This window comes from Cyanistes caeruleus, chromosome Z (genome assembly GCF_971803275.1).
Source record: "Cyanistes caeruleus chromosome Z, bCyaCae1.hap1.1, whole genome shotgun sequence".
NCBI lineage: Eukaryota > Metazoa > Chordata > Aves > Passeriformes > Paridae > Cyanistes > Cyanistes caeruleus.
Window position 1 is genome coordinate 24471662 of NC_141732.1, and position 144179 is coordinate 24615840.

General features: G+C 39.4%; 1 protein-coding gene and 2 long non-coding RNA genes across 8 annotated transcripts; 2 read left to right on the forward strand and 1 right to left on the reverse strand.

Moving 5' to 3' along the window:
• Positions 1-8595: 8595 nt before the first annotated feature.
• On the reverse strand, positions 8596-10463 carry LOC147648229 (uncharacterized). Its single transcript, XR_015280961.1, has 2 exons — positions 10067-10463; positions 8596-9973 (listed from the first exon to the last, which is right to left on the reverse strand). It is a non-coding gene; the product is annotated as an uncharacterized LOC147648229 (long non-coding RNA).
• SNCAIP (synuclein alpha interacting protein) lies at positions 10154-98287 on the forward strand. Of its 6 annotated transcripts, none has more exons than XM_086869048.1 (12): positions 10222-10295; positions 46780-46882; positions 56602-56674; positions 67001-67863; positions 69513-69692; positions 71253-71366; positions 76792-76917; positions 82058-82227; positions 88010-88102; positions 90485-91553; positions 93381-93448; positions 97720-98287. In XM_086869048.1, the coding sequence occupies exons 2-12, from the start codon at positions 46826-46828 to the stop codon at positions 97802-97804; spliced, it is 2898 nt and encodes a 965-aa protein (XP_086725174.1). In that variant the 5' UTR covers positions 10222-10295; positions 46780-46825; the 3' UTR covers positions 97805-98287. The 6 variants fall into 6 exon arrangements, with proteins under 6 accessions (XP_086725176.1, XP_086725174.1, XP_086725175.1 ...); XM_086869046.1 differs by lacking the exon at positions 10222-10295 and adding an exon at positions 10605-10780; XM_086869047.1 differs by lacking the exon at positions 10222-10295 and adding an exon at positions 10633-10775.
• A 16079-nt stretch (positions 98288-114366) lies between these two features.
• On the forward strand, positions 114367-118069 carry LOC147648230 (uncharacterized). The gene is made up of 2 exons (XR_015280608.1): positions 114367-115330; positions 116164-118069. It is a non-coding gene; the product is annotated as an uncharacterized LOC147648230 (long non-coding RNA).
• The last annotated feature ends 26110 nt before the right edge of the window (positions 118070-144179 follow it).

A 144179-nucleotide genomic window follows, 5' to 3' on the forward strand; every position in this document is an offset into this window, starting at 1 on the left:
TAGGTCAATAAGGCATTGAAAAATCATCTAGCAATGCTGGGACATCTGCTATTTCTATGCAATGTCACAGCAGACAATTGAGAACAATGTGACACTGGCAACAGTTTTGGATTTTCATATAGAGAAACAACCAAAGAAACACGTGGAAGATTTCTTCCACCTTAGAGATGTCAGTGTGTTGCCTGCATGAATACTGCTCCCAGTTCTAACCAGCAAAAGGACAATATTCCATGTCCTGGGGGCATCAGGCACAGCATCGCCAGCTGGGCAAGGGAGCCCACTCTGCTCTGAGCTGGGGCAGCCTCACCTCCAGTGCTGGGGGCAGGTCTGGGTGCCACAACACAAAAAAGACATTGAGGTGTTAGGGAGTGTCCAAAGGAGGGCCATGAGGATGGTGAAGGGCCTTGGGGGGAAGCCGTGTGAGGAGTGGCTGAGGTCACTTGGTCTGTTCAGCCTGGAGGAGGCTGAGGGGAGACCTCACTGCAGTGACAGCTTCCTTGGGAGGGGAAGAGGAGGGGCAGGCACTGATCTCTGCTCTGGGGTGACAGTGGGACACAAGGGAGTGGCATGAAACTGTCAGGGGAGGTTTAGGTTTGGTATCAGGAAAAGGTTTTTCACCCAGAGAGTGACTGGGCACTGGAACAGGCTCTCCAGGGAAATGGTCAAAGCACCATCCTGACAGAGCTCAAGAACTGTTTGGACAATGGCACATGGTGTGGTTTTGGGTGTTATCCTATGCAGACCTAGCAGCTGGACTTAATGATCCTTATAGATTCTTTTCAACTCAGGATATTCTATAATTCTGTGAATACATTTTATAATTACTCCATATGGCCTGAAATTCCTTGAAGGAATTTCTCTTGCAGTTAACACTGCTCTGACCTATTTTCTCTCTGAATCTGCTGACTGCGTTCCCAACCCTCTTATATGCTGTGATCAAATTCTCACCCACTCACACTGGACCCAGTAAAATCCTTTTCTTAAATGTTTTGTATTTTTCTAATTGTGCCTTCCTTTTCCTGCTTTCAGGAATCCTTCCACTTTCCTGTTTTAACCTGTGTTTGGAAAAAGTTTGTGAAGTCAGTTTGCAATCTTGAGAGGTGTTGAGACTGCAAATTCCACAGCTTTTCTTAAATTGTGTGGCTTCAAATGTAGATGCAGGATTTTGGCACACATCAATGTCAAATCACAGTTACTCTTGTTTTGTCTATTTTATCCCTGAAGTTCACAAATCCTTTTTAGCTAAGTCATAGTTACCTCCATGATCTCCAGTTCTTGAACTTCCACTTACATTTTATTTTGCTGACATTATCCTTAAGTGAAACAACTAACCTCAGACCCTTAGATCAGGTTCCAAACTTTGCCTTTTCATGCTTCACTACTTAAAATAGACATCCAAAAAGCAATAGCTGGCAAAAGAACACCTTGGGATTTTGGGCTGGCCAGGAGACAGCGTGTTTTGGCTAATGGAGGATAACCCATGACCCTGTGAGCCTTCAGGCTTCATAATTGCAGTGTACCATACCTGGCCCAGCATAATCTCCCAAAGAGTGAGGGATGTGATAACCTATTCTGTACAAATGTTGATAGTATAGACAGAACATCTGTGTGAGTAAGTTTCTGGGCTAAACTCTAATTTTTAGTGAAGATTATCTGAGATGTTCAATTTGGGCTTGTCAGTCACTAAGGGGTGTGGGGAAAGGAGGGCTGAATAGCTTGGTCCTCGTGTTGATCCAAGGCCAGCTCCCAAACCATTTCAAGTGACCAAAAGGCATTTCTAAACTATACCAGCTGAAAGCAGCTCTGCAGGAAACATCTGCCAGGTTTGCATATGCCAGTGCAGTCATGCCAGCTTCCAGTTCTTGGACTGGGAGGAGAAATTGTATATAAGGAACCACCTAGATACTAAGATAAGGCTTCCTTGGAAATTAGGACATTTTGTTCTGGTAGATGATAAGTTTCAAATCCCTTGGTGATCCTCTCATGTTGTTAAGAGTGTAGAAGAAGGAGATGATATAATTTCACATCTTAATTTTCCAAGCTCTCAAGAGGCTGTGTATTCTGGATTTTTTTCTCATTATGCAGGCACACCACAATAACAACCAGTATCTAGAACAATGGAGTTGTAACAAAGTGCAGAGGCTGGTACTTGCAGGGTGGCCCATGAGCGGGGAACATGCTGCGAAGACAGATTCAAATAAATATGTTTTCTTCTGGAGAAAAAAAAAAATTGGAACCTGTTTCTTCGCCATTTCAAATATATCAAAGGAAAAGACTCAAAAGAAAGAGGACAAGAAACAGAAACAGCTGGAGAAAAGAGAAAAATAACTCTAGTGTAGAACACAATAGTAGCAGGACAAATACAAAGAGAATAGGAATACCATGCAAGATGTGTTATCATTGGCTACTATCATCCTTCGTATGACATACTGGAATGAAGAAAAAAAAAAAAAAAGATCAGAGTTGGAATCTTCACGGGTGTTAGCTCAACATCATTCTTCTTTGATTGGAAAAGTTATGACAATTTAGAACAGCTGTTATTTGGACCATATTGTTTTTAGACATTTTTTCTGGTTTTATTTTTGTAAATCACAGCAATGATCACGGGAGAGAGGACGGATTGACAATACGAACTGTGAATCCCATGGGACATGACTGCTGTTTTGAGTTTTCAAAGTCTTTTGAATGCTTAATACAATGCTATTTGAATAACTAAGTTTTCTTTGGCAGAAGCCCTATTTGGTATCAGAACAACTAAACGATGACTTCAGATGATAATTACCAAATTGTGTTATTGCTGGTTCATAATTGCATGTGTGAGTGTTGGGAGAGGGAGAAGTTGATTCTGTGTTAAGAATCAACTGTGTTATTGGCCATGTGGGAAGAACTGGTATTCCAGGCTCAGAGGGTATCCTGAGTTCAGAGGGATTTAGTTTAAACTTCAGTTCAGCTTGTGCTTTGAAAATATGTCCTCTTCCTCATGAAGAACAATATGTTGTTTCTTAATTAGGTTTTGGTCTATTTTAAGTCATGTTAATGGTATTTACAAAGAGTGCCACAGTCTAATAATGCCTTTATAATTGTGATTCTTTTATGAATTATTTATTGCAGACAAATACTACTTAGTAGCAACAGCAGAATAACACAGAAAAAAAGAACATGAATTGTTTCTTCTTTAGTTCCCAATATTTAAATAGGTATCTGTTGGATATCAAAGATAGCAAAGAGACAGGTAATTACAGCAGTGGCAGAAAACAACAGTGGAATAGAACACAGGAGAACCAAAGGAAAATGCTGTCTGAAATAAGCTTGTTTGTAACTGTCCCTGTGCAAGGTAAGAAAAGGAGGTTTTCCTGTGGTTCTGCCTTCAGCTCCGCTGTGGTAAGACCCCCTGGCATGCTGCATCAAGCTCTGGGGTCCCCAGCACATGGAGGACCTGTTGGAGCGAGGCCACCAGGCTGCTCAGAGAGATGCAGCACCTCTCCCACATGGGAAGGCTGAGAGAACTGCGTTTGTTCAGCCTGAAGGAGAGAAGGCTTCAGGGTGAACTAACTGCAGCCTTCTCTCACCTGAAGAGAGCCTAAGGGGGAGGAATGTTTTCCAAGAGCATGTATTGACAGGAGAAGAGGGAACTGTTTCAGATTGAAAGACAGCAGGTCTAGTTTAGGTATTAGGAAGAAATTCTTTGCTGTGAGGCCGGTGAGGCACTGGAACAGGTTGCTGAAAGCAGCTGTGGATGCCCTATCCCTAGAAATGCTCAAGACCAGGCTGGATGGCCCTCAGCAATGTCGTCTAGTGGGAGATGTCCCTGCCCACAGCAGAAACTAGATGATCTTTGAGGTCCCTTCAGACCTGGTCTGTCCTATGATTCTGTGATTGTACAGAGATCAGCCTGAAACCTGATTTCTTAACTTTAAAGCAGTCAGGTTAACTCCGCTTGAAGATTCACAAGACATTTTCCCTTTTCCAGTAGGAATGTATAGAAATATGTAAATATCTTTAATTTTAAATGTTAATGACGGTATAGAAGAATTCTCCTGCGTTTTTCTTTGTTCACAGGACTACTTCCAATCTTACAGATGGAAGCTCAGGCAGACAGGTGGTTTTAGTAAGCTCTGGTAAACATGGATTTGCCAAATAAGAAGTCACACAAATGGGAAATTTTATTCCTTATGTGGATATTAATGTTCAGAAGCATCATGTCAGCAACTGAGAAGATGGAAACTCTCAATATCTGATCACAGCAATGATCAGATGTTACAGGTGAACTGGATTTCTTCCAGGACAAAGCAGCACCTTTACTAAAGATGGCTGTAGCCTTGGGTTGATGCTGACACACAGAATGCCTGTACTCAACCTTCTGTGTAAACACCACATCTATCGTCTGTGATCTCTCACCATATATTGAAACTCTGTTACTATCCTTACCCAAAATAGTGCCTTTGATCATGACAGAAGTCTTCTGAGAGGTTGTTTAAGATGGCATTGCAATGAGAGTGGTCTGTATTGGGAGCAGTGTGGCCACTGCTGGCACCTTTACTTTTATAAGAACCAAAGCAGACCACTATATACTCTCATTTGCTAACACAGCAAATGAACCCTCTCTTCTAAGTGAATGAAGCAGGATAAAGAACTGATGTTTACTTTCCAAGGAATGATTTCAGGGCTAGTTTTAGCTGTCATTGTGTCGAGTTCTTTACATATGGGTAGATATGCAGATAGATGTGTGTGTGTCTATGTGCAACTGCATGTCTGCGTATGTTGCCTGAGATTCCGTAAGACAAGAAAACAGAAAGCAGCCACCTCTCTAACTGCTTAGAAACACTTTGTTTTTCTCTGTGTCCCCCAAGTTCCCTCCACACAGAGTTATTGTAGAACTCGTGAATTCAGCTGAGAAGTAATAGGCCCCAATACACTGGTCAATCCCCAAAACCGAACCTTTTCTGCCCTAACTTTTTAATGGGAATTTGCCTTCCTTTTAGGCTTTTATTACAGTCAGCTGGTTTACAGAGTGTTTTCTCTAGAGTGTTTTTTTTAATCATTATTTTAGCAATTACTTAAAGACTGTTTGAAATGTCTTACTTTGATCTAATTCAGGAAATAAGAGTCTTCTGCCAAGGGATTGACAGTAAGCATGGATTTAAACTTTCTCAAAATAATGTTATTAATTGGGGCATCTTCAAAACAGTCAAATCAGTAGTGGTGTACTGGTTAAAGCTATAAAGTTTTTTATTATTTCACAGTGTTGCTGTGACCGGAATTCACTTCTGGCTCTTACAATAAGTTTATGGCGGTACAGATTTTGCTTGAGGCTCAAGTGAAACATAATATTTGGTCTTAATCCAAGTTAATGTGTTCCCCAGTCAGGATTTCCTCTAATGACTCATTCATACCCCTAATGAATTGAAAAGGATATGTGTAAATTGACATTGAACCTAAACTCCAAGGCTTTTGACTTTTTATCTTATCTCTGATTTGGCACCATGCAACATCTTTATATTCTAATCACATTAAAAAAAACAACTTTTCTTCCTTGTTTTTCTTGCCTAATGGGGGTCACATCGAGAATGTATCATATATACAGGATGGGAGAAAAGTGGAGTGTAATTATGGACAGCCAACCACGTATTCCCAGTATAAAACAGTAGCCAAGTAATCCCACAAAGCTCTAATGCCGTAAGATAATGCAAAAACCCATCAGGTTCAGCTGCTTTGTGGGATCTGCTTCTGTGCATGCTCTCATCCTCTGAAGAGTGCAAATTCACTTCCCCCTTAAACAGGAGCACTCCCCTAGCAAGTGATCTGGCTTCAGCATGGGAGGGAGAAGGAGCTAGGCCAGGACAGTTATGGAGCAGACATGTAATCCATTGCTTCAAATTCTGTCTTACCTTGTGGCAACTTGCTAATGTGGCCATATTCAAAGGTGGTCTTGGTGCATAAAGCAGAGGAATAATGTTTAGGAAAAAAAAGAGGAAGATTTATTATGATCTGTAATTTGTTGTGAGGCTCATGCTTGGGAGCTTTCCAATTTGTCAAAATTAATTTTCAGAATGAAAATCTGTGATGTCAAATATTCACAAATTCAAAGTTGTGGGCTCGAATTACTGTTAAAATATCAGGGAAGTTTTAAGAAATCTGTTATAAACTATCAAAAGAACTTTTGGAAGGGGGCTTGAAAACATACTGTAAATATATGGACAGATTCCTATTTACATTGGGCAAAGTCAGAATCTCAAAACTCAAACAAATCGAATTAAAAGATGGACAAAGCATACATAATTTAACAGTGAAGCTAATGATATATTACAACAATGTTGTTAGGACTGTAGTAATCAAGATTAGATCACTTTCTGAAAAACATTCTCTAGTTCAACCAGGAATTGTGGGGCTTTATGCCAGAAATCAGAGTAGCTGATTATGGTAATTGTCCCTGACCTTTTGAGGCAATGGTGCCATGTACTAGCTTTCCAACCATACGTACAATGTTCAGTTCTCCTGCACAGCTGTGCCAAATGTGTGAGCAGGACCTTGGATGTCACATTGTGAAATCCTCTGTGTGATTTATCCAGCAGAATAGATTAAATAAATAAGCATTTAATAAAGCCCAGGCTTGAGTCTCCTCTCTGCCCACGATGCTGCCAACTAAATGGCCTCTTAAGATTGCAGAAAATACTTTCTGCCCAACCCCAGAAACAAAGCTATATGCACCGAAAGATGGTTTTTAACTAATTATTTGTGTTTTTGTAGGTCTCTCTCTTCTTATGGATGAGGAACTGATCTGCATTCTTTTCAAGGCAAACTCCTGCTTTCTGAATTCTGCTGATGTCAGACTGGTCCACTGTGGGCTAACAGATCAGGTTCAGGCATTACAAGCACTGAAAACAATGCAAAAACACAACAGAAAAACAATTGTTTTATTGCAGTCCCAGATATGTACTCTCAATTTTCCTTCAGATGTAGCAGCTCCATGAATCTGAGATGGTTGACTTACTCATCAGCATGTGTGGTACCATTTGTACCAATCCAAATGAAACAGTAAGTCATTACTTCTAGCAGTCCATGCCACATTGTCATCATTTTCTCAACCTAACAGAATTGTGCCAATACCATTATTTTCTGAATTCTTGTGTGCTTCTAAGAATTAATTTATTTTTTTTTCCCCAAATGAGAAAAGTATTTTATATTTTTTATGGCAGGGCAGACTGAAGGTGGGAAAATTTAGGAATGACACTTTTCGGAAATTAGATGTATGGCTGACTTGATCTGTGTTGTGTTTATCTCCACTCAGAATCTGAAGGTGAAGACAGGAAAAATTCACCTGGTTTGGACTCACCCTTTTGAAATCAGTACATAAATTCTGTCATGCTGTAAAAATGGTAGTTGCTCTTACTGATTCTCAAAGCTAAATGTGTTTTTAATCCTTTTAATTTTTTTTTTTTTAAGAGATGACTGCCTTGAATGACTGTGAGTCATCATGGTTCATCATTTGACCAAACTAGAGCTTGTTCTTTGTTGTTTCAGGAGATACCCTTACACTGTAATTGCTAGGTTTTGCTTCATATGGTACAGTTGTTGATGTTCTTTGGTGGAGATACTATACATCAGCAGACCTAGATCACCATCTGGACGTTCACAGGCTGCCTGTATGTATTAGTTACATAAAGTCCCTAAGGTTACCAACTGTTAGAGTTACCTGTACAACACTGATTCTCAGCCTTAATGCTCTGGAAAAAAAATGGCAATGTACTCTATGTTGCTGGGCTCATCTCTTCCAGGCTTCTGCTGCCTCCTTTCTGTTCTGGTCTACCTTTTCCTTCACAAGGCTGCTGCACATACCCAGGAAAAAGCATAGAGGCACCAGTGTTGGTCCTGCATAGGAACAGAAAATCTCCTGCAGGAAATGTCTCCGCGGGCTTTGTGCCTTAAGTATAATGTGGTCACGTCTTCACAAGCAGTGTCATCAAGCATCACACTTTTAAATGTCTCAAACTCATCTCCTAGAAGAATTTCAAAAGGAACTGAAGGTTTTGTCTTGTGCTCATTAAAGTCAATGTATGTGATCACTGGCAGATGCTGTGACTGATGCTGACTGCCATGGGCCCTTGAGGTGTGCCACAGATCGGTCTTTTCTCATGTGCATCCAGCCATACTCTGCAGTTGACACAAATACTGGCTTTGGCTTCACCACGTAGGAATACTGAGGTTCAACAAAGCCACTGAATGATCCCTAGAAAAACAATGGTCAACGCACTTTTGAAACACTTTACTCCATCGGGAATTGGGTTATCAATGACAAGCTTTTCACTATTTTAGCAAATGTTTGTATCAGCATGCACAGCAAGAAGAGAGCTAACATTCTGTGATTTTAATTTAGAAAAAAAATGATGGGGCCATATAATGGGCACCCTGAAGTTCTTACAAGAACTGAAGTTGTGTATCATAATTTAAGGGATTTTTACAGTTACACAGCCTAGTCAGCACTTCTTATTTAAACACTATTTTCAGCAATGATTTCAGAAGCATATACACAAACAGGGTTATCAGTACTAACCAAGACACTATTATATATAACACATACAAAGATTCTTGGCAAGCTTTTATCTTACAAATTGTATTGGCATATGAATGGTATTTATTGACTCAAAATAAGACTTTTTGGTTTTGCTTTTTCATCAACACTGTTTGTCAGGCAGGCCATACTCCTACACGATATTGTATTCTGGAGCTGACCTGCATTCCTTTTAAACCATTTAATCACACACAGCTGACCAACATTCCTGGATAAAACCATCTAATCAAGTGCATTACAAATACCCCAAATGGTCACTATCTCAAATACATGTACAAGTATGAAACAAGCACGTACAAGTGTGAAACATGCAGTATCCAAATAGCATTTTCCTAAAAGTAAATGACATAAAAGTAGAAGACCTGTCCAAAGTACTCCTTTCTCCACGTTCAGTGTGCACATGTGGTTAAGATAGTATAGTATTGCACCACATAGTTGGCCTTGCACATAAACATTAGAAGACATCACTGTAATTCATATTCAAGTTTGTTTTTTACACATCTCAAAAAATGTAGTTTAAAAAGAAAGAAATATAACAGCTTTTCACTTCTAGGCAAATGTATTACATAAACTAAAAATGCATGATGCTGCAGCTCCTAGATAGCTCAAGTAATGAATCATGGAGGACTGTATTTCCTTTCATGTCCAAGTTGCTGGGTGCAGATGACAAGTTTATCAAGGTTGTTACTGTCTGATGACAGTGTCTCAGGGGATTTAAATTACTTAAAAGGGGCAGAAATAGGGGTGTTTAGGCACAAGACTGAAGTGTTTTCCCCACTTCCAGAGACACTCTTTCAGAGCACTGCTACACGCTGACTGATGTGGGCATGCTTGCAGTACTGCTGAGTGTGCTCTGTGGGCAGTAGTTTTCCAAAATGCCAAACTAGTACAAATCCACTTAAATTTCCTACATGCATCTCTCAGGCTTTTGCAGTCCTCACTCATCAGAGCAAATTAAATTTAAGAAGTTCTGTGTTTGAAAGGTGAAAGCATACAAGAGCAGTGGAAGGCGGAAAGTTAAATACAAGGATACACTTTAAGGGACAGGATGGAAAATGTGCCTATGAAAAGTAAGGGGGCTAAAAATAAATAGGCTAAATCACAAAGAGGGAAAACCCAGCCGAAGGTTCACTTCTCTGCTCTCCTCCTGCTGCCATCAGATGCCTGGGTGGCAGGGCGTTACTGGGGCTAACCTCTTTGGAGGACTCCTTTTTTGGGGCACCCCTGCGGTGTCCGAGGGGCAGCCGGCGGGTTTCTGCCCGGCTCACCGAGCACCTGCAGCGGCGGGGCGCAGGAGCACCCTCAGCAGCACCGTGCCAGAAAACGCTGGTTTCTTGCCAAGGCAGGTGGGACCAGCCCGATGGGAAGGTGCACAAGGATGCCACCGCCTCTGTCCTCGTTAACCTATGAACCAGAGAGGCTTTCCAGGTTTTATACTGGACCAAAATAAATTAAAAAAAAAAAAAAATAAAAAAAAATCTACCCCCCCAAACCCACCGAGTTTTATTTCAAACAGATGAGAGCGGATTGAACTCGGCATTTTCAAGGTTCGAGCTCTGCATTTCCATTATTTTTAGCGCGGCGGGGTGCCACGCGCTTCGCATCGGACACGCCGGAGCAGAGTCCTCAGGCACCGCGGGCAATCGCTCCTCACGAGCGCTGGGCCCGCGGGGCGCGGAGCCTCGGCGGTGGTGGTGGCGGAGGCAGGATGGGTGGCGGAGACAGGGTCGGTGGCGCTGGCAGGATGGGTGGCGCTGGCAGGATGGGTGGCGGAGGCAGGATGGGTGGCGGTGGCAGGGTCGGTGGCGCTGGCAGGATCTGTGGCCGTGGCCCCGGGGGCAGCGGCGCCGCCGCCCCAGAGCGGGGTCCCGCGCAGCCTCCGCGCCCCCGCCCCGCGCCGCCGGTCACGTGGCAGCGCCCCCCGCATTGTGACGCAGCAGGGCCGCCCCCTCCCCTCCCCTCCCCTCCCTCCTTCCCTCGCTCCCTCCTTCCCTCTCCCTCTCCTCCTCCCGCTCCTGCCGGCCGCTGCCCGGTGGCAGGGCAGGGGCGGAGGGCGGGGCGGCGGGAGCCGGGCCGCTGCCGGATCGCTGCCTGCACCGGCGGGGAGTGGCGGGGGGCGGCAGCCGAGAGGCGGCACCTGGGTCCTTTCCCCGTCTCCATCACCCCCGGCTGCCGTGGAACGGCCGCGGCCGAGCGGAGCGCAGGGGTGAGGTGAGGAGAGGGGAGCGGAGCGGAGCGGGCGGGGGGCTTTGTTGCCGCCGACAGCGCTGCCCCCGGAGCGGCGGGAGAGGGGGCGCGGAGCCGAGCCCGGGGTGCCCGGCGGGGGCGCGGGGGGTGCGGGTGGTGCTGGAGGCGCTTCCCCCCGCCCAGGCGTCCCCGGGGGCGCCGGAGCGGGGCTGCCGGGCGGCGGGAGACGCGGGCGGCGGGCGGGAGCGGCGGCGGGGGGCGAGCCCTGGCCCCCGCCAGCCCGCCCCGGGGAAGTGCTTTGCGCATGAAATCAGGGCTGAACGCGGGGGGTTTCGCCGGGGCTGAGCACATACGTGATGTCAGCCGTGCGAAGTGCCGCCGCGAAGCCCTTGTAGCGCTGTGTAAGCCGCGGACGCTCGCAGCCGCCGCTGAGCTGCCGCTGCTCTGCTCGGAGCCGGGCGTCCGGGCGGGCACTCAGCCGTCAGCGCCCTCCTGTCCCGCCGGGCAAGCCGAAATCTGGAAGAAAATCAAGAAGGAGTTGCATGTTTGTAACTGTGGGGAAGCAAATGCCAAGTTGTCTGGTAGGGACATGCTCCAAGGCTTATACTTGGGTCAATCCAAAATCGTGTTTTTGCAGCAGCAAGGATCAAACCTTTTTCATACCCCTATCAATGAGTGTTTTATGTGAGCAGATGTAATTTATATAAAGGAGAGCTCAAGGATCAGGTTCTGATGGTACTGGATACAAACCAGCCCCTCTCAGTCTTCATTGTCAGTGTTATCACCTCAGAGCACTTTCAATGGTTGGCTTAAAGCCACATCTCTTACAGAGATATTAATGAGTCACAACTGTTCCTCTAAAAGTCCCCTCACCCCAAAACCCACTAAAAAATTGCTAGTGCCTGTGTTTTCCATGGAAAATCTTACCATCTTAGCCTTGTTTTATGCCTCAGCATTCCAATAGGAAAAGGTAACTGAAAAAAAGTTTTTAAAAAATCATTCTGAAGCAGATCACTTGACTGTAGGACCCTTTTCTGTTATTTGAATGGCTGAAGAAAGATACGCAGTCATAGCATTGGGAAATCAAGATAATTTTATATTTTGTGCAAATAGCACTGATCCTGCAGCCAGAAATTACATTGAATGATGTGCATTTAACCTTGTGCAGCATGCTGTAGCAGACTTTTAATGGTGTCCTGCCCTTTCTGAGTTTAGAAGTTATGTGCACTGCATGTGCTTCCAGCAAGCCATAAAAAGCATGACCTGTTGCCTTACTACCACCCATAAACATGAGTTTCTTCACCCTAAAATCGTCTGCAACTAGTTCATGTGTGAGCTTATGGTTGGTGGACTTTGTAAGCCACTTCTGTCTTGATACTGCTAAGCCTGCAAATGTGCCTTGTGCAATACTGGAGCCATATTTTGAAGATTTAGCAGGTAAGCTGAAAAACTGGTTTCAAGACCAGGCTTGTGAGGGTTGCTCAAGGGTTAGTTCAAACACAGAAGCACTTTTCGCCTGAATAAAAAAAAAATTAGATTTTGACCTGTTCAGTTGTCAACACTTGCCTCATCACTGCAGTTACAGTACAAAAATTTTAATTTACCCTTCAAGTATTCCTTAGATAGCACAGAGAGCCCATGTGTGAAAAGGCCTGTAGTGAAAAGGCTCCCTTTCTAAGGTGTGATATGCTTAATTTCTGCATGTTTTCATGTGTCAAAGATGAACTTAGGCACACTCACCATTCTGCTTAATACAGTCGTGTACACTGTCTTAAACTGGAAGTTTATTCTTTTTCAAGTGTTGTGATTTCTGGTCCTTGTCATTGATTCCATGTGCTGCAGAAAGCACGTGTGTGACTTGCAGCTTGTTGAAAAAGTGAGTAAAATAGAACTACATCAGAGTACTGGCCCAGTGTAGAGTTAACTCCAAACTCAAGCAGCGAGTTAAAAAAAACCTCTGTCATTTTTGAGCAAGCAGTCCAGTGCAAGCTACTCAAAATGCTTTTAAGTATCATTTTGGCATGAGGAGATGGGCAGTCTTTCAGGTAAGGATGTTCTGTAGAAGATAGTATCTTACATTAACTAGAAGCTGCTTGTCTTAATATTTTTTTCTCTAGCAACAAAAACATGGAAAGTAAGTATATCATGAGTTCTTTGGGGCCAGCTTTTGAGTTTACAAAGAGCCATATGTAAAATTAGACCACTTGGACAAGTTGACTGAAGGTACCCTTGAAGATTCAGTCCCTTCATGGAGTATTGTGAGTAAGTGACAAGTCATTTTTTTCATAATTGCAAAACCATGATCCTGAATATTACATATTTTGTAACTGTTTCTTAACTGGGTATCACCAGAGGTTGAAAAGCTATGAACAGTCCCTCTGCTTTTCAATTGTCCAGTTTTCCTGGCAGCTGAGATCTGTTCCCACGTCGACTCCGTAAGTGCAAGAAGTCTTTATCCCACACACTCCTGAGGTGGAATATCACCTGCATTGGCACAGCTCTCTTTCTCACAGTCCACTTCCATGTCTCAGTGTCTCAGACCTACACCTACTTCCACAGCAGCTCTGTCCTTGGACACTTGTCTGATTAGAAGCAGGAAGGGGAAAGCATGACAGCCCTGCCACAGCTGCTATAGTTTCTGCCCTCTGAGGTGGAGACATGCAAGTAGTGCTGCCTCCACAGGTGAGAAGATAGCAACAAGAAAGGGGAACAGGCAGCCAGAGGCAGCCCTGTGAGGTGACTGATCTTTCATAGACAGCGGCACAAAAGTCCTGCTGGCAGTGGTGCAGGGATGATGGTACTTGCGACACCTGACATTTGCCGTCATGGAGCGGTGATGCTGCACCTCAGGAGGTGGGCCAGTAGTTCAGCAGCCTTTATAGGAAGCAGCAAGTTATCTCCTTCATCTGGTGTTTCAATGTTTTAGCTGACTAGAAGAAATGGACAGCAAAGCTTTATCTGCACCCTTGTCTGTCTCTGATTGTGCGCATGGAGCTCTAGAGGCAACCCATGAATCATGACCAAGGAAGCAGGGAACAATTCTTTCTTTTTTTTTATTTCAATTTTACTAGAATAAGCCTGCGTCCCTTTTCAGGTAGATGTCAAGAGGAGAATATTCTCATCCTTCCTTATGCAGCTGTAATAATTAAAGCTAATGCCAAGTGAAATAAAGAAAAGTTTATACTTTTCATATGCAAGTGTGTAAGTAATCTCTTTGCCGGTGCCTTACTGTGTGTTGCTAAGCAAGTACAGTGTTTTTTTACAGTTGAAGTGTATATGTTCATTGTCAAAATGAAAAATACGTTCGAAAAAGTTGAGAAACATTGGATTTTGGAAGGGTAAATAGTAATTCTTTGCAACTCGTGTCCAAATCGGACTATAACTAAACTAAACTGAAGGAAATGGTGCTTAGATAATTGGCAAGAGGACTTAGAGTAGCGTTGTGTCTGCGCTCCCTCTTTTTCTGGCAGATCTGTTGTTTCTCAAAGGAGGTAGAGAAGACAGGCTTACATGGAGCAGGTGCATAGTAAACACAAGGGGACTGCTTTTTAAATGCAAATGTGGTTCTACAGTAGATTGATATGCACAGTGGAACCATTGGAAACAAGAAGATAGAACATATGCATCAGATACTTTATTGATTTAAGTCCCTGAGAGAGTTTTAAACTGAGAGGGGAAAATAATTAATTAATTTTTGTAGTAGAAATATTGTCTGCTATTTACCTAAGGTGGAATGGTGATTTTGTCTTCTACAACAAAGCTCCAAGTTATTCAGAGTTCTGAAGGTCTTAGTCCTGAGTTATCAAAGGAAAGTGCAATTCAGCCATCACAGTTGGGCAACTGGGGCAATCCTTCATTAGGTATGTTTTCTTGTATGCTAAGGAGTGTTTTCAAAAGCTTATTTTGAATATGAATATGGTTGATTTGCACTTCATAAAGAGTTACTAAGCAGTGCTTGAAAGTGTTTTTTTTCTGGTTGTAACATAGCGTTAGGTTTGTGAGGTTTGCTGTAAGCATTTCCTTTTTGGTGCAATTTCCTCCTCAGTTCTTGTTTGCAGTCAAGCTGCTGGCATTATTTTTGTTTATACCAGATAAAAAGCATTGTCTTACTTACCTTTTAGACTCCATACAGTGTACTACATGACCTCTTCTTATATAAAAATCCTCCCCCTTTTCCCCCCACTTCTGTTTTATTGTTACTGAATCAATCTGGAGCTTTCCATTTAAAATGAAATTCTAATCAGGAACTTAGCACTTCCCTTCAACACCCCCCATTTCAAGCAACTTGTTTACGTCTGTGACTAAAAAATCAGACTCTGCTGCATAGCTTTCTTGGAACAGGCTGCCCAGAGAGGTTGGGAAGTCTCCTTCCAGGACCAACTTGGATATAGTCCTGTACTGGCTGCTCTGGGTGAGCTTCATCAGGGGGACTGGATTTGTTGATCTCCAGAGGTCCCTTCCAACCCCAGCCATTTTGTGAATCTGTGATGTGCATCACAGGGGCGTGCATGTGATTGTGATTTGGAGCTGTACTTCTCTGTGGGTTATTCATCCATGTAGTTCTTTTGCAGGATCTTGCTATACTGTCTGGCCTCTTTTTTTTTTAGAATTAGGAAATACCTTTAACTGCTTATATGTGCATGTACATACCTCATGTTCTCTTTTACTAAAATTCAGATATAAATATTCTGCCTTTTGTATGCTATGCTGTCAGTTCCAGTTGAGTCACAGTAGAAAATTTATGAAGATCCCATAAGCTGATTTTGAATGGGCTCAAGATTTTAAGTACTGAAATTGTCAGCCTGTTGAGGCACTTATTTGAATACTTGTAAAAGCTGGCTCCAAGATGCTTTTAAAAGCAAACAAAAAAAGGGCCAAACAGAATGAAGCAAAATATATCTGGGAAATAATACTGCACACAGAAGCAGAAGAGTGCTAGTAAGGTAAATAAGCTGTGTCATATTCCCTGACCCACATTCTACCATGCTAAGTATAAGTGTACTCATTTCTCTAGTTACATGGAAAGAGTCTTAGGGTATGTATCCAAATTATGTTAATGTCTAGGATATTACCATTTTGCAAACTCATATGCGGAGCTCTGGATAAAGCACAATATTTGTGCTTGTTGCTAGGACATGGTCAAAAACTTATCTTGAGTTACAGAATGGAATCACCAGCAAAATGAGTTATACTTACATCATTAATTATTTGCTTCTTGTTAACATTGAAACTCTGACAGGCTTGGTGCTGTGACCACTTCCTTGGGTGAAGAGCCTTCACCCTCTGTGTGAAAAACCTTCTTCTAATAAGCAGTCTGAATTTCCTCTGACATAACTTCAGGCCATTTCCGTCACCAATCCTGTCACTGGTTACCACCAAGCAGAGATCAGTGTTTGCCCCTCCTCTTCCCCTCACAAGGAAGCTGTCACTGCAGTGACCTCAGTCTCCTTTCCTCCAGGCTAAGTGACCTCAGACCAAGTGACCTCAGCTGCTCCATATAGTTTCCCTTCAAGGTTGTTCACTGTCTTCATTGCTCTTCTTTGGACACTTTCTAATAGCTTTAGATCTTCCTTACATTGTGGCACCCAAAACTGCCCCCAGCAATCGAGGTGAGGCCACCTCAGAGCAGAGCAGAGCAGGACAATCCCTCCCTTGCCCATCTGGTGATGCTGTGCCTGATGCATCCCAGGATGTGGGGTATTCTTTTGTTAAAAAGAACAGAGAGTAGTGCTTGTGTAGGTATCAAATTAACATTTATAAGGTAGAGGAATTCTTCCATGTGCTTCATGCACCCCAAGATGCAGTTGGGCCTTTTGACTGCCAGAGCATACTGTTGACTCATATACAACTTGCTCTTGATCAGAACCGTCAGAGCCATGGGACCTTTCATTCCTTCTCCAGCCTCTCAGTCTGTGCTTACAGCCAGGACAGCCCTGTCCCAGGTGCATAATATGGCTCTTGCCCTTGTTCAGCTTCATATGGTTGGTGATTGCCCAGCCTTACAATTTGTCAAGGTGTCTGCAGGGCATCTCTTCAATGGAGTCAACAGCTCCTCCCTGTTTAGTGGAATTTTCTGGAATGGTGCTGCTTAGTGACTGGAGGTTTGCCGTGTTTGAGTGCTGAGATGCTCAGGTCCAGACAACTAATTGGAGCACAACTATGCATGTGCACAGCATTTCCACAAAGAGACAGGCAGCAGCACAGAATGTTTATCCCTGCACCCAAAACTGTATGTATTTCACTAGCTTTCTTCTTCCCATGATAAATTAGCCTGTATGTAATCCCTGCTGCTGTGATCCAATTCCTAGTCAACAGTAGGTCTTCTGTGTCTTTATACACTCCTGGTAAGATGGCAAAGTATGCTGAATAACTGCATTCTTTCTTAACTTGTCCTCTGGTTGCGATTTAGCAAAATGCACATAAAATCTCCTCAGAGTGAATTACTCAGAATGCAGTCAGTTTAAGAGCATGTGTGGATCCCTCTGGTCACTTGCTGGACAAATGGTAGTAAGCCATCCTTGAGAAGATGTAGTGTCTGTTGTAGTTTGTAGGGAGTAGAGGCTAGAGCCAGTAGAGCAGTTGTAGTGTTGCTGCCATGCAGCAAACCACTGCTGGAGGAGAGGAGGTCCTGAATTTGAGGAATTTTATCAGATCTGGGTTTCTTCATCACCGTAAATTCTGCCCCTGTTAGCAGCACTAATAGATAAAAGACATTGGTGTCAATGGCTTTGAATCAGTAGGTAACTAATATGCCTGCTTGGGTTAGGGGTTCAGAACCCAGCGTTGGTTCTGCATTGGAATGGAGAGGATATGAGTGCTGTTTACATGTCACAAGGTTGCACCCAGCTGCCTGCAGAGTGTACGCTGTCTCTTCATCAGACAATAAAGCTGGGTGAATTGCTGTCCTTGAAGGTTCAGGTTAATCTGGCCTGACACTGTGAATCTTCACAGGAAAGGCCAACCAGCACATGGTACAGGAGCATAAAGGAAGGCCTCCAGGAGTACACAGGAAGCAGGTTGTGTAAAGGGAAGAATTAGCACAATTCTAGCTAATGGAATTTAGCAAAATGGACACTCTCCAGCATATGTTCCTCATCAGGTCCCATATGCTTTACAGTATGCTTCCTGGCTTTGCTTTTTGCAAATGCAGTTTTTAGATGAACATATCTACAGTAGCACTATTTCTGGATGTGTCTACACTGCAATCGAATAGTGTGATTGCAGGACATGCAGAGAGCTCTGTAATTTCTTTGATCTGTATGTGATGTGAAGACATGCCAGCCTAGACTTACGAGAGGGCTTTCCAAGCCTTCTGGACAGATCATTAAACTGTGCTGAAGTCTGCTTTCATCTGTCTGCACTGCTATTTTTAACTGTCCTCTCTAGATTTGCACTGTCATAGATATGCCTACACGTGCTGACATAAATTCATGACTGCATGCCTGCTTCATGCCTCCTGCAGTATTGTTGGTGGATGCTCTGCATCTGGGTGCGTATCCCTTATTCTTTGTACTGAGGTAGTCTGTGTTTCCTTGGAGTTTAAGTGACTCTCACTATTTCATTCCCCTCTGTAAGGAATTATTGAAAGGGCAATAAAGTGTCAGAGAGACTTCTGGCAAATTTCCACTCCCAAAATTAGTTTTATAGTCCTTATTCCAAATTTGATTGTCAAGTTCAGCCTTAAAGAACTATCATATCCAGGCCATACATTTTGCAAGTGTTAAATTTCTGACAAGAGTCCATGTTAAAGGAGAAATGTTAGAAAGTGAGCATTTTAAAATGATCTGGAGCAAAATATTGAATCAAGAGCACAATTATGAGAAGAAAAAAAGTGAAATTATATGAATGAAAAGAAATATCATCAAAAACAGTAAGGTCACTATAACAGAAAAAACACCATCCAGCTCTGTTAAAAGGATTTGAAATTATTTTTAAGGGAAGGAATGTGTATGTTTTCTCAGCATTTCAGGGAAGATCCTTGCACTGCTAAGAGTTTATTATTTTGGTCTGTGGGGTCTTTTTTTTGTTAGTGTATGTAATCAGGGTTATTTTTGGTTCATCAGATTAATAGTTAAGTTACTCCCTATGCTTGAAAATTAAGTCAGTGAACCTTCTTATTAAGGTACTATATCGTATGAGTGAGGTATACACATTATATGAGTGAACAGGTATACTCGTACATCAGATTTTAGTAATTTTTTTAATGCAGAGATTGATTTTCTTTCTTCATTAAAAACCAATCAACCAACCAACCAAAAAGAAAAAACCAAACCTGCAGAGAACAGTAAAACTAATCTGTATCTAAGGATATAGTCTGAAACCATCTGTCAAGTATCTAATTCTTTGTGCATTTTTTATGCTATTTAACAAAGACAAGGGAGAAAACATGGCTTAAAAGTTGGAACATAAAAGGATTAATTAGTGCAATTTTTTTTTCATGCCACAAAAATATTTCACGTAAAAGCAGTACTATCAGACAAAGAGGAATACAAAATAGACTTTCAACAAAACATATGTTACTGTGACATGAGAAATGCTGTAGAGGACTAAGGTGAAGCTGAGCTTTTGGGCCTAGTGGAATGCTACAGCTTATTTGTCTGCCAAGAAAATATTTTGTTTCTAGATAAATGGTTAAACTGAAATAAGTAAAATATTCTCTCATCTTTTATCAAACAATTCTTTAAAAGAAGTGTTTCTTATTCGTGTCCTTGACACCTTTCTGAGGAAAAAGAACAGCCTTAGTTCACTGGATGCTGCACAAGAATGCAAGCTAAGCCTTGTTTCAGCCATGCTTGGTCTTGAATAAATTATCTAATTATTTTCATCTATAAAATGAGAAGAAAATAGAGGCAAGAAGTGCAAATTGACAGTAGCAGTATCTTGTAATGTGGTGATCAAACAGTGCCTAATATTTTTGTTATTAAAAGGATTCATTCTTTATGTTGATCAGCTCCAGCACCTTCAAAGTGTGAGGCTCACAGTGTGGGACAGAGTGGGACATCCACCACTTCTCTGTTTACCTGTTCCAGTGCCTCACTAGTCCCACAATAAAGGATTTGTTCCTAATACCCAAACGAAAATTATTGTTTTTTAGTTTGAAACTACTGCCCCTGGTTTTATTTGCACAAGTCATGGTATAAAAGGCCTCTCCAACTTTGTTGTAGGCCTTCTTCAGGTACCAAAGACCACAGTGAGGTCTACTCAGGGCCTTCTCCAAGCTGAACAATCCCAGTTCTCTCAGGAGATGTGTTCTATCCCTTTTATCATCCTTATGGCCCGCTTCTGGGCTTGATACAACAGGTCCATGTCCTTTCTTTGCTGGGACCCCAGAGCTGGACATTGCAGTGGGGTCTCACCAGAGCAGAGCAGAGGGGCACAATCCCCTCCCTCCCCTGCTGCCCACACTGCTTTGGATGCAGCCCAGGACAGTTTGGCTCTGGGCTGTGAGTGCTCATGGCTGGGTCATGTCCAACCTCTCATCCATCACCACTACCAAGCCGTTCTCACAGGGCTGCTCTCAATCCATTCATTCCCAGCCTGGACTGATACTGGGGATTGCCCCGACCCAGGTGCAGCACCTTGCACTTGATTTTGTTGAGCCTCATCTTGAGCCTGTCCAGGTCCCTTTGGATGGCATCCCACCCTTCAGGAGTGTCAGCTGCACTATCAGCCTGATGTCATCAGCAGCCTTGCTGAAGAAGCAGTTTATTGTGGTGGCCAAGAACTGGCACAGGTTTCTCAGAGGTGTTGGAGTCTCTCTCCATCCTTGGAGATCCTCAGAAGCCACATGGATGCAGTCCTGGGCAGCAGGCTTTAGCTGAGGCATGGGCAAGGGGTTGGACTAGATGTTCTCCAGAACTCCTTTCCAACCTCAGCTGTTTTGTGATTCTGTGAAACACTGTGAAAAGAAGAAACATGTTATAATTCATACACACGAGGCTGCAGGGACTGTGATGGTAACCTTGCACACAGTTAAGCACAAGCCAAAACATGGCATGGCTATGGCCATGAAACATGTGCTTTCATGTTTAGGTTGTCTTCATTGAGCCTGTTGGTGTCAGATATATGTGGTAAGTGAACTGCAGTGAGAGCCACCTTCCACTTCTGGCAGTGATCTGTACAGTCTGGACATGTGGACAGATGCACAGGAACACCTGTGTGCTCCCATGCTTCTTGTTCTGGCCCTTCTGCTGTGTTTTTCTGCAGCTTCCTGTAAGCCCCTTTGTTTCCAGCTTCTGGATGGGGATAATAAAAATGCATTTTCATTCTGCAGTCTGTAAGACTGTGAATGAATTGAGGCGTGTTTGTCAAACACTTGGACATTTGTGATGAGCTTCCATGAAAAAATCTGCAAGGATATCTTCCACTTTCTATAGGGTTTTGGCAGTTTAAATTTTTAAATAAATTTAAAAATTAGGTTAGTTAAATGCTGGATGGGGAACACAGGAAATTAAAATGCACACCTGGTATTTCTGAGTAGTTTGGGTGTGCTTTGCATAAGACAGATCACCTTTTGCAAAGCATTGAAGTGGGATCCTTCAGTTAATCCCAACATCAAAATCAGTACAAGCAAAGAATGTGCATAAGTTTTGTAACAGCATGGTTTTTGATGCAGTGAGGTAGTGAGGATAATTTCTTAAATATAGTTTAATTTTTCTTATTTTGTGTGAAGGGTTTGAGGAATCTCTGAAGACACTAAAAAATTTGAGCTTAAAATAATGGTACTTCTGTAATTGGCATTTCCACCACCTCATCCCACACTATATTACAGCACTAACAGCTGCACCACTGAACAGTAGTGCTGGTTGTATCTGCTGCCCATAACATTTTAAGCAAACAGTGTTGTATGGCAGTGCTCTATATAGGATAGCATTGTATAACTGCAGAGGTGCAGTTGCAATGCAATCTTTTTCTCAAATGAGAAAATAATGATGGTTTCAGAAGACAGCATTCTGGTTTCAGGGGCATAGATGTCTCTCAGGAATAATTTAGCTGTTTTTCACTGAATAATTCAGTTTCCACCAAACAGTAACTGAAATAAAAGATTATTTTTCGACAATGCTTGCATTTACAGTAGTTTACACTATTTAACTTTTAAGAATTTTTGCAAACAACATCATAGGCTATGTCTACAGAATAAAGTATGACAAATTGTGATGTTTCTCTACTGTCTTCATTTTAATTTTATCAAAATGAAAATATTTGCATAGATGCTAGTGGTCAAGTGTCATTTCTAAGTCAGAGAAAAGTTAATGTTTGCACTAGAAATTATAATATTCTCAGTATTTTCAATATTTTTTTTTTGCTTTAAAAGTAAATACCTGTAATATATGTATATATTATTTGTCAAATTTATTTTATTCATCAAGTAGTCTCAAATGAAAGTGGGTTGGTTTGAGTGACAAGGAGCATGAGTTCTGGAGTGAGTTTTTGAGTTCAAGGTTTTTTGAGTTTGAGGTTTGGTTCTTTTTGTCCGTGTGCACAGATACATGCTATGTGTGATGTGCCCTGCGTGAGGCTGGCTCACGTCCCAAATTGTAGTGTGATGCTGGTTACCCACTCCTTCCCCCTGATCCTGACTGTTAGTGAAATTCACCTGTGTCAGTGGAAAATTTGGCTTTGAAATTTGGAGTGTCAGAAAATGCTCGAGTGAGTATAGCTCTTAGATATTCTAGCCAGTTTCAGGGCACAAAGGATGGGGCAATGGAATTGACAGTCCAAAAATATAAAAGGAGTGAATAAAAACAGGTGTAGTTGGAAGACAGAATAGGAGAGTGGTTTGAACTTTCCTGTTCTGAAAACAGGCCTCCCACAAGGGAGCAGGATGGTGCACAGACTTCACACAAATGGTGGATACATTTGGTATATTGTGATCTTTGAAGCAGAGAGTCTACTTACATATGAGTTTTCCCTTAAATTTATAATTAAAGCTCACATGAAGCAAAAAAATCATCATGGGACTGAATGCAGGGTTTTGGCAGAGAAATGTAAATAAGGCAAGTTCTAAATTTCTAACTTGAAAAACAACATTTGAATGTTGCAAACTTAAGAGCACTGTTTGGCATTAATTCTTTTCCAGGATATTTCTAGAAATAATTGAGCAGGCCACTATGGGGCTACAAGGTGTTGAAATTCTACTGGACTGTTACTGAATCTAGGTTGAGAAATTTTAAATAGGAAAAGCAAAGATGCAAGGAAGTGTTTGAAGACTTCCTTTTACTCACCCATGTAATAATAATAATAATAATAATAATAATAATAATAATAATAATAATAATAATAATAATAATAAACTTCAAACCCTAATATGACCTAACAGATGCTTTCAACATTAGAAGTATGTTTAGCACAGATATTTTAATTTTAGATTACTTGTTTTTATTGAAACAACACTTAAAATTGTTGGAGTCCATCAGGGCAAAGGGTTGAAAAGAGACTTTGCCCCAGACACTGGGAAGAAGGATATCCAAGTTGGGGTGAGCAAAATCTCACCCACAATGCCCCCTGAAATGGTGTATGCTAATCATGCTGGAAAGTTCTATAGTTTCTCTATTATTATTGGTTAGAATTTGGTGCAATGTTTTACATATTTCCAATCTTCATTCCTGGTTGGTACCCTTCCCTCAGACTCTGCCCCTACCTTAGTCTCTGTAAGTTATTGTAACCTACTCTGGCCCTTGCCGTTCCAGCACACCCCATACCTTGTTTGCATTCTTGATTGTTGTGGTTTGTTATTTTCTCCTTACTAAAGTTCTTTTGTTTCTCAAAATCACCAGATCATGCCTGCTTCTTATTTCATCTCACCACCCAAGGAACCTTCACCCTGAAATCCTAAGGTAGCACCCAGTTCTCCAATCCAGGCCCACGCTCCTACAATAAATGAAATGTGTTCTTCAGTGAAAAGAAAATGTGTCTTAGAAAGATTTATGGGGGTGATATACTGATTAAATTGGTTCTGTATTTTTCTGTGATCAGTCCCTGCAGAAGATAAGGTGACTAAGGGTGCAAAATATTAAGGAGAGAAACTAAAGTCAGGATTTGTGTAACAAAACTGCAGTATCAAATAATATAATTTAATTGACATTATTATACTGAGTAAAAATTTATGAGGGATTGCTACCCCAGTGCTACCACGGTGCTGCTGCAACTAATTCAGAGAAAGGAGAGAAACCTCAGTTTATGATTTGAAACGAGAGTGCAGTGAGTCACATCTGCTTTATTAAAGATGTTGACACAGGATCCTCCACCTCCCCCCAATGCATGATTTGGAAAGGCTGAGCTCTGCTATGCTTGATTTCATCCTAACATAAGTGCTGGAGCTACATTAGCAGTGGTAGTTACCATAAGCCCTATGTTGCTCTGTCTTACTTTGGGGCCAAGTATCTGGTTCCTTGTGGATGTGGTTACTAGGGTGTATTATTTTTGGATTTTTACATAAGAGCTAGGCTACCAAAAGAAGGCATATTTTTTATTTCTGTAGTTCATGAACTCACAACAGCCCTGCAGATGTTCGATATTCATTACCTTTGCCAAAAGACTAGAGGTTGTGAGTGCTTTGACGGCACAGTATTTTTCAAACTGTACCTAGAGTAAGAAGTTGTTAAACCAAGATATCATGCATGTTTTTATGTATCAATTTCTTCTTGAATTGACTGGGAACCATATCAAGCCATTAATTTCTTGAACATTCTGCTTAATTATCCAGAAATGCACATCTCTGTAGTCTTGCTCAAGTAAATATGAGGGCAGTGTACGCACACATTTTCTTCTGTGATGTTTCTTTACTTTAGTAAAGTTTTGTGCTGCTTTGAAGTGGTTCTAGGTGGGCTCTCATGGGCTTTACTCTTTCAGCCACCATATAATAGTGGAATTTTCATTTTTTTCCACGTATTTCCATAGAGAACATGTAGTGATTGATGTCTTGAGAAGCAGCTGATGGGGAATGTAGACATGCAAAGCAAGACATTATTAGTATTCAAATAATTAATTCCTTCTTGTTTGATGATGTTACTGAAAGTTACACATCTGTGTTTTCTGCGTGTACATTAGTATTGTACTGGTTGTATAAAACACCTCAGGACTTGGGTCAGCTGATTTCCCAGTCCTTGTTTAGCAGTTGCCTCCTGAATTTAAGGGCATAAGCACTGGCTTTATTGTGGAATGCGCTGTATATGTCACTAATATTCTTTGAAATAATGAAGAGAACTGCAAATAATCTTGACATGAAATAACACAGGATTTTATGTCTCTCAGTATTCCAAGTGACCATGACTTGATCCATGTAAGTCTTTGGTTTGGTCTCAAATCTAGGTTTAATGGAGGATTTACAGAAATGCCGAACAGCACTTGTACCTTTACATGATTGATGCAGTGTTCTTATATATATATCTTACAGTTCTGCATTATAAATTATTTGATGTTTAAGTATAAAAAACAGATGAAAACCCCTAGCTTAAGTATTATATATGCAGCAAAGATGGATATGTACTCACAGATACTCTCTGTACTTGTGATTGTTGAACCTCTACATATTAAAATGTATTATTCATTTCTGCCAACAGTCATGAGTCAGTGGAAAATAATGGGCGCAATCATTTGAAAAACGCACATTCACAATTTGCTTGTATTCATCTCAAAGTTCAGACTGCAGATGTGTAACCATTCATTTTACTGTTCTCAGTGATGCGTGTAAGCCTCCTGAGGATTCACATTTATGAACTTCCTGCATTGGCATTGGTAGAACAGATAGGTAACATTAAATAAAATTTATTTCTGCCATAGAATTTACTGATATAAGAGGCAGTTATTAAAAAGAATCAACACTCAACCTGATTTTGTTAGTTCAGCTGCTGAATTTCCACTAGTAAAGTAATAAATTCAATTTGCAGTGGACTTTTCCTGGTAATTGCAAACATTGTATGTACATTTTCTCCAGGGAGTCGCACTTTGGAATAGCAGTGGGTTTTTTTCCCCTGAAATTCGCAGGAAGTAGAGAAAAAATATGAATGTCTTTTAAGATTAGTTTGTAAAGAAAGCTTTTCTGGTCAGATTTCACACTTCTAAAATGACTGAAGAACAGATTTGTTAAATTCCTGATGTTCTGCTCAATCATAATTTTCCACGGAAAATTATGTCATACACAATCTCCAGATCTATATGTGCATGTATTATTTTAACCTGGGTTTGGTGTTAGCATTAAGTTACCAGTACTCAAAACAAATATGTTTGAAGATTCTTTGGCTAGTTCTGCTTAAGAAAATATTTTTAAAGCTCAGAGGAAGTACAGTGAACTAGTTACTAGCTGCACAATTTAAGCTTGAGGCTTCGTACATTCAGTGCTACAAAATATATCAATGGCAGGTTTCCCACTGTTGTGCATGTTCTGTTTTATTACTGGTTGTTCCAGATTCTGCTTTTGGTCTAATTTAATGTTATTCATGGCTTGATAGGATATGTAATTTTTTTTTCCTTTGGTTCAGTTGTTTTTGTTTTGGTTTAGTCCACTCATTTGTACGATATCCTTTATGGTTTTTCACCACTTAAAAGCAAAGGAAAAAGCCCTTTCAAAGACCCTGACAGAACTGCTTTTTACATGTTGCTGAGATCTTGCAGTTTCAGAGGTTGTGCTGATTATGGGGTAGTACAGTGTGATAAATTCAATTTTGCTAGAACCTCCATAAGAAAATATTGCACTATCAATTCATTGCTGTAATTTTGGCTGTTGAAAGTTTGGAATCCAAATTAGGAAAAAAATAAGAAAAAATGCAATTTTTTTCTTATTAATATTTTAAAACATGTTGAGGCTCATGGCTGTGATGGGGAAGAAAGAAAAGCCCATGCTTTAATTACAGGTAGAGGGTAATATAATGTTCCCTAAGTGTATTATAGATCTCCAACTGTAACATGGAAAATACAAGTTTCACTAGGACCAACAGAAATAAATTTTCTTTTCCCAAAAATGGAGTGGTTTAAACTAGTCAAGATGCTTGAAAAATTACTGCACTTGGAAAATATTTTTAAATATTTACAGATAACAATTTTTCTAGACATGGGCCTGCAGAATGGTAACATAATAAACTGCTATGAGGGAGATGGCTTCCATAAAATTGAGAAAGTGAGAAAATCTCCAGTGCTGATATTTACATCACTATAATTTTGCAGAATGAAGGAAGTCACTCTCTTTCTTTTTTGGTAAACTAAATTTAGCGAACATTTAAAAAGAGGCAGTAATAATAGTTTTGCATTCCTCACTCAAACCCTGTGGCGTTTAAGGTGCCCTGTCCTGGGTGATGGAAGTGGTGGTGGTTTGGAGTCAGCACAGCTGCTTCTAGAACTTGTACATCATTCACTGGTGAAATGGGAAGGGTAATCAGTGCTTGCTCTTTTTAAGACTGAAAAGAGAGCTTTTCAAATATCTGAACTGAAAAGTTCATATATGTTACAACTTCAGTTAAGTTCATTTTTGGAGACTGATGTAGCAACTCTGGATTTCAGGTGAGTGGGTGGATATTTTACATTAAGAGCAAATCCTGCCTTCTTCAGTGTAAATCTGAATTTTAGGTTCTGTGGTAGATTAGGTAGAGCGAGATACTCTGTAGAATTCCTTATTATATTCAGTCCTGGTTTCTATATATACACAAGTATACAGCAATGTATTTTCTGTCCTAGTGCGACTGCCAGCTGATTCTGAAAGATCTTACTTTAGACCTGGCTTTACTTAAGGAAACAGCCACTCTCCTCAGCATTAAAGGATTAAGCATTCCATGCTTAAAAGGCCCTGCTTGGGCTTTAAAGAATTTGTACAAGCATTAACAAACTTGCAGGCTGTGATCTTGCTGGGAAGAATGTAACTTCCTAAGTATTTTGGTGATGGGCTCTTTGGATCTATCAGTTAAGGGAGAGATTAGTGTCTTTATCACTTACAGTTCTACAGATGTGCCTGATCTCTTGTGGAAACTCTTTCATAAGCTGCTTAGTAGTTTTGTTGTGTGACTCTCCAGCACTTTATGGCTCTGCATGCTTTTCTGTAAATCCTCAAAGAGCGGTACTGCTACAAAACTCAGTTTTGCTGGCCTGCACTTGTGACAGTGCTGGATCTGTGAGTGTTTGAACAGCCAAAGAGGGTGAAATTCTTCATTAATGGTCAGAACTTTGAGAACTTGGCTCTAAGGGCTGGAAATAGTTGGATCTAGGATTTGTTAGATTGGACTCTGACAGCTGCAGACAATACACTCTTTTCTTTTCCCAGCATGGTTTTGCTGGAATTGTAAGACATCATCTCATATCTCCTAAGAGCATTTGTGAGAGTAACAACTGATTTTTGCATAGCAAGACTATATTTTTTCAAAGATGGATTTGCTAGATAACAAGCAACCTAAGATCATATTCATCAGTTTCAGCTAACTGCTTAACTGACATAGCAATGCAAAGTTCCTTTTCAGACTCTATGGCTATGATAAATAAGAGTGAATCATCTGTGTAATTGAAACACCATATGAACATCCTGGACCACATAAGGTTCATAACTTTGTCAGTATTCCAAAATCCAATTTCTGGGATTGGCAATGCTTTCTTCTGTGTAGCAGGATATACAAAGCAGGAAATCCTTGTTCCTCTTTCTCACCAGATGTAATGCCCCTTTACCTTGCAACAAGTGAATGAAAAAGAGTGGAGCTTGTTTAAAAGGAATAATCTCTTAAACAGTTGCAACTGGCACTGATTTGCTCTAAGTAGTATTAAAGCTGTCTTCCCTTGCTGAAATTGGGAGAGATCGTAACTGGTTGCTTGTTTCAGTGTATATGTGTGTGAAGAAGAGGCAGTAAAAGAAGTACTCCTTTGTTGGAAAAATATGGGATTAACAGTTTTACAACACTGCCTAGCCAGCTGCATTTATTCCCAGTGAAGCATCTACACTTGTACCTTGATCACATGCCAAGACTGATGATTTGTTTTATAGATGCTGAAAATTATGTTAATAAAACTACAGATTACAGTGCTACTATCCACAAGCACATGCTTCCCTAGGACAGTATTGTTTACTGGAAAATGAAGCATTCTAACATTGATTCTAAGTTGCTTGCATAGATTCTTGAATCAAGTCTCGCCAATCAGTGTTTCTGCTTCTCAGTTGTGGACAACTAAATACTTGTCATGCTAAACTGCTGTCTGCCAAATATTGTCAGTTTTGGGGTTTTTTTCCCTCTATTCCCAGTTTTTAATTTTATTCTTTTGCATCCTTCTAGAAGTAGGAATGTTGGTTGGCATAATTTTTGAGTAGAAAACCAAGAGATTGTGATATTTGGCCATACATTCTTTTAAACTCCTGTCAGTAGTTTGTGCTAAATGTAGCTGTTCTTGCAGCTGTTCTTGGTAGGCCCGAGATTCATCATTAGAAAAGAGTTTCTGGGTGTAGTTCAGTGGAAATGGAGGAGTTGAGGGAATCTGGAAGTGAAGTTGATAGCTCAGTAGTGAAAGATCGGCTCTTCTCTTTGTATGATAAGCAGTTTGGACACACAGCTTACATATTTTAAATTGCAGTCCTTCTCAGAGGTCATACTAAGCTATATGTTTGTATTGTTCCACTTGTGAAGACTAGCAGCTGGAAACCAGAATGGGGTATTAGTTAATAGTAACCAGAGATGGAAATCACCTAGTTTTGGCATGCTTTCAGCTTGCTTTTCTTGTTGCTGTGAAAAGAAATGTAGTTGGTGTGGAGCAAAAATGAGGCTACCGCAGACTAAAAAGCTTTATTTCAAATCAGGTAATAGGTAAGTGTATCTCTGTTGCTCCTTACTGGTTTACTGCCAGGGCCTATCTGATCATTTTGAGCTGTTAAACATCCTAATTCACTTTGTCTAGCTGACTACATGGTTTGGTAGTTTTGCAAATGACTACAGGTTTAGTGAAGTTTGAGTAGGACATATAAAAGAAAATAAGGTGTGTTTTAATGAGCATAGACTATGTAAAAAGAAAATAAGATTTGTTTTAACAGTTGTGACAGGCTCATCCTTATAATGTCTTGAGGGGTTTTGGGTACATTTGAAACTTTGTGGTCATTGCCCCAGTTTTCCATTAATTTAAGGCTGAAATTTTGTTCATTCAGCTTCATATGTTTTAAAAGGAGGATCTAATTAAACTGTTTCAGTAAGCTGCAAACATTTCCTGTTATCCAGCTCTGATTTTTCCTACCGTTGTCACCCATGTCCATGTATTCTGAGGTTTTTCCAGACAACAAGGCTGCTTTTTGGCTCCTTCATTTCCTTTCCATGTGCCCTTGATTAACAGTGACACCCACAGAAGTAGCTAGAGTCCTTTAGGCAGAGCATTTAAAACCTTGAGCTTTAGAAGAGTAACACGTTACACAGACAAGGGTAATCTGAATAGTTTCTGGAGAGTACAGTCCTGGATGGAAAGTAACAGAAGTACAAATGAAAAGTTTTCCTGTTTATTTTAGTAATTTATAGTGTGGAGTCAAAACCAAGAGATAGATTTAAACTTTAGTGGTAGAACATTTGTGGTCTGGTTTCCAACTGTAGTAGCAAGTAATTGTGGCCAACTAACATCCAAAAAGTTAAAAATACTACTGCAATATTTTTGCATGTGGTAAAGGATAGCACAGTCGTTTAAAAATTAATCTTGCCATCTGTGATACTTCAACGTGGAGGACATTGGTTATAAGTTTCTGTATGTTCATTAAAGGTCTGACTTTTTTCTTTCCCTCCTTCATTTTCTGCAGTTATTCCTACAAATGCAGCACAAGTATGAGCATAATGCTGGTAAATCAGAATAGAGGAGTTCTAAATCCACTTTTTACAGATTTAGTAAATTACACAGGTCAGAAGTGTACCACCATGGATAACTCGTTGTTATCCATGCTGTCTTTTAAACACTTAATTTCAAGTTGCACAAATGGTAAAGGTCAGTTTTGCTCCAGTGAGTAGAAGACAATGAGGCATGGCTGTTCATCTGTCTGGTAAACAATTTTGGGGAAAAAAAAAAAACAAAAACCCCAGTTAAAAAAGATGAGGCAGGAGACAACATACACAGTAGTCTTGGCAGACTTCTCATTGCTACTGGTTCTGGTTTTGATAAAAATAGATAATTACAGTAGGTGATACTGGATCACAGAGCTTTTTAGAAAGACTAATTACTAGGTTTCTGATTTGGAATATCAAAGAAACTATATTTAAAATAAAAAGCTCAAGATACTTCTTGAATTTTTCTCTGGTTGCCTTGAGAATATTTCCATATCTATAATGTGGTCTCATTTTCTTTAACTGAATTGCCTTGTTTAATGCAAGAGGGCAAAAGCTCAGTTAAGAAGTAGTGAAGAAAAAAGAGTTGAGAAAACCATTTGGTCCATTTTAGATTGTGAAGAGTGATCTACATTTTTCAAATGGTGTTTTTAAAAAATTTCATCAAGTTAGTGTTCCCCATCCAGAAATTTGTGACTTTTCTATGTCCCTAATGGCTTATAGCTATTTAGCTGAATGGCAATTAGTAAGGGAGCTATGTTGATCTGTTTGTGGGTTTTTTTCACATATCAGTAAATAGTAATTTAAAAACAAAAGTGATACCAATTTCAAAACCTCTTAGCAACCATATAAAAAATAACTACTGTATTGATTTCTCTGATAATTGCCCTGGAAGAATGGTAGGAGCTTAGTGGTACAAACGTAATGAAATGCATTTATCAATAGACTGTGTGTTGGATAGGCTGCATAGAAGCCTACAGTAAGATGCCCTTGAAAGGGGGTCTAGTTGTAAACGTTCACAGCCTCTTTTATGGATGCATGATAGTGCAGAAATCATTAAAATAGGAGAGCAAACAAATATTACAGAATACCTGTTGCAAGAGGTAGATATTTGGAAGGAAAAGCGAGGGTAATGTTCCCTTCGTTAATTTTGCAAGTTCCTTAAAAGGATGTGAAGCACAGTCTGCTGTACATATGTTGTAGATTTTATGTAAGAGACTTTGTGAGAAATATTTTCAGAGCCTGCTGGGATATAGTCAGGATTATGGCAATTTCCCATAAGAACATGTGTTTACCAGCTACAGCTTCCTTCTGAAACACTATTAAAGAATTGCTTTCATGAAGGGTTGTTTTTTCTGTTTGAACAGGCAGAACAAACAGGATATCTTGGTCATAATGAGCAGCATAATGAAATAACAAGTACAGTCTAATTGCACCTTGTTTGTGTCATGATTATGCAAACAATTATTTTGATAGGTATTTCTGTTTCTACATATGCTAAAAAGCCTTGAAAGCAGCATTATCTCTCTTTTGTTCTTATCTCTGCTAAATACTTCAACATATAAAAAGGACACTAGAATGAAAAAGCATTGAAACCCTGCCAACCTGGAAAAACGCAAAATTAGTCCTCATGTCTGCTTTGGATTTGGTTCTCAGTGTTGGATATCTTACATTACTAGCATTATGATATCCTGTGTTTGAAATATAAATTTCCTATTACTGAGTTTGACACACATTTACAAACTAGCAAAATAATAGAAAATGAACACTTAGAGGAGGAAGTCATTGTTAGTATAAAAACCACCAATATCGGTCCATATAGCTTCAGAGACCTGCTTGAAAGAATCCCATGGGTACAGCCCTGGAACTAAGAGTCAGAAAGCACTTGTTGATCGCAGAATCATAGAAAGGCCTTGGTTGGGAGGGACCTTAAAGATCATGGGCTGTGGTGGGATACTCCCCAGAATAATGAGGGAACTGGCAAAAGAACTTGCCAAACTGCTCTCAGTCATTTTAACAGCAGTCCTGTTATAGTGGAGAAGTTCCAGCTGACTGGAAATTAGCAAATATAGTGCCCATTTACAGGCTTGGAAGGATAATCCAGAGAACTATAGGCTTGTCAGCCTGTCAGGTGGGAGTGGGAGCTTCAGACAAAACTTAGTGGAGAAGCTGTCCCATTGAGTCATGACGTGCAGAAAGAACCTCCTTGCTTTCTAAACTCCTCATAAGAGGAGCCTGGGTGCAGCTGAATCCAATCTTAGCCCCAGATTTTGTCAAGAGTTTAAATACCTTTGTCTCACAGAATTAAAGGTGGCACATCAGATGTATATATATAAAATGTATTATTTATTATGACAAATGATCAGACAAAATATTTTTATCAGAATCTCTTACAACACAGTGTAAAAACTAAAACTACTAGTAGTATATAGTACAAGATAGGATAGTGCACTATATCAAAGGAATTATATTAAAGTTAGCAAAAAGAAACAATTACTAAGTAGTGCTAGATGTAACTCACCATACCAATGCTTGTGGGCAGATGTCTTTCTCTCAGCCTCAAGGAGTATCCTTGAAGGAGAATTCCCACTCTAGAGGAGGAAACTTCATGCACACTGCAAGAAGGAATATGTTAGAAGAACCTAACCACGTAAGAGTGGACTGGACTTTTATAGTATAAGGTGATTAATTGCCAGTCACGTCTGCAGTTGCCTCAGTAATCAGGACATTAATTCGGGTTTAGTGAACCAGACTGGTTTTAGCATAATTCAACATCAAAAGCAGCACATAGCTTCCCCTCTCGATCCACTACTGATAGCCTTGCAAATTGTCCAGTGGGTGAACCACATCCCAGAGCAGAGCATCCTGCTAAACATCCTAGTCTTGGTCCTGGGCAAGGTTATGGAAGCGATCATCCTGAGTGCCATTGTATGGCACATGCAGGAGAACCAGGGAATCAAGCCCAGCCAGCATGGAGTTACGAAAGAAAGCTCCTGCTTGGCCAACCTGATTCACCGTGGATGACAGTGACCTGTTAGTAGTTGAAGGGAAAGCTGTGGACATCATCTATCTAGACTTCAGTAAAGCATTTGTAACCATCTCCCACAATATCCTAGAAAAACTGTCTGCTCGTGGCTTGGATGGGTGTATTCTTCAGTGGATAAAGAACAGGCTGGATGACTGGGCCCAGAGAGCTGTGGTGAATGGAGCAAATCCAGTTGTTACTTGGTCTCTAGCCGTGTTCCCCAGGGCTCAGTTTTGGGGCCAGTCCTGTTTAACATCTTTATTGATGATCTGGATTGAGGGGGATTGAGGGTAGCCTCAGTGATTTTGCAGTTGGCGCCAAGTTGTGTGGGCATGTTGATCTGCTGGAGGCTAGGAAGGCTCTGCAGAGAGACCTGAACAGACTTGGTCAGTGGGCTGAGGATATTGCAGAATGTTCAGCTGCAGCCGCAATGCCAGACTGTGTCCTGGGATTGCAGTAATCCCCTGCAGAGCCACAGGCTTGGGCAGAGGAGGCTTGAAAGCTGCTCATCAGTGAGGGACCTTGGGTGCTGGTTAACAGCTGGCTGAATATGAGCCCAATGTGTTCTCATCCCGTGTACTCGGCAGTGTTGAGGCCACACCTGGAGTTCAGTTCTGGGCCCCTCACTTTAAAAAGGACATGGAGGCACTGGAGCACATCCAGTGATAGGCAACAAGGATATTGGAAAGTCTAGAAAACCTGTCTTATGAGAAACTCCTGAGAGAGATGGGTTTGTTTAGTCTCGAGAAAAGGTTAAGAGAGGGGGACCTCATGGGTCTCTACAACTCTCTGGTAGGAGTTTGTGGTGAGGTGGGGCTGGTCCCTTCTGCCATGCACTGCAGTGAGAGGACCAGAGGAAATGGCCTTAGACAGAGGAGATTTAGCTGAAATATTAGAAATCTGTTTCCCTGCCAGCATGGTCAGGCATTGGGATAAGTTGCCCAGGGAGGTAGTGCAGTCATCATCTCTGGAGTTGTTTAAAAGGGATTGGATCAGGTGCTGGATCATGCGGTTTAGACTTTAGGAATTATAGTGGCAGTGCTGGGTTGATGGTTGTACTTATTGATCTTAAAGGTCTCTTCCCACCTTAATGGTTCTGTGCCGCTGGTGATGGGGAGGGACAACTTTCACTATCTCAGGTTCCTCCCATCCAACAAGGCCTTGAATATTCCAGGGATGGGGCATACACCACTTCTTTTCACAATCTGTTCTAATGCCTCACCAGCCTCACACTGAGTAATTTCTTCATGGTATCTAATCTAAGCTTATCTTTCAGTTTTAATTCATTGCTCTTCTCCTGTCACCAACTTATTAATGGATCCTCTCCATCATTCTTGTAGGCTTCCTTCAGGAGTTAGAAGGCCACAATAAGGTAATTCCTCTCTTTTCCATGTTGAGATAGAGTGAAGAAGAGTGAGGCTCTTCTCCATGAAGACTTCTCCTGTGCACACTGACAGAACAAGAGGCCATCAGCACAAAGTAAAACACATGAAATTCCATGTAAACACAATGAAATGATTTTTTGCTATGAGGCTGGTCAAACACTGGCCCGGGTTGCCCAGGAACATTTTGGAGTGTCCATTCTTAGAGATATTCAGAAACCAGCTGGGTGCAGTCCTGGATTGAAACTGCTCTACCTGACCTTGGGTGAGCAGAGGGGTTGAATTAAGTGAACTCAGGCAGACCCTATCAGCCTATGGCATTCTGTGCTTTAATTTCACCCACTCCATGCTGCTATTTTGGGTGATAATGTTGATCTACTTGCTTGTTATTTTTGAGGATATATAAAGCAATTAAAAATGTCTTTTCTCATTTGTAATTTTTTTTTCTTTAAGAAAATGAAATTTCTCTTTTTTAAAAATTGTTTTTTGTTGATGGAAAGTAGTCTTTTAATTAAGTTTTTGCTGTTACAGTTTCTTCTTGCAAATGCAGTGTTTACCTCTAGTGTCCTTTTTGAAATGATAGGAATATTTCATTTGAGAAAATAAATTACATATCATGGATATGGTGCTGGTTTTGTTTGTGGGAAGTGGTCATTTCATACATGTATGGTAAGAATTTCACACTTTAAGTAGATTGCTTTATTTGCAACTATTTCTTATGCCTCTGGGTGAAAGGTTTCTAAATCTACAGGTAGGTTATTTCAATGAAAGTTATTATTTCTCTTGTACTAGAGATTTGAGAATTGTTATTCTCTGCACTAAGCAGAAGCACTTTGTTATTTTAGAGTCATGTTGTCACAAAAATGTTTAACGAGAAGCCTGAACAAATCCATTTTGAGAACAAATAGTAACTGAAGATAACATGACAATAAATACATATTCACAGAGCAGTATAAAGGAAGAAGCAGAAGCTCATTGCCATTTAAAGACCATTTTTAAACAAGTGAAGGGAGCAGCCCTCATGCCCAAGTAGGGTCAGTGGCTGGCAGGAAGTAGTACTCCACTGCTTAGGTAAGTGTCTTAAGTGTCATGAGAGCAGCAGTAGAAATAAGTAGAACTACAGGCTATTTTCCGTGCTTGACTAGTTTGAAGGCCATTAACAAAAAAATGGCTAAGAATGAATAGTGCATTATTTTATTTAATCTCCCCTCTCAGGTAGAGCCTCTTTTTTAATATGGAAAATTACTAAATAAGGAATGAGCTTATAGACATTAATGGTTAAAGTTACTCTGTGTTCCCTGTGTGCAAATACAACATCATGTCACAGTGAAGAGGAGAGGATGCTGCTGCAGTGCACTCAGCAGAAGCTGTACCTCTGTGTGCGGTACCTCAATAAAGCAATGCTTTTCTTACTGGCCTCAGTTGACGACTGGTAAGTGGCAAAGACAGACCCGATTCCACTTCTAGTGAAAAAATTAAGGTGTTAGAAGTTGAAGTAAATTCCACCACCTGTTTTTCTTCGAGTTTGTCTGGGACTACATCCAGGGCAGAAGCTGTGTGTTTCACTCCAAACACAGAGTGTCCAGTGTGGCCACCATCCCACTCTGGCCTCTGTTGTCAGTAGATCACTACCGACAGCAGTATTGTAGAAACAAGTTGTGATAATGGAGTAGTGTTTATTCTCACTCTGTCTTCTAGTGATGTTTTGCTTTCCCTGCTTTCGCACCTCTATGTACAGACATTATTTACAAAGGGAGGTTGTTTGACCTGGTTTTGATCTGCATGTCAGGAAGTCCTAAAGCGTAAGAAAGAGTTAACTGGTTTGAAATAACTGAAACAGTTGCCATATAAGCAAGATTGCAATGAGATAAGCATATTAATTTTGCATGACTGCGGGATATTTTATATTAAGAACAAATAACCATGTCGTACTTCAAAGGGAATAAAACCATAAATTAATCAAATACAGCCAATTAAATATTCTTGAACAGATCAGTTGACCTGTTATTTTTTTGATCCTTTCATCAAAGCTAAGCAGACAGTGTATTAGCGTATTTTCTACAGTGCTTGAATCATATGCTGTGGCAGTTTTGAAATAACAGGTATTAATTCCCAACTCCTACAGTTTCTCTTTCAAGACTAATTGAAACAAACAGCTTTATTTTTCTAGGCCACTCCAAAATGCTCAAGTGTGTATTTCTGTGTGAATGCTTGGAGTCCACATTTCTTTATGCTTGAATATTGAAGGAATATAAAACTACTGGGTGGAAAGAATGTGTTCTTTTTATAAGAAATATGAGGTGGTTTGCAGTGAGCAGATGCCTTTCCAGTTGGGTTACAGTAAAAACAACTCTTCAGTTAGTCAGATCACCCACTAGCCTGAACATTATTTTCTTCTTGTTAGGTTGCTGTGTAATTTTGAAATGAAGGAGTAGAATCACCCTCTTTTAATATAAAGTGTAATGGTTGTTCATGAGATAACTGAATGGACCAGAATTTTAAAAAATCAAGGAGATGCTTCCAACAGCCAAATAGACACTCCTTGCCCTAAGGTGGGTAGCATCTTAGTGACACAGATCAATGGCAAAGCTTGCTTGTATGTTACTGCAGCTCAGATATTATCCTTAGAGTAACACTTGCAGGAAGTTATCTGAAGCATTATTCAGTGTGCTAAAAAATCCCAAAAAACCAAGGAGCTGCATCTTAATAAGCATGCTTTATTTTCATGCTATGTATGCTGACACACATCTTACAGACTACATGTAGTCTTTGTAGGAGTTAAATATATTTGATGTTAAGATGCCTGAGGTTGTGATGATTTTCCATTCATTTCATGGAAGTAGTAGAGTAGGTGAACCATATACTATTACCTCCTTCCACATGACATCTTCAAAATCATAGAATCAGTCATAGGGATTTTGAAAGGCCATCTAGTCTAAATCCCTTGCAATGAGCAGGGACATCTTCAACTAGATCAGGCTGCTCAGAGCCCAGTCCAACCTGCCATTGAATGTTGTCAAGGATAGCTGGCATATGACAAGTTGTCAGCTTGTTCCAGTGTTTTTCCACCCACATTGCAAAAGAAGTATTCCTTATGTCTAGTTTAAATTATTACATTTTGTTCTATTGCTACAGTCCCTAATAAAAATCTGTCCCTATCTTTCTTGTAAGCCCCCTCTGAAATTGAAAAGCTGCAGAAATGTCTCCTTGGACCCTTCTCTTCAGAGTGAACATCCCTGACTCTCTTAGCCTTTCCTCTCCCTCTTAATTATTTTCATGGCCCTCCTGTAGACCCCCTCTAACAGGTCCTTTCCTGTGCTGAGGACCCCAGAAGTGGTCACACAATTTGAGCTGAAATCTCATGAGAACAGAGTAGAGGGGCAGAATCCCCACCCTTGACCTGATGGTCACACTGCTTTTGGTTTGGACACGTTTGGCTTTCTGGGCTGTTCATTGTGCATCTCTCATAAGATTCCATGTGATTCAATAATAGAATCATAGAAGTGTAGAAAATCCTGAGTCAGTAGATAAGCACAAGGATCATCAAAGTCCAGCTCCAAGCCCTGCACAGGACACTCCCAGGAATCACAGCGTGTATCTGAGAGCATTTTCCAAATACTTCTTGAGCTCTGTCAGGCTGGTGCTTTGACCATTTCCCTGGGGAGCCTGTTCCAGTGCCCAGCCACCGGAAAAACCTTTTTGTGATACCAAATGTAAACCTCCCCTGACAGAGTTTCATGCCATTCTCCTGAATCCTGTCACTGGTCACCACAGAAAAGAGATGAGTGTCTGCCTCTCTGCTTCCTGTCATGAGGGAACTACAGAACTGGAATTAGGTCTCCCCTCAGTCTCTTCCAGGCTGAAGAGGCCAAGCAACCTCAGCTGTGCCTCCTATGGCTTCCTCTCAAGACCCTTCACCATTTTGATGTTCACTCTTTGTTCACTTTCTAATAGCTTTAGGTCGTTATATTGTAGTGCCCAAAACTGCACACAGGCCTCAAGGTGAGGTCCCAGTGCAGAGCAGGGCAGGACAGTCCTGTCCTCTGTATACAGCCAATATGGATGAACATGCATTCTCAGGGTCTGGGTATATAACCAGCAGAAGTTCAACTACATTTGGCCAGGAACAAATACATTTGTTCTTATCTTAAAGCAGTCCTCTATGTACACTGGCTTCATTAGGAACAGAACTGAGCTCAATATTTAGGACTGTTCAGGGCTATAGCTGGATTGTTTCTGTACGTCTGGAATGCAGAGATTTTCAGAAGTAAAATTTTACAAACAGCATATTGTGGTCTTGGAAGATTGTGCTTTGCTGACTTCAGTCTTCCTGTCCTATCAGTGTAGCTTGTGCACTGATAGTACTTGAGTGGTGATTATAAGCAGTGTTTTTATTTCTACTTGCCGTAGAAGTATCGTACTATTATGAATTGCTGTTGTGAACTTTTAAACTCAAGAGTATTCCTGAATAAATGCAATAAGGGATTAGGTAATCCTGATTGCAGAATATATTCCTTTACTAAAATAAATCACATAATTTATCAGCTTCACTGTAACAGCTTTTTTTTTTTCTTCAATAAATTGTTACTTAAAATTCATCTTAACTCTTTAACTCTCCTACCACTCCTATTGAGCCTTCCTCTTATATTTTTGTGTTTAAAATCTGACTTAATAAGTAATTTCAATGATAAGTTGTTGGAAAAATGTTACATCCCGTAATTAGAAAAAATATTTTGGGAGACCTAGAGGGTAACAAAAATTGGTTGCACAGTGCAGTTCAGAGTACATTATATTAATCACAAACACATATAAGACTTAAAAATAACAACATAGTCTAGCTATGTATCATGTTGCCATTTTATTTGAATGCATGAAGTTAAAGCAGTACACTTGCTAAGGAAATGAGCCTCAATTTGAGCTTCAGTGATGCTCTTTATATTCCTGAAGTCACATTGCTTAAAAATGTATTGATTATATCCAAGTAATTTTCACTTTAATAGATGGTGAAGATAATAGAAATATGAGTTAGAAGCTGGGGTCTTCTAAGAGTGCATATATGTGTAGTGTTAAATTTAAACAGTTGCTCGTACTTAGATGATCATGGTAGGTCCCTTCCAACTCAACTATTCTTTTATATTCTAATGAAACTGTATGCTTCCTATGTCCTTGATGCTTTCTATGTCTTTGATGCTTTCTCCTTGACTTCTGCATTTATCACCTGCAAAGGCACCATCTGTATTTAATGAATAAAGATGTTGTCTTGGGGAATCTTCTGCAAAGGTTCTCTTCCAGGCCCCACTCATGAAACAGCTATAGACAACTGTGGAGTGACCATGCAATCCCTTTCTGGAAGAACATGTAATCTTTAACAGGAGACAACACATAGCCAAGTACCAGGGAGCATAAGAAGTGATGGGATAGCTAGAGAGGTGGTAGTGTTAGCACAGAGTAGCTCTGCTAGGATCCAGCAACTAAGCTTTCTTGCCTTTATTCAGCAGCCCAGTTCTCACATCCCCCAGTTATGGCAATGCTCCATTGGATGTACAGTCCTTCTTTCAACATACTGTGTATTAAATAGAGGTGGAAGGCCAAATAAATTTTTTGATACAACTTAGGTGTTACAGTAGAATATGAGGATGGAGGAACTGAATTCAGTTTTAGGCATTTCCTAGTGCTGACATCCCTTCCTCAACAGTAGACTTTAACTGTGTGCTTGGCTTTTCATTGCATGCTGAATAGATTTAACATAATGTAATGGTACATTGTTCTATTTGTTTGAAAGTGAAGAAATCTGGGGTTATGATCTTGGTATTTCTTAATGGTAGGGAATAAAAGTCAGATGCCTACCAGATTTCAAGCATTAGTTGAAACACATACTGTGTGCTTAAATTAAAGATGTAAAGTCTTTCATTTCTGCCCACAGATCTTGTTCATCTTGAGCTACTATAGCTCCTGATGCTTAGGAAAGGACCGTATGTTTATTTTGTTATCTTAGACCTATAATTGAAAAATGTAACCTTATCCCCTAATTAAAAAGCAACTGTCATGGCATTCTGGCATTTAAAGCCTAAATCTTTAATATTAACTGTGCTAAAAGAAGTATTTTACATCTGATTCATTTTATATTTGATTGAAAGTTTAAGTAAATCCCCAAATATATTGTTAAAGTAGTTCTGACATGTGGAAAATAAAATCCCATGCGGCATTTAGGAGGATTTCTTTGAGTTACAACTGAAATAAAGATTTAATTGACAGCAGATCTTTTATTGTTATTTGTTCTTGGTTTTTATGGATCCATAAATAATTAAAATTATGCATTTTCAATTACTTGTTTTATTTTGGCTCAGTAAAGGACATTTTCCCTGTGCTCCCTCTTGGATTTAGCCTTTCACATGCTACGCTGACACTGCTTTTGTCTGAGATACTGGATCAGTTTGCTTTTGAAGCTACTGAATTCACTACAGCCTTGTGGCAAAGGCATCACTACAAATTAGATAGGGTGTTTTGTTACAGTTTTGCATTGAGCAGTCAGAACAGGAACCTGAACCTGGTGTTTGCACACATTCTGCCTCCAGTATCAGTCTCTTCATTCACTCAGTTAATTGCCTGACAGCAAGTGCTCACCGCAGGGCCTTGTTCTGCCCTATGAGCAGTATGGGTATGGGTTATGTGATAGAGCTGATCTGACTCTTAAAGCATTCCTGCCATTCCTCCATCAAGACTACTTCATCCTCAAAAGGCACACCAGCCCCTAGGGATTGCTGGTGGTGTGGCTGTTTGTTTGAGAGTGTATGGAGAGGAAAATCCAGTGCTTGATCTACCTTAGAAACTAAATCTCTGAACAGTTGTAAGCGTTACATCTGCTGGTAATATGTGCCATCAATCCAGAGCATTTTTTTAGTGTTTGCAGCAGTTGATGGATTTGTTCCCTGCATCTAATGTTTCATTGCTACTATTATTATTAATATTAGTATTATATGGGAAATTGCTCTTTTTGTCCCTTTTTTCCCCTCATTCATCTGATTATACTGGTTATTAGCAGCAGTATTTGAGCTCAGGTGTCTAGTTTTAGCTGAGAAGGAAAGGAGCAGAGGAAATCTGTTTTGAAAAAAAAAACAGTGATTGTTGCTAGTGTTTGAAAAGTAGAAGGATGAGTTTGGATCCAAGTACTACTATCTGTTGAAATGCAACATACACAATATGTTGTTGTATCAATAATCCTAGTATTACCCCATTTCTGTGTAGTAGTTTTTAGCTTGATTTCTCCTTGTGAGCTGGTTCACAAAATTGTAACAAGCCACTTTTTTCCCTGAGTATATATGGGTGATGTGTATGTGTTTTTTTTTTCTCTTAGTTGTGAATTCTGAGAGCCAACCAGATTTCTTTAACCTGTATAAAACATATATGTGTGTGCATATGTTTCTCTGTAAGTCAAATTGCCAGACAGGAAATGTCCTTTTGGAGGTTAAAATTTCGTGGAATATTAAATTACTAGCTTCTGATACATGGTTAGGAACATTTCTAGGTTAAATGTCAGACATTTCTGCTGACAAGCTAGAGACAGTCATCTGTATTGCTTTGATGCTGATACTGGAAACACATTATTCATCTCATGTCAGCTGTTGCTGGCAGTTGCAATTTTGGTTGCAATTATTTCTACCTTGAATTTGGCCAGTTGTGCTTATGATCCTCCTGTGAATCCTATTCAGATTGGTTTTGCTTCTGGTTGTGTGCTTGATTCAGCCATCACAAAGCTCTCAAAACAGTCACAGCTCTGAGTACCATCCTTATCACATGGTTTGGATTATGCATGGTGGAGTTCTGCTCTGTAAAATCGTGTCCAAAAAGTACACCTTTTGCATTGAACTCCAAGTACAGTAATGAGAAATCTTATTTAATCATTATAATGCAATTGAGGTGCTGCTCAATTTTTCTTTGTTAAGAAAAAAATTAAAATCTTGTAGTGAATTTAATACTTTAGTCTCTTGCCCCTTCTTTTTGTATAACTGAGCACTATTTTCAGAAAGCTTTCCATAGAGAAAATGACTGTTTTGGTTATTGACTTCCTCTTCAGCCTTTGTGTGTTTCGTAGTCTCTGAGTTTTGAAAAGACAGAAGGTAACATTTTGGGGATGTAATGGTGCAGGACTGTGGACTGACTTCATGGGTTTTATACATCACTATGTGGAATGAAGTCTTTTAGTCAGCTGTGTGTGGGTACAGCAAATTTCTTTTGCTTCAATGGCTTCTTCCAATTTGGAGTGAAAAAATAAATTTGAAAGATTGAGATCTTTCTCTTCTAAATCTTGAGATATATGGTAACCAGGAATAATAGTTATTAAATAGTTTACTAAAGCTATGGAGTTTTTTTTTAACTAGAGTTTTTATGAGCTGAGTAATTTTTGAAGTGACTAATTTAATTTACTTTTAAAAAATTATTTCAAAATTTTATTTTTTTAAAAAAATTATAAATTAATTTTAACTGAATAACTTCAGTTTTTGTTGAAAATCAAAACTCAGGGTCACTTTTTGATTCTTTCTTACATGACGTGTTTCAAGTAGCTGTATTTGTCTCTTCTGTTGACTTTTAAATATAGTGGTTAGGCAGCTTTAAAGCCATTTAATTCCAGTGAAAAACAGAAACTCATTGAAGCTTTGATTTGTTTTCAGAATATTTCTATGTTATATGGTCCATATATGTTTTTAAACTTACATTTTAATGCTCATTCGTACTTCATACATTTATCTCCTTATGTAGTAACACAGTCCTTTAATTTGTGTAGGACAGTGCATACAGAATCATACAATCATACAAAAATATTCTGAGTTGGAATGGGATCACAAGGATAATAGAATCCAGCTTTCTACACAGAAAGCCCCAGGAGGCACACCATGTGTCTGAGTGCATTGTCCAGATAAACCTTCAAGTCTGTCAGGTTTGGTGCTGTGACCACTTCCCTGGACCTGTTCCAGTGCCCAGACACTCTCTGGTAGCTGGCATGTGCAGTCAGAATTCGTCAAATACATTTGGCACAGGCAGTCGGCTTTTGTCTTATGTCAAAAACTGATTATAATTTGGTTTGAGCTGATGTTCATAGTCACAGTGATAGGCTCCTGCTTCTCTGGAGAGGGGTTGCAAGCCTACAAACTGCTTCTGCATGGTCTCCATCCTCCACATGCTCACAGGTCCTGCAAAGACCCTGTTCCAGCATGGACTGTCCTTGGGATCACAGCATCCTTCGGGCTTCCAGCTGCTCTGACTTGGGATCCTCCACAGGCTTCTCCATGGGGTGCAGGGGCACAGCTGCCCTATCATGGCCTTTCCATGTACTTTCTGCCTTTCAGTACTCTGCCTTTCAGTAGCTCTGGCAACTGGACCCCCTTGTCCCAGTCCTTCACTGAACTTGGTGTCTGCAGGGGTGTTGCTTTCATATTCTCTCTCCTCTCTCCTGGCTGCTGTTGCACAGTAACTTTTTTCCTTTTCCTAAATCTGTTATCCCAGAGGTGCTGCCACCATCACTGGGGGACTCAACTCTCATCAGCACTGGGTCTGTTTTGGAACTGTCTGGAACTAGCTCCATCAGACACAGCAGAAACTTCTAGCATCTTCTTTCAAAATCCAACCCTGTAAATCTCCCACTACCAAAATCTTGCCTTGCCAGTCACTGCACTTTGCCGCAATCAAGCTGTAGCACTTTGCCACAATTAAGCTGTAATGTCTACCAAATAAGTAAATCTTTCAAAAATATAGTGACATTTTATGTTTTTGATAAGGAAAATCTGCAGTGCAGAAGTTTGTGGAATTGAATGTGTAATGCATTTTCAAAATAGCTATTTCCTTTCATTGTCAGGCTTTTGTCTGATTTTAGTGGGTCCCTCTGAGAATAAACTTAGCATTTGTGAATGTGCAAAATAAAAAGCTTCTGATGAGTTTCACAATAGGGACACTTCTGGTTTTACCTTTCTGTAGTCTTGTCTTTTCCTACTGCTTCACTCAAGTCTTAACAGTCACAATGAGAGAAAATTGTAGGTAGCTGAGGTTGTTCTTACATGTCCTCCACAGTGTCACCACACAATTGCTTGGATAGTAGAAGTGAGAAAATCCTTGGGTTGAGATCCAAGACAGTTTAGTAGGAAAGGCAAAAGCTGTGCATGCAAGCAGAGCAAAATAAGGGATTAATTCACCATTTCACACAGGTAGGCAGGTGTTTGGCCATATCCAGGAGAGCATGGCCCCATCATGCATAACACTGAGCTGGAAAGATGCTTTTCCTTTCCTCCAGCTTTCTATGCAGATCATGATGTCATCTGCTGTGGAATATCTCATTGAGTTAGTTTGGATCATCTGTCCTGGCTGTCCCAACTCCTTTTGCCCTCCCCCACAGATTGGGAGGGGTAAGGAGCAGAAATCTTTGTCTCTGTGTAAGCCTCGCTCAGCAGTAATGAAAGCATCCCTGAATTATCAACTCTGTTTCCCACACAAATCCTAATCCCAGCCCTGTACTGTCTACTGTAAAAAAAGAATTAACTCCACCCCTGCCAAAACTGGAACATTCACATAATGAGGAAATGATGCTGATAGTGCTTTGGTAACATGGTGAGAAACAAAAATATGCTTTCCATCTATTTCAACATAGTACTGCAGTTTTGCCTACTGGTTCTCTTTCTCATAGCTTCTCAAGAACAGGTGTATTAAGGTCAGCTTTGTGCTTGGATAGTGTATTATTAGGGAGATTAATTACTAGGATTTTGTCTGACACTTACAGAAAGGCATTTTTTACAGACCCCTTATCCTAGGACATTTTTAAATGCATATGAAAGTTTCACACAGTGATTTCATTTAGGTCTGCACAGCTGATTTCATTATTCATAAACTTATTTCTTGGTAGTTGTCATATGAATAAATTGGGGTTTTTTTTCTTAAGTTGATCCCTTTGTTATGTGCAAGTACAGGAGAATTTAATTTTCTTCTATAATAATACTTAATCCTTATGTACTGACTCATGATATTTAAAAATGCATTGTGCTTTTGTTTTTCAGCTTCCTTTAAAATACCTTCCTTTTCTACTTCTGTTTCATTTGTCTGTAGTGATAACACACACCTTCATTGTAGTTAGCATTGACAGTGAGGGGTTTATTGTCTTTGATCTTCTGATTGTTGAACCTTCAATTTATTCAGATCTAATAATGACTTTTCCAGCCAAATTTCTTGCTTTGCAAGAGAATTTGCTCTTCTTTTCTTCTTGCTGTAAGAAAATGGTTAATGCCCCTGATAATTAGTGCACATGATATAATTCTGGTGTTGAATTCTTTGCCGTTCTGGGGGATGTGCACTCAGAGCCTGAGGGATCTTAAACCATTAATCTGTAAAGCACTGGCTGCATTGTGTCTTAGTCTGCTTGTAAGCAGAGATAAGATGTGATGGGATTTTGTTGTCTGTGCACAGCAGAATCTCAATTCTTTGCTGCCATCTTGGGCAGAGGAAAAGTATGGTAACGAGTTGCTGTGTGTAAATGTCTCATCCTTACGAGAAGGCACATCATTAACACAGCTATAGTTGCAAGGCCATGAGTGTGTTCAACATCTTAGGTCTTTATACCTTTATGGAACTTCTGGAGGGACTGACTGATGCTGAACCAAGTATATTTACCTCAAGTAGCACTTAGCTATTCTCCCAAAAAATTGAAATGTCTGCTTCACAATATGCACAGCAGAGGTGGCAAATTGTATTTATCTTCCAAGATTAAGTTATGCAACACTTTACTATTCATGTTGAATGTTTCAGTAATGTAGCAACTATATGAAAACTCTGCTGTGTGATTTTAGCTCTCTAAAGACAACACATTTCTCTTTTCTTGATTAGGTTTTTACTAATGTGCTGACTCACCCAAAATGTCCATAAGAGAATAATGGAAGCCCCTGAATACCTTGATTTGGATGAAATAGATTTTAGTGATGATATATCGGTAAGTACAAATCTTATTTTATTTGTTCAAGTTGAGACAACCTTACATATCTGTCGTGATGTAAAAAGCAACACTGTTTTTAGAATCCACACTTCTTTTTACTTCATATAAAGGAATATTTAGATAGTTGAATCTGGAATAAAAATCAGATATTTTGTAAAGAAAATCTCTCTAAAAAAAGCTTGGAATGAGAACTTGCTTCCTCTCCATCAGGTAGTAAAAATTACTTGTAGACAAAATTAATAAATTAGTTTAAATTCTGGGTTGCTTCTCTCCTGTATTGTCCTGAATGAGCTATATGTGCTGCTGTGCTAGTTTTAGACACCAAAACTTCAAATTTATTTTTTTAGTCAAGTGTATTTCGGCTGTAAAAAAACTGCTTCTCTCACCTTTGCCCTTTCCACCAGTAGCCATTTCCCAGTACAGCTTGATTTTATCAACAGGTGATGTGGTAGTGTACAGAAAGAGATAGAAAGACTTCAAAGGATTCATAGGCAGCAGTGATCTTTAGTGTCAGAAATAAAAGCCCTAATTGCAAGCAAAAGTACTGTGTTACTGTTACACATTTTTAGTGCTTTTCTAGGAGGCACTCGTACTGTGTATTTCTCTGTTACTCATAGTGCTACTCCTACTGTTAGTGTTTCTGCTTTTTGTGCAGTAGAATTGTTCATATGTTCAGTGTTTGATAAAAAATAGACTTGAATACATAAATTAAATCTCCTACAAGAGAATTTATTAATTCAGTTTTCAGATGAAAGTATGCCACAATCTCCTTCCACATGTTTCATAGTTTTAAAGTAAATTTTTTTTATTTTTTTGTGCAAAGGGCCTGGTTTTCCCATTAGCATTTGGGACTCTTGATTTATTTTAAAACATTCCAGATGCTTTATTCACTGACAAATTCCTTTTGAAGAGAATTTTTTTTTCTACCTATTGTACTGTTGAATTTTTATTAAAGCAGAATGTGGCAAATGCCCAAAATATTACAAGACAATGAGCCAATATTGAGTAAATACCTTATTATGGGCAACTTTCTTTATATTACTATTATATGCCAGATTATGTCCTGGTATCTGTTTCTATACTCAGTTTAGTAAAACTGTAAAACATAATAGATGTAACCTTTCCATGTCCCTCCCATTGTGGCTGTTGCTGCATACTGGTGGGTTAGGTTACTCACTTTTCTGCTGAACAGCTCAGGCTTCCTACTTTAATAGGCTGTTCTTTCAGTGGATGCTGAACATTAAATAAAAAATCATCACAAATAATTGAGGTAGCAGTGCTACTCCCTACTTTAGCAGGTAAGAGGACAAAGGATTTGTTGCCAGTACCCGGATCAACAAGCGAATTCATGTTTACTCTAGTGCTGTACTCATATCTCATCATACACAGTATAGAAATACCTGACCTTCACATTTTTTCATTAGCCTGCTCTGTAAGAGCAGCTGCATAGCATCTGTATTGGCAAATTATATTATTCATGTTAGCCCTCTGGTTCTAATCCAGTGCAGAAAAGTGACTAATAATAATGCAACAAGAAGGCTGTTAAGATTATGCACTTACAAATGTACCTCATTTAGAAAGCCACTGTTTGTAGTCCAGACACTTGTCATCCATTTCAGCAAAGCTGACCGAAGTGTGATAATAAAAAAGATAGACAGAAAGACAGGAATTTCTTTTAAAAGCCAAGTATTTATGTAAGTAAGGGAAAGTGGAGGGAGTTTGTTTGGGTTTTGTTTTATTTTCCTTTGTGGGGTTTTTGGTTGGTTGGTTGGTTGGTGGGTTTTTTGGGTTTTTTGGTTGGTTGGTTGCTGTTGTTACATTTGTACATGAAAAGAGGAAACTACATTTCTCCAATATCATGGAATCCTAGAATGGTTTTGGTAGGAAGAGACCTTCAAAGGTCGTTCAGTTCCTGTCTCCCTGTCCCTTAGGCAGGGATACCTTCCACTAGATCATGTTGCTCTGAGTCTCATTGTGATCGGTTGACCTTGACTGGTCACCAGGTTTCCACCTGTCACTCCTACTCCATAAAGAAGATTGTTCTTTAAGGAGAGAGACACCACACACCCATTAGTGCCAGGGGGGAAAAAAAAACAAACAACTTTGGCAATACTAATTTATTGCCAATCAAATAGCACAGCATGATGAGAAACAAGGACGAATCTAAAGGCATGCTTTCCCCACCTCTTCCCTCTTTGTAGTCTCAGCTTCACTCCTGAGTGCTTTGCCTTGCCACCTTGATAAGCACAGGGGGATGGGGATGGATGGAGTTTGCATTCAAGTTATGTACCAGTTTGAAAGCAAACCAGTGGGAGATCCCAAGTCAGAAATACAATTTAATAGGAAAATTAAAATAAATTCAATAATACAGAAACACTGTCAGAATCAGAATACAACCTGACACCCTGTTGGTCAGGGTGTTGGTAGTAGTGTGATTAAATGGTGGCTGCAGTCCTCCTAGAGTGACAGATGTGGTTGTGTTGAAGCAGTGATCCTGTAGAAGGACTTGATCTTCCTCTGAAGATCCAGTGGTGGTTATGGAGCTCTTGTCCTCTGGGAATTCAGTGAATAAGGCTGCCTGTTGTGTTCCAAACCTCAGATTATATCCAGGTAGGAATGTTTGGTTCCTCCCACTGGATGGAGCAGAGGTGATGTACTTTTTTCAGTCATACAGTAAGACTCGATGGCCCATCAGGAGAAGATATCCCCCTGGAGTTATCTGGGAGGAGTCATAAATAATAAGATAAGAAACACTGCCCAACCTGGTTTTAACAGCTTATGACGTTGGTGATAGAATACATACTTTTGGGTGCATCTTACATTACAACCTAGAACAGGTTATCAGAGTGTCTCTGCTGTTCCCTCCTCATCCTCTTCATGCCTACACCAGCATGGGGTCCCATCACACACTGAAGGTAGTTCTCTGTGAACTCCAGTGTTAATTCTTCACAAGGACCACAGTTTTTCAGGGACTGCGTCAGGATACAACCCTTCAGGAACAGAGTGCTCCAGCATGGGTCTCACACAAGGGTCACAGTTCCTGCCAGGAAACCTGCTCCTAATATAGTCTCCTGTCCACAAAAATGAGTTCCTGTCAGGAGCCTGCTCCAGCAGTGTCTTTCCACAGGCTGCAGGTTTCTTCAGGGTGCATCCACATAGTCCAGTGTGCGGTCCTCTATGGGCTGAAGGCTGGATATCTGCTCTACCATGGCATTCTCCTGTGTCTCAAGTACCTGTCTTCCCCTGCTTCTTCACTGACCTTGGTGTCTCATATTTTATTGTTCCTATCCCAGCTGATCTAACTTCAGTGGTTTTTACCCTTTCTTAAATCTGTTGTCCCAGAGGCGCTACCAACATCTCTGATGGTAGCCTTTGCCAGTGGCCAGCCCTACATGGAGGCAGCCTCTGCTCTTAGTTTTCCACCCAAACCAAACACAGTTTTGTGTAGTGGGCATCCACAACTCTGGACAACCTGTTACAGTGTCTCACTACCCCCATTGTAAGAATGTCCTTGTTGTATTCAATCTAAATTGACGTTCTTTCATTTGCCCCTTGACCTGCCACTACAGTCCCTGGAAAACAGTCTTTCTATATTTTTCTTATAAGCCTCCTCTATATATTGGAAGGCCATAAGAAAGTCTCCCTGCAGCCTCCTGTTCTCCAGGATGAAGAATCCATGCTCTCGGCCTTACTTCACAGAAGAAATGGTCCAGCCCCCTGGCTATTTTCATGATCTTCTTCTGGGTGCACTGAGCAAATCCATGTCTTTTTTGTCCAGTGACCCCTGAGCCAAAGGCAGTACTCCAGATGGATTCTCCCAAGAGTGAAGTCCGTGGGAGGATCACGTCCCTTACTCTGCTGGCCAGACTTCTTGTGTAGCCCAGGATATGACTGACTTTCTAGTCTGCAAGTGAGCATTGCCAGTTCATGTCAAATTGTTCATCCTCCAGTATGCCAAGTCCTTCTCTTCAGGGCTGCTCTCAATATCCAAGTCAGTGTGGATACTGGGCATTGCTCTGACACATGAATACCGGGACACAGGATCTTGACCTTGTTGAACTTAATGATGTTCACATGGGCCCACACCACAACCCATCCCAAGTTCCATCTGGATGGCATTCCATTCCTCCAGTAAATCAAGCACTCAGCTTGGTGTCATGTGAAAACTTGCTGACGGTACACCCGAACTCATCATTTATGTCCTTTACAAAGATATTAAATGCTATTGTTTGCAGTGTGCATCCTTGAAGGACACCACTCATTGTTGAATTTCCCTTGGAGACTGAGATGTTGATTGTAACTCATTGGATGTGGCCAATTCCTTGTCCATCCATCAAAGCCATATCTCTCCAAATTAGAGGCAAGGAGGTTGTACTTTGATACAGTATGCCAAAGGCATGACAGAAGCTGAGGCAGATGACATCTGTAGCTCTCTCACTCCATTGTAGGATGCCACTCTCTTAGTCAGGCACAATTTTCCCTTTGTGAAGCCATGCTGGCTATCTCTAATCTCCTCTCTGCTATCCCTGTGTTTCAGCATAACTTCTAAGAGGATCTGTTCCATGATCTTACTGGGCACTGAGGCATGGCTGACCTACTAGTAGTTCCTGGGGCCCTTTTTTTCATCCTTGTTAAAAGAAAATGTGATACTCACTTTTTCCCAGTCATAGGAGACTGACTGCTTTGACTGTTAAAGTATTATTGAGAGTGGCTTAGCAGCTACCTCTACCATCTCCATCGGGCTTCTGGAATGCAAATATGATGCTTATTTTATAAACTAAGATGGTTCCATTCTTGATCTAAATGATATATTATATTTGACTGTAGTTCAGAGAGCAGAATAGGTTTCTGGGGCTCTTGTTTACATTAAGGGAAAGTAATAGTCTGTGTACAGTGATGTTAAACAACCTAGCTGAATATTTTCATTTATTTCTTCATTAATAACTGCTCACAGAAAAGAAGGGGAAGAAAAGACCTTTAAGTTGCATTAAATAGATACATTATCAAATGTATGTTTCATGCTTTCACCTTTTTCCTATATCTCCTGATTTTGGTAATAAATTTATTTCTGCTCTTAACTTATGCTGTTGGTATGGTTACCTGAACATTTCCTAACCCTTTGATTGAAATGCAGGATTTTTATTGCGCTGGCAAGTTGAGAAAATTTAAATTATTTTATTTCTTGGTTTATGGAAATAATACAAGATAACCTCATCATAACCAGAGTTGCTTGTGCTAAGATACAAGTAAACTGTTAGAGATTGAATGTATAGATAATTGCTCTGATCATTCTCTTAGCTCAGTATGAGTGAAAGCCAGGCTCAGAGGTGCCAATGTGAGACTGTGCCTGATTTAAAGGTCTGTGAAATGCAGGTGCAGTAATTGAGTTCAAATCTAAGTAAACAGCTGTTGAGTCATCAGGAATTTTGGAACAGCTTTAAAAACTTCTTGTGAATCCTTGCCTGGCAGGGAAGACATAGACTATTCATGGTCAGGAGTATGCCTAAGCTGCTAGCCTCCCATTTACTCAACACAGGGCCCCTCCTGAGCCTGCTGCACCCTTCCTTGGCCACAGGAAGAGCTGGGTCATCCCTCAGGCTCACACACAGCCAGATTTTGCCTGCCCAGCCACCAGTCCTGCTGGGCACAGCATGCGGGGTCCAGCATCGCTGTGCAGGCACAATCATTAGCTGCAGCAGGTTGATTTATTTACCATCCATCTGGAGCTCTCTCTTACATCTCCCATTTCAGTGAAGCAAAATGCAGATGTCCACTAAGCTGTTCATAGGAAGTGTTAGTTTCAGACAGACATTTTGTACCCCTAACAGTGTTAGTCCCCTTTGAAGCTAAAGGGAAGAATAACATATCAAGCATCTATATAAGATGCACAACACATAGTACAAATAACCTAACCAGTGCTGCAAAAATGCTCAGCACAGCTGTAAGAAAGACATTTAGTCTTGGGAGGTGATTATTTCCCACATGCATCACACCATAATCTCTTTCCTTCTCTGTTTTTTGTTTGGAAGCTGCTTAATTTGACACTACTGTTGAGAAAAATCTTCCTGCAACATCTGGCCAAGTATTGTTCCTTGACTTTTTCTCAATATATCTTGCTATTCTCAAATAAATGTCTCAGAAATACACCGGCGTTGTACAGTTAATAAATTATTAAGAAATTGCATTGTAAAGTTACTAATTTAATAGGTTTTTATATAAATGAAGCATTTTGTTTTCCACTATCACAAATTAACTGAAATGTGACTGTTTACTTGGAAGCACTTGGGAAAAAATTAGGTGTAATGGAGGAAGGTGCCTGTTTTCAGTGTCAAAATGAAAACAAAGAGGTGTGCATTTAGGATCAGGACAGAGTCATTGGTGTCTTTATCCAGTCCAGATCATTTGTGGCGGTAAATTATTTGAGTTCTGATACTGTAAACAGTTGGACGTGGTCCTTAATGTTTTTGGGGGTGTCATGATTATGATAATGTGGTCTGAGAGTTGCACTATGCATGCAGCTTGCATTTTGACTCCATTTAGGATACAAGAGAATGTTGAAAAGGTAACTTTTTTTTGTTTCTTTATTTAATAAATCTTTATTTAATTTTTTATTCTTAATTTAATTTATTTGGGTTTTTTACGATTTTGTATAATATTTCTCTGCTACTACTCATCAGTCATTTCAGATGCTTCTAGAACACAAGTGCATCTGAAAGTGGTGGACAAGTGGCACAGAGCAGAACAGCCCTATTAAAGATATTTTTTCTCATGTGTTTTGTTTAAAATTCATTGCACTGAAATTTGAAAACCATGTGAAATTTAAAAGCTTAGCATTAGCATTAATTGAGATTCTATGGTGCAGTGTTACATAATGAACAAATGTATGGCATTATAAGGGAGGTCCCATTTTCTTTGAATTAGCAGTGTCTGGAAGAAGCTGGGAATATCTTATATTTGCATGGAATGCTGGGTTCTGCTTCTTGTCTCATTTGCTGTTGATACTGCTCTTCCATCTTACAAAATTCTTTAGGGACTTACTAGAATTCACTGTTTCAGGTTGGACATAGGCAGACCCTAAATGCAGAAAAGGAACCCAGATCTCAAACAGTAATCAAGAATTCCATTACATGTATTAGATTAGGAACAAGCTCTTTGTTTGTTACTGAATGTCACTATCAACCACAACAGACTTTAATTAAATACCAAAGGTCACAGTAAGCATTGACTAATGAAGTAACATGATGTGCTCAGCTCTTATATTTTCAGTTACACCCTCAGTTATGGCCCTCAGCTCTGGCTGACGTGGTTATTCAAGTGGTGAAATGTGAGAAGTGGAGTTCAATTTTGTATACAAAAAAAATTTTGAAATTATTGAATGAAGAGTTGGAAGTAATTTTAAATGCTGTTGAATAAGTCTTAAATTCTGTTCCAAGGAAGGGTTGCAATCTCAATTTCTTTGATGTCCTGTGTTATCTTGAAATTTACAGTTGAAGAAAAGCTAGAAAACATTAGTGATGATTAGAATTGGAGCTAGAAATGTGAGAAATCAGTTCTAGTGGGAAAAGCTGGGAATGGATTGTTTTTATGGTTGGGAAAATTCCACTTGAAAAAGTAATTTTAGTTGCTTCCTGGACCAAAAGCTGGTTCTTTACATTTTAGCCACAAAATACAGAAGGCAGAAATACAAATTTGCTGAAGTCTTTTTGAGAACAGAGGTAAGTGGGAGGAAGTCTGTTAATGAAATTAAAGCAATATTATTAAAATGCATAACATTTATAAACTTTCAATAGATTTTTGGCGGTGGGACGACTAACTGAATACATTTTAGAGCAATGTTGAAACAAAAAAATCTGATTTTCCAAGAAAGCAGGAAAAAGACAAAAAGACAACTTTCTGTTTTTGAAGTTCACTGACAAAACACATATCAATAGAGTACAAAAGGCCTCTTTCTAACTGAATTACAAACTGTGTAATAGTTTAAACTGCAACAGCTGGTGTTACGAAGCTACCATATTCCATGGAGACATGCTCCTTGGATTCTTTTAAGAATCTTACTAGACCAGTTCAACATTGCATTCTAAGTCTTTGTGCTGAAATAGCAAGATGTATAGCTTAACATCTCAGGCTTTATTAAACAATGACTAAAGTGAAGCACAGCACATGGTATTTGTCCATGTCTGTGTTTAACTTGTATTAATTTGTCTTTAGTAGCATCCTTCTCCCTTTCTCAGCTCTGTTCTTTTTCTCTTTAGGCTGTCACATCCTGAAGCAGTCACAGCCTTACAGAAAACCCCTTGTTTAATGGGGATTGGAATCACTGGGTAGTTCTGGAGTGCTGCTACACATTTTAATTAATAAGTTCAGTGTTGATCCTGGGAATACTTAGGAGGGTTTCTTCTTGTGGTTGAGGTTGCTCAATACATCCCTGAATTAGGTTGGCAAAGGGAAAAAGTCGGGCCTTGGAGGTTTTCTAGGCTTAATGAAGTAACTACAGTCATTTGAGTAACAGAAAAGTACATTACTCTGCAACTGGTCACATGAGCTTAAATTCAGATTATTTTGAAGGAAATTGACAGCTGTGCTTTAGAAACATATCAAACACTGAATGACAAACTGTCAGCAAAACCCATGACAATGTATCACCATTTCTTTTTTGTATGGAAAGTTCATATGGTTATATATGTAGTTGTTTTGCTTCATTGGTCAACAGCACACCAACTAAAAATATCTGTTTCTTTGAAAACATGTGTGGTGTTTGTGTATTCTTAGAAAAATTTCAGTTGTGCTGATCCTAAAAACTTTTTTTCTATTTAAGTTTAAAAAAACCTAGTTTTAATAAGGAAATTTTTTTGTATAAGCAAAGTAATTGATATTTGTTTCATAGATACAATGATTTTCATTTGTCTAAGTGGAGATTCCTGTATCATTTAAGTATTTTATTAAGGAAGACTTGCTATAAAGCAACTGCATATCAGAACGTATGGTTTTATAGCATAGGATCCTGTGTCTTACCAAATGTATTCTACAAGTGTATAAACTAAAAAATTCTGTTTAGTAAACTACCTATAGCACCTCTGGGGTTTTTTTTTCCATTTTTGGATGGTTAATGCATAGAATAATGTGCTGATTCGTATCAGATGTGTTTTGTCACATCAAAATAATAATACAAGTTCGCGTTAATTAAAGCCGAGGTTAGAGAAATGAACCTATTGCCTGATATGTGTGGGTACACACACCCCTCTCTTAAATCAGATCTGTACAGCACAGATATTCTGAATCCCTTTTACATACTGATTTGTGACAGCTTGAATTCTAATTTTTAAGCATGGTCATTGTTGCAGTGCAACACCATAATAGGTACATAGGTGGACAAAATGAGACCCTTGGAGTTTATGGTGAAGCCTGAATGTGGCCTGACCTCACATTGTGTTGCGTTGTATTTGTGCCTTGAATAATGGTGACCTGTAGGAAGGGGAAATCTGAGGTGAGGAGGTACTTTGCTCTAGCTTTGAAAGTCTGTTTCATATGTCTCAAGGTGGGAAACAAAAGCAGGTGCCATCTGCTGTTCTCATTCAACCTTAGAAGGCCATCAGACTGCCAGAAGCAGCTTTGGTTTGTAGATTTAGTTAGTGTCCATGACACTTGAACCTCTTGAAAATCTTACTTCTTATCTTTTTTAATTATTACCTCTATACATTTTTTCTCCTTTTTTACAGTATTCTGTAACTTCCCTCAAGACCATCCCAGAATTATGTAGAAGGTGTGATTCACAAAATGAAGACAGATCAGGTATGACACCCGTTTCTGTCCACCCATAATATTCTAGGCTTTTTATTTTAATCATGTACAATTTGGCAACAATAACTTATTGGCAGTGTCCTGTTGTTTTGTTTTTTTCTCATTTATGTACAGTGTTCTGGAAACATGAGTTTCTTTTTTTTCAACAGATGTTAGTTCATTAGAAGAAAAGAAAGTTCCAAAAAAGGATTTGGCTGTATACAGATAAATGTAGGGCTTCATCTCAGCAGCTCCAAACCACAGTATGTGCAACAATTTACTTGAAAACCCGAGAAACCATTGGTGACAAGACGTAATAATGTAGGCGCCAATGAAAAAATGTTGGATACATTTACTACCCATATGGCCATGACCAGTCTGAGGGATGATGTTTTGCCAGAGTCTGAAACTCTGTATCAAGGATGCTCCATGATAGAATCTACTCTAAGGCATACTGTAATAGTTAAGATTAAAGCTGAGTTTTTTAGTTTAATAGTGTAAACTAAATGAAGAATCATGGCATATAGATGAGAACCAGCTGGAGACCTTCCCCCTGCCCCCTGACAAAAAGTGCATTCAGTGTTGTTTTTCACTCTGTAAATCAGATTAATCCGCTTTTATTTTTCTCTTCCTGATGGAGGAGAAATTAATTGGTAAGAGAAGCATTTTTGTTGAGCTATGAAAAGTTTATTGTGCTTTTTGATCTTTTAATTGAACTTCTGTTAATGTTGTTTCATCAAGTACTTTCATAACAGAAACAGGAGATCTGTAATTCCTGGGATGATACATGGAAGGACTTAAGAACCATGCTATACTTCAGCAAGTTTTATTTCTATGTTTCCTTTCAGACTTTTTAAAATTTCGACTGTGTTTAACTTAAGTGGAAACTCTCTTCTAACAGAGTTGGTAAAGGCCAGGTTACCACATGCCGCTGTCCTTTCCAATAAAGAGAAGCAAAGCTCTCCTTAAAATACTTGCTTGCAGATTACTGCCCACACAGGGCACAGCATTGATTGCACACACATTATTACTTGTTGCAAGCAAGAGCAGGGAAGAAATGTAAAGGGTGAAGACTCCTAATCCATCCCCTCAGATTGCCCTGTCTCATTCTACCCTAGTCTTCCCCCGTCCTCCCCTATCCTCTCCTCCATCCTCCCCTCCATATACCCCTTTTTCTTTCAGTCCTGCCCCATTTCACCCTTCTATCCTTCCCATGCCTCATCCCTACCCCTTTTCTTCTCTCTTCTTTCCTCTTGCTGGTTCTTCCCCCTTCCTCATCCCTTGCATCCTTCCATCTTCCACCTTTGTCCCATTTCATTCCTCCTTTCTTCCCTTCTTCACATTCCTACTCCCACTCTCCCTGCTCTCTCCCTGTTCTATTTGTCACACCATTGCTCCACACTTTTCTTCTCCCATTCTTCTCTCATTCCTCCTGCCTCCTCCTCTCCTCTCCTCTTTTTCACCCACTTCTTCCCCCTTCTGCTTCTCCTTCTTCCCTGCCATTCTCCATAGCATTTAATCCCTCGTTGCTCCCCACATGCTCCCACCATTCTCTCCCATATTTCTCCTCCCATTCTTCTTTCTCCATTTAAAATTCAGGTATTAGTCATAAAGTAAAATGCAGTCCAATAGTAAGGAAGAAATACTGGTTATGGGCTGGCTCTTCATTCAGAGTGTGGGATGCTGACAATTTACTATATATCTCTCTTGTTCCATAGTTTCTTCTGCAGACAGACATTTTTTGATTATGATTTTAATTACATCAGTACTATTCCCTTGAAAAGCGTTTGACAGAAGCAAATACAGGGATTGGTGGAAGACAGCAGTAGCTCTGGGGTGTCTGCCAGTGGAAGTTAATTGCAGATTGGTTAAAAGTTTTGAGTGAAAAAGAGATCTGTTGCACTGATAGTAGTATTGGCAAAGTGGAAATAGTACTGAAAGCTGGATTTTGTTGCTACTTACCACTTATTTTGGTGAATGGGAGTACTGAAATACTTCAGCTTTTACTCTGCTTAATCACTGAGTAATATAATATAATGCTGAACAGAAGTTTATCACTTTACATATCTGAACGGACTTCAGTATCTCAAGTATCTTAAAATATAAACAGAGCTGGATTAGTCAACATTGTGTAAGGCTCCATTTGATAACTTTTCATAGTTGATTTTGACACAGTCTTTTGCCTTCCCTATACTGTGGATCATTAAAATAATGTTTCCAAAGTATTGATGATGTGTGCTATTTTTTTATGAAAATAGATTATATAATAAATCTTTCATACTATAGCATGAAGCATTTATACTATTTTATATCTCCATTCCTTTGTTAATTCAAGTAGTTACAAATAGAAGAACTCAGAGGTCTTACAGAGAGCTGATCCAGCTTTCTACCTCATGCTGCTTAGTTAAGAGGTTGCATTTCTCCTTTAAAACAGAGAGGGCTATGAAAGTAGAACTACCCAAGAACTATTTTTTTAGAAGAACTACAAGTTAAGCAAACATTGATCACAGGCAAGACATGTCACAGTCTAAAAGGCAGTTGTCTGTCATCTTTGTCTCAGGAAAATAGTCACTAAGACAGTTAAGACAAAATTATAGAGAAGGTAACATTCAATTTTATACTTGAAAAAATATTTTTTATATATATATATATATATACGTATACATATATACATATATGTATATATATATATATATAGGCAACTATTTTCACCAGCAGGATTGTTAGAACAGACATAAACCAGACCAGTTCCTCATTATGGAATTAACATTTCTTTAACTATATGGCTAATAATATGGAAGTGTTACTATTGTTTGCAGATACGTTTGGTAAATAGCCCTGTCCTTTCTGTTTTCTTTTCCTCCTTTCATGCAAACATTGAATAATAAGTTAGTAACATATGAAAGTATTTGGTTACATTGTTTTCAAATTACTCCAAGGACTTCTAATCCTAGACAAATACTCGTGTTTAGATGTCAGTGTGTCTTCTCAAGCATTTCACTTCAGCAGGCTTTTTGGGGGTTTTTTTAACTATTTCTGACTGCCTGTAACATCTGCTCAGATTACTTGTTCTTTTGGAAAGGGAGGTATTAGAAAGTCTGACAAATGTTTTCCCAATGTGTAGTTTTTCCACCTTGAAATACCACCATCACCTCCCTTTATTGTACAGCACTGGCTGGTGGTGTGCATTGTTGGGAAGGTCCTGTTCCTTTCCTCACTCTTTTCCAAGATGTGCATGACAGTCATGCAGCAGCATAGTCTCGGTCCTGACTCAGATTCGAAGAATCACAGAATATTCCGAGTTGGAAGGTTCCCACAAGGATCATCAAAGTCCGATTCCTGGCCTGCATAGGACACCCCAAGAGTCACACCATGTGCCCAAGATCGTTGTCCAAACACTTCCTGAGCTCTGTCAGGCTGGTGCTGTGACGCTTCCCTGGGGAGCCTGTTCCAGTAAAAAGCTACCCTCTGGGTGAAGAACCTTTCCTGATACCAAACCTAAACCTCTCCTGATACTTCAGGCTGCTCCCTCACATCCTGTCATTGTCACCCCAGAGCAGAGGTCAGTGCCTGCCCCTCCTCTTCCCCTCCCAAGGAAGCTGTCACTGCAGTGAGGTCTCCCCTCAGTCTCCTCCAGGCTGAACAGACCAAGTGACCTCAGCCACTCCTCACATGGCTTCCCCCCAAGGCCCTTCACCATCCTCATGGCCCTCCTTTGGACACTCCCTAACACCTCAATGTCTTTTTTGTGTTGTGGCACCCAGGCCTGCCCCCAGCACTGGAGGTGAGGCTGCCCCAGCTCAGAGCAGAGCAGGACAATCCCCTCCCTTGCCCGGCTGTGATGCTGGGCCTGATGCACCCCAGGACACCGGGGCCCTCCTGCCTGACAGGGCACTGCTGGCTCAGGGTCAGCTTGTCACTGACCAGGAACCCCAGGCCCCTTTCCATGGCACTGCTCTCCAGCCTCTCATTCCCCAGTCTGTCTGTAAAGCCAGGGTTCCCTCATCCCAGGTGCAGAATGCATCACTTTCCCTTCTTAAGCATCATACATTTGGTGATTGCTCAGGCCTCTAATTTCTCAAGGTCTCTCTGCAGGGCCTCTCTGTCTTCAGAGGGAATAACCAGCTCCTCCTAATTTTGTATCATCTGCAAACTTGCTGCAAACAAGTCCCTTATGACTTCTCTGAGTCCTTCTTGGATTTAGGGAATTCTGACTCAGAAAAATTCCAAGGGATCCTTGGAACCAAAATATATGTGCCAATTTGGTATTGGCAAAAAATTGGAGGGAAAATCATGGTTTATCCACAATAAAATGTGATTAAGGGTAATCATTTTTTCTACAATCATGCATCAAGATAATGATCTTTTAGGTAACATAATAACCACTAAGGTGGACATTACCTCGGTTGTTTAGAGCAAAGTGCTAATTAGCTCCAAGACTGTAGGTTTAATCCCTGTACAGGCCATTCACTTAGGAGCTGGACTCAATGATCCTTGTGGATCCCTTCCAACTCAGAATATTCTGTGATTCTGTATTTTTTTTTAATCTTCAAAGATGGAAAATTAAAGAGTGTGGTTTAGAAATGGACCTAGCCAGCACATTCTTCCTGCAATGAAGTGTTAGCCAGAGTGCCTGTTGATTTCCAGCATTGTTTAATATAGACTGAAGAACTGAAACAGAAATCAGTCCTTTATGCTTTTGTTACTAAGCATGAAATTGATTGCATTTATTTCTGGGCAGATTTTCTAAGGACACTTGAACAAATAGTTCAAGACAACTGTGTTCAACAAGCTTCACTGAACCATGTCATTGTTGAAGTATATTCTGTCATCTGTGACGACTTTCAGTTGTCACTAAATGGTTGTTTCAAATGAAAGGCAATATACTACTCTAGATCTTTATTCACAGATTGGTAAATAAAAATTAACTTTTAATGTCCATCAGTTATCCTTCTGCACTGCTTTATTCATTCCCAAAGAAACTACCATTTGAAAAATTACTCAAAATATTAGTTTCCTAACTGAGAAAAATAAATAAATCAATGAACATAAAGTTACAGAAAACTTCTGTCTCAAGCTTTTGGCAGTTTTTAGTTGTAAGAGAAAATGAAGTAAAATTTGATTTGGAAGCAGTGTTAAAAGGCATCAGTTTCACAGATTAGTTCTCCAAATATCTCTGAGATAAATATGTCTGAAACAACAAAATACTGATTGGTTCATTCCTTGGTAGAATACTGAAGAATTTTCTTAGTAAAAAACCAGTTGTGCTAGTTACATATCAGTTCTTTTCATGCCTAATTTTTGCATCCTCACTCTTCCTTTTTCACTCATTTTGTGCCAGAATGACCTCTTCTAGTTTTTCATTAGAACTTTTCTTTCTACCTTCCTTTTACATCCACAGATCAGTCTATACAAGAGTAAACCAAATTTATTAATTTCAAAATTTTCTTTGCCTTTCCTATATTCTCTACTTGAGACTGACAGCTTTTGTATTATTCTTCCTCAAGCCAATATAAGAAAAAAATATTCACTGAGACACAAAATGTTTGAAGTACCTGGATAAGATGTCCTGCTATTTAAGAGCATTAATTATTATTTACCCTGTTTACTCCTTCTTTCTTCTTTAGAGTGACCTGAAATTCCACAAACCCTTTCCATTCTTTCCTGTGCAGGGTTGTTCCTTAATTCAGGTTCTCATGCTATACAGTTTATGTTAAAGAACTCTAATATGTATTCCTGGTACAAGTTATTGATATATTAAAACTGTAAAACAGTGCCACCTTCAGTCAAAATGAATTCAGTTAAATATGAATTTTGTGATATTAATAAAGGAGTAAATAAATATTCTTATCTGGCTCTAATTTTCTATTTATTTGTAAGAGACACCTCTTCCTCTATCACATGGAGCCACATACTTCTATAAATGTCAGAGATACATTGGTGATAACAACCATGAATTTTTGGAAAGTTTCCCTATTGTAGTCAACACTTCAGCTCCTGTATACAAAGTCAGAATCACAGTGTTTCAAATGGACCTGGAATTAACGCAGGTCTTAACTGATTCAAGTCTCTGCTGAAGGCATATCAAGGAAGAAGCTCAGGCATTTCTTTCAGATGACAGTAAAACTCAAACTATGAAGCTTTATGTAGACTTGCTGCAGGTCCCTTGCCAATATTACATGAGGAATATGTTGAAATACTGCATTTAAAAAAATATGGGCAGTTGTCAATGCTATTCAAAGACTTTCTTAAAGTAAAACATGATACTGATATTTTCATAATACTCAGGACAATTTAGAGGCATTTTGATGTTTGGCATTAGACCATAAATATCACAGAAACTGCCTGTCACAAGTGTAAAAGGTCATCTGTGCATGAAGTTATCTTGATGGTTGGAGAAAACTCAGTTACCCTGTAGTTCCACAGATGCTTGTATATCAGATAAAACTCCACCTGTCACCATGCTCTAGACACAGAGATGATTGAAAAATACTCTGAAGTCAACAGATGCTTCCAACTGGGAACATGTTATGTAAGGATCAATTTTGATTCCTGAAAATAGATTCAGATGGGGATTAAGTTGAAAGAGAAGTTACTTCCTTGTTGTCCCTCTGTTCTGCATATTTGCCCCCAGTAGTTCTAAGACATCTGTAAGTAAACAAGTAGATAATAAAGCCTATAAATAAGCCTGCAGGCCTCTGGACTCACTTGAGTTTTGTCTTTTTCAAAAAAAACAAACCATAGAGCACAATATATGGTGAAGAACTACATCTTCAAATTTGACCCTTGCAGGTTTTCATCAGATAAAGTGGGGGTTTTTTGTACCAAAGAAATATTTGACACCTCAGGTCTATCAGATGCTTCTTTACTGATGTGAATGAAGTCTGCAGTTTTTGTGTTCCTCACACTTTTTGTCTCAGTAATACAATAGTATTATTATCCAAGTCTTTTATATTAATGAATAAAAGTTTGGGAAATACTTTTGACGCATAGTTGGGAAAAAAATTTCATCACCTTTTAGGAGTACACCAGAATTATTTGTCAGATTCTGGAATCAAACTAGCTGCTCCACATTCTAGCCCCCTGTCTTAAACTCAGACCATCTTTTACTGTTGTTTATAAAATAATCAAACAGTATTTATTTGACCCAGACTTTTAATGGCCCCTGTCTGAGTTCATAAGTATGGAGAGATGAGCAAGAGGCTTTTCCTCTGGAACAGCTGTTTAAGACTACTCAATGTAACTCCTGCTGTGCTGGTGCTTTGGAGGCTATAGACAACACTTGCTTTTGCTCCTTTGGGGAGCAAGCATCTGAAAGCAGAAGGAAAGAGATTCAAGCTGTGTTCTCATCCACTCCAGGCTATGGCTTCAGTGTCATGTAGAGGGAAACCATGCTGTAACTGCCTAAGGACTGATGCAGCTCCCCAGGAGTAAATGGCACAAAGAAATACTGTGTCTGCTAGTCTGACTTGCTTTCATCCCTTCAGCTATATGGTTAAATGCCATGTTCTAATTCTTTATTAAAAGCAGTGGAAATTCATCATCTCAGTTGATCATCATCTCAGAGGATGCTTTTAAGTCAGTAAAAATGTTGCTAACTGTTTTTTAGTTATTGCTAGTCTGGCTTTTTCCCCCTGGAAAAACAGTGTTTGTAAAGAGGTGTTGGGGAAAAAAAACAACAAAAAATTGAAGTACCTTACTCTGCTCTAACTTTAATGAAAGAAAGGAGAAATACATTACTTCACAATTATTTGAGGCAGATTTGTAACAAATATCATTGCCTTTTCTCAGTGCCTGATTTTACACTTTGGTCAGCAAAGTTTTATGTAAATTCATGTTATTAAAGTTAAAATGTGGAGAAAGTGAAGCAACAAAATAAATGTAAGCTTAAATAAAGTGACGACAAACAAAATATTGATGCTTTTTCCTCTGTCTAGACCCCTGTGTTGAAAGCAATGTTTTCATAAAACTCAGACAGAATTCATTTCCATACTGAGTGCTTAATAGTTCCTGTCAGAACAAAACAGCTGGGAAACATATGGTATCCATTTCCCTGTATCACTTGGAAAAAATTTCACATGTAAATAAAACCAACATAAAAGTGTAGGCCTTTGAACCTAGAATCTTATACAATACATAAATAAATCAGTACAGTGCGTTCTTTGTATTGGCCCACTAAGTTACATGCCTTTTGATTATTATTATTTTTATTTCTTCTTCAGAAATGTTTTCTTAAGCACTTCCAAAAGTATTAATGTAATTTTCAGACATCCATAACTACTAAGCCATACTAATCTTTTGCTTCAGATATTAATGTTGCACTGAAAGTGTATATATCTGTTTCCTTAGGAAGGTGTTCGTGGCAAATAGTGTGTTTTGACCACAAATTAGATCCCATTGATATGCAGTTAGCACATGTTATAAATCTGCTTTGTTTAAACAGTATTCGTGACTTTTAGATTGTATTAACTCTTAGTGTACATTGAAAGGGACATAGTAACCGCCTAAATGGTTTTGTGGTTTTAGTCCCTCAACTGAAAATAACAAAAGAAAGAAAACTCTGCCAGAATTCCACTTGCTATGAAGATCATCAATATTACTAGCTGGGACTATGAAAGAGTGCAAATTCAGTAGGATTAAGCTCAAGTTCAGTAGGATTAAGAGGTAGAATTAAGAGTTTGGTTGAGTTGAGCTCCTTTCCTTCTCTCAAGTCAGATTGACTATACTGCAGTGCAGTGAATTAATTGTCTAGAGGGTCCAGAGCTATAGGTGTGAATGGGGGTGTGGGTGTATACAGGTAAGGGATGGAAAGTTTGGCAGAGGAGCCCAACATAGAGAGGAGAAGTTCAGTAGGATCATCACACCTCAATAAGTAGGCTTAGTTTTTAGATCAGAGAATCACAAAATTGTTTAGGTTAGCAGCGTCCACTTAAGATCATCTAGTTCAATGACTGTACTTAAGCAGGGGGAGCCTCAAGCAGGTTAAGCCAGATCTGTGCCCAGTTGAATTCTCAGTATCTCTAACAATGGAGATCTCAAAAAGTCAGGGCAACTATGCCAGTGTTTGACCAGCCACCCAATTAAAGAAGTGTTTCCTTGTGTTCAGATATAATTTCTTATATTTTACTTTGTGCTTGTTGCTTCTTGTCCTGTCATGGAAAACAGCCTTGTTATCTCTTGTTAATGATGAGATGCCTCCTGACTCTTTCCTTCCCCAGGCTGACCAGTCCCAGCTCTCAGTTGATGTTCATGCACTTCCAGTTCTTGTAAGAAAAATACATCTTCCAGAGGAAACGGGCCTTAAAAATTGAGTTGTTGTTACTGGTGTTAAATCCACTAAAATGTTTTGATTAACTCTTGTCCTCCCAGAAAATCATCCTACTCTTATGATGCCCCTCAATGCAGAGCAGAGTACAAGCTAACATGGTTGGACAGGACCCCTGTAAATGCCACTAGGCTGTTATTCAGAGAATGAGTCAGGTTGGAAGGGACCACAGTGTGTTACGTGCTCCAATCTCCCTGCTCAAGCAGGGCCATCCCAGAGCACATGGCACAGGATTGTGTCCAGGTTGTTCTTGATATCTACAGTGAGATACAGTGAGACTCCACAGCCTCTTCAGGCAATCTCTCCCAGTGCTCAGTCACCTGCACAGTGAAGGAGCTCTTCCTTTTATTCGGGTGGAACTTCCTGTGCATCGGTTTCTGTCCATTGCCTCTCCTGCTATTGCTGGGCACCACTGAACAGAGCCTGGTCCATCCTATTGACACCATCTGTTCAGATACTCATGGACATTGATGAGGTCCTGCCTCAGTTGTGTTTTCTCAAGGCTGAGCAGGCCCAACTCCCTCAGCCTTTCCTGGTTAGAGAGATGCTCCTGTCCTTCAATAGTAGCAGCCGTCTGCTGGACCCACTCCAGTAGCCCCGTGTCTGTCTTTACTGAGGAGCCCAGGACTGGACACAGCACTTCAGATGTGGCCTCGTCTGGGCCAAGTAAAGGGTGAGGATTACCTCTAGATTATTGCTGGCACCCCAGGATACCATTGGCCTTCTTGGGCACAAGTATACATTGTTGGCTCATGGACAACTTGAATTCTTGGTTAAAACTTAATTAGAACTAATTATTTGTAATTATTACATCATAAGTCCTCAAAGAAAGTTTCTTTTAGGAATGTAAAATTCTTCAGTTTTGATAGAGATGCCGTTAAATCTGTTTAGATATGAATCTGGCATGTTATCATATAATTCTTGTTTCTGGTGTTTGGCCAGGTATATCTTTAAAGCATGCTATCATGTCACATGTCAAGTCTCACTCACTGCTAAATCCTCTATTTCTCTAGTTTCCAGCAGCGGCTGGAACTGTGGGGTCTCAACTCTTCTCGGAAATGCGCAGAAACCAACAGGAATTGCAGATGTATGCAATAAATTCAGACCAGTGAAGAGGGTTTCTCCATTAAAGCACCAGCCAGAATGCTCTGAGAACAATGAAAGTGATGACCAGAAGAACCAGAAGGGAGAATACCAGAAAGGCAGTGATTCTCAGTCTGCACCTCCAAATGATGACCAGAGTCCAGGAGAAGGAGAGAGCCTTAAAAGCAAAAGCACCGAGCCTGCTGTTCTGCTTGGGGAGCTGGAGCACTATGACCTGGATATGGATGAAATTTTGGATGTGCCTTATATTAAATCAAGTCAGCAACCTGTTCCTTTTACAAAAGTAGCACCTGAGAAAAAACTTCTAAGTGTGTGTTCAGCCATGAATGGTCTAAGTGTCAAGACCTGTCCTGCAGGGATCACAGAGAGCTCGCCTGCTGGCGGGACGCAGTTCTGTGTGCTGTCTCCTGTGAAAGGCACTCAGCTGAGAAAAACACAGCCCATTGTCCTTGATCAGCACAAGCATTCATCAGAGGAATTAGAGCTTTCCCAGCCTTCAGTTAAGTGTAGCTCAGCCCATGAATCTGAAGCCCAAGGCAAGGGCTTCCTCAGCAGGACACTTGCTGATCCTCTTGCTCAGAAAGCTGAGAGGACTATGCCAAACTGCCACCGGAGGACTTTCCACCTGCAGACAGCAGTGGCAGAAAGCAAGCAGCTAGAGGAACTGGGTATGAACTGGAGCAGTGCAGGGGGGCCAGAAGAGAGGAGTGAAGAGGTGAAAAAAATCAAGAGCATTTTAAACATTGTAAAGGAAGGCCAAATATCTTTACTGGTAAGTATCATCTTTTTCATAAGAAACATAGAATAAAAGTGATCTATGATGTGGTTTATTAAACCAGCTAAGCTGATGAAGTTCGTATTTTGAACCACTGCCTTTTTTATCTTGTAGACTCCTTAGAAATTAAGCATATGGGATTGCAAATGGAAAGTATTAATATTTAAATAAAGTATGCAGCAAAACCATGATACTAGTTTTATGTATACATGGCCAAGATTGCCGTTTTATGCAGTACACTGAAATTATAAAGAAGGCAGACATTTTAACTAATAGGACCAAATTAAGTATCAAATTTAAGTCCCAGCTGAGTTTTTCCTTTCAGATTTGTGGGTCACTTTGCTCAATTATTGCTGGTTTACCACCGTTTTTATGTAGAGGTTGATGATGGGAACAGAGAGGCTTCTGTTGTATTCTGATTATTATTCAGGAGTGTTTATACTGTCTTGTTGCAGCAGCATTCTCAGGCAGGAGCTTTCTGTAAAGCCTCGCTGGCCTCTGACCCATATGAAGGTTTTTTTAGTAAATTCTAGCACTGTGATCTGGCACTGTCAGTGATGGTTTCCAAAGTAATTGGTTGCAAGCTAGCACAATGATGCAGAGCATGTGATTTCCACACAGAACAGCTGGTGAAGACACAGTGTATGTATAAAAACTGTTTTTGTTAGATTTTTGTTTAGCTTCTCTGTTTAGCAGTCTAGCTCAAGCACAAAGGCATGCCATTAGCATAGAAGCAAAAACAAAGGAAGATATTCAAAACTAGACAGAGGCAGAAGAGAATATTAGATCACTCTTTAAGAAATAAAAGCAAGTTAAATTCATCCTAAAATAGGAATTGGGGGGGAAAAAAGAGAATGTTATAGGTAAGAAAATACGTTTTTTTTCCCAAACTAGTTGAAACCTCTTCATGAAGTACAGTCATGGAACAATACTCTGGCAAGACTGCATAACTCTAGGAACTTTGTTATTGCTACTCCTTGACTCTGTCTTCAATCTTCTGTTTTTCTTTTGGAGTTTCTCAATCCAGCTGTTTTGTCTTTAAATTAGAATTGGGCAGAAATAATGTGTTACATCATGGTGGTGTAGAACTTTTGAGTAAATGTCCCAACAAGTATTTTCATGGAAACAAACTATCACATAAAAGTCTTCTGTCACATGCTTTAACTATATTTTAAACAGCGTTTAGTGTAGGCTACCTCTTTTTTGGTAAGTAAAATTAATCAGGAATGTCTTTCAGAAGTCATGAATGTTTTCTCATCAATTAGTCATCAATATAATGCCAAAAATAAAAAAGGAGAGAAAACTAAAAATAGACAGAAATTATTAAAATGTGGGCATTTTTGCAGCTGCTTTGTTGATCAGACATGTGCAAAGATTAAAGACACATAAGATCTTGCACTGTTGCATGACAATTGCATGAGAAGGAGACAAACTTAACAATGAAACAAGCCAATGAACATCCAACCTCAATCCTTATGATAGTATTACCCAGGTTATATACAGTGAAGTGAAAAGGTCTGGATTTTGACTTGTAAAAGAACATGCCTATTGAGAAGCCTCTTTGTGTTGGCTTGTGTTTTGGGCTGTGAGGATAAATGTATCTTTTTATGCTTAGTTGTAACTAACATACGGATTTTTTTTAACAGCCACATTTAGCAGCAGATAATCTGGATAAGATCCATGATGAATGTGACAACAATCTGTTGCATGTAGCAGCATCAAAGGGGCATGCAGAATGCCTACAACATCTCACTTCTTTGATGGGTGAAGACTGTTTGAATGAACGAAACATTGAGCAGCTAACTCCAGCTGGATTAGCCATAAAGGTAATGGGCCCTTTCCATACTGTAACATAACATACAGGTCATTTAGTTTCCTTCTGTGATGGCAGTAAGAAACACATCCAGCAGGATGTTATTTTTCAAGCTTTATAAGTGAGGAAAAAAATCTGTTGGCTGGGACTACATAAGCAAAGTAAAATGGATTACTACACAAGATGTTATATCCACTGTATTACAATGACAATTTTTACATCGTTGTCAATGCATATGCATGAATTTTTAAATCGCTCTACTGCATTTAAAGACTATTTGTTATATTTCAAGCAGTTTTCATTTAACTTGGATTCAGTTGTTTCTTTAGGGAGCATAACAGTTTCTTGATTTTTTGCAAGTACTGGTATAATCTTGTAAGACAAGTCGAGGACAAGTTTACAAAGCATAAAACACCTCAAGGTGAAAATTCTCAGTTGTCTAAAGCAGTTGCACCAAAGTTAAAATGTACATGTTGCAGAACAACCTGTTAAAATAAAAAAAAATAAAAATTAATGTCCAAGTTTACAGGAAAACTTACTATGTAGGAAGATAGGAAAATTCATGGCATGATTACACTAAAAAAAAAGATAGGGCAGGAAAGCTGATGATTAAACCATAGGGTTCTGGTTCTTTAGTGAGAGTGAATGGTTCAATGTCATTCCTTTGATCTTTTGAATACCCTAAAGGTATTTAAGAATCTTCTTCCCGAAGAAGGGAGGGGGTGAAACGTAATACAAGAGTTTCTGTTTCTTTGGTGGGGGGAGGTTGTTGTTACTTACTTCCTGGGAAGAGTTTGGAAACTGAGAAGATCGGTGGATTCCAACCTGCAGTTTTGCTTATTTGAGGCATCATTTCAATGACCTGGGGCCCTAGTGCAGGTGGCAGGGTTGTCTTTTTTTATTATTTTTCTGGGCCAAGCCATATGATTAGAAAATTTAACTGATACCTAGTTGCACTAATGAAATGCTCTGAAATACTGGCCCATGTCAAACTGTATAGTTGCAGCCTGCCAGTTTAAAGACTGACAAAATTTTAGCAATTTTTCTTTCTTGTTTTCTCAAGGTAGATATGTAATGTGTAAGCCAATAAATTCTGACACTTACCACTTCTGTGGAAAATAGGTGCACACCCAATGTAGTACAACATTATGGGAGTTACAGAGGTATAAAGGAAGAGCAAGAAAAATAAGTATCATTGTATCTGTGCTGAAAACCACTCTGGAAGTAAGGATCAAGAGCCACAAGATTTAGTTAAGCCAGATCACTTAAAAGTTCTTACAGAACTTTGCAATGACCTGGGACAATGTAGATCATCATTAGAAATACTTGTGCTGGGGAACCTTCACTTACAGGAAGAACACTCTCTTCTCTGAATGACAGAGTATGCTCAAATATTTTTGGAAGGAACCCATTGTTAAATAAGCCAGAGTTTCTGCAGAAAAAGACAAAAGGTGTTATTGGTTTATTCTTTAATTTCTTAATCGAACTGGAAATTTTCAATAATTCTGATAAGCTTTTTGGTCTCTAGTAGAATGGAAGCAGCTGGAATTTAGACCTTTTTTTGCTTGTTTAGAACGGTCAACTGGAGTGTGTTCGGTGGATGGTGAGCGAAACGGAAGCTATTGCAGAACTCAGTTGCTCAAAAGACCACCCAAGCCTTATTCATTATGCAGGTTGCTATGGGCAGGTATGACTTTCTTTTACTTTTTCAAATAGATTACTTAGATACACAAGAATTTAAATTAAAGTACACGTGTAATTTTGTGGCTTTTAATTACAGGTGTTCTTAATTAGTTGAAGTATAGATACATATATATATATCTTTCCCAACTTAATCTGTATAATTTTTTCAGCATTTTCCCTCTAAAGTTGTTTGTTTGATTGTTTGATTGTTTGCTTTTTGGTTGGTTAGGTTATGTTTTATAAGATTTGAAGAGTAGCAAGGAGAAGATCAGCTGGCATGTTAGGCCAACCAGTAAATCCCAAGAATGCCTACAGAGATAAGCTGTCATCTAGAGGAGTCATAGGACACATCAGAAGAGCAACAAAATTTTGCAATTTAAGAATTCATTGAATTGACAGTGAAGTATAGTGGAACTTGAACGTCATCTGTCTAGTTTCAGTCACTGTCATTAAAAACTACATAGAAAAAATAAATTGTAGATTCACAGAATATTCTGATTTGGAAGGGACCCACAAGGATCATCTAGCCCAGCTCTTAAGTAAATGGTCCATATGGGGCTTGACCGCACAAGCTTGGTGTTATTAATACCATGCTCTAGCCAGCTGAGCTAATTGTAAATCAATCCTGTTTCACACCTAACTTGCCCATTGATAGAACAATGAAACACCACAGAAGGGTGGCACTCTAGTGCTTTGCTAATATCTGGAGGAACATGTATGCCACTTAATTGCACTAAATTCTGTTTCCACAATGTCTGCTTTTTCCTAAGAATGTCTTGCAATAACCCCTCTTCAAGGGACCTTCTCCAGAGTCTACTGTGGAAGGAAGAGTGATGGATTTTTCTTCTCTAATCTCTTGGGCAGATGGACCGTTTTATCCCACAGTTTCTTCGACAGACATTCAAGATAAATCATGGAATCACAGAATCATAGACTGTTTTGGGTTGGAAGGGACCTTAAAGGTCATCTAATTCCAACTCCCCAGACATTGACAGGGACACCAAACCTCACTGATTTTGTGCTAATGCTTTTTTCTTTTCTTATGAGAGAACAATCACAATACAACCACTAAGAAAAGAACTCTTTGCTGTGTGTGATTGTCTCATTCAATGGCATACAATTATTGTGGCATCTTTTGGCTGCTAACTGCTTCTGTCCAACCATGAATTCACTGAAGGAGTAGGGAAGGAGAGGAGGTGGTTTTGGAAAGCTATGGAGCTGTGAGTCTACTTTTTCTCCTGCTGTTTCCATAGGCACACAGACACCCTTGTTTCCATGCTGTGCAAAGACCTCCTTTTTCTGCACTTTCCTACTACACAGATGTTGCTGGTGTGAGACAGGACCCTGCTGGATATACAGATTGCTGGTGTTAGCAAGTTTGCTGTAAACTCAGCACAGAGGATAGAGAGATGTGAGCCAGATCAGAGAAAAAGTGCTTGCTACTGGGAAGAAAAAGTTTGGAAGAGAAAGTTGCATGTGAACTTAAATTCATATCTTCACTTGATTAACCTAATTTTGTCCTCATCTCTGAAGATATTTATATAAACCAAATCCAATGAAGTTATGGGGTTTTTTCAGTGAGCTGTGCTATCTACTGCCAGAAACAGATCTGGCACAATTTCTCTAGATTCTTTTCAAAGCAGAACGGAAGCTCTACCACTTAAGAAACACCAGCTACAATCAGCCATCCATGAAATTTGAAAAGGTGATATATAAATTGCTGCCAAATTTTCTTTGTTAGCTGAATGCCAAAGAAAGTTCATATGTAATGCCAATTATCTTTTTTTTTTTAATAATCCATAAACAACCTTAAAACATGAGGAAATATTGAGGCTGAAGGGGTGCCAGACTACCTTACCCGAGTGTGCTAAGCAAAAAAAAAAAAACTTTGAGAAAAGAAAAAAACTTGAGAAATTTAAATGCTTACTTGGCGCTGTCCTGGAAGCTTTAATTTATTTTACCATTACTTACATGAGAGATAATCCATGTAAACACTGGTCTTGGCAGAATTACAAGAGTAATATTTTTACAAGGAAGACCTGTTATTGAATCTTTCTCTAGGAGAGTCAGTCCATCCATTGTTTCCCGAGGCATTAGATATGCACCCCATATTTTTCATGAAGAATTATAATTTAGAATAGGCAGCAGAAGGGAGTTCATAGCAAAGTTTCTACATTAAAGGTCATCAAGCTACAGCCATGGCGGCCTGCCTCCAAGGACACATCAGCAACATTTTATTTTTCCAGTGGGAGAAGGGACCGCATAAATTAATCTGACTGAAGAGAGCAAAAGCTCAAAGTCAACCAGTAGCCTGGTCAGCATAGCTCCTAGCAAAGGTTTCTTAAAGCATGAGATTATGCAAGAGAAGCCACGATAGTTGGCAGGCCTTTTCACGCTGGGCATAAGTCATGACTACAGGGCATGCCAGCTGTGTCTGGCCAAGTCACCACGTCACAGGAAGGTGGTGGTGCAGTCCTAGGTGCAAATCGCCCTAGTCCTGACTTAGAGCTTCTTGGGGATGGAAAACCTTTCCATCAGGGATATTGTGGTACTATGGACTACACTGATAAGAGGCAGAAGGTAGGGAATGCCAAGGGTTTGTGGTTTCTGAATTCCAGAGAATCTAGGGAGACTTTGGCAACCAGCCTAAAGCATGGCTGAGGATCTAGAAGGGATCCTGTGCACACCTTCCTGGTGACAAAGTTTTGGAGAGCACAGTGGGAAGGACTGTATTACATTCAGATATTCAGATACCTAACAAAACACCTTTGTTTTATACCTCAGGATATTTGCTTTCCTGTCTAATATCATTTTTACAAAGTCAGTGTGTTTTTTTCACTCACTCCTACTCCTCTATTGCAAAGGGATACTGGAAAGACCAGTTTATTTAGTTAATATCAAGTGATGGGGCTAGGATTAGCTGTAGAATCAGTACTCTTCAGCATGCTAACCCTTCCTTTTCTAGGCCATGCAATAATTTAAATGGTCCATGTTAGTTGTACTTTCTTCTCCAGAAGTCATCTGATAGTACTGAAGTCAGCAGCCTGTCCCAAATTTTTCTGAAATCTTTTTGCACAGAGAGAGATTTGAATTATTGTAGGTCTAGAATATGTCATAGGGGTGTTAATAACTGCTAGAGCATAAGTATTGTAGGTCTTAAAAGCAACAGATATAAGTAACTGAATAATTTATCAGTGTTTATCAGTTCCTATTACTTAACAAAAAAGTGATTATTTTTCATGGTCTTCATCTGATGTATTCTTACTATCTTTCATTTTGGCTGAATAAATTGAAGACTATAAATCTATTCCTGAAAACATTTTTCCTGCAAATACATAATATGAGTTAATAAAGTGAAATGTGGCATACTTTGATATATGATGGCTTTGCTTTTTCTTAGTTTTAAGTGAATTTTTTTTTTCCTGGGTTGTTTTTGGTCAAGGATAAATCTGTTGAAACACAAACTGAATAGAACTATGACCTAATGCCTGTGATCACTTAGTGCACAGGTAATCCTAAGTACAAATGATTGAATAGAGCCACCCATCCACTTGATTTCCTTGTTGATAAGATAAAGGATTAGAAAGCATCATGTGCTCCATGCTGGTTGTGGTCATATAATTACAGTACATGCTTAACATTCTAATCCATAGTACGTTCCAAAGAAGTGTATGATTTCAAAGCTATAGTTGTCTCCCAGTTCTGCAGATAAGTTTTGTTAAAATATTTTTCTTGTAATTATTAAAACATAGGGGCAATTCATAGGAGTAGTATAATTCTTCTTCCTTGTTGGCCATCACCACTGGTATATTGAGAAATTGCTCAGAAGTATTTTTAAAGGGATATGTGATCTGTAGTCATCTCTCCATGCTGGCTGTCAGCTGTGTTGGGCATTTAGTCAAGAAGTCAAAATACCTATGCCTTCACCCTGTAAAAAGAACAAAATTGCTGCTAAAGTGAAGATATGAAGAAGATAAATATCAGACAGCGTAGCCCTGTGAAGTAATAAGCAGAGAACCCAGATGTTTGAATGGGCAGAATTATCCTGGAGTAGCTCTAGAAGAGTCTGACAATTCCTTACCTTTCCATTGAGATTAACATTTCTGTGGTACTTTTACACAAAAAAAAATGCAGGTTTATATCCAACCTTTATAGAACTTTCTTCATTTTCTTCTTTCTCTTTTCTACTTCATTACTGCTCAGATCCTATATGTGCTTTCAGTACTGTTTTATTTATGTCTGTTTCAGTTTTCCACTTTTCTCGTTTTGGGTGATTATGTACTTACATGTCACTGAAGCTACTGAGGTGCTGCAGGTTAAGCCTGTGTATCAGCATTTGCCTCAGCAACACTAGAATCCACAAAGCCCCTTTGAACTGGAGCTCTGAGTCAGTATAACATGACAGGTCTCAATGCAAGATATTAAAAAATACATGTTTAAATAACAAATTTTTATGCTGGGAAGTAATTTAGTCTTTTCACCTTTTCAGATAGAAAAACTGGGAAAGCAGCTGGGAAGTTCTAATGAACCCCACTTTTCTATGTAATCTATAGATTTATTCTAGATTTTCAATAGGTATTGTATTCATTATGGCAAAGTGAAATTTAATCTGGATTAGCATGGCATGTTCCTAGAGAGAAAAAATTTTTTCCCAAATAAACTCTCGGAAAAAAATAAGAAATCAAGAAAGCTTAGTGCACATATATAACTTTCCACTGTTAGAAGAGAATATCCAAATAAATGTGTATAACACAAACATACACAAACAAAAGGTGGTGTTATCGAAAAAAAAAGTTTCTACCTCAATTTTGGCTTCCAGACTTGCAATGACAAGTTTTTGCAGTCCAGATCTCCCCATTCTTCCCAATGTGCAGGACATATGAATGGTTCATGAGTCAATACATTGATTTCTTAGGGTAGCTTTATTTTCTGGTTTTAGTTGAATTTTTTCTTCTTTAGCTCAACCAGACAGAGGTGGGGAATGATTATAGATTTGAAGAATCTAACTGCTCAGCTCTGTGATCTGAGCATAATCCTGTTTAATTTTCCAGAGAGGCTTTTAAAGTCTGACCAAATCTCACAACCTGATTTTCAGATTGATATATGTGTTATTCTTCCTCAGGTTTCATCACCAGCAAAATCTTTATACACAATTTCTCAAAATGTGTTACAGTACTCATATTTTTCCTATTATGTCTTTTTATAAAATAAGGTATTTCAGCTTTTTTACCTTGGGGGGGAAAAAAGAAACCCAAACCCCCCAAAAAGACAAACCAGAGTCATATGATACACTAAACCTAAAGAGTTAAGACAGACTGAAAACAAGGAATTATTGGATAGTGTTAGTAATAGATGACAGCACCAGTATTCCTCTAGTATATTTAGCTTTCCAATATTTCTTATCTCTTGTGACATTTCTTTGCTCTTAGGAGAAAATCCTTCTGTGGCTTCTTCAGTTTATGCAAGAACAAGGGATTTCACTGGATGAAGTTGACCAGGATGGAAATACTGCTGTTCACATAGCTGCTCAACATGGCTATCTAGGATGCATACAGGTAGAGTGAGTGATAGCTATAGCAAAAACCTCTGAACTTCAAGCTTGAATGAAAAAAAAATTTAAAATTATTGGAAATCTAAGTGGGAACAATTATTGATACATTAAAATATATCAGGAAGGAAGAACTTTAAACCAGTAGTAGTTAGACTGAAATACTGAAAAGCTGTGTGGTTTTAATTCTGTTCTCAAGCATGATGTTGTAAGCCTAAACTAACTTGTATTGCAAGACAAAAGCATGATTACATTGTTTACATATAAGCACCTAGTGTATGCTTTTGTGTTACAAAAGGGCAGCCAGTGCAGATATGCATATTTTTCTTATTACTCTGATATTTTCCTTCTGTTTCTTTTTCCATTGAGTATTTGTAGGTCTACAGCTCTGAGGAAGTATAAAAGATAGGTTTGTTGAATGATTTACACTTTGAGTAAACCATCCTTTACAGACTTACCATCCTGGAATGAATCTGTGCTATGCAATAAAGAGTGATGCTGATTTCTAACTAATTTTCAACAAATCATCTTGGCCACTGAAACCAATATAGTTTTCTTTACAGAGGTGCTAAAAATGGTAATTTGTCCATATGAAAAGGCTTACACATCTACAATATTTACAGGAGCTGGAATAGACCAGTTTGGATACATCTGTCCAAGTGTCTTCAAATGCCACATGTACACCGTTTTTTTTGTCCACTTCCAGGGACAATGACTCTACCACTTCAGTGGTCAGTCTGTTCCAGTGCTTAAGAACCCTTTCTGTAATTTTTTTTCCCTAATAGCTGATCTAAACCTCCCGTGGCACAACTTGAGGCCAATTCCTCTTGTCCTTGTTACCTGGGAGAGGAGGCCAATCCCTACCTGACTACAACCTTTTATCAGGCAATCGTAGAGAGCAATGTCCTCCCTCAGTAGAGAGCATCCCCTCAGTGTCCTTTTCTCCAGGCTGAACAACCCCAGCTGCCTCAATGTCTTTCTTGTTATGAGGTGCCCAGAGCTGGTCACAGGGCTTAAGGTGTGGCCTCACCAGTACACGGGGATGGTCACTGCCCTGGTCCTACTGGTCACACTACTGTAGACCCAGGCCAGGATGCCCTTGGCCACCTGGGCACAGCTGGCTTATGTTGCTGTCAACCAACACCTCTAGGTCATTTTCTGCAGGCAGCTTTCCAGCCACTCTGCTCCAAGCCTGTTGTACTGCTTGAGGTGGTCCAAGTGCAGGTGAATCTTATGTAGCTGGCCTCAACCCTTCAATCCAGTCTGTGCAGATCCCTCTGGAGAGCTTTCCTGCCCTCCAGCACATCAGCACTCCGGCCCAACTTGGCATAATCTGTGAATTTACTGACAATGCATGTGATCCCCTTGTCCATGTTGTTGATTACAATAAACAGCACTGGCCCCAACCCTGAGCCCTGGGGAACACCACCACTGACCAGCCGCAGTCTGGATTTAAATACACTCACCAACACCCTCACAGCTCTGCCATCCAGCCAATTTTTCACTCAGTGAGCAGAACATCCACACCATAGGCAGCCAGATTCTCCACAAGAATACTGTGGGAAACCATATTTACTAACTGGCTTTACTAAAATCTAATAAAACATGTCCACAGCCTTTTCCTCATCCACTAGGCAGGTCCCTTTGTCACAGAATGAGGTCAGGTTGATCAAGCAGAGCCTGTCTTTCATAAACACATGCCATGGGTGAGATCCCCTGGTTGTCCTGTACGTTTTGAATGAGGATAGCCAAGATGTTCTGGTCAGTGAACTTATCTAGCACTGAAATCAGGTTGACGGGCCTGTTCTTTCCTGGATGTTTCTTCAAAACCTTGTTATACATGGGTGCCAAGTTTGCCAACTTCCAGTCACTGGAACCTTTCTGGTTGATCAGTGCTTCTGGTAAATTTTGAAGGTGAAGCAACTTAACTTCGTGTTAATTTCAGATATATCCTCTGTCCATCAAATTTTCTAGAACCAGTAGTCACTGAAGTACATTTCAGTGTTTGTGTTGTCGGCACTTTGAACAAAAGCTGTTTGGAGAAGAAATAATAATAAAATTATTCCAGGAAATTGCAGAGAGATATTTGATAAACAAACCAGTCATTGGAGAAGAACAGATAAAAGAATAAATAACCTCTTGGCAGAAAAGCAAGAAATAAAAATTAAAGTGATTAAGTCAAGTTAGGGAGGAAAACATGTCTAAGAGGGAGCAGTAATTCTCAAAGGACTCAAATAGGTATCAGTAAACATGTTACCACACATGAACCAATCCACATCATCCTTCAGGCCGCTGCAAATGCAGAACGTTTGTATTATATTTGTATTGTCCAACCCTAAAAGAAATACAGAGAGTGAATTTGCATTAGCTAACCTCTTCAGAGAGCAAATATTTGTGCACACTGTTATGCTGGATCTACAGCTGCAGAGCTTTTATAGATGTATTTATTAATTATTATTATTATTATTATTAATATTACTATTATTATTACTATTATTACAGTCTATTTACATATTTGGTCACCAAGAGGACATAGCTCTGTAAAAGCCAGTTTGAGAGTATCACATAATAAAAAAGAAAAATAGGTTGAGCTGAATGAATAGACTTGAAAAGAAGACATCAAATAGATTTGGAGAACATTACCATCTCTGCATTTTCTTACTGAGAGGACATGTCTTTTTTCGTAAAGACGTGAGGAATGGATCCTGTAGAAACTCATATGAGAATAAAATAAACAAACCATCACATCTGTGCTGAATCTAGTGGATTTGTTATTGTATTGTAGCCAATTGCTATGATCAGTTGGAGAAAAATGGATAGAGGAAATGTTTATGATTCAGTAGTGGGGGACACTGTTTTGGTAGAGGATATGCCTAGGGTTGCTATGGAGTGTGTGTTTAGAGTTGCTATCTCATCAAGATGTGCAGTGCATTTGAAGGAGAAGTGTGGATTTTTTTGAGCAGAGTGGTGACATCTGCAGGCTGTTTTCATAGATAAAACTAAACAAAGAGACTAGCCCTGCTTTCCCTGTGAAGAACAAACCTTAATAAATGGCTTAGAATTTTAAAGATTATTTTATTTTAGGTAAATACACAATTCAACAAGTGCTTTTTGTTTAAATGAGGCTATGAGAAATAACTTATGAAAATACCTAGTGGTGATAAAAATACACATTATCAGTAATATCACTTCAGTAACACCTCACAGTCTTAAATGTTGTTGATATTTTGTTGTCCTGTGAAACAAAATAAGCCCTGTGCCCAGTAAGCTTACAGCCTTATTTAAAATAATGTACAGTGAATAATCTGGTAAGAAGAAAGAAGTGATAAAGGTAACAGGGAAACTATAGGCAGCAGCATAAAAACTGAAGAATCACAGGCTATCAGTGATTCCCTGTCCCACTTACTGTGTTTATGAGCTTGACACTCCTATCATGTTTCAAACTATATGATTACTTCCTGCAAGGTCATAACTATCCTTTGGTTTCTTTCTTGACAGCTTATTCCCAATCTGTTGATAGGAGATGTAGTGCAAGAGTTCATAACTTTCCTTTCTGTATGGTTTTAGCAGACCAGACAGGCCACCCATTCCACTTCTCTGTCATCAGATGTAGAGATCTCTGTGTCTGCTGTTTGTGGTCAGCCAAGTCACTCCAACCCTCAGTGGTTTACCAGCTCTGCTTGCATAAGTCAAGCAAGAGCTCAGCCATGCAATTTGTCTTCTGCAGGTGTATGCATAAAGTTAATGACACTGTAGTTTCTGGCCGTATAGGATCACAAGTTTTCCTAGGGTCAGTGTGTATCAAAGCATTGCTGAGAATATTTAGGTCCTATTTTTACCTACTCCAGCAATGCAAATAGCTCCTAACTGATCATCACAAACAGATCATAAAAAGGGAAGGCTTGGTCTCAAATCTTGCTTCAGTTATTGGATGGCTTGAGGTCAGCCAGACATTCTTATGCACACAGAATGCTCTTTATTCTAGTCTCAGAATAACTCAAATGTCATGCTTACAACCTGGATGGTTCTCCAGCAGCAAGCTAGGGTTCTCTGCTGGTACAGTGAGTAATACAGGGATATACATCAGGGTATAAGATTTTATTTTTCTTGAAAACTAAAAGCTGACACATATTTCAGTATTTCTTCAGAAGAAAGTAGTGACTAACCAGGCAAGTGCAAAGGAATGAGACTTCTGTCAGCATTAAAAAGCCACAACCCTTCCCCCTCCCCCAAAAAAATTCCAACTAGATTGATAAAAGCCATTGTACAGTTCTTTATCTGCAATAAGAAATTTGTGCCTGTCTGACCTAAGGTATCTGCCCTATCTTTTGTATCTAAGCATTATTTAGTTAAGGAATCAAGACACTGAGACTTCCCTATTGAGTGCTTTAAACATAGGGATTCTGCTGTGGTAGAAAATGGAGAGCTAACCAACAAAAGGAGTCAATTACTATAGCAAAGACATTACTAAAATGAGATTCTAAGGTGTGTTGCAATACCTTGCAGTGTGAAGATCCCAAGAACAGAGCCATTACAGCTCATCACCATCCACTATAAACTGGCTAGCAATGTGTTCATGCTGCTCTGGACCTGGATGCAATCTAGAGCAGGTGTTCTGTGTCTTTTCTAGGTCTGCTGTGTGTAAACTTATCACAGTATTCTGTAATGCATAGATAGGTGCATCTGAAAAAGTTTATTACTGTGGTACAGGAGAGAATCAATAGGTGGCCAAATTAAAGTCCTCTGAAGTCCTCTGTTTTCATTTGGTAGTCCCACTCACTGTATGAATGCTACAAGTGATGCTGTGCTGTACAAATGAATGAACAGAAAACAAATTAAATTCATAGAACTTCAAGGGGAGAGGAAGGAATAATATATAAAATATAGTCTCTTTATAGCTCTTCTGAATTGCAGCTCATAGTAACTATGTTACTATTGCACCTGAGTGGTAGATTTTAGTGGTACCTGGCTTGAATTCAAGCTGCAAACAGATTTGTCAGAGACTGAATTTTAAAAATGACTGGCTTAGAGTAATGTTTTTCAAGCATTTATCCAGGAGTGCTTGTCCAACCATTCTCGTGCTGATCAGAAGTCACAACAGAGATTTACACTGACAAATGTCACTATTCCCTTTTATGTTTTTACAGACATTGGTTGAATATGGAGCAAATGTGACCATGCAGAACCATGTGGGAGAGAAACCTTCACAAAGTGCTGAGCGGCACGGGCACACCATGTGTTCCCGCTACTTAGTAGTTGTGGAGACATGTATGTCACTGGCCTCTCAGGTTGTCAAGCTGACTAAGCAGCTGAAGGAGTAAGTGTTTCATTGTTAGCAAGAGGGATTGATCTTAAAACAATAACCTAATTCATCTTCAGGTTATTAGCAGTGTCTATTTTCTTCTTCTTATATATGATATTTTAAAGTCATATTTCTACCTTATTTCTGCATTCTTTCCTGCTCTCGAGTATTTGTCCCTTCACCTTTAGCAGCTGTTTTTCAGCTGCTCTTTTTTGTGGCAGTGTGCTGTGTACATACATGAAGGGAGTGGCAGCTGAAAAGGGTATGTATGAAGAAAGCCAGTCTCTTTTCCCTTTGCATATCTTGCAATCACATCATTACAGATGACAATTTCTCTTCATATAGCATGCTTTTATGTACAGGTTACGGTGCTGCATGCTGATGTTGGGAGGAATAGTGGAAATAATAGTTGGAAGGTTTTTTTTTTTTTTTGGTCTTGTAAAGTCACCAAAACCTGCAATGGGTACTCAGGAAATACCTTCTATTCTATATTTCTTAATATGAACTGCTTTTAATATTTTGGTATGTTTTTGTTACACATTCTATGAAGAGCCTATTATTTTGAAACAAAAATTATTTTGATTGCTTGTTTTAATTGTAGATGCAGTTACTGTGGCTTAACATGTCACTATCCTCATACGACTCTTAGAAACCATCACTACTGACCTGCAATTGTTCCAGCACAGATATATGATCAAGATGTCAGCTATCACAGTTCATGAAAATAACTTCTGATAACCCCATGTTTCAAGGAGACCATATCATTTTATGGTGATAAACATGTAACTAATTGCATTGGGTATAAATTACAATACTCTACTAGCAGGGGAGCTGCAGACTGGCCTCAGTGAGAACAAGTGAGGGATTTTCCTTTGCTAACAGAACTCTCTGCAACAGACCCACTGCAGGACACAGCTAAGCCCCACCAGTCATTCTTGTAGCACCTCTGTGAATACTGACATAAAGGAAAAATATAAACAAAAAAACATAGGGCGTTTCCCTAGAAGACAGCATTAGCATCTGACTCGTATCAATATATAATGAAATATATTTTCCCCATAATTCAGCAGAAAAAAAACTAAACCACACACACACACACACCAGGAAACAGAGGTGGCAGCCACAGGATACCCATGCTTCAGTTCTTTTCTGTTCTCATCCAGTACTTGATAAAAGTTTTACCTCTCATATGGAAAAAAAGGAATTATTATGTGAGTCAGCAGGCTGCTTACTCCCACAGAAATAGACTAGTTGTGACTTTCATGACAAAAGCATAAACACTTCTCCAAGTATCCCCATTGTCTCACAGACTGCATCCATAGGAAGTCATTGAAATTATTCTTGTCTGGCTCCTGATTAGTTTATTTGCTTGTTTCAGCTGGAGTTTAATCTACTTCCCTTCAGCAGCCTATTTTTCAGGCTTCAGATTAGTTTCAGTAAGTGCAACAGTAGCCATTTCTCCCTCTTCTACAAAGATTTGTCTCTTGCTCAACCCTGCTGCAGTTTACTGAGGCAGTGAAATAATCAGTTTTCTGCTTGAAGGAGCAGCTTCTGCATGGCTATTTGGGCTGCAGACCTCAGGCCACGAGTGGTTTTGATAGATGCAATGGACCATGTTCAGAGGCTCATGCTCAGGAGCCAGAAGGGATAATGGAAGAAGACTGTTGCCCTGCTTTGCGGTTCTTATCCTTCTGAAAAATCCGAGGATGGTACAAAGTACATCTGTTGAACAGCTTGTCAAGGGGACCCTTAGCACAGGAGAAATCACTGGCTGCAGCACCTCTGAAAATCATGAAAGCAATTCTGAAGATCTTGAAGACATGAGATGGCAACAGATGGAAGTCAAGGTTGCTATCTAATTCTTTCAAATGTACATAACATAGCTGTTACGTAGGAATAAGTGCAACCTGGGCTGGCTTTCCTGGATTTTCACCAACTACTTCTCCCAGGGTTAATGAACACTGTTCTAGACATGGAAGAGGTATGATTGTATCATGATGGATTACCTTAACAATCAACACTGAGGGCTTTTATGTGCTCCCCAGCCTTCCTTCAGCTTCCATAAGCATGAGCTGATTATGCAGTCCTCTTTAACTTGAGTACCTTATTGACGAAATAAAGGAGCCTTCTCTGGTAACACTATTTTCCCAGCCACAGGAAGACTGGAATGGTTGATATTCTGCAAGAAGAAAAGCAGTGCAGAAACTATAAGGACCTGTATCTTCAAAGGTTTTAACCCAAAGAAGGATGTCTCATCTTCCACTCTATTTTTATGGTTCTTCCAGTCATCAAGCAACACAGAGGAGTTAGAGAGAAGTTATTCCAAGCTCTTATACTGTTTGCAGCCATTCCTTAAGAGAAGGCACAGAATTAAAACAATAACATCACAATTTTTCAATCTTCACATCTTTCAGCTCTTTGAACCAAAGCAGCTCAGATGACAAATACAGGGGAGTATAGAAAAATATTCTGAGCTGACACTAAGTCTCCATTCAGGGGAAAAAGCCTTTATATTTGGAAGAGGGAAGTAAGTGGAAATTACAAATGTTCCTTTGAATCTTCTCAAGAGGATTAACTGTGGGTTCCCCCAAAAAGGGAAAAAAACCAAGCAATTCTTTCCATAGGTAGAAAGGCTACAAAATGCAAGCTTTGCTTTAAATCTCTTGCTAATTACAGAAGTTTTTTTCAATCCAGTATGACTTTCTGAGCTAAAAAAAATACTTACAGCAGTCACAAAAGTTTCCCATGGAGACTATACAAAACAATTTGCTTTCATTTTACTTCCTAAGGTCTTCACAAGTCTTACAATCTTAGTTATTCTATCACTGATGTCATCTGCCCAAAAAAATTCATAGTTGCCAGTGTAGAAAATTCCTACATGCAGTATAACTTGTTTTATTTGGGCTTCCCTGATCCAAGGAAACCATGTCATAATTAATGACTTAAAGTGAGTGCATCCATAGACTTCTTTTTGCAATGCTGACTGACAATGGACCTGCATTTCCAGATTGTACTGTCCTACATTTATAGACCTGGATGGGCAAATCAATTACTGATTGAGACATTTACTGATTCTTTTGATATGGTATCAAGCCAAAATCTCCATCAAGGCAAAGATCAAAACAAACCATGAGTCAAAAATTGAGAAAATAATCTGGTATTCTCTCTTGTAGGCACTTTTCTGTGTTGTATGAAAGAAATCCATTATTTTCCTGGAACATCATAGGAGTAGCTGTAAAAATGATTGAATAAAAAAATCTCTGTAGTGGTATGGTAAAGTCTGTGCAAGTTGTTGAGGTGTCTGGTTGGGTGGAGTTTTTTGGGGCTAGAATATGTTATATAGACATACAGTAAGAAACGTGGTATAAACTTTGCAATGTTCATCTCTTTTTTACTTAGTTAAGCCATTTTATGTTCTGCTTTGTAGTATAGTCATTCTTGTGTTATTTGAAAAAAAAAAGGAGTAAAATAAAACATGCTAAGAGAGGTACTCCTACAGAGCCCAGTGCTTCAACCAATTCCCTGTGCAGTTACTGAACTCCCTGATTTCATAAGGAGGTATTTGGGATCCCCAGATGTCTGACTAGACACCAAAGAGTCCTTACATAGTACTCACTGGAAGCACTGGCTAAGATACCCAGAATTTGGTCATCAGTTATGATAAAAGAAGTATACCCTCTTACCCCTGAAGCTACACAGATCTTACCTCCTAAATCCATCTGGCTTTAATACTTTACAGTATTGCTATTCCAAGAAGTTGTGATCCCCTGTTTCCAGTGTTATCTTAGAAGATGTAGATATAGATATATAGATATAGATATAGATATAGATATAGATATACATATACATATACATATACATATACATATACATATATAGATACAGATATATAAATATAGATATAGATAGATAGATATAGATGCATGTTATTTATATTTTAGGGATAGTGCTAGCAAGATGTGTGGGTGTCTGTGACTTCTGTACTTACTAGATAAACTGTGAAAATGGACTAAGCTTCAACTCTTTCAGCACAATAAATTGTTTAAGTGGAATGAGAACATTACATCAAGAGGAAGACATGTTGGAGATCTCCGCTGAAGCTAAAAACATGAAAAACTGCTAGCTGCACTATTTAGAAAAAGAATTTGAAGGAATGATAGAAGGAAAAGAAAACAGATGAATTGCATCACAACCTAAAAAGAATTTCACTGGCTCTTATAGGAGAGTATCTGGGGAGCTACAATATAAGCTAATGTTGACAGATAGTAGGAGTAATTTTAAAATAGTCTAAGGAAGTGTGTAGGCCAGAGGAAGGAAGATGGAAAATTTAAGGAAGAAAGGATCTACAAAAGCATGGCTGTGTTGTAAAATGCAAGGCAGTATGGCCAGAATCACACCTTTATTTCTATGGCACTTTTCAAACTCACTTTGATACATTAAAACATTTATTTTTCTGCCAGGCCTGCAAGTACAACCTGTGGTCTAAAAAGTGATCTGGATTCTTTCTGGCATTGACATTGCCATTTTTAAGGACTACATCTGGAACACAACTAAACCTTTTGCTGATGGCATGTGAGCTAGGAAAGTGTCCAGCTCACTGGTAGAGAACTGCCTTAGTTCTGCCTATCCAACAAGAATAAAAGTACTAAAAACATATTACTTAGACAGCAACAGAAGCAGAGTCGGGAGAAGCAGATAAAAAGTTGGTTAGGACCAGGGAATAAAAACCTCTAAATCTAATTTTCTAGAACTTTTCTAATAATTCTATCTGTGCAGTGTTTAGATGCACTGGAAATTACAGATCACTAAACAGACATTATCTGTGATCTGTGGTGGTCAACAAAAAGGGGTGTTTTGATGTAAGAATGGAATGTCTGAATTGTATGGAAGCAGGGAAAAGAAGACCTTTTTGTGGTAAGTTGATCTGCCATTCTTGTAAAACTACATGAGGCTTTGCAGGTTACTAAGCTCAACTGAGACCTTCCTAGGGAAATAGGTATGTTGCAGGACAACAGTTGTGATTACAGGTGATAAATGGAGAATGGAATTCATACTGTGGATATCACTCTCATATTACTAACAATTTTTAGGTACTATTGCAATTTTTTAAGTGCTGGTCTCTAAAGTTATTTGAAAAACAGTGTAGATCACATCACCACACTGAAAGTGATAGACTTGGGTAGATACAGCACAGGGATAAGGTGGATGCAGAGCCCAGGTGGGACCTTTGGAAAGGTTGAACAACAAGCTGGTGTGGTACAGACATCAAATACCTAACTCCATCCCACAGCTGTAGCTTGGACCAATCCTTTCCAGTGGGCAGAAGCTTTGAGTTCATTTGCAAATAGAAAGGGAGATAGCAGTTCCCTGAGCTGTTGCTCAGATGATGAAGGCCATCCACTGAACCTAGGAAGTGACTCCTTAATCTGTGTGCTTTCTATTCTTTTCCATAAACAAGTAAGAAGCAGATGACCCTAAGGTGTCAATTCACTGACAATTCAGTTCACTGTTGCTTATGATCACACACTTGTCCTTATATGAAGTATAATAAATAATCTGACAAGTAGGTTTTTCTCAGTTGTTCTTGTACAGTGATTACAAAATGTCAGCAGAGATTCAGACAGAAGTACAAACTCTCTATGTTCTTATCCTAAGTTCTCTTTTCAGTACATAAAGTACAGGTGAAAAGGACTCCTTTCTTTAATACAAAGTTGAAAGGGTAGTATCAGTTTTCCTGTAACTTGCTTCTGCAGTCAGTTTTACAATTTGAGGTAAACAGTCTTATATTTTCTTGCAGGCAGACTGTGGAACATGTGACGTTACAGAACCAGCTCCAGCAGCTTTTAGAAGCCCAGCGGTCAGAGGGCAAGTCACTGCCCACATCCCCAAGGTAAGGTGATTGGAACTGTACTGCAGCCTGTATTTGCACATCTTCATAATATATCAGCTGTCAGGAGAAGCTGTCATCTGGCTAAATAGTAGCTGTGTTCTGTAAAGAAGATGTGGGGGTTTTACCTCATGGACTCAAAGCTGAGCTTCTGGAATTTGACAGCAGGTAATGCTGATAAATATTGGAAATCTTTGAGTATAATAGTTCCTGCTTCCCAATAGAGTGAAAGCCAATTTTACAGTGGAATGTAGTATATTTTGAACTAGATGAACAGCAGAAAGTCCTAGAAACCCCAGGAAAGATGTAAAGTTTGGTGTTTTGTTGGTCTATCATACATTACTTTCAGCACTAAGTTATAAAAAGTTACCAAAAAGACCTGCTTTCATATTATAAAGCTCCTTATAGTCATTAAATATTTTACCTGCCATAGCTTGTATAAAAAGTTAAAAACTCTGGAAACTTTATGAATTGTTTACCTATCCTGTTAGAAGTCACAGAGAGAAACACAAGTTTCAGACATTAAAGAGGAAGACAGAGGACTGGATCTCTCTGACAGCGAGAGATCATCATGGAACCAGATGAAGCAAGCATGACTTCACTCTCACAGCAATCTGAAGATGATTTTGAAAGAAATAAAGTAACTCACATGCAAATAGAGCTTGGTTTATCCTTGTTTTTAATACATTTTTCTCTCTGGAAGCCCTGTACAGTACTTCTCCCCATTTCAGAGTTGTTAGGGAGCTATATGCGTGTGAAGCTGTAAAGCTGGCATTAAAGTTCTGCAGCCATTGACAATCTGAGCTTTGGTTCATCAAGTATGAACTTGCAGGGTCAATGACTGTTCTTTTTCAGTTCTCACAGAATCATGAGCATTTTTCTGTACAAGTGCTCCGTGGCCCAGAATTTAATGTGTAATGTTTCAGACAAGTGCAAACAGTTGAAGTTGTTGATAACAAAGACATTACAATTGGAGACGCATTTGTGTAAAGGAACTTCATCTAGGAAAGGGCTGTAAACTCCAAACTCCTGCTGAAGTAGAAAACCACACTGGAAAAAGGGCTTTTTGCCTGTTTTAAGGAATCTTTGTCTTTCCTGTGTGCCAGCTCAGCAGGGAGAATGGGACTAAAAACTGTTTTCCAGCTCATTTGGTTTCTGTGATTTTTGCTGCCTCATCTTTCCAAGTGGTCTCTTATCTAAGTTCTGGTTTGCACCAGGACTGTTTTATTTTCAGTATCAGATAAGATCAGGTGAAGTAGATCCCTCATCATTCATTATTTCTGTAAAAGGGTAGGCTTCAACATCATTTTAGTTAAGTCAGCAAATCTGAAAATTACACTCTATTTTATTTCATACTTGGCTACTACTTTTCCTTCTAGTTGGATCTACTTGTAGATATTTTTGTCATCCAAAGAGGCAGTAGCAGATCTGAGAGAACATATCCCTTTCATTAGGAATGTGCACTGTAGATAAATGCATGTTCTTCAGAGTTTAGGTTTGCCTCAGGAAAAAAACATAGAATTAATTGAAAATAAGGTGTTTAGTAGAGGCATGTGAATATTTAACACTCTGAGAACTATGGACTCGTCAGAGCAAAAGGAGCTTTACAAGAACCAAAATTTTTCCTTGCTTAGAGAAAAAGTGGTTTAAAGTATGAATGTGAAGTGTTTTGAGCTCTAGCATATGCCACAGGAAAAGGTCTCTGCAATTTACATTCTTCACAAATCAGGCATTGTTGAAATTGCTGTTTCCTTCTGTAAAACAGTTGGAGTTCTAAATTTAATTTATTATTCTATTTGTATTGAAATACATACATGTCACCTTTCTCTTGCTATTCAGTATTTCATATCTGAAAAGGTTTTGAGTGCAAATTGCCCTGACTTTTTATGAGGTCTTATATGGTTGTTATTATTAATACCAGATGCAGTTTAGATTTATGAAATCATTGCTATGCAGAGAGGTGGTACTTTCACAGGACTTAGAGTAAGCTACTTTTGTATTATTACATGGCTTGGATAGTAGGCATTTGGCCTTGTGGCAATTTTTTGCATGTCAGTTCACACAAATAGGAGTAGTTTCTGTAAGAAAGTTTTCCTCATAAAGTCATATTTGGTGTTTGAATAGCCATTCTAAGTTTTGATTTTAAGGAGTTGGTTTTTTTTGTAAGAGAAGGCGATGATACTCAAATTCTACATAGGAGTGGAAACAGTATTGCATCCTTCTCTATGTAGTCTTTGCTGTGGCATCACAGTGATGAAGTCCATGTGAGTAGTGATGAAAAGGAAAAGTAACAATAAACTGAGACAGTCACATACACTGAAAATGCTGGTTTCACATTTTGGTGTGCCTTCATTTGCTGTGACATTTCCTCTTTTTTTCTTTAAGCTTGCCATCATCTCCTGCTTCTAGCAAACCCCAGTGGAAACCATCTGAAGCAGATGAATTGTCTCCACCAAAAAGTAAACTGAACACCCAAGATGGGATTCAGATTCTTGGCAGCTTGGGAACGAGCACATCTAGTCGTGCTCGAGCAAAGATAAAAGATGAGGACTCAGATAAAATCCTGCGCCAGTTGTTGGGGAAAGAAATCTCTGAAAATGTCTGTATGCAGGAAAAGCTGACTTTGGAATTCCAGGATGCTCATGCATCCTCCAAGAACGTGAAGAAGATTTTGCCAGAGAAAAGGGAGTTGAAGTTAGCCCGACTGAGGCAACTGATGCAGCGGTCTCTCAGCGAGTCTGATACAGATTCAGCTAATTCTGAGGACCACAAGAACACCCCTGTGAAAAGAACTGACAAACCAAGACCTCAGCCTATAGTGGAGAGTGTTGAGAGCACAGAGAGTTTGAACATGATGCTTAAGAAGCACACTTCCACAGCAGGACGGCGCTTCCCTTTTGGTATCAGGGTCTCTAAGTCTGTGGACGGCCACAGTCCTTCCCCTACTTCAGAGAGCAGCGATGCGGATAATGAAGCCCCATATCAGTCTGGTACAGTACCTCAGAACCAGTTTTGTGGAGACAACTCTCCATCCAGCACAGATAGTGCCACTGCCCAGAAGGTGGCCACCAGCCCTAAGAGTGCTCTCAAGTCTCCATCTTCAAAGCGAAGAACCTCTCAGAATTTGAAACTGCGAGTAACTTTTGAGGAGCCTGTGGTGCAGGTGGAACTAGCAGAGTCAGAATTAAATGAGGAAAAGGATAAAGACCGGAGCAAAGGACTCATGCGGGCTCCAGCCAGCTCTGGGGAGCATGCAGGGGATCAGCTGAAAAGGCCTTTTGGAGCCTTTCGGTCCATAATGGAGACACTGAGTGGCAACCAAAATAACAACAACAACTGTCAAACAGCAAACCTCATCAAAACCTCCTCAACGCTGCCTTTTACCTCACTAGGAAGGAAGACAACAGAAAGCAAGGGAAATCCAGCAGTTGTCTCAAAAGGAAGAAACAAGCCAGTGAGTACATGGAAAGAAGGAGGGGCCTTTATTTTCTTGTCTCGTTAAGTAATGCATAAGTTTGACAGCTTCTTCCTTCTTGCCTTTGTTTTGCAAAATGATACAGACAAATACTTTATTGTATTTGACCTACAGAAAGCCCATCTTTTTAGTTCTGGAACTTTTTAGTTCTGGAAGAATTTTCCAGGGAGCGGCAGGTATTGCTTATGTATAGAGTCTGTGCTCTTAGGGCACATGATTCACATATTCTGTGTTGAAAGCTTTCCACAGAGGTTTGATTCACATGGAAATGATGTTTGCTGTTGCAGTGAGTGACAAAACATATAATGAGAATGCCAGTCTTGAAACCATGGGTTTTCTGAGGAGTAAATAACTGAAGGACTAGCCCTGTCCTGTCCTATGAAGACTGATGAAGCCAAAAGAATAAGAAAAATAACAAGGAAAAATTGCAGAAATGCTCCTTCCTGCTTCTGTAGCTTCCTAGGGAGCTACAGCCAACCCTAGGTGTTGAAGCTGTCATTGACAAGTCTTCTTTGGCCACCTTACCCTCATAGCATAGAGTCTTCTTGTATCAGAGCACATGGTTGGCCTGCCATAAAACATACTGGATTCAGATCTTCCCATCTCTCTGCAGTGAACTCTGAGTGCCTTTTCTGGAAACCCAAGGGAAAGAGGGGTGTGCACAGTTAAAAGGCTGGTCTCCTTGTTTAAAAGAAAGGAGAAAATACTTGGAACAACTGCATCTTTCAAGGTTTTAGGTCAGCCTAGGTCATAGGTTGGACTTGATGATCTCAAAGGTCTTTTCCAACTAGTTAATTCTGTGATTCTTTGATTTTGTACTGAATAGAACAGACAGATGTAGGAAATACTGTGGGTGCAGTATGTTTGTGGAGAGAAGTGTAAGCATCTGGATATACAGTAGAGGTGAGTGAGAGGGAATGGTAGATGATTTAATCCTCTGTGGAAGACAGGGAGGGAGGGAAGCAGTAAATGGAAAGAAATGAAGATTTCAAGATGAAAAAAACACCATAAAGCAGGCCAGTAGGAAGGGGAGCAGCAGTAGTGAATTATATACTGTAAAAAGTATGACAAGGTAATGGGTGAAAAATACAGGAAAATCTTAGGCAAAGAGGAGGCAAAAGAAACAGTGGAAAGAGAGAACTGGGAAATAGTGAATAGTTCACATTAGCGGGTACTGTTAGACCAGTAGTGCTGTAGCACATTGAAATTAAATTAAACTGAATGAAAAATTCAAAGGAGACCTAAAGGGCTAAATTGAAGTGGGACTGCATTTCTTAAGGTTTACTCAGGATTACAACATGAACCACTGATTTGAGTATTTAAAGACATGCACCATCTAGTTGAACACCCAATTTAACTAAGTATTTTTATAACACACTGGTGCTTTTTTTCTTTTTTTAAACGGGTAAATCAGTTTTCATAGTAACAGAGGAAAAGACAGTCTGTCTTCAAAGATTTTCTGATAGGTTGCAAGGCCATCATTTTTTGTAATTCCATAAGAAATTTGAAGGATTATATCAGGTAATTCTAACAGTATTGATGCTTGCAACATAAAATGCTTGTTCTTTGAAAAGGCCATGTTTGCATGTATTGCTGCCAGCATCAGAACTGTAGAAAGAATAAACGTTCATACCAACTGACTGGACCACGGCATATATTTCAAAGAGGTAACAGATTCAGGCACAAAAAGAAATCTGTTAAAATGTTACTGTGGCTATCTGGCTGCATGTTTTAGTAGGTTTCCATGTTATGCATGTGAGAAGCTCTGTGCATGCTCTTAATTGATATGCTGTTGTACTTCCTTAGGATCCTTACTTCAGCTACACCAGTCTTTCTTCTAGCACCTTGAATGAAGAACTGTGTAACTTTGCTTGGTATGTGTTTATGCATGGTAATGTTTAGCATCTCTGTTGCTTTCTTTTCTCAAATTGTATGTGTCTGTTAACATTGTAACTGAAACACTGGAATCAATTGATTCATGAGAGGAAAAGTAGATGAACATCTGAATTCCTAGAAAAGCAGAAATTTATGATGGATTTCTGCTGATGTCACCATTGAACTCGCTACAGGGTTTCAGTTCCAAGCAAGTACAGAAAGTATTCAGGCTCATAAATCCACCAGGGTGTATAGCAGACTTTGGCTGAGTATTCTGCCTCTGTTGAATAAAAGTCAAGTACCAGATGAGAATGGAAATTAAATTTCCTCTCATGAGAAGAGCAAAAAGACCACAGTTCATCTCTAAATAGAGAATATAAAGAACATGAAGCAGAATGCTGTACTTTAAGTCTAAGTGCTCTTCTATTTTCATACATTTTTCTTACTCTCCCTTAGACTTTGAAGTTAAATTTAATTTTTAAGTCTGATTAACTCTGCCTGTATTCAAGCTCCTTAATTTAGTCCTGTTCCATCAGGATTATTCAGGCAGATAGAGACCAGTCCCTCAATTCCATAAAGATATGTTAGAAAAAACACCACTTGATAAAATATTTGTTTATTTTATAAGCAAATGGTCTCTAAAAATGACCTGTCATTTTCACCTAACTCTTAACACTCACAAATTCCTTTTTTCTTTTTCTATTAAACTGAAATGTAAGTAGTTCGATACTAGTTATTCTGCAGTTCAAAACCCTAAGTCACTTTCAAGTTAGTGTTTTCTAAATATCTAATACATGAAGGAAGGGAGGTCCATTCACTAGTTCTCTGTTGCCAGGACCTTCCCATACCTAAAAACTCAATTTCTGTAATGGAAATGAGAGTCTTGTCCAGAAGCCATTGGCACAGCGTATGTGAAACCAGAAACCATAAGATTTCCAAGAGGTTTCATTCTCTCATGAAAAAAAAGAGGGAAACTTCTCTGCAGAAGGCTGAATAGCAGCAGTTTGAGGGGAGCATCAGTGGGCAGCTTCTGGTCAAAACATCCAGCTGGCTATCCAGATTATAGATTAATGCAAAATGATTAATTTCATCCTTATGTTAGAGCCATCTCCCAGATGTTGGCACTCGTTGTAATTTGTCACTTGCCTTGTGTAACTGCTCTTGTGTGAGAAATCCCTGGCAATGTGGCATTTTCCCAGAAGTAAGAGACAGGGGAAGTCTGGCTGCCACTGCAGGTCTGTGCAGTCACTTGCTGGGAGGGTGATGGCCAGGCATGAACTCCTGGCTATCCCCCCAGGCACTGCAGGTCTAGGCACCATGTCCTAAAGCTGCCCCCATTACCATGGACATGTGGAGAACCAGAATAGGAAACAAGGAACAGAGTGCAGGAAGGGCACAGCTTGAGGAGGTTGTTACAGTACCCAAAAATTAGGAAGTAGGAAAACTATGTGTCAAAGTCTGTGGTATGAGATTTCCAAATACCACATAAGAATAGAAGTTGCATTTTGGTTTTCAGAAATCAGGACACAGACCTGAAGGTTCTCAGAGCTTCTGAGCTAGCCTTTGCAGTGACCTTTAGCATATGTTGTGATTTTTGAATAGCAGTATGGGTGCCTGACATTTGTCAACTACATGATGCCCAGTAGTTGTGACATTTAAATCTTAAAAGAACATCACCATTGTGTGCACTACAAGCTCCTGGACACTGTTTGAATTTTCCCTGGATAGCCTGGGGAGACTATGTAATTGCCATTTCAGAACTATTTCAGAAAAAGAAAACAAAAAAAAAAATTTTTTTTGGAGAGCAGGATGGTCTTTTGTGGTTAAAACCTTTACAGATTTTTATATTGGGCAGTTATATTTATGAACACTGTCCTAAGCCCATTTTGACACTACACCCTTATATAGGGGATTTAGTTAGCATTTTCTCAAATCTGAAGTCATTATAAAAGATCTACTTTCAGCAAAATGACATTCCAGTTGATTAGTTTCCAACACCTTTTTCTTCAGCTTCTGTTCTTTCAATTTATTTTTTTGTTTTCATTAGAAATGCCCCAAAGTATATTAAGGCTTTGTCGTTTACTTTTTCAAGCTGGTCACAGCTTAATAGTAGACAACTGTGCTAAAATTTTAGTGGCCTTTTAAATTTTTATTTTTTTTTTTTTAAACCTTAGAGGAAATTTTTGGATGTGTAATATAGTTTTGGATATTTTTTCCTCTTTTGGAAGGATTATCTAGTTTTTGCATATTACAACTCCACGCAAATACTTGCAGTAGTTTTTCCATCTTACATGTATGCCAATGAACAGTTCTTTCCCACACTTTAAATCATCTGAGATCTGCATTGCATTAAAATAAGCAGTAACTCACCATATCAGTATAAAACCCTGTATTAGGTACAGCTATCAACAGCAAAAATTGCTTCCTACATGGGAGCACTCAGCAGAATCCATCATTAGACGTCTGTCAGATAGTAAAATGGGCATGCTTCTAAAACAGCAAATGGATCTAACCTAATACATATCCCACTGCTAGGCCTAATACTGGATAAATTACAACTTCAAATATATCCTCCAGAAAAAGAATGCCTATCTGTATGTCTAACAAAGTAGTTATCATACCATTCGTATCAGTAGAGTGTAACATGAATGTGAAAGTAACTTTGTCAAATAAGATTTACATTAGTTCTCTGGTGAACTGTTGTGATTATGCATCACTGCTTGTTGCATGAGAGGGTGTATTAGTGGTGATACAGGCACTGGAAGATGTTAGAAATTTCATTAGAAATTTGGTTACCAATTAGAAATATTGGTAATACATTTTCACATACATTTTATGTATGTGAAATGTATGTAATACATTTTCATGAGGCACAGTAGAGACACACCTAGAGACATCTGCATTAGCTAGAAGTTTCCTCTTTGAGGTCACATTGCAACTGTAGAGCTGCCAAAGGGGGTCTTTGGTGAGCCTTTCTACGTGGGGAACCCACCCACGGGCTTTTTCAGTGCTGCAAGCCTAAGCCAATGCGGCAGGTAAATCATAGCCTTAGAAGGCCTCCTGTAGTAAAGATACATGGTAAAGATACACTACAATAACAGCAATGCCTATTAAAATGCCAACAAGTAGGTATGGCAAAGAGTTAAGCTCCTCTTTTACCTCCTCAGATTCAGTCCTGCAAACTTGGTCTCACCTGGCTCAATTCTGTGCCTTTTGCTCTTGCTTTGGGTAGGTGACAACTGCAATTTCGATGTATAAAGTGGGGTTTAAAATATAATGATCACACATGTGCTTCTTATTAGGACCCAAAACTATGGTCCCTGAGGTCAGCTTCTGTTAAACCCTGAAGTAACCACCAGGTTATCTAATCATCCTAAGTATAAGTTTCTTGGGAATATTTGGTTCTGTGTGAGGGTTGTAGACTGAAATAAAGCTGTTCTGGCTTACAAGAGTCAGGATCACCGATACATGAGTTAAAGGCAAGCTTCTTCATGCACACTCTTGCTCTCACTCTAGTGTCTGTCCTTTGCAGCAGCAAACCAGCTAATCATGATTGTATTGTAGGACTTTTGCTTTTCAGTAGTAATAACTTAAAGTGAGGCTCTTAATGGGTTCACAATTGCTGTGGACTGGATGCTTCATCAGCAATTAGTTGGAAGGTTAATTGAAGAGAATGGGAATATAGTGGGAATTCAGAACAAGAACATATGAAAGAAAGTGAAGAAAATGAGTGCTACAAATATGTTGTACCTAATTTTTCTACTCTAATTGGCAAGCTGTCATTCAAGTCCCATACATTATAGATAGATAGGTTCATTTCTCCCTGATAATTATTAATGAGGACAAGATAATTCTATTACAGGCAGAGTCAGAAACCAATAGGATATGTCTAATGTTGATTGTAGTGGATCTTTCTGTCACTGTGATACTTTTCTCTAAAGTATGAGGAATTTTTTGATACTCTGTATCTGCATTGTTACCAGAACTTGTCAATAGCACACAAATTAATGCTGACACTTAAAAAGCTCTTCATCGTCCCGTTGGTTTTCAGGTTTGATTTCAGAATGGAGGTTATAACTCAGAAAAAATCCAGAATATTAAAAAGTATTTTGCACAGCATACATATGTCTAGGCAAATAAGCCCAGAGAGAAAGTTGAATTCAGATTTCAGTACATAAAAATGGAACAAAGCAGAGTAAATAAATGCGTTGCCAACCCCTTTATATTTTTAGCGTTACCACTAAGTAATTTTCTCCTTTTTTTTCTCCAGGCATGATGACATCAACTGGAAAATCCAGAAATCCGACGCTCTAAAGAGTACTGAAGAGCCAGAGCTGCAGGAATTCTTCCTCTAAACCATGTCGTGATGTCTCAGTTTGAAATACCTGAAATATAGCCTTTTGAAACACTAATATGAGACATACCCTTCACCAGCAAAACAGCAGCTGTTAGGATGCCTTAATTTGTATCAGTTAGACCATTTACAAATCTTTTTTTATGATATATGTGTATATGTAACTTGTTTGTAAGCTGTGCTGTGTAAAGGCATGGGTGAGCAGAAGTAACAATTTGAAAATTGTTATGACACTTGCAACCTCCAAAATGTTTGTTAGACCACAGAACACATTTTGTACTTTGTGTCTTGCATGGATATATTGTCATATATCTTTATTTCCCTTTGTCAACAGCATATACTGTCAAAGTTTCATCCAGGACTCTGCCTGTGCAGCTCCTCAGTGAGATCAAGGCAAAAGTGTTGATTTTTTTTTTTTAAGTATGTTTTGTCTGTTGTTATTTCTATTTTTTGTAAAAAGGAAATAAAGAAGGTGTTAATAGGACACACTGAGTCCAGATACTTCCTATTATTAATTTCCTTTTTCAAGCTTTAATTTTTTATTGTTCTTTTTGACATTAATTTGATAATTAGACAACATCCAGTTTCTGGATTTCAGTCAACTAGTTGTGTCAAGAGTTGCTTTAAATAGTTCTTAAGTTTAAGAGTTGCTTTTTAGTAGTTCTTTATCAGCTTTAAAACATGTAGAAATATGAAGTATAAATGCAATTTTAAGTAACCAATTAATGCTATTTGCCCTGGACTGGCAGTATGTTCAGTTTTGTTGAAGTTACTGCATAATCTGCTGAAACTCTAATCCACCTTCTCTCAAAGCTGTCATGATCCCTTTTATGAGAGTTCTTTTAACTTTTCAGAAGGAAAAAAAAAAAAAATTTGCCTTGTTTCTGGTAACCTATGAGTACATTCTTCAAATGTGTCCTACAGCACAACATCCAAAACCAGACTACTAGGCAATCCTTACTTGTCACATTTATTTATAGCAAATATATGTGTATATATTTGCCTTCTTTTGATTATGTTGATTTATTTCCATTTGAAGAGTGCTACAGTTTGCTGAGAGAGATCCAAATTCATGAGGATTTATTTTGCTGACTGTTCTAGTAGAACACATGGAAGTCAAAGAAAGTTTGCCAAGGAAATTTTTTATGTGTCACAAAGACAGTCATAGAATCATGAAGTGGTTTGGGCTGGACAGGACCTTTATAGATCATTTAGTTCCAACCTCCCAGTAGTGGGCAGGGACATAAAAATTATGATATTGTGATAATTAAATTCCTGCAAAGGCAGAACTAGTAACTAAAAAAATGTGGGCACATGAGGATTTTGATTAAGTACAACGGAGTTGCTTTCTGTGCAGTTTCTCTTGCCTTTTCTTTGTGTTTATCTTGACTGTTGTGTTTCATTTATGGTCAGTGAGGAGAGAGAAACTTCGTGAATATGACTCATTCTACCTATTAGATATCTCTTATTTGCCAGGAGAACCAGCTAGTCCCTTCCTACTTACTACAGGGAGCTGAGATAGTGAAGATATTGGAATAGTTACTTACTTTTTGGATGACTTTAATTAAGTGTCATAAATGTCTTTCTTTGTGTCAGGCTTGAGAGTGATGTCACATTTGGCCACACATCCTGCATGGACCAGGATGGCTGAATGCCCCAGGCACCCTGTTTGTAGGCTTTGGGTAAGCACAGAGTCCTACTGGATAACACAGGGCCAACTGAGACATGAGAAAAGCAAACAAACAAACAGCCCAAACAAAAAAAAACCAAAACAAACAAAAAAATCCAACACACACAAAAAACCCACTCCAAAGCCCACACAATATTAAAAAATAAAAGCCTGTACTTGCAGAAATGAAATACTGAAATTCTTTCCACAGTTCTTATCTGTCACTTGGCAGCACTCTGATTTTCTAGCTAAAGTGATAAACCTAGCACTCTAGCTGACCTGTTTAAAGAAACAACCAAACCTCCAAAAATATCTGTGAGCCAGGAACAGCAATACCTCTAACTGGGCCTCCTGTCATCTGTGTGCATATGAAAAATCTGAAAGCAAAATGAGAAGAGACACATGTGCTGCAATTGCCAGAGTGGTGAAAGAGAGCTAAAAAGGATAGATTCTTTGTCTGGCAGAGGGGCTTGAAACAAACTGGCAATTTGCATTTTTGAGAATGTGAAGAGGAGTTGACTGTGTTCATGTGACTGGCAGAAGCAGCAGTCCTGCTGAGTGATCTTGACTGACTGGAGATGTATAAAATCTGCCACAGTCTGCAGTACCTAGCTGAAGCAGGGGGTGAAACTGAATTTCCGTGAAAGGATTTGAAGCAGACCAAGATGTAAATATTGTCAAACCCTGGAAGTAAGAAACTGCCTACTCTAGAGACTAGGGATCTAAAAGTTATCTGCTGTCTGTAATGTAGCAATTTCCAAGGATGTTAGAATATAAGAATATACAGCATGTGGAGAATCAAATTATGCAAGTATCCTAGGGCAATGCAAGTTACTACATGAGATAATACGATGCCAGGAGATGTTTGGGGTCTGTGGTTAACAATATCCATGGCTCTTGAGCACATTGCAACAGAAAAATATTTTGGGGCAAGCTAGTTCAGAAAAGAGGCCAGCTTGATGGAAGCATAAAAAGTAGTGTCTGGAAGGCTTAAGGTGAACTCATGTTATATAAGCTGCTGATTTTATTGTTCCTAATTTGTAGTCTGTTTCCTCCCCAGGGCCCCAGAGCCTGCACTTGGTACACTGTGATGTCATGCCTATTAGAGAAATGCTGATTCTGTGATCTTCAGCTGGCTGATTGCCTGTGTGCTTCACATATTTGTATCCTCAGTAGCTATAAAATCCAGGTGTCGTTACTCCTCCTGTTCAGTTTCTAATCCTCCAAGTATATTCCTTCTGGCATGAGTCTAAGTCAGGCTTCTGTCAGCAGAGCGTAAGCATTTCCCAGAGGCAGAAGAGATGATCAGGAAATTTCCACCAAAACATCTTCAGAAAATATTACTTACTGAAAGCTTTTAGCAGGAACATAAACCCCTTATGATTACAGCTCTTGCATAAAAGATGATCCTACATCCACTCAGAAGTTTTTGATCAAAGAAGTCAGTGATTTGCTAGTGAACCAATGTGTGTCCTAGTAAAACTGTACCTGTGGACGCCACAGATACAAGGAATAACTTTTTATGATCTGTCACCCAGAATATGTCAGAATAAGCCTCCTGGTGTTTATCCTGCAGTTCTGTACCAAAGGTGATGAACAGGGTGCCAGAGAGCAGTAATGAATTCCCAATTTCAGGTAATCTCTGACTCCTTTTTTGAAACGTGAAAATGATTTGTTAAGAGCCTTGTGATTTTTTTCATGGTTGACTGATTTATTTGGTTCTGGTATTTGAGACAAGTAGCATATGCATACAAATGCAGCATCAAAGCTGCAAGAATGGTTCTTTAATTTCATCAGCAGAATGGTGGGCTGTGCTTTGTCCTGCATTAGTAGAGCAGCATTTTCGTAATATTCCATTTATTTGCCTTTCAGTGTCCAAGTTAGAGGTCAAATGCATTACTTTAGTAAGGTATTAATAAATAAAATAACAACTGTAATCAGCATAGTTGTGTGAAGTGGATGGAAGAGACTAGTTAGACAGTTTAGATTTAATATTCATTTCACTGTAACTGTCACTCAGAAACCTTTTTGTAACATCAAGCTGGCATAAGATCAATGGCATAACAAAATATGACTGACAGCGTAACAGTAAAAAAAAAAAAAATACATCCAGGTATTTATAACAAAATGGTAACTGTCTCAGAAAGATGCTGAGAGCTGATTTATTGCATGTTTCATCACCTACCATCACAAGAAGCGTCAGAATATGATCGTGCAACACAGTCAAAACGAAAGTAAAAATGTCAGCACATCATATGCCAGGTATGAATTAATGGATTAGTGAACAGGTCTCAAGGGGAGACAACTTTCCATGTAGACTAAGATTCACCTCTTCGTATGCTTGAATTATTTCTTAGCCTTTTAAAAATCTACTTGATGAAAAATCAACAGAAAGATTAGTTTAAAATGTAGTCCCTGCATTTGTCGTGTCAAACTGCAAGGCTTAATTGTCTGTCATGAAATGGTTTTTCAATGACGTAGTAGGAGTAATTTCTCAGAATATATTTCATTTCTTATTGCAAGTTCCGAAATGTCTTTCCAATGGCACATCATCTGTGCCCAAGTATGGGCTGTTACTTAGTTGGTTTTTGTATAACTGTTTTTCTCTGCATTTTGAGGTTGGAAGTAAGCAAACAGTTGTGCAAGAGAAATACAGTACATGCCCTGCAACCAAAATATCCTTCAGACACAACTATGGTGAGCACTGTATGCCCAAGTGTAAAAGCCCAGGGAGGGGTTTTTTTACCTGCAGTTAATGCTCTGGCTCTGCAGAATATTACTGCTCTATCACCCTCTTGCATACACCAGACATACTATTCATTGTCTGTACCCATCTTTTCTTCCTTATAGTGGCCACTCAAATATGTAACTTTGATCCAACTATCAGAGACTTCAGACAGGAGAGATCAGATAGGTTCTTAATATGCCACACAATCTCTTCCAATTAAAGAAGGGTGCTACATACGCAGCACCAACCACCCATCCTCTTAGCACACATTTGGTAATGCATCACCACTTTTCCAGATACTCCAGGTTTTGTCGTGCGGACAACTTTAGTCTAACATATGTGGTCAGCTGTAAATAATAGCTCTAGCCATCTGTTTCCTGGAGAACATTTCTTTGACAGCTGCAGAGTCACTTCCTTTCCCACTCTAACAGTTAGGTGTTTTGCCAGTGTGCTTACTGGCAAGCAGTGGACAGGAAGAAGGAAAATAATTATTCAGGGTATATTTGGGAAACTGATAAGAAATCCTGATGCTGTTAGAACACAGAGCTAGCTTTTATGTTTGTTTTAAGAAGGCAATACTTCTCCAAGAAAAGAAAATCATGGGTCTGGAAGTGAAGGGAAAAGGCCCCAGAAGAGTTTTGCCCTCTTTCCTGTTCAGACATCAACATGGCCTTACGTTTAGATAGGGTATGGAAAAACTCCAGCTTAGGGACAAATTCAGGGGCTTTGGAGTTCAAAAAGCTGTGGCCTGGCCATATATCTGTGTGTTTGTATATGCATGCAGATATTAAGATAACAGTTTTCCAGTACACAGCTAGAAAGGAGGGTAGAAATAATGCCCCTGTTGGTCTGCACAGTCTGCTAGGGGCAGAACTAGAAACAGTAAATATAGAACTGGAGCAAAGGATATGAAGGTCATGTGTTAGCAAAACTTCCCACAAGTAATGATAGCACTGGAAACAATACCCAGGAGGAAGATGGGAGAGAGTGGTAACTAGAGGATTTTAAGTACAGATGGGAGAAACAACCATCAGAAATGCCATGGGGCAGGCAGCTGGATTTGGATGACCTCCTGATATCCCTTTCAGGCAGTTCTCCTTTAATGGGTCTGTGATTCTGTAACAGAGTCAAAAGGGAAAACTGAGGTTTTTCATACCTTGTGACTTTCATAGCACTGTCAAGACAACCAACAATTCTGCCAGTGGTCCATGATGCGGCATTTATTTTCTGAGAGCAGTGGTCAGATGAGATTCATCTACAGCTTTGCTAAGGAATCAAGTAAGTGACAACTTTAGGCTTTCCTGAAAATGTCTGCCCAAATGCAACAGCTTCTAAAATATTCTTCTGGTCTTTTAAGATAATATCCTTTTGTCCAGTGCAATGCCCAGTTTTCACTGGGCACCAGGAGCTAAAAGTGAAAGTTTGTTTACAGGATTCTCAGGTTTCACTCTATATGCAGTAGTGGCACAGGAGAAAATAGAGCCAATGTGTCCAAGAAGGCAAAAGGAATCCTGCATTCAGAAGAGCATTGCCAGTAGGTCAAGGGAGGCAATCCCACCCCTCTACTTGGCCCTGGTGAGGCCTCCCTCACCTAGTGGGAACTGTGTCAAGTTCTGGGACCAGCACAAGAGAGACATGGAGCTTCTGGAGTGAGTCCAGCAGAGGGCTGCAGAAGGGAAGCCCCTCTCATATGAGGAAAGGCTGAGGAAGTTGTTTAGCCAGGAGAAGACACCACTGAGAGGGGTTCTTATCAGTGTCTGTGAGTATCTGAAGGGAGGATGTCTAGAGGATAGACCAGGCTCTTCTCAGTGGTGCCAAGCAATAAGACAAGGGACACTGGGCAGGAATGGGAGCACAGGAAGTCCCACCTGAACAATGTGGAAAGCTTTACTCTGAAGATGACTGAACAGTCTGCTCAAAGAGGTTCAAAACATGTCTGAACAGAACATGTCTGAGTAATGTGCTCTAGGGACCCCTGCTTGAGCAGGGAGCTTGGACTAGCTGACCTTTAGTGATGCCTTCCAGATCTAAACATTCTCTGATTCTCTGATTGCTTACAGAGGCTAATTGAACAGTCCAGTTTTACTTAAAGAGAAGAATCTTGAGCAGCAACTGAAAGTATACAGTTTGGTGAAGGGAAGTTCCCACTGCCTAAGTGAGTTAGCAGAGCAAGTGTGGAATGAAAGAATGGAGATCCTGGGACTGACCCTGACCTGTAATAGACACCTGTTTTGTTTGAACACGAATTCTATCATAGAAGTGCCCTTCTATCAGCACAGGAAAACATTTTGCCATTCCAGTGATTGAGTCAGTTCTTGGACATTAAAAGGACGCATTGGTGAAGGGCTCTTTAAAGCCAGAGTTCTTGCTGATAATGGCATGTTCTGGGAGGAAAAGAGGATGGAAGAGTTGCATCATCAGCATTAGGTGCTTCATAAGGTACTCAGGCCTCTCACTGAGCAAATTCACTGATTTGCACTCCCCTAACATCTGCAAAGTGGCAGGAGTGCTGGTGCCCTACAAACTGTCTGCTTTACTAGCAATGGGGGCAAGGACTGTGTAGAAAAGAGCTGCACTGTAAAAGCACATGTGTAAAACAGGCAGTTTTTTCTTGGTTTTCAGAGGTAATTGTAATATGCCACTGGGTGAAATTGCTACAGGTACTACTGACTTTCTTGGGTACCTCATTCTGTGCGCTCACATGCTGCAGGGCTCACTGTTTCCTGCTGGTGTCAAGGGATGATTCACTGATGTTGCTCAAGAAGAACTCACTTACACAATAGGATGCTGATTAGATCTGTGTTGCTCTAGGTCCTTTATTTACCAAGTAAAAAAGTAAATAAATCAGCCAATTCTTTTATTTCCTGGAGCATGACATCTGACAGTTCACCTAGAGGAGACAATAAACTTCCTCTTACCATGAAGATTTAAATCCAAAAAACATGTCTGAGGCAGCTGCATTTGTGTGAACTACTTTCTGAGACACTTGATAATGAGAAAATCCTTTGTGTACCCCTTACAGATGATGTTGCAGATCACAATTGTGTTTGGATTTCCTAAAATCTTAACAGAAGAAAGAAATGTCCTCAAAATCTATAGCCTATAATTTCTGGATCCACTGTGAATGCATTTGCAAGAAATAATTTTACATTGCTTTTAAGATAGCACAAGGAGCACTGTGGGCAAAGTGTGGACTGGTCTCACCTAAAAGTCACTTGGATGTCTCAGTGTCTTGAATGTGTTTGCCTGATATGTTCCTGGGCACACTCTCCTAAGTGGCTTTTCTGAAGCTGTTTTCCCTCTACAGTATGGAGTAGAAAACAGTCAAATGTATTCATGAGCAACTCTAATTCTGTGGTAGAAAATTGCCATCCAGTGACATCCAGTGTCAGCACTGAGGATAGTTTTTGCCAGTTTTTAGTAGAATAGCAATACGTCTTCACAAACCTTATGGCACTAAAGGTAACTGCTTTAAAGCGTGCTTTAAAGTGTACTTCAAAGCATTCAAAGAAATTAAAAACAAAGATTACTACAAAGAGATCCTATTGCAGATATTCACATTGAAAGCCTTTGCTGTCCTCGTAGGAACAGGCTTAGCATATGCTGAAACAGACCACAGAAAAGAAACAGGGAGGAAATCCTTTTTATGCTCTAGCAATTAAAAACCCCAAGCATTCTCCTAGTTTGCTTTTTATTATACTTTAAAAAAAAACAAACATTAAAAGGGTACATATTTCATTAGGCAGTGTTAAATAGATGAAAATATTCATCTGGACATCAAAATCACATATATGTTTTAATTTCATTTGAGGTAGTGTTTGTGAAAGTCCTCTACTGGAAAAATAGTGAACTTGCTCTTTCAGAATTTCTGGGGGTTTTGGGTAAGGAAATTTGCCACACATAGTGGGCATCTATAGGGAGCTGTTTCAGTGCCTATTTTAGACTTCCTCCTGAAAGACAGGAGAGACTTGCACTTCCACATGAAATTTTTAGACCAGAGTCTGTGTGTTTAACATGTCTGTTATCTGTTCTGAACAGCCTTTAAAACAAAGACTGGACCATAACCAGCAAAGGCTAAGGAAAAGAGAGTTTAGGGTTGATTAAAACCAAAGCAGCTAAGCCATGTGGAAACTTCCATTGCTGTCTCTTAGATAAGTCCTTGGCAGTCAAGAGCTCCCTCATGCTTCTCCAGAAACTGCACCTTTTGAAGCACTTGGAAGCCACCATCTTTAGGACTATTAAGTAAGGTAGGGGAAGAGAATGAATTTGTTCTGAAAGTAAACAGAGTACAGAATTCCAAAAACAGGAGAAATCCATTTCTACAGAGATTGATTTTTCATTTCTACCCTTGTCCTCTGTGGGTGGATGTGGATAGATATATACCATTTTATATGTATATTTACATGTAAATGTATTGATACACATCAGAAGATTTTAAGATGTCACTCATCTTATTTTACTCAAAATGTAACTTGGCAGCTACTGTAAAACTATTCAGGTTTTCTCTGGCATTTTACGTCCTTCATCTAGATTTATGGAGCAGAACATATGTCAGTCAAACACCGCCTACTCAGAATAAGAGTAACTTCAAAGCACTGAAAGTATGTTGTGCGCAATAGGGAGCTATTCAAGAAATATTTCACATGAAAGTCTCTTTAGGAGGCACAATTCTCCTAATGATGTATTTAGAACTTGCTTCAACATGGCTTGGAAAGATTTTACATATAAACTTTTTAGAAGACGAGTTCAAACCATTTGTCTTGGAATTCTATTTGAAACTCAGTAACTGTAAAATCATATGCCAGTAGTATGATTATCCAATTAGTAACTATCCTCAGAGTATTATTTTCTGTATTCCAGATGCTTTTTTTATGCAACACTGAGTGCAGCATGCTCCAGGTTTTAAAGTATAAGCGTCTAACATTTTGTCTAGCTTCAGGCACTAAAGTATTACAAGGAACATTTTTCAGCAGACTGTTGAGAAAACGCAGGGACTAAGCTGTTAAAATACACGGTGTGTGGGTAAGAATGCAGATATTGTTTGCATGCAATCGTTTGGATTTTGAGTGGCAATGAACAGTGTCCTGTGTGTAGACCACAATTGACAGAAACACATACTGGGGATGCTGGCTGCCCTGTGGCCTCCCTGATCACCAGAGGGAGACAGAGCGTGTAACATTTTAGGATAGTGCTGAAAGTGGCAAGCAGTGCTCAAGGTAAAGGTAGCATGAGATTATGCAAGTTTCCAAAACAGTGACCGATATGTTATTATGAATAATAATGAGATTTCACTGCTCTGTGCTCTGTTTTCTTTTGGGTGGACATGCATTTGACAGGAGGCAGATGAGTAACATTCTACCAGCACAGGACAAAATATTTCTGAATACAGGCAGACTTACTAGTAATAATTTTGTTTTATTCTAAGTTAATGAAATACATATGTAAACACAAATGGTTTGACGAAATCAGCACAGAAACATGTGCATATGTGCTTTTTGGGGTGCTTCCTTGTTGAGAGAGAATGAAAGGGGTGTTTGAGGCCCCATCTGTGCACTAGAGAGAACCTCTTGTTGTTAAAAAGGACACATCTACAATGATATTTCATTGTTTCAAAACTTCTTAATATGATGTAAATTTTGATGGTGAGAATACTGAGAAGTACTTTCTCTTTTATAGCCACAGTTCTTGAAATTAACCTGTATTACAACAAGGCTGAAAAGACAGCAGAGATAATCTCTGCCTGACACCTACAGAGCAGTGAGATCATCCTGTGGATGATGAACTCGAGCCTTTACTGTTTCATCAGCCAAAATAATGATTTAGAAGTCTACAGTGGCTGTAGCAATGACTGTTGGAAAAAAATTTAGCAGCCAAAAATCATGGTACTGCTCCAGGCAATAGACCAGCAGGTCTCAGAGGCCTCATAATTACCTGGATGAGATGGCTTCTCACAGGTCCCATAGCTAATCAACATCCTCTGCTCTCAAGAACTTGCATTTGCTAACTGCCTATGTGGCTAAATTACTTCATTCTGCTTTCTATCTTACTTTATTGATAGGAAAGGAAAAACTGGCAACTTAATGATTTGCAAGTAGTTGGGCTGTCAGACAGTTTTTCCCTGAAAGCCCATTCAGTGTCATTTCCCTGACATGTGTTGGAGCAAAACCATTCTGTAATGGTCAGGATAATATGGACTCTCATGTATTCTGTATTTCAAAACACACACAGAAAATCTGTCATTTCTTCTGTGTACAACCCATGATTACAGGAGGAATGGACGCCTTACACAGCATTCATTTTAAGTTGCCAGGTACAAACAGCTTTTATCTGTTCAAACACAGTGGTATGAAAAGTTACTTAAAGTATAGGGTAGAAGAAGGAAAGGCACTGAAACTTCAAGGCAAAAAATAAAAGTACAGCAAGGCAAATAATTTTTTTTTTAAATCAGATAACTCGTTTTTTTCTGTTCAAAATAGCACCTTCATCTATGGCTGTGGCCTTGGCTCATTTTGGCTCTTGCTATTTTAAATTTAGTGTGGAAAAAGTGTCCCACATGCCAATTCTATGAACCATTTCTTTCGTTGCGCTGAAATAATGCCATTTCTTGATCAGTCAGGCCAACAGGATTACCTGGTTGTTAATTGTTTAGGTTTGGCTTTACAGAAAGTTTTTCACATTTAAAAATAACCTGAAATAGATAAGCAGACACATACTGTTCTCTTGTTCTATTTCCGCTCAGATATGTCAAGTTTGTGCTGGTTCTCACTGGCAGAATAAATTCTATATAGTGGCTAGAGAAAAGAAGCCATATATATTTCTACAAATAGAACATGCACTAACATGAGTAGAGATTAACTCTGCTAGAGCATGGTTTGCTTTTGGAAATCTCTGTGTTAGTGCAAACAGAAACTCAGAACAGGAAAAAGATTTCAAGAAAGCAAAAGCCTAGGATTACATCTATTTTGAGCACCCATTTTAAGATCACTTTAGAAAATATATACTACTATTGTTTTTATTTCATCATGTCTTTTCCTCCTTTATTTAGCCATCTACACAGTATCCATCATGATAAAATTTAACCATCTGTACCATGTCACATGAGCCAAATATTCCTTCTAATGAAGTTCCTTGGGAATATTGTCATTAACTTCCAGCTATACTGGGAATTTTTCCCAGTGTTTAAAATTAAGTAATGTCTTTCATCTCCAGAGGTCTTCAGAGTTTCTCACATGCTATGGACCTGCCCCTATTCATACTTAATTCTTCAAAGCATTTGGCTCCAGTGATGTGATTTAGGTTTTAGTTCAGCACATGCAGTGTTGGGTGTGTATATATAGCGTTTTTATATCAAAAAACAAACATGTTTTGTGTGAGTGCTTGAGCCTGTACACTCACAAAGGCAGGTTGTGTGTTTTAAAGAGCCATTGTTTCATTTACTGGCAGAGCATAACACAGGAGAGGCTGATGGGAGGCAACGGAAATATTAACTATTTTGGCACCAGAGTCAGGAGATAGCTGAGATCCAAAGAAGCAATTTGATGCTTTTTCACCATCTGCAGAAGGATTTTTCTCAGCTGGTTGGTACAGGCAGCTACAGACCGTGAGTGAGCTCATGCCTGTGTCTGTCTCACAGAGCTTCCTGCTGCAGTTGCTGGAAAGCCCATTTTCTCCCTCTGCAGTTTCAGGCAACTTTGCTAAGGAAGGACCATGACACTGTGAAAGTGAAATATATAAGAGCTTCCTGTGAGAGACCAACTTCCAAGAACTGGTTTTACTCCTTTTATTTGGTCCTTTGACTTAGGAAATAAGTTGCAATTCAATTGTAATAGGAAACTACTAATAAACTTTCTTCAATATCCATGATTCTTGTTGGAATCTAAACCTCACCAGACACTAATAGCTGGTGAGATTGTACTTCCCTTTCATCTGTGTTCTTTCTTCATTCTTCTTCTGGAGAGAAGGAAGGGTTAAGTCCACATCCTCACAGAGGAGTAATAGTTCTGCCCAAAAGACAAGTCACAACCAAACTATTTAATTGTAAACGTCTCACTGAAGAATTGGTACACGAATGAGACATGACTTCATCCTTTAACCTACATGCTTCACTGGTCTAGGGAACCCTGGTGGGTTTGGCCCATTTTAGTCATAGTTGTCATGGGAGATCCTTAATGACTTAGTAAAGTAGCTTAAAAAAATCTCCATACAGAATCCAGCATATGGTATATTTATTGGCAAATGTTAATCCCCCTAGGAACAAGTTCTGTAGTAACAAATGATGAATTATGTGGCTTCATAAGCACTCATGTCATCAAATGCACCACTGACCTTTTTACATTTTCTGGGGGATTTTCTGCTGTGTGCAGTTTCTCTGGTTTGGAAGTGAAGCAGTTTAACACTGTGTCCTGAAGGAAACAGGTAATCAATAATTTCAGTTTTGGTTACTGCAAAAGGTAAATGAGGCCTGTGTATTTGCTGGGCAAGTAAGCAATACAGGGTTTAACAAAGCTTAAGAGAGGCCTAAGAAAGGACTTAAATACTCATAGTGCAAGGACACAAAGTAGACTTCCTTTACAGGAAAAAAGAATTTAAGAATAGGCCAAAAAGGCCAATGTTAAAACACACTGTGTTTAACACAAACAGTGAAACAGTGACAGAATTTAAAATAAAAAAAAAAAAAAAAAAAGAAAAAGAAGAAAAAGATAGTCTCAAGCATGTTTTCTGAGTGAAAGAAGCTAAACTAGGAAAATATTTCATTTTACTGGACAAGTCTGTTATGAATTTTAACAGGAGATTGCCACATACTAGCCTGCATTTAGCAACCAGTAACCAAGAGGATGAACTCCCATTGCAGTTAATCTGAGGGATTATCTGAATCTGTTGCCTGGATCCTGTGATTATCATTTGGTTTTGGGCTTGTTTGGAGGTGAAAATTCTAGGAGCTGTACTGAGAACTGAGAAGGCCTGCTTGAAACTGCCAGATTGAGAAAGGGAGCTGAAGATGAGGATGCAGTGATAACTGGCCATTCCCATAACTTGATACTAATCTGCCCACAAGAACAGTGTCTGAACCACCAATTCAGCAAAGTAAGACTGCAGCTGAAACCAAACCATCTTTTCCAGCAGAATGGTTTTCCAAAACTATTTTAGGATCTGATAGAAAGAAGCAGCTGTTACCACGAGTATGTAACACACCCAGCTCAGTGTGTAGAGCGTATGGTCAGTGCTGTACATAGGTACCCACTGGCTGCAGTACACACAGAGCTTTGACCATGAATGCTTTCTTTCTCTTACTGGCCATAGATCATGTTAAATTCAAAACTAAACTCTTTGTTGAGCCAGCTGATGAATTTGAGTTCTTCTGTTCTTGACTTTATCACTACTACACTTGCTTTACCCAGCAAGAGATGATATCAGGCAAAGCAGCCCTCATGGGAGAAACTGAACCTGTATTTGGCAAGGTGCATCAGCTGCCAAGTGAAATAAAGGAATCCATAGCTGCAATGGTAAGGTAGTTGGTTTTGGTCCTGACTTCTCCCTGTTGCTCTGCCCTACAGCTGAGATGAATTAACTGAACACTGTGTTGCAATGCACGCATCCAGCTGTGGACAGACAGGTAGCTGTCGGAAACATGATTTATCCCTGTGGCTGCATTTGTAGAAGGCATGTTAGTAAATATGTCTTTAAATTAGCTTGATTGTAAGTCACTGGTGTAGTAGATGCCAGCACAGTTCTGAGGAATGGCTAACATTAGTTTACCATATGTTGCGCTACACGCCATTAAGATCAGTGTTCAGTGAGTAGTCAGAGGGAAAGAGTGAATTGTTGTCTGGACCACCACCACTGGTTTTTTTGTTTTAATGTAAATCCTATGGGGCTTTTCTCCATGGCTTGTCTGGGCTGCACCATGCTCCGCTGTAGAAGCTGAACAGATTGCAAGTGGAGCCGAACTAGAAGTGCCACCTTCTCCATTTTGTGAAGATTGACCATAACCACAGAAAGCTGTCCAGAAAGCCGTGCACTCCTGCAGCTCCTTTCCCATCTTATCCTGAGGATGCCCATACAGTTCCACAGGGAATGTTCACCAGAGGTCTGTCAACCACCTTTCTTATCCCTGTTGCTCACCCTCAGGCCCCAAGGTAGGTACATGCTTTGTCAGCACCACAGAAACAATCCTGGAGGCACCACTAACCTAAGAAGCATGAGGCAAGCAAAGTAGACCAGCACAGGCACTGTGGAAAACACAGTAATTTAAGCAGACTGAATTGCTTGGGGCTGGGGTTGCCAAGAGAATTTTTGGGCCATGAGAGCATTTATACATGCTGGGCCTGGGCTGCCTTCTCCATCCCATCATGACTTCCAGCCCTAATTGATTGGAACTGCCAAGCCTGGCTGCCAAGCAGAATATTTTTACAATCCTGGTTCTATTTATGCACTGACAAATACAAAACTTCATGTCAGAAAAGAAACTGTGAAGCAGAACTGCAGAAAAAGAAAGGAATTGGCAGAGAGGACTATGAAATTATGAACAAGGCACCGAGGGGTGGTGCCACATGTTCGTACTATGCCTGGTGCAAGTGAGTGCTGAGAGCACTTATAGAAACACGCCTATACGGGTCTCTGAAACACCCTTTGGCAAGATGTTTTATTTTGAAATGTGTACTGGCCTCTGCTGGAGATGAACTTGCTTTTCTGCTTTCAGTCTGGTTCAGAGACAAATGACACCCAAATTTGTCACCTTTATCACAGTGTTTCAAAGCATGGAACCAAACACATTACAATATGAAAACCAACAAGGATCTCAGTAGAAGCAGAATGCTTTTATTGTCTATGACAGAAAAGGAAATAAGTTTTAGAAAAAAACCCTCTTCTTGCTCAGGCAGCAGGACAGCCTTTTAAGCCACGGAGGAAAAGGTAGTGTGCTGGTTTGACTTCTTCTGCTAGCCAGAAGAACTGGTGCACATCCACTAAGTTATAGAGGAACCAGCTTGGATGACCACAATTTTCTTAAGGTTGTTTTTACATCAGTCCCTCACAACTCAGGTATTTATTAGACCTGACCCAATCTAAAACATATTTCCTCTTTCATTGCTACTTAAAAATAGACACAAGAATAGTAACAACTTCTCTCACAACAGCTTCTCAGCTCTGTTTCTGCTTATGCAGTGGTCATAAGCCTTCACGAGCTTGTTTGTCGTGCTGGAGCTGTCTCTCCATTTACACTTGCTGTACTTTTATGAATGCATCAGGCTTAAATAGCACAGTTGGTAAAACCCAGAGAGTATCTTGAGTAGGAGATAGAGAGGTGAGGGTATTCTGAAATGTGATGGTTTTTCTTTATCTGAGTTTGGATTTTCTCTGCTTCTGCTCTTTTGTAATATGGTATGATGAGCTTTGAATTCCTGTCGTCTCTGAGCTTCCTACAGCACTGACTCTGCAGCTGCTGAGTGGGTGCATTTCCATTATTTGGCAGGGCCTTATCTGAACCCTTTCTGTGGGTTTCCTGACTTGTAGCCATGAGCAATGAGATGCCCATGCAGAGAAGCAGAAAAACTTATCAAAGGACAATAAGAAAACAAGGAGGTTCACTAAGAAGCTATGTTACTCCTCGAGAAAATACAGCTGCCGTCACTACACTGGAGGCAGACTGGCCCGGAATTGGTTTGGTGTATGAGATCAGTGTCCCTACTCATACATTAAGTAGGTGACCTGATCTTTTATACGATCCACCAGGAGTGTTTTATAAGCAGAACTGCCATATTGTCATTTGTCACTGCAGGACTGGGAAGATGACTGCTGAGTTCTGCCCTTCTGTCTGCCTCCAGTTATGAAAATTGATTGCGTATTGATTGTATGGTATATTGACTTACTGCTAACATCATAAATAAGGACTGTAAAGCTGCCTACTTTTTCATAGCTACGATGAGGGGCCGCCTACACGCGAAGGGTGCCCTATCGTTCTCACACCCAGGCTTTTGTAGCAGCAATTACGAAGGTGGATCAAAAATGCCCAGCCATCTCACAGGGCAGAGCATCAGACTGAGGCACGGCCAGGCAGGTAGCTGCGGGCACAGGAGGTGAGAACACCCTGTGAGGCCGTCTCACCCCCTCTTTCTTCCCATTAATTTCCGCGCTGGAAGGAAGAGACGCCAAGGCTTCCTTCGGGCCTGGCCCAGCGGGTGAGGCGCGAGGCCGCAGTCCCCACACGGCCGCCGGCCGTGCTCAGCAGCACGGGAATTCCCGGGAAGCCAGCTGGTTTCCTCAAGGAAAGCAGCAGAGGGGGCCCTCGCCCCGCCGAGAGGCCAGGCGGCGGCGCCGGGGGTGTCCCGGTCCCGGGAGGGGCCGGCAGCTCCGGCAGGCTGAGGCTGAGGCCAGCCCTTCCCGCTTCTCTGGCCGCCTGCCCCGGGCAGCGAGCGGAGCGGAGCGGGGAAATGGCATTTCCAAGCGCCGTCCCCGAGTTAAAGGGCGTGCTGGAGCGCTTCTGCCGCCGGAGATAGCGTGCTTGCCCTCTGCAGAAACAAAATCAAGCTTAGCAGGCCGGGAGACGCGTTGCTGTGAGCAGCTGTGTTTTTCCGGGTCTCCCTGGTTCTCCGCTCCGTGCAGCAGGAAATCTGAGGAAATGTGCCCACTTGTGCGAACAGGTCTGGTGCTTCCACCACGTTCACCACGCCACACATGGGTCCTGCGTGATTTTGGAATGGGCAGGCCTCAAAGAGAAAATAAGAGAAATTTAATTTAATTTAATTGAGATTTAATTGCTTCCAGTGTATCCAGGAACACCGTCCTCAAAGGGTGTCGTTTTCTCAGCCTCCTCTGATTTTCCAGGAAATTAATTTGTTTGCAGCCATCATACATGGAGAGTTTGAAATGAGGACTCTCCAGAATATTTGCCCTTTGTTTATCAAGTGTATTGAATGAAAATGGTAAAAAAGATACAGAAAGAGCTTTCTCTAACAAGGCAGCATGTTTTTAATCATACATAGAATCAAAGAAAGGGCAGTGAAGAATTGATTTATCACTCATCACTAGAATTCATTTTATCTCCGAGTCTGATTCCGCAGCACAGCATTAATGCCAACAGGATAGTGCACAAAAGCATTCGAGAGGAAACCACTGTGATACCTCATCTTAAAGTAAGATCATGATTACAGCCATCACTGCAGGACTGTTCATTTTACTAATTATAATTTCTGGAGATTACATGTTCTCTACAGGAATAGAGTGAAGAGTTGTTATGTATAGTTCAAACTTGTTCCATTTGTATTTAATAAGCAAGTACTATGTAGCTGATGATAAAATAAAACCGATTAATGATGCAACAGCCCCACTATTCAGAGACAAGACAGACACAGAAAGGGAAGGAAGAATGAATGGCCAGCCCCCCTAATTTTAATTACTTGTGGTGTTTAACATTTCCCTGGCTTTCTACCTTGTGCAACCACCTCGCTTTTGGGGGCTCTCTTCAGGTGCAATGTATTATATTTGATTCCTCAAAAGTTTCATGATGACCTGGAAAAGAATTTGTGTGGAAATTGTAAACTGCTTCCTTTTTAAGTTTTTTTAAAATAATAAATAGAGCAATAAATAGACTGCAAGAAAAAAAAAGAGATAAAAGTACCATATATAATATGGTATATTATATATATAATATATATATATTATATATATAATCCTATTCCAATAATAATAACTTTTATGCACAAAGGAGCTAATATTGGTTTTGAGAGTCTTGAAGTAGTCATTGTATTATTTAAAAGCTATGTATAGTGTACCTTTCTGGAGAATTTTTTCTCTATAGGAAAATGTACAAGAAATGTCAACATTAGTGCACAGCTGATCTTTATGGAGTACGACTTTTTAAGTATAAGGGAAATATCTGTATATTTCTAAAATACTTTTTTGTGTGTGTGAATAATTTTGTCATCTTTCTGTTTTGTGGGTTATAAAAGTTCGGTTTCTTTGCCAGACACAGGGAGAACACAGAGAATGATGCTTTCTGCTAATGATTCAAATGGAGTCCTCAAACTGTCAGAATTGTTGTTTTGTCAGCACAACCTGCTTTGGACAGCCAGAAGATGACTTCAAGGGGGGTAAAAAGGAGGAAAAATACAACTCAGGAATTTGAGATCAAAGTTACCTATCTTCTCCAAAGCTGTGAAGCAAATCCATCTCTGGGAAAACATGAGAAGGTATCACCAAGTTGAACTTGCTTACGACCAGCTGGAACATCAGTCTGCTGCATGCCACAGCACAGCATGGATATACCAATGTGCCCCTACAACTTAAACTCCACAGAGGCTGGGATCTAAAACTGGGTTTGTGGCTCTTTGCAGCACAGGAGCCTCTGCAAGCCCCTTGTTTTTGCATGGTCCCCTACCTACTCTCAACCCCTTCTGTAAGCATGTTTGTCCACCTTCCTCTCCTTAGGCAGAGAGTGTCTGAGCAGTCGTGGAGTTGGGAGGAGACAGATCAGCCAGGGAGGTGGGAATGGACTACTTTTGGAAAAGCCATATAGAAGCAGACTCTGAACATGGAAATCTCTCTCTCTGGCTAGAAAGACAGCAGGTGTAAGTAAGGAAAAGCCAGAAACCTAGGGCTGCAGTCTTTGGGTGACATCATGTCACCCATCTGTCAGCCTGGAGCCATGAAGCCATTTGATGTGCCCACATGTGAGTGGATAGGCAAAAAGCACAAGGAGGCTGCAACTAAGCTGGCAATTATCACCCAGTGATGCTGAACACTGAACAAGTTTCTAGTGACCTTCATGCTCAAACTGAACCATGAAACTGGTCTCACTGAAATCAGTCAGTGTTCCTAATACTCTCTAAACTGGGTAAAGAAGCAAAGCTCTGCTGCTCTGAGTTTTCTGATAAAAGTACAGCGGCAGAGAAGCTACATGAATATGACAGCCCTGAAACATCACATCAGCAATGTTCCTCCTCCCAGGTCTGTACTCAGTGCTGTACCAGGGTGTCACTTCTGTGACCACTTCCCACGGGCTGAATGCTAGATGCTATGTCTCTCTAAATGTGCATAGCTACCTGCTAAAGCTGAACCTTCTTTGGTATTTTATGTGTCATCCATATAATCATACTTCAGAGTTTTTACTTTTCAGTTGGTCCTGGTTTTGCAATAAGCCCTGTGTGGGGAGGGAAAAGGTTAGAATAATAAATAAGCATGAATAGGGTGCTTGAATAATGACCCGAGATCTGGTCTTTCACAGCATTCAGGGAAGCCATCCTTTTCTGGCTTGCATTATGCTTCTGAGATGCTGCTGCTAACCTGATACTATTTCTTGTCCATCTTGACTAAAAAGGTAGCATTTGATTTGGAAATAGTACATTTTTTATTTTAAATGGAATAGAAAAAAATTGATTTTAAGCCCTAATTGCATACATGTCAAATAACATGTCACATTTAAAGGCTGTTGTGGGAGCCAACTGGTGTAATTGTATATGGACAGTGTTATCTAATTTACCCTGCTTTGTATGATTTACTGGTATGTTTTGCTGTGGGTTGCATTATTTAGTTGTTTGATAATCTCTTTTCTTTCTGTTGTGATTTATGACATGGCATTTCTGCTTGTTTTATACCAGTGTGTTATTTTGTCAATCAAAATCTCTTTGTGCAACAGCAATATACAAAAAAGATAGTGGAGAACAGCCCATATAGTGTATCTAATGTTTACTTTAAACAGATTATTTATGGCAAAATATATCAGAGGAACCAATTTGCAAAGCAATGGTTGGTTATATGTAAAGAACAAATGCTGCAATCAGCACTCTATGGGTTTGCTCGTGTATGTTTTGTGGACCTGTACAGTTGTCTAAATGATTAATGGGCGCAAAATGAAAACTCTTTTTTTTCCTTTTGAGCCTTTGTACTTTTCCCTTCTTTTCCCAGATGGTGGAGTCATATCCTCTGTCTTTGCTGCATTACATCTCCTCATCTTTCTAGCCTTCTCTGGGACAGAAGGAGCACATTCAGGGCCTGGCCATTGCCTTTCCCTGCTGGAGGCTGGAGAGGTGCAGAGGGTTTTGTCTGGTTTGCTGGCTGAGTGTCTCTAAGGCACAGAAGATGAGCAAAAAGAGGATGAAATGTTTACTAAAGGTTCGAGGCTGTGTGCTCAAGGGCCTATGTGAGCAAGCCAAAGGCAAGATGTAGAATACATTAACTAAGGCCTTTAATATCCTAGTGGGATGAGAATGCCAGTGGTCCACTTGATTGCTTTCTACACAATTATCAAACCTTGAAGTTCATCATACGTAATTTTACAAGCTCTTTACTGATCACTTACTGTGTTCAAAGAAATGCAAGAATTTACTGAAGTGAAATGAAATGTACTTTAGACTTGTGAAACACATGGCTTACTATGAAGTCTCCACAAAATATGGCAGTGGAGTGACAGCAGTACTATCATACAAAACAGAAAGAGCCATCTGTAAGATAATGCTTAAAAGAAATTTTCAATTATAGTGTTTTCCATTTTATTAGAACCAATTCTACTAAGACAGGCATTCAGACTTGAGTACTAAGCAGTTGAATGATGATGCATAGTACATGCAAGCAGCCTTCTTAGCTGCAGAGGGCATAAAGTGTTAAACTGTGCTGTGCTCAGGTTTGTACCTGTATGAATTCATGACACTGTTCCCAGCAAAAGCAAAAAAAAAAAAAATTGGCTTCTGAAGACTCAAATTCACCCATGATGTTAATTTACCAGCTTAAATAGATCTTTGACTATGACCTCAGTTATTTACATATGATTTAGACGTCAGCATGGCATAATCAGGGCTTCAGATGGTTACAAAGAAAACAGAAATAAATTTTGTTTCATGTGAGGGAGCAAACATGCCTGAAGGAGCTTAGGAAGGTGGAGCCTTTTTGTTGATTTCAAAGGGAATACAAGTGAGTGCAAGGTTGCATGAAGTGTACTTATACCATCTTTAATAGCTCTCACATATTTGTCATGGGGAAAAAGAGGATCTGTTTTTAGAAAGAAACCTTGCCAGGAGAAAAAAAAAAAAAAAAAAAGGGAGCATGAGAAAGTGCAGTTCCCACCCCAGCTGCGAATTGGTATTTCCGGGTTAAGTGACCAGAAGGCTTTATGGCCCTTCTCAGAATTACAGGTTTACATGCTTTCTTTCTCTGTCTTTATCTCTGCATTCACAGGCTCAGTGGATGCTAGGTATTTAACAAAAAGATGACAATTTATTCACTTGAAACAAGAAAACTTGACAGATCCAGATGACTTTAAAATTTACAACATAAACAAGAGCAAGACAGAAAATAAATAAATAGTTCACATCAAAGCTGCTGCTGAGAGTATCCTTATTTTTATAAAATATTTAGAAAGGGCATTTTTTAGGGAAATCAGAAGATAAGAGGTGCTAATTTAGATGGAGGAAATAAACATTTACTCTGTTTCGTTATCTTTCCAACAAAATGCAAAAATTCAAAAAATTAACTGTGGAGGCAGTGTTCAGAGTGTATATAAATCAAAGGCTTTCCTTTAATCCTTTACTAATCCCTTACTTATCTTGCCTACTGTACATGCATTGTTAAAAAAGATAGAAACAGAGCAAAGACACACAGACATGCTAAGGGAGTTAAATTCCAGTATTTCAAATACAAAAGGCAGAATGCCCACCACTGAAAAAGCCTTTGAATGGGCCCAGACATAGTTAATTTTAAGATTAATAAAACAGTCTCACAGTAGTTAGCAGCTCATGTATTTAGGAATTATTGAGTCACGTCTTCTTCTTTTAATTATGATAAATATAAAAGATTTATAAAAAAATAATGTGATGATCACCTTTGGATTATACCAATGTACTAGATTCTCATTATAATTTAGGAATAAATAACAGAAATGTAATTCAAATGCTTTATTTTTATGTGTATTTTATGAGAGGAATTCAGCTAATATATTTATCTTTTGCTAGAAAAATACTTCTAATAGAAGAACAGAAGTTGGTCCCTAAGTAATATTTCAGTGCTTTTTTGAAACTTAGTTCAAGATGAATGTTGTTGAAAATAATATAAATTATTGGCAGTGACACTTCTTATATCTGAAGAACAGACTATTCTTGGTGATAATGAATTTGACATGTGAGTGTTCCAGAGACCTGTAGTATTTTCTTAAAGAACACAATGCAACTGGAATTTTCAATCTGCTGTGTTTCAGACAGTTCAAAAGAGATATGACTACAGAATTGAAGCACAACTTTGTTTAGCTTAACCTTGTGTTTTGTTTTGTAAATTACTCCAATCATCTTGATTTTAAAATTGAAGAGGAAAACCTTTCCAGATATGACATTTATAATCAAATGTTGATTCCACATCCTCTAGTGCATATTTTAATGGATAATGTAAAGGATTATCAAGTCATCAAGTACAGAGCCACAGTGTCTGTCACTGTATTATTTAATCCTAGACATTTTTCTGAAAACTCTACAACCCTGTTCATTGTGTGTATGATGGTGTTGGTGGAGGAGGTGTGAAGCACAGTTATGAACAAAATAAACTGAAAAAAAAAAAAAACAAACAACCCAAACAACCAAAAACCCCAACCAAAAGAACCACAACTCTTTAGAGACTGGATAAATAGTAAGAAGCATGTTTAATACAACTAATTTATAGATGAATGTGGTGCCAAGCCAGAATACATTAACAAGGTAAGGCTGCAGGGCCTCTAGGTAAGATAATATATTGCTTTCATTAAAAAGCAATCTGCATGGACCATATCCACTAACACTGGAAACTCTGCAGCTGTCACCTTTATCAGGGGAACAAGAGCAAGCCACTACATTTTAATCACTGGAGTTTGTCAGGAACGAAAAACAGCCAGCTTCCCACAAATCAACAGACATGTATCCTGATAAGGAGAGTGAATTGGAAAAGGACAGCTACACCCCACACTACACCACCTATTCTGGAGTGATCAAAGCACTGTAATTGTAGCAGATAAATCTACAGAATTAGGCTCTGGGATGAAACACCCGTCTTTTCACAAAACAAACGCAGGTCTGCTTGAGTCATATAAAACATATTTAATTTTTTAGTTTCAGTATTCCCAATACTTGCCACAAAGGCAACAAGAAAAATAAGATGCCTGTATCCAAAAGCTAGTGGCATTTTTTCCAAAATCTCTTTCCTGGTCATTACACAGTAATTAATATCAGAACTGCTGTTCCTGGGGTATTCTTTTACATAGCTCTGGCAATAAAATTAAACATGGTTATTTATTAATACTTGTAGCTTTTGAATTTGTCATATCTGATATGCATGAGAGAAGATACTGTTTTTGTATGGTAGATAATTATTCTTCAAAGAGAAGACACTATGGAATTGAAAGGGACAATGCTTGGGACAAGAAGAACTTGAAAATTCTTGTAGAAGACATATTACAAGAATCAAATTTTATCCTCAAGTGCAATCATAGTTATATGACAGTTTTATTTTAGGCACTGATAGCAGATGTGACCCCTGTAATGGATAATGCAACAAGGATTTCCTGTAATGAAAGAGGTATTAAATGAAGACTTTCATGGAAAATGTTTTTGTCCAAAGGAATTTAGAAAATCTGCTTGTTTGTGGAGGGAAGACTGTAAGTTTTTAAGGCAAGGAGGGACTGATAGACAATTTTTTTATTTATTTATTTTTTTAATTCTTTTTTAAAATATGAACAAACAGTAAAAGGAAGTGACTTTTTTTTAGGGAGAATTATTTTGATTTCCAAGAGCTTGGGAGGACTGATTAAGATCAGTTTCATGGACAGAGGGATCTTATAAAAAGGAGTTATTCTTCCACTGTGCATGCAAGGCTTGGAGGGAATGAGATATATTAATTTCATAGGATTTGCAGTTCTGAACTCCCCACCACGTATTAAATTTGGTAGAATTGCCCTTTTCTTTGAGCTGTTATGATCCTTTCTGGCAGTCCAGATGAGAGGGCTTAGCTAAACAGCTTATTAGCACTCCTACCTAAGTTTGAGATCTTAATCAGCAGTGAGAGGGTAATAAAATAAATTCTGTCTCAGTAGTAAGGTACCAGTATAGGTACTAGTCTTGAAAAGTACAATGCACCAAGGATCATGACTGTGATATGTTATTTGCTGCTCATGTTACATGGTCTTCTTACTTTTAGTATTTCAAAGCTTTCCAGCTTATATTCCAAGTAAATCAATTAAATTTGTGTTATTGGAAGCCTCCGAGGCAGTTTCATAAAGGAGATCCATGTTCAGTCACCAAATGTCAAAGCTACAGATCTCAGAAATTAAACTGAGTTCATAACTGAGAAAATTACTGTAAGGCTGTCCCAAGAGCTTAGTTTCAGAGGGACCATCCTGTGGTGTATTCTCCACAGAATGTGAGGAGACGCATCCCATCTGTGGGAATTTAGGAGGCATGTGGATGCAGGCACCAGCAACTACAGACGGGTCACCACAGAGACTCTGGGAAGTGCCTGATCATTTGAGGGACATGCATCCAAGCCTCCATCAGAAGCCTTGGACATGAGCAGTCTGACTTCCCCAGGCTCTCTGACAAGGGATGAGGGCTGTGGTTTGCTGCTCCCCAGGCCCCAGCACGACACGGCCACGCCACTGCAATCAACCAGAATTCACAGGCCTGTCGGCCGTATCTCGGTGCTGCTTGTAGGCCTGGCTGGCTATCCATGAGAACAGCGAGGGGTGATTACAGCACTCACTGCCGAGCAGGTAGCTAGGAAAAACAGCCCCTGTCACTTTCTCTCTGTTTTAGTTCATGCTGGAAGTTGTGGCATCCAGGCATCGCCCCCAGCACTCGTATGCGTAGAGAGAGCTGCACGTATGGACGCCTTTCCCTGAATGCTCAGCTGCCCTGCGGAAACAATTCAAACAAACACGTAGTTTTCTCTCAGTTTTCGCTGAGAGATTTAATTAGTTAGTTAATTTCCATACCACAGTGGTTGTATACATCTTACTGTTACAGAGACGGGGATGTGAGAAGCTGCTGCTATGGGTGTACAAAGCTCACAAGGCAGCAAAGATGCACCTACCCCTGTTTTCAGGCAGTTTAATTCTATAACGGATCTCAAAGTATAAGTGAATGGTGTTGATCAGTACTTCCAGAAAATAATAGGGGATTGTGTTTGCATTTTCTGAATTCTCCACGCTTATGTATGAGAGACAAACAAAAAAAATCTAAGCTAGATTTTTTTTTTTTATACACTTAAAACCTGTTGGTTAGTTGAAAACCAGAAAACCAAACATGAAATCAGTTTATTCTGATGTTTCACCTCTGAAAATCAATTATTTTTATCTCCTCTGCATTTCAACAGCCCTTCTAGATATCAAATAATATCCAGAATGGAAAGAAAATAAAGGGTTTCTTTTTGGCTATCATTTGCTTCTGGAATAAAAATTTGGGTCATCCATCATCTGGAGAGCTACTGAAATAAAATCACCAATATTCTGTCAACTTTATGAAGGAAGTCCCATTGTCTTTCTGTTTTCTTGTACTTTACAAGAGAAGATCTGAGTATTTCATGTTGATTGCTTGATTGGCTGCACTGGGACTCTTTAAAAATACTAAAAAAATCAACAGTCTGGTACAAATCAAACAGAGCCTTCTATCAATCATGAGCCTGGGGTATTATCTGAGGTTTTTACCCAGAAACATGTCATTAAAAGTTGCAGAAATTAATTGGTGCCATTGGCTGTAATGGCTTTCCTGACACAGTTTCTCAAATGTAAAGAAAAATTATGGATAAGGCAAATTCCTCATGGGATTTTTATAGATGTCTGCTTTGTTCTGTTATTGTTTATTGCAAATGTTATTACTGTGATCTATTGCCCCATCATGCTTTGTCTATACTGCTTATACCATTTTGCAGCCCGCAACACAACTGAGGGCTTCTGTCACTGACCAAGATAGCATTTATTTTTAAATTCTATGTTTTATATATTCCTATAGTGATCTCTAGGCGTTAATTCTGTGTGTTTAAAATTTCATACTTAAACAGATCTTGTTCTGATTGAATAAATGTTGCCAATGATCTGCCTAGAAGAATTGTGAATCTTGTCTCAGTGTGAGCGTCTGCTGCAGTTAGTTGGTAGCTGTACAAAGCTGCAGGAATTACACATTTATTTCAATTGTTCTGATTTGCATATCTATAAAGGAGGTCTGTTAGATGACAGATTTCACTCCCTTTCTTTTTAATTTATTACTTATAGGAACAACTTCTTGATTACAAGGTATTTTACCCTGTGACCTAGCCTTCCAGAAAGGTAAATATTTTAGGAGCAGAAAATTAAGAAATGCAGCATTGCAAAAATAGTAGTAAGTTAATTCCCCCGAAATTAGAGATTCATAAAAGATTTCAAACTTAATACCAGCAGGTCATCTTAATACCGTCACTGAAGACTGTACAATTACATGCATTTCCAATTACTCAATTATATTGCATTTTCCGTTCTGGAGCTTGAATGATCTGCTTATAGGCATTTGGGACTGTAAGTCTCTGTTTAAAAAAGGAAAAAAAACCCAAACAAACCAACAAACTGCTGTGAATTAAACTTTAAAGTATATTTTTCCTCATTAAACCCTCTCAGAATATTCTGTGTATAACTTATTGGACCTTTAGATTAACATCTTCAGTGTTTTCTGTAAAATGCTAATAGGTTGTATGTGATACACTCTATCAATACAACCAAAATCCAACAAACATGGGCAAAAAGGAAAACTTATTGCTATGTTACAATCCCAGCAATGTAGGGACTCCTTTTTCCAATGTTTTCTTTTTCCCCTTAGGACTCAGGCCCGTTATATGCATGTGGGAAGGGGTGTAAAAGGATCGTCATCATTAACCATCTGCACAACCTTCAGTCTGTAGAACAGTGATGTTTAGCCTGTCATCTTTCATTTTTAATCTCTTTCTGCTGCGCACATTAGTAGCCTATCTTCTGCCCATACATTTTGATTCTGCCTGGTGATGCAAGGCCACTACACTCTCTAGTTCTGGTAATGTCAGTGTGCATCTTCCAGACACACGCTTTATCTCTTTGTCACTGTCAGTTTGGTTTTGATTGGATAGTTTCAGAGTGGTGCTTTCAGTGTATTTGAATTGATTATCCTGTGCTAAAGTTGTAAATCCTTGCGGAGCCCAGCAAGAGTTCAGTGAAAACAGAAACAATGGGCTGTGTGGTCTCATGGGATCAGTAACAGAAACACAGATTTTCCTTCATAAGGGTTTTTTGCTGTGTGCCTTCTCTTGCCACTGATAGTGTTATTCTAGAAGATCAAAGTTTATGCAGTGGTATGTACCAAAGGGTAGGTTTTTGGTGACCTATTTTACATGTCATTATAGTGGCACCCTCATTGTCATAATCACCCCTACAGCAAGAGTATGACCATTTTTATTTGGATTTTTGCTATCATTCTCAGAAAAATAAGTCTGAATTTTAATAGCTCTAGAGGTTATGGCCTTTCTTACAAAGGTTGTTCCTGCAGGGCAGCATTGTTAGGCTGGAGACATTGACAAGTTCCGTTCTGTGGTTCTCAGATCAAGGGGAAAAGCTTTCTCTACCCTTTTTGTGTTTTCCAAGGATACTACTCTACCTTCTTTTTTTCTTCATGTTTATTGTTCTGTCCTCATCTCCCCATTATGGGTTCTACATCCCATATCATTTAATGGGGGATTTAACTGGAGAACTGGCTAGAACAATATTTGGTGTCATGCCATGTCTTCAGAAGATCACATCAAAGGGGTCTAAGCTGGACCTCCCAGTGACACTGTTCCATTCTGAAATTATTTCTTTTAGGACCACAAACAACACCCCTTTAGCTAGGCACTTGTGGCACAACATCTTTTAACAATAAAACAGCCAGGGTGCATGTGTTTTTGCAGTGGCTGGAAGTTAAAGCAGTGTTTAAGTCAAGAGGTCCTGCCTGCTCTTGTCTGATCACCTTCCTTGTGATGTTTTAGGTGTTCATTGTGAGTATGATTCTGAAGCAATTCAGTAAAGGTGTCACACAGCATGTCAAATGATATGACATTTACAGCAAAAGCTGCAAGTGGGCAACATATATTTTTATTTTAAATCAACTAAATTAACTATTCATCACAAAATTGAGACTACTTATTATTTTGCAAAATTGTAATCTACTCTTAAGCATCTCACAGAAAGGGTACATTTGTTAGATTGTTTACAAGACTCAGTTCAATTCTCTGTAATCCACACCTAGAAACCTAAAATGATGTCTGAGGTCTCATAATCACTGTGTGTCTTTGTACCAAAACCAGAAATGAGCAGCATGTCAAGTGCCTTACTCCTTTTTGTTTAATTTAATTGTAAGAAGAATGCTTGGACAGTATTCTTCTTCTTCTTTCTCATTCAGATAAACTTGTAGCAAGGTACTCAGAAGCAGTGTATCAGAAAGTTTCTGAGTGCCCCTGAGAACTGCCGGGACCTAGCACAATCCCCTGGCTGCCAGCTCCCAAGTTGAGACCCTGAGGAGACGTGAGGAGTAATCCAGAGAGGGTGGACAGTTGTCTGCTTCAGTCATTTCTGCCACTCCACGTAAGGGGGCAGGATGCCCTTACTCAGCTGCCACTTCCCCCAGCAGCTGATCAAAGGATGTATGACATGGATACAAGTACACCAGCTTGCTGAAGCTCAGCCTTTTCCTCTGCTTCCCACCAGCTTCCAGTACTAGTAACCAAGAGGTCTCCGATCAGCCCTTCCTAATTATACCCTGTGCACTGCTCTCCTGACAGCCATCCCAATAAAGAACAGCTATAAAAATCAGCTTGTCAGCGTGCTCTGAGAGTGGAGTTAGGTTTTCCTAGAGAATATGGTTCTGATTTATTGAACCTGCTGATCACTTGACAAAGTTAACGGAGAGAAACTTTCATTTTTATCTGGCTATCTATGTAGCCAGGCTATGAGGCTCTGTGTGAAGGGAAAAGGGCTGTGGTGGTTCCATGCACAGTAGTATTGAGGTGACTGGGGAGGACCTGCTCCCACTTTCTCACTGGTGTAGTTGTGCTGTTCCCACAGCGTAGTTAGGTTCTCTTAAAGCCCTAGAACAACAGGATCCAGACCTCACCATTTTTCAGAAATGAGCATGGGTTTGATCCTTAGCTTGTATAAACTGGCACAGCTGCAACTTGCTTTTGTAGGGAATGTAGTGGCAATTTAAAACACTTGAGAGGCTGGCTTAGCAAGGGAAGCAATGAAAAAAAGGACATAGACCATTAGATTTATGTTGATAATAGGGTTTTATATATATTCTGCAGGCTTGTCTTTAATCTCTGAAATTTACATAATTTGCTATCTCTGAAACTGAACATTAAGTGTTTTTGATATATTTTCAAAGGTCAGGCACAAAGTCATGCTCCTTTAGAGGCCTTATGGCTGTTTGTGCTTTTTTGATGTTTGTACCATCGTGCAGACCTGATAAGTAGATGAATGACCATGATAAATGTGCATAATGAGAAAGTGATAAGAATTGCAGCATCTGACATGAGTTATGTCTCTGTTGTCCAGAAATGGAGATGCTCTACTTTTATCTTTGCTCTCTAATTTCTTAATTAGGAAGAAAGCATATTTTCCACCCAGTGCATATGTATTTGGCAAGGATGCTGTGTAATAACAAGATGTCAGCCAATGACCCTGTTATAGATACTGCTGGACTCTTCTTGCTTAAAAATGTTTCTCCTCATTGTAGAGCAGGAGATGCAGGATCAAGGTTTATGCAGTGGTATATATATACCGAAAATCTATAGATATTAAAAAAAATATGCTTTTAGGGCCCAATCCAGCAAGTATTTGAAAATACGTGCTCATTTTCTCATATATAAGGTCTGATTCAAGTTGCTGGGATTAGTTTTATGAGTAATGACACACAGATGTATTTTGAAAAACCTAGCTATTGAGATCAGATTCTAATCTGAGTTGCCCAGAAGGTCTGGATCCTGGACGCCTTATTAGGGCAAAATTCCCTTTAATGAGATTTCTCCAATTGATAAGCCTCTTTGGAAAAACAACCAAAATGTAGCCATTGAAACAGTCTTCTAAAACTGAGCCACTGCATGTTGTTGCAGAATTAGACCTGTGCATTTTTTAAGTGCATTCCTCTGCATTCAAGGACCTTAACTTTGCAGAGATGCACAGAGTGGTCTGAATTAATTTATTCCCGGGGCACTTTCAAGCCAGCGATTATACGCTGTCTTACGTCTCTACTCTGCAAAGATTCACACATTTGCATGTGTTTTCATGCCAAGCACTTCCACATTTGTGGAAGCAGAGCTTAATGGATTGAACCTACTTCTCTCAAAGTGAGTGGCAAAACTGTTCTCTTGAGTGAGAGCAAGATAAGATTAACAGCAATAAAGCTATACCAAGCTAAGAAATTCTGCGTGCTGTGAGCTGCAAAACTGTATTGATCTCAAAACCATAGAAAGGGAAATTAAAATTAATCTCTTCTGATTATATACTGCACAGTTGTTGTAATATAGTATTTCATTCTGCCATTTAATTATTTACATTATTTTTCTGTAATAATATGGAATTACTCATGCTTAAAAGCAGTCACAAATATTTGAAAGCAACTATCAGATGTAACTGCAAAAACACATAGTGCTTAGGTTTTTTGTTTTGCTTGCATCAAAAGCCAAAGTTTATGAAATATCAGCAGTACTGCATTTAACAAAGAGGAGAGAAACATTTTGTGGAGGGTGTTTATTTAGATTTCTTGGTTTCCTTTCAAGCCAAGATTTGTTTACTAGAGGCATTACAATTTAGTGAGACAAATTAGGCTAAACTTTTTATCTCTGGTGGTTTGCACATGCACTGATTAAACTAGTATTTCTTCTAAAGATTGCCTAGGAAGATAAATGAACAAGAGGAGCAATTAGAGTAAGGAAAAACTAAAGATTGGCTGACATGATTTAAGTTTACCTCTAAGGCAGTTTGTCATTTTGTCTCTATAATCTCTATCAGAATTGACTAAAACCGTAAACATAAATCATTATACTAATTTATTTCACCACACTGTGGTCTGGGAAAAGAAGATTTCATTTTTTTCAACAGACTTTTGGGGATTCAAACATTTTAAGAACTTTTTTAATGTAGTATAAAAACAAGCCAGCCTAAAGCATCATTGATTAGTATTTCAGCTTCTGAAAATCTGATTTTTTTTGGTGTTAAGGCAAGAAATGTTCCTGTTACTATTGGTAAAATTTCTGTTAAGAATTCAGAATACATGGGCACGGATTTGATTTTTTAAGTGACTGGATAAAGCTTAATGCATGACAAAACGTAGCGTAAGGCCATCAGTTAATACTTCACACTAGACGAGTTAATAAGCTGCCTTCTCTCCTGAGATGCATCAGAACAAAGTCTGTAGGACCATGGAATACCTTTGTGGGAGGGAAACCAGTAGATGCCTGAGGACATCCTGCAGTATAAATCTCCATGAGCTGTCACAAGACCTGTTACAGACTCTCCAAAAATAGAGTCTTGTATATCTTCATTAGGAGCTGTGCTAACAACAGTGTCCGCCTGCAATTTTATTCAGATGCCACAGTAAAGCAAGGATTATATTATGTTGTTCTTGTCAAGTGAAGTATTCCTTATCAGTGACTTTAAGGAACAGATATTCCAATGCCATTTAAGCATCTACGTTCTGCTGCCTGTTTGTGAATGGTCTCATTAGGTTCAGTGGAGCTGCTTGCGTGTGCTGATGGGAGCAGGGTCACTGCCTAAATTGCTCCTCCAGAGGAAATCTCATCAGACATTTCGCCTCCCTCAGGCCTGCACTCCCACAGACCCTTGATGGCACAGGCTGTGGGTTGCCTGATTTCACCACCTGCCAGCCCTACCAAAACCAAAGCAGTTGAAGGGTTCTTTCTGGCAGAAAATTAGGAGAGGGAACATGTCTCCAAATCTGGGAGGGCAGTCTGCGGTATAGTTAAGTATATTCTAAATATTCTGAAAGTATTTTTAAACCTAAGCTAGGGGTGGCACTTTCCTACCAAACTCTAATTTAAAAACAGGTAATTTCAGGGTGACCAGAGTGTTGGGACTCTGATTTCCTACAGATTTTTTGTTTCCTGGTTAATTTACTTAGTAGTCCAAGAAGGAAAGTATCTGGCACATTTACTACCCTTATTGGATTATTTATGTTCTCTGTGCCCTGTCTTGGCACCTGTTTTCATGAAACCCCAAGGAATTTAACCCAGCTTCATACCACTCTCGCTGCATCCCCTGTAATTCCATGCAATCAAGGGTTCAAATGCTCTTAAAACAGAATACACAGATGAACACTAACATACTTATATGATTCCATAAGACATAGAAAAAGTTAAGTGAAGTCACATTCTTTCTTGAATCTGTATTTCTAGACCAGAACGTTTACCAATTAAGTTGTATGGACAACTCTGAGCACGGACAAAAACCTATGTCTCTGTACAGTCAAATTTACACAGAAGGCAATAGCACATTAAGGGATTAAAAGAAAAAATGAATTAATATCATATATTATTTCTTGAAAGTGTGCTTTGAAAGGATAAGTGAGTAGTCTTCACACACACACACAAGACTGGCGCTGTGATGACTGCGGCTATCAAGGCTGGAACAGTAATTTCCAAAATTAATGGCAGTGTGTGGGAACAAGAAACCATTCATGCCCAAAAGTGTCAAAGGCTTCTAAACTTCTTGAAAATAGTTCTAAAGTTGAGATAAGCATTAATGATGTAATGAACAAGGATTAGCTCCACTGCTGGCTTGACCCCAAGGAGAAAATATTTCAGCGCTGTCTATGCAGGTAAAACAGGCACAGTGAAAGCTGGAAAAATTCCTGCTTATTTGTAAACTCATTCAGACGAGGCAAAAGAGGAGAATAGTACAGTCTGAACAGGAAAGACACATTGAGAAAATGCTCATCCCAGCTTTGAACTCCAGAGGGCAATAGTCCACAGCACGACGGGTATGTGTTCACTTGGAAAAAAAAAATAAATAAAGAGAAAAGGTCATTTCCAATAGCTTCCTTGATTCTACCAGCAGAACAGGAGTCGTGCCAATAGACCCACAGCATCGGTGGCTGCAGAAGGTACAGCCAGGGTTGTCAGAAGTGCAGCTGGTAACAGTGTGGGTCTATTTGGAAAGAAAAAAGGACATTCTCCCTTTGAAAATCGTCGTATGGGAGTCCAGTGGCATGTTTCAGGAAAAGCAAGATAGGATGTAAATGAAGAGAAGATAGGTCATGAAAGAGGGGTTGTGTAATTTAGAAAAGTCCTGATGGGTGTTAACTAACAGCTTTAAGATGAGTGTGGCAAGTGTATAAAATCTTACAATTATTTATTCTGATTTTACTTTTTAATATTTCACTTTTCACACATTAAGAAAACAGGAATTCATTTAGGCATCATCCAGGCTGCAAAAACTCTTTCACAGCTTTGCTAATGCAACATAATGTTTGACTCTTGAACTAGGAGCAAAAATACATTAGTACAACTAAATTATTTAATAAAGTCATTATTTTTTTTTTGAAATGTGCACTAAATAGGGCCTATTTTTTTTAGGAAATCACTCCGACTCTGGTTGTCACTGGCAATACTGGAAAATACTCCCGAGTTTCTCTCAGAAGGTGACTTCTGTCATGGCTTTTGCTCCTTCCTGGAGCCCAGGAGTCATTTTAATTGTTCACCAGGATGTTTACTGCCCACTGTGTCACTGGTGGCGCTGTACCTCTTCTCCCATTATGCACAGGAGGGTTCCTTGTCCTGATCCAGCTCTGGGCAGAAATGAACTCACATGGGTGCCATTATAAGTTTAATCTTACAATCAGCAAAGCAAAGCTTGAATAGACAGAAGGTAGACAGGGGGTAAAACCAAGAAGGAAGCTAAATTTGCCTGTCTGCATGTCATTCTTCTGTGCTTCCATAAATCATACAGTTTTTATGAAGACTGTGCAGAGTTTATTGTTTCATGCTAACACCACTTCTCTCCCTGACATCGAGGAAGAGCTGTTCCTGACTGCCAAGCCTTTCCTGGGGAAAAAAACGCAGTAGGAAATTAGACTCACATCTCGTATTCAGAGAGGTGAAGGATGAAAAAGCACTTCACCACACATAGGTAGTTCTGAATGTCTTTATTTATTTATTTATTCCCAAATTCATATTGACCAAATACTCCTGTTCTTGTAGCTATTTGTTTACATTCTAAAAATAACTCATTATTTGCCTTTATTTTTTTAAGGTTTTCTGTGGTTTGTCTTCCCACACTGGTTTTCAGAGTGGATACTGTACAGATGCATTTTTTTTGTAGTTTAAAGAGACAGTGTGGGTGTAAGGTCTATTACCTACTTTTAATGTAAATAGCACTGTCACAGCTGCTCAAGGAAAAATTTGGGACTGTGTCTGGTTCAGGCTGAGTGTGAGTAAATTTCAGATAAATCTTGGCTTGAAGGCTCTTTCCTTTAGTTGGATTTACTGTTGCATTCTTTTTACAACACCTAAATTTTAGTTTTTCTTTGCTTGAACCATTAACTGGTTCAACAACACAGTTTCCTCCTTAGTAATGAGAATATAATTGAGATGGTATTACTGACCCAATACAAAGGGACATTAAGGAAGGGGATCATATCCAAGATAGAAGTAAACCTCAAATCTACATTTAACTGTTTGGGCTCAGTGTCCATTTAAAATAGAGGGAGCAAATAATTTCTGTGTGACAATTGTGGCTAATAAATTCACAAGTCAGGCAAGGTTTATAAAAATATGTGATACCACCCTGAACTTTTCAGGTTCATAATTAGTAATTTATATCTAGGATCCAAGAAACTTACTCTCCCAAAGTTCAATACCATTCTTCCACAGCTGATTTTGTAGACAAGATTCAAGAAAGCCATCTGGACTTCTGTAAAGCATCTGGTATCTTATAGCTTGAAAAACCACCACATAAGCAGGAGATGGTAGCATGGGAACTGTGAAGATGGTAATAATTGGCTAAAAATGAGGTTGCAGCAGTTTCTTTTGAACGGCGTGGGTGTGGTTTAAACACCTTCTCCAAGGTTAAGGGTGGGCTTTTTGTGAAGTCACCATGGGAAGTGATATCACTTAGCAGTCTTTGCAGTTGTCCAAGGTGTAGGGCTGAGAGAGAGCAGCAGCACAAGGGGATCTAAGTGTCCTGCAAGAATGCAGCAATGCAAACAAAAGGAAGCTTCACAACAAAAAATGGCCAGATGGATAGGTGCTGGCACTGGTACATTGGTACTGGTAAAAAAATCTGCTTCAAGAGAGAGAATTTGTAGTTGAAAATGAGAGACATATTGCAATGATCGTAGACTGCAATGAAGTCCTCAGTCATGGACAAGAAGAAAAACAATGGTAATATAGTGGACCAAAAATACTTTACAGCAGCCCTGTAAAAGACTTGTTGGGGCTTCATGGGGGTGTATGAGGCATACAAAATTCTAATGTCTGTTAAAGATAAATGAAGTCTGAAGGCGTTGAGAAAGATTTTCAGGTAAAATGAGTAGATTACAAAGTCATCCCACGCTACTCCTGTCCCTTTGATTTGCCTTAGAGGTGAAGAGAGCTTCTGTTGACTCATTCTGATGTTACAAAGGGTGACTCTTTATATGTGGATTTATGAGTCTCATTAATTTTGTAACTTTCATACTTTTCTTTCATGCACTGTCTCCTTCTTGAGAGCCATTTTTTTTTTGAGGACAAGGCTTTCACAGCTTAATTCCAATGGTATGTTCTTTCTGAATGGGGAAATGCAGTGCCTTCTGACGCTTGCCAGACCTATTCTTCTTGTCTTGTTTATAAAGCTTGAAGTCTAAAATGTTTCCTTTGTGCCATGCTAACATCAATGTTATAATGAACTTCAGCATTAAATTAAGGTTCTTACATTGTAGGAGAGGACAGTTTTAGGTTGGGAGTAGGTGTGCTGTAGTTACCTTTGGATCAAAACAGAGGCTAGCAAGTTAAGAAAGTTGCACAAAAAATGTATTACACCTCATCTGATGGTGTGACAATGTGTCAGGTTTAATTCATCAGTAACACATCTTTTCCATAGGTTTCAAATCCTGTGTTGGGTAGGACTGAATAAAGAAGAAAAAGGATTGAAGCAGCAGCTCACATGAGAATGTCTTTTCCTGACTGAGCAACTTTGCTTTTATATATTTAAAAACCCTAAAACACGTAATAGTATCACTTCAGTTTTACTTAAATATTCAATTAAGCTGCCCTGTGTTACCTGAATTTCCAGTATATTAATGCTGACACATGTGAAAGCAAAAGTTTTGTTCCTAGCACAAGCTTTGTCCATAGTGAAAGCTTCTCTCACTTTTTAGTGCCAGAAAACCACTACTCTTCTGGCATAAAAGTTTTGCTCCCTGTATATTTTATCTCCTAATTTTTTATCCTGCCTTTCTAACCTTTTGAGGCACTGCCTAATACCTTTGCAGTGCTGGTTGTAAGCCACCCTGCACCTTATTCCTTGGAAAGTGTGTCCTGTGAAAGAGTGTCTCCTGTGATAGCCACAGAACTCCTGCACCTCAACACAGCTTCCACAGGGTCAATGTAATGTTTCTGCACAGGGTCAATGAAAAAGCACTGCAGGAAAAGTAACATGGGGCTGTATTTTAAGGTGTGATCAAATCACCCTGTACCGAAACGAGCAGTAAGCTCTGTTTAAGTCCTTTTATTCATTTTTCTAGGAATGATTTATTTGGATTCTATACTGCACAAGCCCACACCACTCAAGTCTGTTTTATTCAAATACGTCTTTCAAATTGGGAGAAAAGGCATGACAGACAAAACATGTGGCTGCTAACATGAGCTCATCCAACTTTCAAAATGCGACGTGGCAGGCATCTCTTCACACTCTGGGCAAATGGCACATGGTACCAGGAGACATTAGGTTTTTAAAAGTGAAGTTAAACTGATAAATTAGACCTCATTTATTGAACAGCAGTTACAGCCAATTGCCCAGGGAGTCATTTGACACCTTTGAAGACCCTGCTAACTTAATTGGTGATAGTTTGGGGGCTGAAGGAAACATTTAAGCCCGTAGCAGCAGGACACAGTGCAGCATGAAAATGGAGAAGACAAGCATTCTCACTGACAAGGGGAGTCATATATAGATTTTTGTGTCCATTGTTTTTGCTTATTTGTGTGTGTGCTTTACTCAGTCAATCAAATATAATTGACACCACTGGGTTCTGTTGTTTTGTGGATGACAGGAGCTAATGCAAGGGAAAAAAAGCTGGGAGTAAACTTCCCCCTGAAAGGCTGTGTAAAGGTTTTTCCACTGGGCTTGTGACATTTTTTGCTCAATTGTATTAATTGATGTAGTGACAAGGCAGTTGGAAAGATGATGGATACTGATCACTACATTTTTCCTTTTTTTTTTTCTTTTAAGTAACTGGGCATTAACATAAACTCTGCTTTTGTGCAAGCAGTAGGAATTCAGCCAGTGAGAATGTAAGATGAAGATTTCAACACCTGCAGACCAAGTTTATAGGACTCAACAGTCACAGCTGAATATTACTACAGAATGAAAAAGGGATGTTGCTTTGGGACATACTTCTACTAAGGAAAAACATGTTCCCACCTTGATTTTTTTTTCTCCTTCTGTTAGAAAATTTGATATTTACTGTCTCCTCCCATCAGTTCAAGGGGTATATTTAAGTAAAGCTAATCTTACTCTTCCCTAGATTTAAAGTATCTCCAAACTCAGCTTGGGGAAGTGGCTGGGAAGGTCAGGTTTCCACAGAAGCCGGGTGGCTGGCTCCCAGCTCTGCCCAGACAATGGTAGGTGGTCCCTGGCTTCAAGTCACTGCAGTGTAGAAATGACCCTGAGCATTTCTGTGACAGTGCTGACATAATCACACATACACACACTTAATGTTCTGCCTCCCAGCTTTCCACAGAGGACACTATAGCTCCAGCACAAAGGAGATGCCCTCGTTGCATGTGACTGAGTGCAGAGTGCAGAAGGAATGTGGTAGCACAAGCACAGCTTTGCCTTTGAAGACAGATGCTTGATCTGAGTTAACACAGACATCAATCAGTTTCCTGGAGGACATCATCTCTGGAATTGTCTCAGTATGTAAATTGCATAAACAGTCAGTACAGTTTTTCTGAAAAGACTTCTAAGCCAGTTCCTTTGCTTCAGGACTACATTCAGAGGAGCTGGATAAAAAGGGAGTTTCTAAGAGTCCAGACTTCCAAAGAAGAAAGTCTGAGGCCTTGACACAAAATGTAAATACACCTCTGAATCAACATTAGGGAGAAGCATAGGCCTCATCTATGAACACATGAGTTGAAAGAATATTGAACCAGTCATACTCTTCCATTTATTCATTGTCTCTGGTTATGGCTACTAGGCTGGGATGACAAACATATTCTATGTGTTAATCTCCTAATTAGAAACTTGGTTTTGAATGTCCCACCAAATACATCTTATTTAAGACCTACAGGTAAGAGGATCACTGCCTAGAGAGAGCTGTTCCCTAATATCTCACACAGACCCAGAAATCCATGAAGAAAATTCAGGCAAATCCAAGAAAACCAAAGAATTTTTTTTTCACAGGCACATTTTCCCATGAGTGGGTCATAAATATTTCTTTTAGAAAACTGATGTAGAGATTAAATGATCTGAATTCACTTCCTCCTCTACCAGAGACATTGTTTGATGTATGATGGTGGCTATTTAGGGTGAGGAACAAAACAAGCAAAAGGAAGTATATGGAATGGAGAAACTCGGCTCTGCTCTGAGGGGCACCTCTTTTAGCCAGGCCTTTAGCCAGGTGCAACCTCTTTCCTCTAGATTTCTGAGCTGGTTATTCTCACACAGCATGTGCCAGAAGTACAGTGGATCACAACAAATGGTATCTGGTCATGGGGTCATATATGTCCTCCTCTGTCTGATACAGAGCAACATTTGGCATCTGGACTTGGGGAAGCATCACAACACCAGATCTCTGTAGAACACATGATGATCATTCCATTGACTTGCTGAAGCTTTTTTAGGCTGGGTAGATCCAGCCAGCATGAAGCCTGACTTTTTCTGGTAATGGCTGTGGGCACCTCTCTGATCTATGATCAGCTTGGTGTCAGGACTTCTCTGCTTACTCACTCTTACTGGCAGACATGTAAGAATCTGGAGACTGCCTCTTTTTACATTTAAAGACTGCAAAAATATTTTAACCCTATTTCCAGAAATCCCCAGGAAGAGTACAACAAAGAAAACCCATTGTTGACCCTTGATTTCAAGCTTCACAGCTTTCTTTCCCCTTTGGATGGCTTGATGTGCCTGATCATAAAGCATAGTGTGCAATATCTGAAACAGTTTGGTCTCCTGCAAGGGCAAATACCTCCAGAAAAACATGTGTAAACATTTGCAGTTTAAGTGGTAGATAATCAGATGCAGATAGTAAAACAAAGTGAACTATAGTCAGTGTAGAATTATCTTCATAGCTCAGTGGAAGAGTAACAAATTCTTTCTTTTTATTTCTTTGATACATATTGATACAGCTTGCTTATTTACATTTAGAAAATGGAGATTCATCAACACAAATCTGTGATCATGTAAAACTATTAGGCTGTTATCATTTCTGGCCTCAGTCAGAAACCAGTAATAAGCTGCATACCATTAGACTGTATAGATGTTTGCATTGTGTATTATATTGCACAAGCTGACAGGAAAGGAAAAGCTGGTTAGAGATCAGCTGATTAGCTGGTTAGTTTGAAGAAAACCAAGTAGCTACAAAGGGAGAGTCATGTTTTTCACACTTTATTGAATGATAGAGTTGTCTACCTACCAGACTAGATTCCTGATACAAAAATTTGTGTTTATGTACCCATGGAAGGGATTTTTTTTTTTTTTATTAGGAGCCATAATGTCAAACAAGATCATTAGAAGGCACTTTCTTGATGCAACCTTAGCATAAAGAGATGAATTGTTGTTGTTGTGGATCCTTCAGCTTTGTCCATTTATGTGTAACATTTCTAATTGTTTGGGGATTTTTTTATTTTATGGACAATTACTAAACTTAGCATGCTTTGATTAGTGGGTTAAATGAACTAGAAGAAAACATGGTACTCTTAATCCAAGGATGTGGTGAGGCTATGAAAAGGGTCTAGGGAAGGGTCTAGGGACACCTGAAATACTTCACCTCCTCAGCACATCCTCCCCACTCTAGGCAAAGGATCTCAGGTCCCTCTTAGAGCTGCATGGGCTGTGGGAGAGTGGGCATCACCACTCAGTGGTGATGTGTTTCAGCAGTGACTGATGATGACACTGCATGCAATAACATACTAGGATAGAACTCTAAGCCTGTAGGCACACAAAAGATGTATCACATTTGAGAAGAGATTTTCCAGCTCATGCGGGAACTTGGGAATGATAAGAAGCAAAAAACTCAGTATCTTGAAAGAAGGCATGAAAGTTGGGCTCCTGATCAAACAGAAATGGCCTGATGATTCTTTCAATTTTGATATAAAGTTCCTGTAAACTATTTGAATTCCAGGAAATTCATTAAACTTTCAGTCAAACACCTGTGATGTTTTAGAATATAAAAATGTCCTCTGTGTTCATGTAGAGTAGGACACAGGTGATTTCCCTGAGATCACAAACACAGCAAACTGCTGATCCAAATCTGGGACACAGTTCTTCAGAAAACAGTGTAAAGTCTTGTCTTGTGAAAGGTGCTGTCACTTCAAGTGGCTGATCCCACCACAAAAATAGCATATTACTTGTAGTTTAGCAGGTGGCTTCTAAAATGTTTAAATGGCACCATTTTCTGCTGCCAGAAATGCCTGGAATTGTGGATTTCTTACAAGGGGCCAAGAAACTTGTTACATGTGCTCTGAAGTCCCCTGCAGGTCCATCAACACAGGTCAGACAAAGACAAGGACCTACACAGAAAGGGTGATTTAGAGATATTCAGATAAAAGAGGGTTTAAATAATTTCTTGAATCTTTACTTTTCTTTCCTTCTATATCACTTCCAGATGCTTCAGAGAGTATTGGTGTCAACTGGAGTTTACTTTAAAATTAATAATTCAGAAGTTTGATCATATATGTATCAATTTATGATTCTGTCATGGGTTGTGTCATTATATAAAGTAAAATCATGGCAAGGAATCACTAAAAAAAAAATCCGTCAATGAATGTTTTATTCCACTTCTATGGAAAAAGAGTCTATACAGGTCTCATAGGAACAGAGAGGGAGTTATTTGCAAACATTCCTGAAACTGAAATGACTCTACAATCATAGTACAAACAGTATAAAACAAATGTATAGAGTCTTTTCCCTGCAGATGTGTTGGGGTTCTTTTCTCACTAATTCTCCCAGTATCATTATGGTAGCTTGCAAAACATTGGCAACAAGTATGAGCCAGTAGTCAGCATAATTTTTGTATTGCATTATGAAGGTGGAATACTCCTCTGTTCTAGGGAGACAGAATTCAGTAGAGCGTGGGAGCTATGGTTCCAGAATCTGCCATGTCTTCATAGTGGAATGAGTTCTACTTTCAGCCAAAACCCAAGTAAAAGAAAGGCAGTTATTGGTATTTATTCTTGGTGAACTTCTTAATTTTATGTCTAATTTTTTTTCCAGTTATTCTGTGTTTGTTTGTATGGTCATTAGTTAAGTCCATAAGAAAAAAGGCAAGCGGAAATCATTATACTAAAAATTGTAAAGAAGAGTGAACTAATTCAAAGCAAGATATTTCCTTAAGGAAAATCCCATAACCTGTCATTTGTGGAAACTATGATGCTGTTAGGAGCACTCACTAATGCAGGGAACAGCTCATCATTCAATTCACCACACACTGAAAAAAATCCATGCATTGTTATTTATTATTCTTCTTGGCATATACTGATTGCTTCACAGAAGACATAAAATGTGCTATTTATTCATGGGCTTTTCAGTGTATGCTTCAGCTGTATCACTGTAACAGTGGCAAAAATAGAGGCTGCAGTGGATATATCCCAGTAGAAACAAATGCACATGTGATTCTTCATGGCAGTATTGAGGAATGGAATCTCACGCTGCTGTCGGTCCCTTCTTGCTTAGTCATGTATGCTGAAATTTCTGATCAAAACCACTTTTTTATCTCCAAACCACCAGTTGCATGCTCCTTGATAGTGTCTTTTGGACGCACATAATGTGAATGCCATACCAGATGTTGGTTCATGCCAGATAACCTCAGATGTTTCAACAATTTTATTTCAGTTTTTCTTTATCTATGAGTGGTATGTGTGGTTTTTGTGCCAAGCCAGCCAGCCAGATTTGAAGGAATAGAAAGGCTACAGTTATCTTTTAGACAGATTTGATGAGGTTGTACTGTGTGTGGCATATGCAGAGACCAGATCCTCCATGGGTAGAGGTGAACCTGATCGATGTGCACATGCCAAATTTACTCACAGTATTCTGTGCTGCTTCATGAAGGTGTCCAGTGGGTATATTTCATCTTAAGATACAGTGTGATCCTGAGTAATGCCCACTGAAATTGTGGATGTAAAACAGGGGTTTATGTCAAGATAGAGAAAGATTGAGCAGCTGAGCCTTGTCTGCCCATTGGATCTTTTACACCCTATGGCATACTAAGATTATGAAAAGGTTATTCAGTTTCCCATCCTCAGGTTCTATTCTGTTGTAGAAAACAGTGTGGGAGCTGGCTTTTTAAGTATACCCACTACTGAGATGCCTCTGTATTGAGGCTTTTTTGACAGAGTTGGTCAGCAAGCAGTTCCCCTTTCTACTTCACAATTAACATCTACATTATGTCAGTTAGCTCAAATTTTTAGTAAGGCTTCAAAGCATCTAGTTCTTCAGAGTGCATCAAGGAAGTATATAAATATTTTAAAGGGTGGCATGTATCAAACATTATGTGCACTTGGAGAATATGATGAAACTGTATTTTTAATTTCTGGTTTTTAATTCCTAGCCAGGTCAAGTGTTTGGACATACATGCAAATATGTTAATATGGCTTATATGAACGCAGGCAGTTGCCAAAACCCATTGTAAAACAAAAAATGTATTTACTTTATTAAATAAATTAAAAAAACAGCTTTGTATGAATACCTTTACCCTTTTTTTGCTAAACTTACTCTAAAAAAAAAAGTCATTTGTGCAGAAAAATGAAATCTAGTGATAAAGAAACAGAGAAAAGTCAGGAAACATACTGTGAAACTGAGACTTTCAGTCGGTCTTTTGCTGAAGCTACACCAATGTCATATAAGTCTAAACTTTGTTTAATCACCAAGTGCTCACCATGTTCACATGTATACTTGCACTGGCCAAGAAGGATGACTTTTTCATCTGATTTAAGCCAGCATATTGGATCAATGCTGTTAATGTTTTACATCAGGGGAGAATGATGTCTGTACTATGCAGCTGGCATACTAAGAGAAAAAAAGCCACTCACTACCTTCCTTGCCACAACAAGAAGCAGTAATGTAGGATGCATCTGCTTTAACACAGTCATAGCTGAAAGTGTGGTGTGCAAGAAATCCTTGACACAGATATATTTGGGGTCATGTAATACACAGTATTTTTAAGGGTTCATTGAGACCTGCTCTTCACCTATCAAATGTTATCATGCTTCCATGATGGAATTAAGCTGACAGCATTCTTGCAGGCCCCCCAGGGGCTTGTGTTTTTACTTTTCACAGTAATACACAAAAAAACGAGCAAAGCAAACTGCTGCTGTGGTTATCCAAAGTTCATTTTCTCTTTCTCTTTATCATCCTGCAATAATTTCTACATCTTTCCTATTGATCTAGAGAGGGGAAGCTTAGTACTGTGCCACAGTCACCTGTTCCTTGGGGAAAGAATAAACAATCCCAGAAAAAGAAGCGGAAGGGGGAAAAAAATAAAAAAGCCCTGAAGATTGACTGGAGGCCCCGGTGTATTCCTTCTTACACCAGAGCATCATTTAAGTCTATGTTCTTCCATCTACCTTGTTTGCAGTAAATAGCTGCCCATTATGTCAGGTCAGGCAAGCGCTGTGGCGTCACAGCCCAGCAGCTGTGATCAGCTTGCCAAGCTGCAGGACAGCCCCCAGGGAGCAGGCACATGTGTCAGGCTCTTGAGCTGTCAAGGCTCAAAGCGACAGTTTATCTCGAGGCTTTAAAACATCCTCGCAAAGTTTCCCCTTCTTCCCTTCCCCCCCCTCCTCTTGTTGACAATCTGCTTGAGAGAAGACAGATGCTGGAGTAGTTTTCTTTAGACTTGTGTAATTCCACAAGGCCCAGTGCACCGAATACAATTCCACCTGTCTTTTAAGAGGCCAAGTTGTGGAGGCAGATAGGTTGTTGTGGGGAGGACAAGGGGTCCTTCGTGCTAACACAAATATTTCCAGATGAATTTGATGCTGTCAGTGTGCCTTCCTTATGTTCTTTGCCCACAATAAACAAACTACTCTACAAGTTCCTAGAAAAACCAAGGATATGTGTCTGGGGTCACATTTTTCAAGACACTTTTCAACTGCACTTAGCTGAATATTTTATAGTCTTTTAAAAGAGCATAGACTTACCAATATGACACATATTTTCCCCTTGCATTTTAGCCTTAGAACACAATAGGGTTCTCTGCAGATTTGTTTGCATGAAAATTAGATCTATCTTGTAAACAGAACTAAATTACTTATGAAATGTACCTTAAAATGCCAGTTTTATGTCACTGCCACCTTTGCAGGCTGATTCTATTCATGGTGCAAATCCAGGGCCATTTGTCATAGATATTATGTCCAATAGAGTACATTTTAAAAATATAACCTCTAAAAATCCCATAAATTGTGATGTACTCTCAGTGTACTTTGTCATCCTGTAATCACAAGAAAACACATTTTCACTCAGGCACAACCTTTTCTGATCCTGACTGTCTTTTGTCACAAATGACAGATAATTTCTGTATTCACTTCCTAAATTGCACCTGCACCAACAGAAAGGAAGAGTACCCTTTCAAGATATCTTCCGTCTTCCTTCTGCTCCTACTTTCTGTCTTTTACAAATATAGCCCAGGCACTCAGTATTAGAAAATCTTCCTTTGAGATGATACTGCCCTTGGCCCTCTCCATAAGACAAAAGAGTGATAAAAGTAGTGAAGAAACACAGAAGTCTTCCTCCCTCACCACCACTTTTGCCATGCCTGATCTCCTCAAATAGTTGCTTTTCTTCATCTGAAGTTATGGAATTTAGAATGGGGAAAGGCACATTTTAAACCACAGAGTTGAGAGGAAAGGTCATCAAGTTTATACTTAGGCTTTCTTCATTTTTCAGACCAGTCAGAATCTGCATATACAAGGAATCAAATGCTTTGGGGTTCACATGTGTATCCCCAAGCTGGCCTGCATGATGTTCTCCCTTCTCTGTATGGTTCCTGACGCGCTTACAGATGGAACTCATCCTCACCTTAAGAGGCATAACCAGTCAGGTTTGGAGTTAGCATCACAGCCCCTCCTGTTGTTCTGTTTGATTTACATCTTCAAAAAGCACACCTGGAAAGCCTCTTCTCACAGAATCTGGCTAACCAGAGAGGTTCATTATAGCATACACCCATCCTTTGGTATCTGTTTCTTCAGAAGGGGAATGCTCACAATAAACACATTTGCAAAAGACATCAGCTAATGACTGAACTTATTCTTAGACACTCGTTGCTAAATATCTTTACGTGGTCATGGTATTTTCAAATGATTCCTGTTTTTTAATTCTAATTTCTACACAAATTCAGGCAAATTAAATATATACTGACTCTCACAGCACCAGGAAAGGCACAAAGTCTTTTCCTCTGGTCTAGACAGTTTTCTGTGCCTCTTCCAAATTTCTTAAATTTCTTACATTAGATACCCAAACCTGAATTGACAAGTCAGTCACTGCCAGTAGGGCACACTGAATCTCATCCAGGTACATCACAGAATGATTAACAGTAGCACTAAATTTCACACACATGGCCTATACCCTGCTGAATTTCAGCA

Excerpts from the sequence above, each read along its gene's own strand:
- SNCAIP (XM_086869048.1), top strand. The coding sequence starts at position 46,826 with ATGGAAGCCCCTGAATACCTTGATTTGGATGAAATAGATTTTAGTGAT. Across the intron at positions 56,675-67,000 it reads ACAAAATGAAGACAGATCAG|TTTCCAGCAGCGGCTGGAAC; the intron begins GTATGACACCCG and ends CTATTTCTCTAG. Across the intron at positions 67,864-69,512 it reads AAGGCCAAATATCTTTACTG|CCACATTTAGCAGCAGATAA; the intron begins GTAAGTATCATC and ends TTTTTTTAACAG.